At 48.1% G+C, this 131,896-nt stretch overlaps 6 protein-coding genes across 15 annotated transcripts; 3 read left to right on the top strand and 3 right to left on the bottom strand.

Annotated features, from left to right (window-relative positions):
* Positions 1–15,359: 15,359 nt before the first annotated feature.
* Positions 15,360–24,154, top strand: ZNF683 (zinc finger protein 683). 5 transcript variants are annotated; one of them, XM_064493894.1, is made up of 7 exons: positions 15,367–15,444; positions 16,316–16,443; positions 17,081–17,285; positions 18,720–19,414; positions 20,488–20,616; positions 21,624–21,730; positions 22,322–24,154. In XM_064493894.1, exons 2-7 carry the CDS (start codon positions 16,330–16,332, stop codon positions 22,386–22,388), a joined length of 1,317 nt encoding a protein of 438 aa, XP_064349964.1. In that variant the 5' UTR covers positions 15,367–15,444; positions 16,316–16,329; the 3' UTR covers positions 22,389–24,154. The 5 variants fall into 5 exon arrangements, with proteins under 5 accessions (XP_064349961.1, XP_064349964.1, XP_010992035.1 ...); XM_064493891.1 differs by having other exon boundaries at positions 15,360–15,444; positions 16,020–16,443; positions 21,624–24,154; XM_010993733.3 differs by having other exon boundaries at positions 21,624–24,154.
* Positions 24,155–27,349: 3,195 nt separating this feature from the next.
* On the top strand, positions 27,350–50,955 carry CRYBG2 (crystallin beta-gamma domain containing 2). Its single transcript, XM_010993732.3, has 20 exons — positions 27,350–28,089; positions 34,127–36,602; positions 37,027–37,074; positions 37,161–37,273; positions 37,440–37,569; positions 39,472–39,611; positions 40,396–40,522; positions 40,763–40,798; positions 41,165–41,301; positions 41,457–41,583; positions 41,862–42,001; positions 42,099–42,225; positions 42,470–42,502; positions 42,626–42,738; positions 45,702–45,831; positions 47,090–47,229; positions 47,615–47,738; positions 49,356–49,514; positions 50,512–50,671; positions 50,775–50,955. The coding sequence occupies exons 1-20, from the start codon at positions 27,509–27,511 to the stop codon at positions 50,861–50,863; spliced, it is 5,130 nt and encodes a 1,709-aa protein (XP_010992034.3). The 5' UTR covers positions 27,350–27,508; the 3' UTR covers positions 50,864–50,955.
* A 1,382-nt stretch (positions 50,956–52,337) lies between these two features.
* CD52 (CD52 molecule) lies at positions 52,338–54,038 on the bottom strand. The gene is made up of 2 exons (XM_064493899.1): positions 53,878–54,038; positions 52,338–52,702 (listed from the first exon to the last, which is right to left on the bottom strand). The coding sequence occupies exons 1-2, from the start codon at positions 53,929–53,931 to the stop codon at positions 52,565–52,567; spliced, it is 192 nt and encodes a 63-aa protein (XP_064349969.1). The 5' UTR covers positions 53,932–54,038; the 3' UTR covers positions 52,338–52,564.
* On the top strand, positions 54,009–82,550 carry UBXN11 (UBX domain protein 11). Of its 6 annotated transcripts, none has more exons than XM_064493897.1 (15): positions 54,009–54,030; positions 65,558–65,663; positions 66,417–66,445; positions 67,034–67,132; positions 68,603–68,703; positions 69,184–69,238; positions 69,698–69,774; positions 72,095–72,221; positions 78,919–79,127; positions 79,408–79,485; positions 80,453–80,570; positions 80,665–80,792; positions 82,005–82,078; positions 82,152–82,292; positions 82,378–82,550. In XM_064493897.1, exons 2-15 carry the CDS (start codon positions 65,593–65,595, stop codon positions 82,532–82,534), a joined length of 1,464 nt encoding a protein of 487 aa, XP_064349967.1. In that variant the 5' UTR covers positions 54,009–54,030; positions 65,558–65,592; the 3' UTR covers positions 82,535–82,550. The 6 variants fall into 6 exon arrangements, with proteins under 6 accessions (XP_064349967.1, XP_064349965.1, XP_064349966.1 ...); XM_064493895.1 differs by lacking the exon at positions 54,009–54,030 and adding an exon at positions 61,738–61,826 and having other exon boundaries at positions 66,999–67,132; positions 80,689–80,792; XM_064493896.1 differs by lacking the exon at positions 54,009–54,030 and adding an exon at positions 61,767–61,826.
* Positions 82,551–83,250: 700 nt separating this feature from the next.
* Positions 83,251–84,680, bottom strand: SH3BGRL3 (SH3 domain binding glutamate rich protein like 3). Its single transcript, XM_031464429.2, has 3 exons — positions 84,546–84,680; positions 83,813–83,980; positions 83,251–83,701 (listed from the first exon to the last, which is right to left on the bottom strand). Exons 1-3 carry the CDS (start codon positions 84,591–84,593, stop codon positions 83,636–83,638), a joined length of 282 nt encoding a protein of 93 aa, XP_031320289.1. The 5' UTR covers positions 84,594–84,680; the 3' UTR covers positions 83,251–83,635.
* On the bottom strand, positions 83,251–117,464 carry CEP85 (centrosomal protein 85). Its single transcript, XM_031464423.2, has 16 exons — positions 117,336–117,464; positions 112,157–112,230; positions 109,197–109,349; positions 100,830–101,518; positions 99,888–100,021; positions 99,355–99,472; positions 98,117–98,302; positions 94,535–94,687; positions 94,186–94,337; positions 92,960–93,074; positions 92,035–92,085; positions 89,545–89,652; positions 87,997–88,222; positions 85,373–87,603; positions 84,546–84,882; positions 83,251–83,701 (listed from the first exon to the last, which is right to left on the bottom strand). Exons 2-14 carry the CDS (start codon positions 112,209–112,211, stop codon positions 87,443–87,445), a joined length of 2,301 nt encoding a protein of 766 aa, XP_031320283.1. The 5' UTR covers positions 112,212–112,230; positions 117,336–117,464; the 3' UTR covers positions 83,251–83,701; positions 84,546–84,882; positions 85,373–87,442.
* Between the last annotated feature and the right edge of the window lie 14,432 nt (positions 117,465–131,896).

Consider the following 131,896-nt stretch of genomic DNA (forward strand, 5'->3'; position numbering starts at 1 on the left):
GTGTTCCTGAGGTGGAAAGCCCCATGAAAAGACTGGCAGGACCCCCAGGCAGGGCCACTACTTTCCTACCAGCACCATCTGATTCCCTGGCCCAGCAGCATTATCTCGCCTTTTGCTTCTGTAAAATGGCTTGCTTCTAGGAAAGCGAAACTTACCCCTAAGATTCTATTGGTTCCCTAAGCTCACTCCTGATTGGTCTGTTTGCAATACCTCATTTGCATAAAGTCCACTTCTGATTGATCCATTTGTATCACTCCTGATTGGTCCATTTGTTACATCTTATTTGCATATGATGTTGCAAAATGTTGCAAAGTCTAGACTAGTAGCCTATAAATGCCTGTGTAAACCTACAGACAGGGCCGGAGCTTGGAGTGTTAACTCCTTTGGGCCCGCTGGCATAATAAACCTGAGTTCTCCAACCCTCCAAGTGCTGCTTGGTCTCTCCTCAGGATCCAGGTTGCTGTCACAACTGAGCTGTAACACTGAGCTATAACACACTTTGCTGCAACATTCTGAAAACACAATTAAGGCTAATGATATTTATTTTTTTTTAATGCATTGGGAAAATACTTGCATAATAAAAACTAGACACATTTCAGTGACTGGTCTTGTGGTGATATACTTATTGCCCTTCAATAAATGGGATGCCATACCCAAGTGCAGTGCATGCCCCAACCATAATGGCTGAAATCCATCACCATGTTCTCTCTGAGGCCACACTTCCCATGGGTTGCTCCCAGGCAGTAACTGAGTCAGCAAGGACAGAAAGGCAGGAATATCCTGGGAGACAGGGGATTCCTGTAATGGGTAATTTTGGATTGAGGACTCCCATTGGCTCTGCTGCAGCTTTCTTAGAATAGCACCGCAGTCTAAGACATTTCCTGCCCAACCTTCCTTCCTTCCTTTGTCCTCCATGGGGGTTTCACCTGCACCATGGGTGAAATGCCCATGGAGCTCTTGACATTTGCTTTTTGGAGGGCCTGAACTAACACATCAAGAATTCTTACAAGATTCACGATCTAGTCTCCAATGTGTAAAAGCCTTATTTCATTTCAACAAATATTTCTCCACTTTCATATGAATGTATTTACCAACCACATATTGAGTTGCAGTCAAGAGATTTGATCTTTTACTATATCTTGCAATGTATCTCATAATTTCAGCATGTGACTGTGATACTCAATGCTTATTGTCTATTCAGAACAGGAATCAATTTTTGATCATTTCTTGTAGCAGTTAGTTTGTGACACCTCTGCTGTTTTTGTAAGAGGCCGGCTGTCTCCTTTAATCTGGAGGTCATGACCTCCTGGTAGTGTTCTCTAATATATTCTTCCATAGGAAATGAGTTTGGAAAGAGCGGGCCTGGAACTGTCTTGAGTGTGCCTTCTCAGTTCCTGATACTGCTCAAGGCAATGGGCTTTAAAAACTCCTTCTGGGTGAGGGCAGAGCAGAGTCTGGTATTGCCATAATCCACAGGGAACAAGTCTTCCAGAATCTTCCAGAATCTGTGCCTGCCTATCGTGTCCAGAAAGGAGGACCCTTAGTTTTGTAAGCTACCTCATGTTGACACTTTTGGTCTCCTTTGATGTGTTAAGAGTGACCAAATCTAGAGGTGATATTATCATTGGATTCCTTCGGGGTTTTGATCAAGATGAAAATATTTTGAAGGTAACTCAAAAGACAGTTATATGAATGTTGTCTTTAATTTCTCTGATGTGCTTTCCAAAGTATATGAGTATGTTACAAGTTGCTCGTTTAGTTCTTAAAATGACTCTGATTCTGAGAGCACAGGTTCTGGGGTAAGGTCTGGGTTCAGATTCTAGCTTGTTTTGTGAACTTAGGCAAATCATTCAAATTCTCTGAGCCTTATTTCCTTTTCTGTGTAATAAAGATGCTATCTCTTCTGGCAGGATGAAGCGAGGTCATGTACATTTTAGTGGTGGGCTGGGCAGGGGCTGCACAGACAAGGTCTCATAGGCTAAAGTGGGGGTTCTGAGAAGCCTCTGAAGCATTTTGAGTCATTAGTGAAATGGTGAGATCGCCTCCCCTGGTCTAGGCAGAAGAAAAACTCTCTGCTCTGTGCTCCCGCAACACTTTCTCTGTTTGTCTCTTAAAAGTCTTCTTCATCATCTCTTATTGGAGTCTTTCTACCAAGACTGGGAGATTTTGGATGACCAGAAGCAGGTGTGGAGTCTACTGGGGTTCAGACATTAAAGGCTGGCATGGATCCCTGAAGTCCACATGTGCTGGGACTGAGGAACCCCAGGAGGATGAAACGGCTGTGATGCTGAGAGCCACAGTGTCTGGTTGGTCAGTAAGCTCACTTGTCTGAGTTGAAAGAGATGCTACAATGCAGGGCACTGACATATGGGAGAGCAAGAGGTGCCATTTTTGCTCCCCGACCCTCTGCCGGCAAAATGAGACCCAGAGTATGAGTGGGACACTCTTTCTGTCACTGAGAGCAAAACATGTGGTAGGTGTGACTTGCTATCTTACTGCCGGGGGAGCCCCAGGAGGTAGCATCCTTGGCACACCATGGAGGCAGTTGGTGGCCTCCCTCAGGTGGCATGCTTGGGAACCCATAATGCCATCCCCAGAACCTCCCAAGAAAATCCTCCTAATAGCTCATTCATCCAGCCCTTACTCAGGATGCGGTGCTGGGTTAAGCACCTTCCATGTGCAGTCTGCTACAGTCTTCATTACAACCCCAAGACCTGGACCTGTCATAATTCTATTTTGTACCCAGGTAAGGAAACAAACTGAAGTATGTTACAGAACTTGCTCAAGGTGCAAGCTAGAGTGGCAGAGATGGGATTTGAACTTAGTCTGGTTGACTTAACCCTAGACTCTGGTGCTAGGAGGAAGCTGTCTGGCTTTGGCCCTGCCTCCTGGGTGGGGCTCTGAGGTCCTCCTGGCCCCCAGGATGAACACAGCACCTTAGTATCACAGCATCACACCTGTGGTCCTACATCCCTTGCTCTTTGTAGATGAGCAAAGATGGTAAAAAGCTCAACAGACTTGGCTTATGATTCAACTGTGTGGCTTCAAACAAGTTAATAACCTTTCTGAGCTCAGGCTTTTTTTTTAATCTGCTAAATAGGGAGAAGAGTATCTACCTCATAGGGTTGTGGTGAGGAATGAATGAGGGAATAGATGTCTAGCACTGAACTCACTAAAAGAAATCTATCATAACAATAGAAACTTTCCAGTTCTCCTCCTCCTCCTCATTATCATCACTATTATGCTGTCTCAATTCTGTAGGACCAGAGTCTTCCTCTACAGCCTGCTGAAGAAGATTCTGGGTCCCCTTTCTGGGTCTGAAGATGGAGACACCCAGCTCAGCTGAGTACCGCAGCTTGCACTGCCCATCCTTGGAGGGCAGACCTGCCCCCAGGGAGGCAGGTTAGAGCCAGATCTCAGAGCCAGGAGACTTGACTGAATTCTTCTCTCAGCAAGGCCAGCAATTTGCCGTGGGATCATGGGTCAGTCACTCTTTCTCTCTAGAGATCAGTTTCCCCATTGGTGAGTAGGGAGAATTGTATCTGCCCTGCTCACCTCACTAGGCTATTGTGAGATTAACACAGAGGCATGAAAGCCTTTGTAAGGGGTCGAGCCTTGCAAGGGGTTAGTGTCCCTTGAAAAAAGAACAGGGAATGCAGGAACCCAGAGGAGCCGAGCCGTCTCCCGCTGCCAAGCCTTTGACCAGAACTCTTCCTTTTCTTTGCCTGTTTCATTCATTCATTCAACATAGATTGATCAAGCACCTACTATATACCAGGTAGTCTTTTAGGTGCTAGGGACACAGCAGTGAACAAAACAAAAATCTCTGCCCTCATAGTCCTTCTATTCTAACGTCCAGAGGGACACAGACATTAAATGAAGTCGGAAGAGACCCCACCTCCTCCAGGAAACTTTCCCTGACAACTCTGTCCCCACCTCCCAGGTTAGACGCCTCTCTCTGGACTCCCAAAGCCCAGTGTTGACACTGGACTATAATGCCTAACATGTCTGTTCATCACAGACTGTGGGCCTCTCGGGGACAGGGACCTTGTCTCGTGTTTTATATCCCTGTTACCAAGCACAGGGCTTGGCACCCAGTTGAGACTCAAGATGCATTTGTTCAACAAACAAATGAAGGAAACAAACGAAGTGAGTGATTTAGTCCATAGGCTTCTAGTTGTTGACTCATTTGACAGGTTTTGTCAAGCAGCGTCTGTGTGCAGGTGTGGATGGGTGTGGTTGTGGATAAAGAGATAATAAGGTGCTGTCTCTGCCCTGGGGGGTGGTAGAATCTGAAAAGAAATGGCAGGAGAAGAGCCAGGAGGAGGGTATGAGCATCTATTGAATGGGGGTCCCAGTCTATGCTGACCTCTCTTTACCTCTCCAGCAAGTTAGGTATTAGTAACCCTCTTTTACAGGTGAAGAAAGAGGTTCATAGAGACTCAATAACATGCCAAGATCACATAGGTACACTGGGGCTGATGTAGGTTTGAGGTCAGTCCAGGCCTGCTACTCTTCCCACTGTACCAGGCAGGACACCAGGCAGGATTTGCTGTGTCCGTGAGGAGTGGTCTGTCTGAAGCAAGGGCTGCAGACCCTCAGAGGTAGGAGAGGTTGCTGAACTGAGCTCTGGTCTTAGAGAAGGAAGTTGCCCAGTAAACCTTAAAAGTGGGTGGTTGGTGGGATGGAGATTGGTGGGATGGGCCTCTCTGAAGTTGTGAAAGCTCTGGGGCCCTGGGGAGAGTATCCTTGGAAAGCTCTGGGGCCTGCTGATAGGCCGGAGAGGGTGGAGTAACTTCCTGCCTGGGCTCCCTGCTAGAGTATGTGTTCCTTCAAAGCTCCAGGTCCACCGCCCCGCTGCAACTCCCTCAGCACCTGGTGCACTGCTTGTTCTTGGTCATTGTCATCTGAATCATTAGCTCTTTCTCTGCCGACTCCTTGGGTGAGCATTCAGGGTTGTCATCTCAGCAGATCCTAGCAAAGGACCTGCTGCATTCCAAATGCTCTTTGTGGTACCCAAATCGCCCCAGTTTTCTAGGCTTGTTTTCCTGCCCACTGAGCATTCCAGAGGGTTGCCTGTCAAGACAATTTCTCATTGAAATGAGGTTGCCAATTCCTGTTCTCAAGCTGAGTGGGGAGTCGATTGCGTGCTAAATGTAACAGGTCTGTGTACAGTGTGCTGATGAAAGGACTCACACTCTGAAGTCAGACAAAAGTGACTTCAGATCCATTCTCTGCCTTCGTGGCTTGTTGATCTTAAGTCCTTTATCTTCCCTAAGCCTCAATCTTTCATCTGTAAAAGAGAGCTGCTGGTACCTAGATCACCCAAGTTCCAACTGGTGGTCTGTCCCCTGCCCCACTGTCTCATAGCTGACACAACTAGACCTATACCACTTGGCTCTGAGTTTTAAGGATGCCGAGATAGGAAAGATCAGGGCAGACTTCTAGGAGAAAGGAGGATACAGACTGAATCAGTTTGTTACCTCACAGGGGTACAAGCTGTGATAACTCTTGATAAAATAACCAGATAGCTTCAGTTCACAAAACTATTGCCAAGTAGTGTGCTAGGTACTTAAAATACTTCATATTTAATCCTCACAGGGGTATTCTTACTTCCATTCTAAAGATGAGGAAAGGGAAGCTCAGAGTGATTACATGTCTTCATGCAAGAAGACTTAGGTGAAGTGAGCATATACCTAATGACTCGGCTGCAAATGACATAAATTGCTATTGCCACGTGGAAAGGGATGTCATACAGGCATGAAATGCTTCCAAAATGACTGGGAGGGACAGGGAGCTGGTTCTAGACTAGGCCTCCAGGAATAACTCCAAAACAACTCTACAGAACTGACCAGCCTGGGGAGCTGCTCTCTTTGCTTCACTCAGAGAGATGGAGAATCTGTAAGTGCTAGCTCCACAGCCACATCGTGTGTGTGTGTGTGTGTGGGGGGGGGCCCTAAACCTTGACTCTGGGCCCTCTGTTGATATTGTCGGGAAAAAAAAAGGTTGACCTAGAGCCTTTGACCTCTTTAATTTCATCTTCCAAATTTCACCCAGATATATCTGGATTAGCAGAACTATATTCACACTCAACATCCTAGCTGCAAGGGAGTCTGGAGAACATAGTTTTTTCACTTTCCTCCTGTGCAATATAGGAAGGCATGCTAGGAGTGGGGCAAGGGATGTTGAGTACCAAGCCATCATTTCCACCACCATTTCTGCCTATGCAGAACCTGTGCATCGAATTACTCTTGCTTAGGGCCTGCTCCTGCTCACATACCATTAGGTTGATGGTGTGAGGAGGCTGACATACTGGTTTTAATAGAGACTTCTCTAAATCTCTCATTTCAGGGAGCTCCCATTCCAGCAGGAGGCATTGATGGGAAACTCTAGGAAGGCGTTCCAGTGTCAGGAAGGCAAGAATATCCTATCTCTCTCTCTTTTAAACAGCTTTAAGATATAATACACATACTGTACAAATTCATACATTTAAAGTAGACAATCAGTGGTTTTTTAGTATATTCAGAGTTGTGCAACCACAACAATCAATTTTAGAACATCTTTATTGCACTAAAAGCTGCCTCCCAGATCTAGGCAACCACTAATCTACTTTCTGTCTTCATAGATTTTCCTGTTCTGGACATTTCATATAAATGGAATCATACAATGTATCACATTTGTGATTGGCTTCTTTCATTAACATAATTTTTTAATGTTCACATTGTAGCATGTAGCAGTTCTTCATCCCTTCTTACAGATAAAGAATACCCCATTGTATGAATATTGCCACATTTTGTTTATCCATTCATCGATTGATGGACATTTGGGTTGTTTCCACTTTTTAGGTATTTCAACTAATGCTGTTATGAACATTCATATACAAGTTTTTGTATGAACATATGTTTTCAATTCTCTCCAGTATTTATATCTAAAAATAGAATTGCTGAGTCATATGAGAACTGTTTAAATTTTTGAAGAACCACCAGACTATTTCCCACAGTGGTCCACCATTTTGCATTCCCTCCAGCAATGTATAAGGATTCCAGTTTCTTCATATTGTCATCAACACCTGTCTTTTATTATATTTTTAAAATATAATAACCATCCTAGTGAGTGTGAAAAAGTAGTTCATTGTGGTTTTGATTTGCATTTCTCTAACGGCTTACAATGTTGAGCATTTTTTAAAATATGCTTATTAGCCATTTGTATATCTTCTTTGGAGAAATGTCTATTCATATCCTTGCCTATTTTTTTATTGGGTTATTCGCCCTTTACTTTTGCGTTGTAAGAGTTGTTTATATATTCTAGATACAAATTCCTTATCAGATAAATGATATGAAAATATGTTCTCCCATTCTGTGGCTGTCTTTTCACTTTCTTCTTTTAAAAAATAATTTATTGAGGTGAAATTCACGTAACATAAAATTAACCATTTTAAAGTGAACAATTCACTGCCATTAGGACATTCAGACCATGTACAACCACCACCTATATCTAGTTCCAAAACATTTCCATAATTCCAAAGTAAAATCTCTTACCCACTAAGCAATTTCTCTCCATTCCCTCTTCCCCTAAGCCCCTGGCAATGACCAATCTGCCATCTCTATGGATTTATCTATTCTAGACATTCATTTAAATGAAATTATATAATATGTGACCTTTTATGTCTGATTTCTTTCACTTAGCGTAATGTTTTGGAGGTTCATTCACATTGTATAATATTCCCTTGCATATATATACTGTAATTTATTTACCTATTCACTGTTGATGGACATTTGGACTATTTCTACCTTTTCACTATTGTGAACAGCACTACTATGAACACGCATGACATGTACTTGTTTGAATACCTGTTTTCAATTCTTTTGATACATGTCTAAGAGTGGGATTTCTGGGTGATATGATAATTCTTTAACTTTTTGAGGAACCACCAGACTGTTTTCCATAGCAGCTGAACCGTGTTGTATCCCTACGAACATGTTTGAGAGTTCCAATTTCTCTACATCTTTGCCAACACTTCTTTTCCTTTTTTTAAAAAAAATTATAGCCATTTAATTTTTTTAGCCTTTTTATTTCTTGATGGAATCCTTTGGCTCACAAATGCTTTTAATTTTATAAAGTCTAATTTACCCTTTCCCCCTCTTCATTGCCTGCGTTTTTGGTGTTGTATCTAAGAAAGCTTTGACTAACCACTGTCACAGAGGTTTGTTCCTATATTTTCTTCTAAGAGTTTTATGGTTTTAGCTCTTATATTTAGGTGTATGATCCATTTTGAGTTAGTTTTGTATATGGTGTGAGAATTTTGTTTGCATGCGGATATCCAATTTTCCCAGCACCATTTGTTGATTTTGTATCCTATAAACTCGCTGAACTCATTTACTAGTTCCAATAGGTTTTTGTGGATTCCTTAGGATCTTCTATATATAAGAGCATGTCATCTGTGTATAGAAATGGTTTTACTTCTTCTTTTCCAAACTAGATGCCGTTTACTTCTTTTTCTTGCCTAATTGCCCTGGCTAGAGCCTCCAGGACAATGTTGAATAGAAATGAATGTCCTTGTCTTGTTCCTGTTCTAAGAGGGAAAGCAACAAGGCTTTCCCCATTAAGTGCAATGTTGGCCACAAGCTCTTTGTAGATGTCCTTTGTCAGGATGAGGAAGTTCCCTATTCCTAGTTGGGTGAATGTTTTTACCATGAAACAGTGTTGGATTTTGTCAAGCGCATTTTCTGCCTCTATTGAGATGATCATGTGGTTTTTGTCCTTTATTCTATTGATGTAGTGTATTACATTAATTGATTTTTGGATGTTAAACCACTTCTTATATAACTCTTACTTGGTCATGGTGTATAATCCTTCTTTTGTGCTGCTGGATTCTTTTTGTTTGTTAGTTTGTTTTTGTGTTTTTTGGGGGGAGTAATTAGGTTCATTTATTTACTTATTTATTTTAATGGAGGCACTGGGGATTGAACCCAGGACCCATGCATGCTAAGCACGTGCTCTACCACTGAGCTGTACCCTCTCCCCTATGTGGTGCTGGATTCTGTTTGCTCATGTTTTGTTGTGGATTTTTGCATATATACTCATAAGAGATATCAGTCTGTAATTTTCTTGTAATGTCTTTGGTTTTGGTATCATGGTAATACTAGCCTCATAGAATGAGTTGGGAAGTGTTCCCTCTTTTTCTATTTTTTAGGGAAGTTTCTCAAGAATGTCGTAGAAGTCATGTGGGTCATATCCTTTGGAGACAGCTGGAAACACGAAAAGAGTTAGTGCTTTGGGACTTTGGGCAGAGGCAGCTGAATCTGGTACACATATCTATCCTGATTGGTGAGCACTGTTTTAAAACATTTGAATCAACTTTTTAAAAAATCTAGGGATTTTCCATAAGAATCCTGACCTTCAGATTCTCTAGAAAAGTCAGAGCCTCTGGTAGCACTGGCCTCTAATTATGCTGAGTTATGGTGAATGGCCCAGGCTCTCTGGTTTGCTTCAGTCTCTACCGTCCCATATTAATCCTGACCCCAAGGCTGAATGTTAGGTATCATTTATATCATACTTATTCCTGGACCACTTTTTGTTAACTGCATGGCCATTGTAGGTATTTGAGTCGATGCTACCTGGTTTACCCTTGCTGAATCTTTGTTTGCTCATCTATGAAATGGGGGCATTAACAATTCTTACCTTGGAAGATTTTGAGGAAGATTAAGTGAGATGATTGCAAAGAGGTTTAGCATACAGGAGGCACACAATATATTTACCCCTTGCTTTTTCTTGGCTGCATAATATTCTGTTCACGGATATACATTCTATGTAACATTCCTCTAATGGTGGGCATATAGGTGGACTTCAGTTTTTCCCTGTTTTCACACAAGGCTGACAGGGCATCCATGAATATGGTAGGCAGTGTTGTACGGTGGTTAAGAGTATATTAGCTGTTATACTTCAATTAAAAAGAAAAGAGTATATTATCTGTACTGCATTTGAATCCCAGTTGTGTGATCTCTTTTATCTCCTATCCTCTTGGAGTGGTTGAGATGAGAGGATGGGTGGGGTGATCTCAGATGTCATTTGAAGGCATATCTGTAGTTTTGTCCACAGATGAACTGGAAGGTCACAGGTGGGTGCAGAAGAAGTTGCAAGAGTCTTGAGGCCCTTTCTGCAAATATGAGAGCTGGTGTGCCCTATCTCAGAATCTCCCCACCCTAGGGTGTGAAGCCAAAGGCCAACTTGTTGCATCTGACTGACAGCTGGGCTGTCCGGGGAGATGAGATAAGTGGGTGTCAGGCAGAAGGAGGGAGGTGTCAACCACAGAACAGAGTAAGGCAAGAGCACTGTGAACTGGGCTGAGCTCCCCACCCTCAACGCTGTCCCAGAGTCACAGAGCTGCTTAACCCTCTGAACGAATGATGGTCCCAGGTCCCCTCTTGACCTGGACTCCTGACCTGGTGCTCCTCCAAATTATCCATGCGACAGAGTTCCAGGACCCAGGCACAGAGCCAGCCAGGAACTCAGCTGGCTGTCCTCAAGGTTGGAGGTGGCAGTGGTTATGGATTGGAGAAGTTTTTGAGGTTTTCAAAGAGGAAGTGGGGCTTCTGCCTGTGGTTCCACTGTGTTTCTCTTTTGACTACATGAACCAGCCTGATACTCCTGGCTCTACTTTACTTCCCAAACCCCTTAATGAATAATAAACCCTGATATTTGCACACAACTTTTTATTGCAGCAACATCCTGCAAAACTTCTGATAACTGGATTATAAATTCCAAGGTCTGGGTCATGTTCCTAGGGGCTAAATTCCCAGAAACTAGTCCAATGCCTGATACATAGTTGGCAATCAATAAATATGTGAATGAATATGTAAGTGAATGAACGAATGACAGGTTTTTACAGTGCCAGCAGGGTGTCAGGTGCTAATTCCACAGTTTATTTCCCTAGACCTTAACTTGGGCTTCTGTCTATCTTTATTTTTCTGGGGGTCCTTTGGTCCCTAAAGGGAATCCAGACTCTACTGTACCACGCTAGTGGCCTTTTTTGTACCTCTTCGTAGGTGCCCTTCCAACAATTCTTCCCTGAGCTCTCCTTCCCCTCTGGGAAATCGCATCCCCAACTTGGGTCATGTGATCTTAGGCTAGTCACTTTCCTTCTCTGAGTTTTAGTTTTCTTGTCTGTAAAACAGGAATAATAGCATACATATTGCAGGGTTTTTGTGCTGATTGAGTTACACAAAGCATGTAGAAGTACTTTGCTGGGTTCCTGGCACACAGTGAGGACTCCAATGCCAGGAGCTATTACTGCGGTGTGTAGACTGGTGTGGGGGCAAGACTGCATTGGATGAGAGCAGTGGTCTCCAACCAGGGGTTAATGAAGAAAGCGATAAAACTGAATGTAGTTCATCTCTCCAAGTGTGCTGCCTAAATTCTGTCTTCCAAAGTAAACCAGGAATATCCATCAGCAGCTTTTAGAAAGCTGACTTGCAGATACATACCTAACTAGGCAAAGACTGATGTACAATACTAACAGTAATCCACATTTGTCAGGTGCTTGCATTGGGCCAGGCACTGTTCTAAGGGCTTTACATGAATTATCTTGAGGAATCATTGAAAGAACCCTGTGAGGCAAGTGCTGCTATTATCCCCATTTGACAGATGAAGAAATAGGCACAGAGGTTAAATGATTTGCCATAATCACAGAGCTGGGATTAAATTCAGCAGAGCTAACATTCTTTTTTTTTTTAACATATATATATTTTTTCCGATTCTTTTCCAATATAGGTTATTACAAGATACCGAGTATAGTTCCCTGTGCTATATAATAAATTCTTGTTGTTTATCTATTTTATTCATAGTGGTGTGTATCTTTTAATCATATACTCCTAATTTGTTTCTCCCCGCTCCTCTTTTTCCTTTGGTAACCGTAAGTTTGTTTTCTATGTCTGTGAGTCTGTTTCTATTTTGTAAATAAGTTCATTTATACTATTTTTAGATTCCACATGTATTTATTTTTGTCTGAGAGCTAATGTTCTTTTTCTTCTTCTTCTTCTTCTTCTTCTTTTTTTTTTTTTTTTTTTTTTGTCTTTTGGGTTTTTTGGAGGAGAGGTAATTAGGTTTGCTTGTTTGTTTACATTCTAACAGAGGTATTGGGGATTGAGCCCAGGAGCTCATGCATGCTAAGCAGGCATTCTACCACTGAGCTATACCCTCCTCTTGAGAGCTAATATTCTTAACCATGCTGCATATTTTCTCTGTATGAAGGTCATTTGCAGTCTTGTGTGGAACAGGGGGAAAACTGGAGTCCATCAACAGAGAAATGCTACATATCAGGACATAAACACAGTCTTTTGCAGTGGGACACTCTACAGTCAGGAAAAAACAGGAGGCAGAAGTGTATATTCTGGCATGAAATGATGGCCACGGTAGGTTGTTGGATAGAAAAAGCTGCAGAACAGTATTATCATATAATCCAGTTGTGTATAAAATTTAAAAGTCCATTTACTTGTTTATAGGTTCATGGATAAATGTCTGGAAGGATAAATACCAAATAATTCACATTGACCACCTGGGAAACTGGGAAGGAGGAGAGCCTCCATTTTTTTGGTCTTTATCTTCTCTGTTGTTTGAATCATTACCACTAGTCTGTTTTGTAATAAACAGAAAGAAGAAGTAAGAAGTGAGCCAGGAGCCTGAGGACCCCTGTCCACCCCTCCAGCTCTTGTCCCTTTGGCCTTTTCTGCGGCCTCCCTAGTGTCTCCCATTTACCCCTGAAGGCCCCTCAATCCTACTTTTCCCCCATGAGCACTACCCAAGCCCCCTCTGGTCTCCGAGGACTTGCCTTGGCTTGGGTCTCTCATCTGCGTCCAGGCATTGGTGCAGGTTCCCCAGTTAGGAGGCCATGGGTCCTACCCCGTGTTGCCCCTGGGGGAATGTGGGACTTGGTGACATCACAGTTAGGCCGGTGGCATCGCAATGGACCTGGAGGCTGACAAGACAGAGGACCTGGCAGGGCCCAGGAGATGGGAGCAAGGAAGGAGTTGGCAGGTGGAGGCTGTTTCAAGTGGGAACTTGAGGGATTGTGTCCTTAGCCTGCCTCCCAGGACACTGCTAGCCTAGTCGTTCAGGGATTGGAGACCTGGAAATCTCCAAGGCCTTTTTCCTTTTTGTTCCTAACCAAGAGGTTGTACAGACTTTTCTGAGAGTTGGAAGCAGAGTGTGATGCCAGGAGGGGGTGAAGTTGGCGGATGGAAGCCAAAGGTGTGTGTAAATCCTCCTGGGGGGTGTGGGTGGGGTCTTCCGTGGGTGTCCAGCGAGACTCTTGCTCCTCTTGATTCCAGTGAGGCTGGAAGGGAGGCAAGCTGTGGCTTGGGAGTCTGGGAGCGCTCTAGCTTTGGGGGGCAGAGTGTTGGTGGATCAAGACAGCAAGGAGTGCATGGGAGAAGTTCCTCATTAATCTGAAGGATGCTGAGAGGGCAACTGAGACCAGGCGGAAGGGACACTAGGGAGGGTTGTCGAGGTATTGGGAACAGCACGTCAGAAAAGAGTATGATGAACAGAAACAAAGCAGTAGGGGTAGCATTGGAGGTGGGTTCACATTGCCAAGAGACCATGGAATCTGAGGGCTGGCACTAGAGAGCTCTTGACTACTTGCTGTGTGACTCTGGGTGAGTTGCTTACTCTCTCTGAGCTTCTGTTCCTTTATCAAAGGAATAATAAAACCAACCACACAGGCTTGTTGTGAAGATTAAATGAGATAATGCCTTACGAAGCTCCTAGCACACTGCTAGGCACATAGTGAACTGTTTGTAAAGGTAGCGATTGACTCTAATCCTTGGAACATTCCAGCCTGAGCCTAGTGTTTCATCATCTGTTCTGGGTGTGTATAATGTCAGGATTCTTGGTTGTAAGCTGTAGAAACCACTTCAGAAGGATTTAAGGAGAGAAGGAATTCACTTAAAAGATGTTGAGGACGCTCAGAGAAGGTCTGGGAAGGCTGCAGAGCCAGGCTTGGAGAACCGGCTGGATCAAGGGAAGCTGGGAGCGCCAGGACCACACAGAGAGGACTCTGTGACCCCCTCTGAACCCCTCTCTTTCCTCTGCTGTCCTGGAAGCTGATGCAGTACCATGTACAGAGTGGGTACCACTGACCTGCCACCTCAGGGCCACCAGCTTCTGATCACAGACTGGATGGGCACATCTGAGCAGCCTGGTCCGTGTCATGTGCCTGCATCACTTGTTGGGGCAGGGAGGTCGGAATGAAGCATGTGGTCATTTTGGCTATAAAAGTGTAATATGCCTTCTGCCTCCCTCCAGACTCAGGTGGGAGAAGGTTCCAGATGCTGGACATCTAAAAAACCTGACAAATGTCTACATGGGAAACAAGAATAAGTAGAGAGTGGTCCCTGCCCTTGAGATACTCATGATACATAGGGGTCAGTTATATGGGTAAATAATGATAGGAAGTGATGGAGGTCAGAGTGGAAGTGAATACCGGCCAGGGGCTAAGCTGGCAGAGTGACATGCCCCTTGCCACAGTGGAGAGTTCAAGATGTCCCTGTATGTTCCAGACCACCTGGGGACGGGGCATGCCAGGGTGGAGTTTGAGGCCTGGGGGACTGTCACACTGGCTCAAACACTGCAGACACACCAACTGAGCAGAATTTGTGGGAAGCCCGAGGGTGACCCACCCTCTGCTCACAGGAATGATCAAAGTGCTCAGCCCGAAAAGCTGTTTCTAGCCTAAGGGGCCTCCCTTTTGATACCGAGTCATGCCTTACAAGCATTTTGCAATGTCTTTGAATTATCTCTTGCCCAGTGGGGGCCTTGGCATTTTATCAAATTAGAAAAAGTATTCCCCAGGATAGAGAGATCAGAGATGGGACAAGGAGGAAGATGTACTTGCTGCCTCCTGGGCCTCTGCTCTGTGAGATCAGATCTCTGCTCTCTTCCTTGTCTCACCCTGTATCTTCCTAAGTTGCCTGCTCTTGTCTCTGCTTGTTCCAGTTCGTGCCATCACTGTCACTGTCTTCCCTGTCATCATCACTGCCATCTCTGTCCCAGCTGGATCCCCATCCCCAGAAGGACCCCATCTCCAGTCTTTGAGCTTTGCTCTGTCCCTTTCTTGCTCAGCCATCTGGGTCCTCTGAGAGCCAGAGCTAACACCCCCATCCCATCCCACCCCCACATACTGAAGTTTGAGTAGCCCCAGTACACTGTGGTCCAAAACTCCTGCAGAGTTGTCTTGGGGAGGTAAAGGCTGGTGGGTGGCTCGCCCTTGTCAGGTCTGCAGGGCCCTCTGCCTGCCTGCCTGCCCCCCTCTTCCTATTTGTGGCAACTTCTAATGTAGTGTCTTCCTGTCATCTCACACGCACGGGGGCCTCAGCCACAGGCAGAAGCTGGCTGCCCGCCTGCCCACCTGCTTCCTCCTCCAGCCAGCGAGGACTTCTGCAGAACCAGGTGAAGAGCCTCACACAGGCGTCCCCTCCTTCTGGGGTGTTCTAAGACCTGGGGCAGGGCTGGGAGGAATCTGGAAAGAGGGAGAAGAGACAGGGTTTTGGAGGGCTGAGACACTCATTTGAGGGTGCCAGGCCCCAAGGGCACTTGGGCTTCAAGAGGGGAAGAGGAAGGGCCTGGGGACATTTGCCGAGACCAGTGTTCCCCGTGCTGTGTGGCCTTTGGTGAAAGCAGCAGAGAAGTGAGGTACTGACTGAACAGACAGCTGAGACATGGCCACCTGTAGGCCAGTCAGAACCAGGGGACTCGGCCCACTCTCTCCTGGGAAGTCTGGGTAGCGGGACACTGGGGCTTCCTCAGTTACCCAGAAAGGCTGTGTGAATGAGCTGAGATGCAGGGACAACCCTTGGTGAGCTTGTGGTTGGTAGAGTCATGGAGTCACGAATCCCTCCCAGCATGGAAGGGAGTAGCTTCTCAATTCCCTGTGGCCTTGAGGAGGTCTGAAATGTTTCCTCAGATCTCTGAGCTCACTTGGAAGTAACCTCCATAAGGACCTTCCTCTCTCCTCTCTCTTCCAGGGATGGGGATCAGGCCAGCTCTGCTCTTCACCTCTGATTGGCTAATCCCCCCATTCAGTCCTCTTCTTGAACCTACCAGGAGAGCATCATTGGCTTCTAAATGTCAGCACTGAGAGAGTCCTTTTATATCAGCCAGCCAGTCTAATCATCCCATTTTGCAGATAGGGAAACTGAGGTCAGAGGGGTAGTGACTGGCTCAAGGTCACATGGTGGTTTCATGGGACAGCCAGTCCTCAAAGCCAAGCTCCTATTTGGAGGACCTTTGCTGCTCACCTGGGATTGATCTGTCTTCCCAGCAGATAGCGGGGGCATGAAGGGAGAACGTGCCCCAGAGTTGGGTTGTTGCCAGAAGACCAAGCTCCTTGGCAGCACAAGGGGCTCCCTGTCCCCCAGCCTGGAATTCCAGCTCTGCCAAGGTGACCAGGTAAGGTGAGGTCCTAGCCCTATCCTTGAAGCCAGGCTACTTATGGAAAGAGGGAGAGGACGTTAGGAGGAAGTGGGGAAATCTGAAGGGACCTAGATTCCTCTGGTCCTGAGTATTCCCACCCTGCCACATCATGGGGATGTGCCCTTGAGAGGCCAGAGACCCTCTCCTATACCCCAGGGACCAGACTCTCCCGTGCATGAGAAGGGTCAAGGCCACGCTGGAAGCTTGGCTATACGTCTGGGACCTAGGCCTTGGGGTGCGGTGGGGCTCAGGACCATCCTGTGGGGTTTAGAGTCTTTGATGAGGAGTTTTTCCAAGTTCACCCTTAGCTCCATTCAAAACACAGTAGATGATCTGAGACGCAGTGGGGTGAGGGTGATCAGGAAGGATGGGTGGGAGGGAGAACAGGGCTAGGGACAGAGGAGGGCAATCCTGGGGGTGGGGGTATAACTCCCTAGGGAGGAAATTTGGATGAGGGAGGGGAAGCCATTTGAGTGACAGACATGGTGGGTGGGTATATGTGGAAGGGTCTTGCTTCTCCTCTCTCTTTGGAAACCAAACCAGGAGTGGGACCTTCTCAGGGACCCAGAAGTCCCAGCCCCCAGCCACTAAGCCCCTTCCCCCTGCCCTCCAGGTCTTCCCAGCCTGCAGGCCACTTCCAGACACAGTGGATGCCCATGGCTCGTCCTGTGTGAGCTGGCTGTGCCCCTTGACACTGGCACCGGCCACATCTGCCCTGCTGGCCTGCCCCCAGGGCCTGGACCTATACCTGTGCGCCCTGCAGTCGGCACCCCTAGGCACAGCCTCACAGGGTCTCAGAGAGGATGCCTTGAGCACAAGTAAGCCCAGGGTACAGGGCTGCACCTTGGTGGAGGCTGGAGGTGGGGGGCACTGTTAGGTTTGAGGACAGGAGACCGAGGAGACCCAGTGTCACTAGTGAGGACAGAGCCTCAAACACACTCTACTTCCACATTTTGGCCTGGAGCTCTGGCTTGAAGTTCAGGGGGCTTTCATGTGGTGACACCTGAGCAGAGGAGATGGGCAGTGGCTTTCTCAGGCCTGGGTATGGGGTCTGGTGTAGGTGTAGTCAAAGCCCCGGGGGTTGAGGATGGCGCTTTGTCTGCATAGAACATTTCAGCTAGAGGGATCTTTATTACAAGATAAGAGCACTGACTTGGAGTCAGGGAGTCGGGGGCGCAGTTCTGGTTCTGCCCTTGCTAACTCTCTGACCTTGGGCACATCCCTGTGGCCGGTTTCTTCTTCCACAGAAGTATGATCTCACTATACCCATGTTCCATGGGTTCCATAATCCATGTTGATTGCTTACAATACACCATTTCCTTATGCAACTTGACCCGGAGGGCAGACTGCACGGGTTTATTTCCCCAGCACAGAGTAAAACAGCTCAGTAATGTTGGTTTAGTGAATAAATGAGGATCCAAGCAGACAATCTACTTTTTAATATTTATATATAATATTTATATATTTTAATATATTATACATATAATATTATATGTATTTTACTTTACACCCCTCCTAGTTTAACTCCTACCTCACTGACTGTTGCATCTCAGTCTCCCTTGCTAGCTCTCTTCTACTTACCTCCTAAATATCTCATGCTCAGGAACTAGGTTCTGAGCCTTCTTCTCTTCCCTCCCTTCCCCTCCTCACCCTTCCTCACCCCTCCTCTCTTCTCCTCTCCCCTTCCTCTTCTTTCCCTGCTCCTGTCTGCTTCTTTTTATCTAGAGTAGCAGTTTGATATAACTTTCTGCCATAATGGAAATGTTCTATGCCTGTGCTATCTGGATACCATACCTCTTCAGCCTTTTAAATGTGCAACTGAGGAATTGAATTTTTAATTGTACTTACTTTAATTAATTTAAACGTAGTCACATGTGTCCAGTGGCTCCCATTTTGGACACAGCAGATCTAGTATCATCCTTTATGGGATCTCCCGTGGGCCCATGATACCCAAATTTATGTTTCTAGCTCAAATCGCTCCTTTAAACTCCAAACCAATTCATCCAGCTGCCCTCTTGACTTCTCCACCTGGATGTCTAATAGGCTTCTTAAATTGTTTTCTCTCCCTGAAATTGTTTCTCACTGCACAAATACTAGCCACTTTTACTGCCAAGAGCAATTGCAGACCAGAAAGTCCAGAGAGGGGAGATGCCTTTGCAAGCTAGAGTTCTCTCCCAGCTCCGAGCCAGGCAGGTTAGATGAGGAGCAGAACTTTACTAGGGGTCCCTGATCATCTTCTGTTTTCTGCTCAGGGCACCAGCCACCAAGGCCGCATGCCGGCTCCTCCAGTGACGAGAAACTCAAAGCCAAGTACCCTCCAAGCAGGGACAAAATGGGAAGCCAGCTGGAAAGAGTTGGCGAGGGGCCCCCCTGCCCATCCCTCTCTCCTCACAACAGCTCTCCCCCAAGCCCCTGGCAGAATAAAAAGAGCCCCAGCCCCCTGGCTTTCCACTCCTGCCCCCCGCCTGTTCCTATCTCCAAAGAATTCCCACCCCACCTCCACCCATTCTATCCTGCATACCCACTTCTCCTGCCTCCACCTTACCTGGTCACCTATGAGGGTCTACCCTCTGTCCAGTGTCCCCCACTCTTCATGCTGCCCCAAGACACCTCTTTCACCACCATGGCTGTGCCCAGCTTGCTGATGAGTGTCAGTGAGCCTGGGCACTCCAGCGCCCAAGGGGAGACCCCGCATCTCTACCCAGGGGCCTCTCAAGCCTCTGGCCAAACCCAAACTTCCCAGGCCCAGAATCCAGGCCCTACAGCTGCCAGGACCTACTCCACAGGGTTGGAGCATCCTGGCAGGGTGGTTCCAGCAAAGCGGGCCCCACCAGGCTCCCAGGCAGGCTCTGCAGCGCTGCCTTACCCGCTGAAGAAAGAGAATGGCAAAATCCTGTATGAGTGCAACGTGTGTGGCAAGAGCTTCGGGCAGCTCTCCAACCTTAAGGTACGTGCCTCCGGGTTCTGCTGCTTCTGCTCAGCTCCCTTCAATGACTCCCCTCCTGGCCTGGTTCTAGAATCAGGGAACTTAAAGCCAGAAAGAACTCCAGGGCAACCGCTAGGGCCTTGGCTGATTCATTTGGACCCTCAGTTTCACATCTCTAGAAAGGAGTCCTCACCACACTAAAAGACTGCCTAGGAGATCATCTCATTTAAGTTAAAAATGGGGAAACTGAAGGAAGGGTTTGCCCAAGATTACTTTGATCTAATGGTGCAGCCAGGCCTTGATCTCAGTCTCTCAACATCTAGTGCAAAGTCGTTTCTTGAACAACCATCCTCTCTAATTCCCAGTTAAGCCTACTCTTGTTTATTTATTTGAAGGTGAGGCTGGGGAATGGATAAATTTTAGTGAGTGTAGACTACAGACCTGACAACCAGACTTTTTCAAGTGGGATCCCACACATCCGTGCTGGTGCTGGAGCTGTCATTATAGGCACTGTCCAGCAGGAGGCAACCATGGACACATCTCTGCGTATCAGCAAAAACTGGGAACTAGGTGCAATCCGGCACCTGCTAAATTGAGGAAACGCTATGGTTATTGGAGAACAGCCCTTTTGGATCCTCTAGGGCATGAGTTCTAAAACTTTAATGAGCCTTAAGTCACCTGGAGAGCTAGTAATGCAGATTCCTAGGCCCCAGCCCCAGAGATTTTAATTCAGTTGGTCTGGGATCGGGCCTGCGAATCTGCATTTCTAACATGCTCCCAAGTGATGCTGATGCTGCTGGTCTGTGGACCACACCCTGAGAAGCACTGAACAAGATGTATGTGTGTACATATGGGGTATCCCTTTTCTGGTCTGCTGACCACTGCCATCTCCCCTGCTGCAGGGCAGCAGAGAGAGTGGGGTGAAGGTGTCCTGGGGAAAGGTAGATTGGGAGATGATACAGAGGCAAGGGGATTGAGAGGCTTTGATGGCAAAAAGAGGTCCTTGTGGGGAAGTGGTTAGAGATTGAAGAGGATCCCTGGCCCTGCTGGGGGGCTTTGGGCAGTTGGCAGCATTTCTCCTGCACCTGGCTCAGGTCCATCTGCGTGTGCACAGTGGGGAGCGCCCGTTCCAGTGTGCCCTGTGCCAGAAGAGCTTCACCCAGCTCGCCCACCTGCAGAAGCACCACCTGGTGCATACTGGGGAGCGGCCCCACAAATGCCTGGTGAGACCCTCTTCCCCCTCCCCTGTACTCCTGCAGACTGGTGAGGAGCTCCAGGCCCCTGGGGGTGGCACCTGTGGCCTCCATTCCCCAATCATCCTGAAAAAGTGAGACAAGACGGGAGGCAAGGGTGGGGACAGGGAAGGAAGTGGTCGGGAAGGGCTGTGATGTGATATTGGAGGTCACTCCCTGGGCCTGGAGCAAGGAATAGAGATGTATGTCTGTGAGGGGAGAATAATGAAGTTGGGGGTCCTGGGAAGTGAATATCCATTGCCCACTTCACATCATAGTTGGAGGTTAACACTATAGTGTGTGCAAAGCATATAAACACTGCTTATAATGTCAGTTTGATGCTAGCTCTCTCCTCTTTGAGCCTCACCGTCTTTTAGGAGGTCAGAAGGGTAGGGACTCTTACCCTGTTTTACAGAGGCAGAAATGAAAACAGCATAGGGGTTATGAGTCTGGGCTACTGGGTTCAAATCCTAGCTCTGCCTCCAACTTGCTGTGTGAGCTTTGGCTAGTGGCTTCCCTCCTCTGAGCCCCTGCTTTCTTACTGTAATATCTGAGTAGTACTTAGTCCTGCTTCTCCAGGTTCCTGGGAAAGACTGCATGAGACCAGTTCCTGGCATGTGGCAGCTCTCAGTAAATGTTAATTACGCCCACTGAAGCTGCAGCCCCACACAAGAGTTCTATGTGATTATCTCATTCAGTCCACCATACCAATGAGGTTAGGTATTAATAGTCTCATGTTACCAATAAGGAGAGCAAGACTCACAGAGGAGAAGTCACCTATATAAGGTCATGCAAGGAATAAAAGAACCACGATACTAACCCAGTCTGTCTGGCTCCAATGTGCCAGACACTGGGCCCCAGGGAAGAATTATGGGGGAAAGCTTCCAGGCTTGCACTACTGGGAGGTAGCAGGAGGGCATTTCTAAGATGGGGAAAGGGAGCAGAGGTCCTGAGTCAACCAGGTGGGCAGAGGTGACGCCAGTGTCCATTCCCATCAGATGTGCCACAAGCGCTTCAGCAGCTCCAGCAACCTCAAGACGCACCTGCGCCTGCACTCAGGAGCCCGGCCCTTCCAGTGCAGTGTCTGCCCAAGTCGCTTCACCCAGTACGTTCACCTGAAGCTGCACCATCGGCTGCACGCTCCACGGCCCTGTGGCCTTGCTCACACCCACCTTCCCCTGGCGTCTCTGGCCTGCCTTGCCCGATGGCACCAGGGGTCATTAGATCTTGTGGCGGCACCATCAGAGAGGCAGATGGGCTGGGATGTGGACAAGGTCAACTTGTCCTCTGCATCCCGGCGAAAGGAAGGACAGCCAATTTGAGCAATGATGCCGGGACTGCCATGGGGAGGCAGCAGAGGCAGAGCAATTAAAGGATTTTCTCTATGATGAGTTGAGGCCTCCTGAGCTTCAACAATGGAGGGAAGGTCACTATGTATTTGTGAAACTTCACACCCCCCAACCTGGGAGCAGGTCAAGGGGACACAGCCAGGAAGACACTGCGCTGCCTACCACATGGGGTGGGTGCCTGCAGCCATCTACCTCTGGCTGGGTTTGAGTTCCACTCTCTGTTTGGGACCTATCTGGGACTAGTCCCTCCATCTCAGCTTGCCAATGGACAGTCCAGCCTTCTAGGACTCTGCAGGGTGCAGACTGTGCTGCCAAGCACAGGACACATTGCCCTCTTTTCCGAACAGATGTTCCAGCACCTGCCCAGATGTCTGTCTGCTGCTTCTCATCACCTTCTTGTCCCACAGTTCCTAGAGGCCACTGTGCCCCCTCAGCTGGTACTCCTTGCCATGATCAGGTGGGGCATGCTCCTCCCTCTGTACATGCCAGGATCTGAGCTCCCCCTGTGGGAGGGACACGATCACAAGGATGTCAGTGTCCACTCATGACCCAGAAGCATCATGGCCCCCTGTGTGTCAGGACCAGTCATCACAGAGGGCAAAGGGCTAAGGGGGTATCAAGCTCAAGGAAGGGGTTGAGGTCCTACAGGGGCTGCAGGCAGGTAACAATTGGCAGAGAGAGCCTGGGGAACTGGGACCATCCTGATGGTCTTTCTCCCTGCAGTCCGAGAGGATCCACTCAAATGTGCAAGGTGCGCCCCTCCCCCACCTCTAGAGTTAGGCAGCAGCAGGTGGGAAAGGGTAGGAGGCAGGAGGCCCAGGTTATAATCACCATAGCTGGTCAACTTCCAGCAAGGGCGCCATTCGCAATCCTGTGGGTTTCAGATTGGCTTCCCCAACAGGGTACTGGGCGAGATTCCCGCTGGGTTGTAGGGTCTCGGGACCGGGACAGGGCCCGAGAGCTCATAAAGGTCCACCATGGCAGGGCAAAGACACGGTCGGTTTCGGCCCTCACGGTCCTGGTTTCCAGCTCACCCCGTCCCCTTTTTGGCCCCGCCCAGCATGCCAACCGTTCAGGCTAGGCCCCACCCACCTACAAGACCACACTCAGTCCTTCCCCTGGCCCCGCCCTTACGTTCTAGCTCCTCCTCCTGAGGGGGCGGGAAAGACATTTTGCTCAGTCCAGCCTCTTGGCCCGTTTTAGCCCCAGGCCCCTGTTTCCCCGCCTACCTGTGGCAGGTTCAGCTTGGGGGCTGCCAGCCTCCCTCAGGCCACTGTCGCCTCCGGAGGCCTAAAGAAGTAGCACGGACAGGACCGAGAACTGGGCCACGAGGACTGGGGGAGGTGAGGGCATCGGGGGGCGAGAGCTCAGGAAAGTGGCTCGATTGAGGATGACCCCTCAGGGCAGCGAACCCTCTGCCCTGGGGCATGGGTAGCATCTGGATCGGTACCCCCAGCCCTCCGCTCCCTGCGGGCGGGGCACTATTTGCTCAGGGAGGCGGGCCGGAGGAGGCGCTTCTCTGCAAATGAGCGGGATCCAGGTGGATCCGGGGCCCTGGAGCGGTCAGGTGACCCGACACCCTGAGCCCGGGACCTTGCCCTTGCCATGGCCGAGGGGCGCGGGGGCCTGGGGGCCCGTTTGGCCCGCCACCTGGCCAGGCTAGGGGCCCGGAGGGAGCGCAAGGGGAAGCGGACCCCGGAGGAGGCCAGATCCCAGGATAGGTGAGGAGTTTGGAGAAGGAGGGCCGCGTGGGGTGCCCCTGGGCAGAAGGGTGTGCGTGTGTGTCTTGAATGTAGTGGATGTTCAAATGAGCGTGTATGAATGGGAGCATAAAAATATACCTATCGGTGTACCATGATTTTGGATATGTGGACTTTATAAAGTCCCTGTGCTTTTTTAAAACATTAAAACAAATTTTGCAATTTCCTAAGACTGGCAGGCAGCCTGCAGACAATGATTTCCTCTCTGGAGACTGTTGAAAGGCAAATATAGCTCATCCTGCCCCTGTGGACTTTGATTCTCACATCACAGGCTAGTTTAACTCTGGTCTTCATGTCCCTTTGTCACAAGTGTGACAGATTCCTAAGTTGGCTTAGACTGCCCTGCATTTACCCTTAGATGCCAGGAAGAGGTTTCCCCTGTTACCCCAGATTGTAATACCAATAAACTTTTATTTGCCACTTGCCTGGTGCCTTACCTGGATTATCTCAGTTTATCCTCACAGCAGCTGTACGAATCAGGTATTTTGTGTGATTCAGATACGTAAATGGAGGTTCAGAGAGGTGACGTCACTTCCCCAGTCACACAGCTGGGAAGTGGTGGAGCTGGGACACAGGTTTATGCAGTCTGACTCCAGGGCTCACATCATAAAGCGCTGGGCTGCTCTGTTGCCTGGAGAGATTTCAGGACTGCAAGCCAGGGGCCCAGAGCTCTGTCCTAACCCTAGGTGCCCCGACCACATGACCTTGAACAAGTTAATTCATCTCTCCTAGCCGGTTCACTGGTAGCTGACGTCTGAGAAGGAGGGAAAAATCTTTGTGAATGGCCAAGCTGAATGGCTGCAATGGGGTAGCAAATAGGACCCCAGTGGCTCACAGGCCCTATATCTGTAAAGAATGTGGGGTGTGCTCTCAGGCACAAATGTTTGTATGTCTATGCAGTTACTGGGCAATTTGTTCTGATCTTATCATGACATAGCTGTCTTCAGCCTGCCCTGGGAGGGTTGGGGGCGTGGTGGGGCCAGGGTGAGGGGAGGGATTTGTACTGTTGTCTCACACCAAACAGAGAAGGGAGGGGAAGGCCTAACTACCCTATGCCTGGGTGCCAGTGGTGCCCACAGCCTGCCAGTGCCCTGCCTGGAAGACACACCCCCTCCCTTTACCCTGCCTGGCAGGAACCTGCCCTATAGGCCAGAAGGCAGTGCTCCTCCCTTTGCCTACTTGAGAGGAGGCAGGGTGGGGGTGCAGGTGAGTCAGTAGTGCAGGTGAGTCAGTAACGAGGAGGGCAGGGAAGAGACTGCGCATGCTCCTGGGCTAACATGATGATACATTCCATGTGGTGTGTACACTTGGACTTGGTTCTCACTGGCCGTGAGAATGGAACTCTGGCACTGAGGCACAGGACTTCTATCTCTGCTGATTGTCTGGGATGGGGGCAGAGTGCACAGAGCGGGCAGCCAAGGCACTTCTCCATCCTGTCCCCATTAGTGTGGTGATGACCAACCAGTCTTTGTAGTGGAGCCATCCTAGTGTCTTAACTCCAACGCTTACTAGCTGTGTGACTCCAGGCAATTCACTTACTTTATATCTTTCTGGGCCTTGGTTACCTTATCTGAAAAATGGGGACACTAATACCCACCTTTTAGGATTATCGTGAGGCTTAAAGGAGATTATGTAGGCATAACATGTAGTGCTAAGCCTGGCATAGGGAGAAGAACCTCAGCAAATGGTGAACTTTTGAATTATTAGGGCACTGTCCTTTTTCTGTATTCTGGCCCTGATACGGGCCTCGTCTCCATTTTGGTCCCAAGTCCATCCCTGTCTCTCTGTGTCTGGGGGTGCAGTGGGAGAGAGCAGAGAGAAGGCTGCTACACAGACTTCCTCCTCCCCACAAGGTTTTAGGAGCTCATCCTGCCCGTGAGCCCTGAAAAAAGAGAGGGGGCATCACCAGGTCCAGTCTAGGGGTGGGAGAGGAGAAAGCTACTTCATTCCCTTCCCTGTGCTTCCTTCCTAGGCCCTGGGGTGGCCAGAGCTGCCCTGACCTGGCCCAGGGCCAGGGCAGCACCAGCAATGTCAGCCTCAAGGTAGGAGAGAATCCAAGTGTGGGGGAGGGGAGCAGAAGCTCTGGGAAGGGCTGGGCTGGCCTTGAGAACCCTGACTTACAAGTCAGGCAACTGGAGTGCTCTTCTCCTTTCTCTGCCAGGGATTCACTGTGTGACCCTGTGCAGATCACTCCCCACCTCTGAAACTCAGTTTCCCCATCTGCAAAATGGAGACAACAGTGCCTCTTAGGGGCTGTTGTGAGAAATAAGGTAACTGATGTAGAACACTCAACATGGGGCCTAGATGCTTAGGAAACAGCTGCTTAATGCTGGGGCCCCTCAGGGAGACATGTAGGGCAGTGCCTCTTCTCGGGACCCCCTTTGCCACACTCCCACCTTTAGCTTGACCTTCTCTTTGGCCCCTTTTCCCCACTTCCTAGCATGGCCCCCAAGGGTGACGCTAGACCAGTGGCTTTAACCTTCTAGCTACAGTTTCTCCATCTGCAGTGGGGACCTGAGCCATGGATTGTACAGAGACAGGATGCCCCCCCACCCCCGGAGGAGCAGAGGGCTTCCTCTGGAGGTGGCTCAAGCAGCCATGTGTCTCTCTATGGTCCTGAATACCATCAATAATTACTAGTGTTTAATTGAGTACTCATTATGTGCCGGGTACTCTGCATGGATTATCTCATAGCATCTTCACAGCACTCCCAGGAAGCAGGTACTGTTATTATCACACCTACTTTACAAATGGGGTGCAAGAGGTATTGCAGCTAGGAAGTAACAGAGCTGAGAGTCAAGCCCAGGCTGACTTGCTCTCAGCCCTCACACTAATCACCCAACCCTCCTGTTTCTTGAGATGTTCAGCCCTTGGGGAATGAGAGGCTGCATCTATTTCATAGATGAATAAATTGGCGCATTTGGGATCAAGGGCCCCTGCTAGGAGGAATCTGACCCCAGACTTGGCTCCTCTGTTGCCAAGAACAAAAACCTTAGTTTTGAGGAGCAGTGTCCATATGCGTCTGGGGGCCTGAGCCCTCTCCCCTCACCGCCACATCTAGACTGTGCCCCTGGGGAAGACAGTAGACAAAGGTCAGTGTCCCAGGAACATGTTTGTGTCCAGGTACCTCCTCCCAGGTGTGTTTGGGAATCTCAGTCTGGGAGGGCACTGGGGAGGTGACTGCAGGCTCTCTGGAAGCCTGGGGTGGGCAGAGGCCATGGGCACTTGTGGCAGGCATACCTACACAGCCCCTAATCCCCAGGGCAGCTGGTGCCAAAGGGCCAGAGGCCAGTGGACTCCTGGGAAATAAGCAGTTGGCCTGAGAGTCAGGAGCCCTCACTGTATGACTTTAGTCACATCAGTGTCCTCTCTGGGCCTCACTTTCCTCATATGTAGAATGTGAAGGGGTGAGTTAAATGCTGAAGGGCCTTTCCAGAGATCTGCCTCCTTGCCCAGCTCTTGTGGCCCTGGAAGCCTCTCCTTATGGCAACTCTGCTTGTTGTCAGAGCTCGGCTCAGCTCCTCCTGTGCCAAGGTGGGCACCCAGGAGTGTTGAGGGTACCCAGAGGGCAGGGGGAGATGCTGTCACCAGGTCCCTGCTTCTGCTTTCCCTCAGGCTCAAGTCCAGAGCCTCTCAGAATGGGACATTCGGGCAGGGAGCTGTGGTTCCTGGCTTTGGAAGCGACGACACAGCTCAGGGGGGCCTGCTGAACCTCTGGGACGCCTACAGAGGCCAGCTGTGGGCAGCGCCTCTGACCTGGCCAGGTATGCCTCCATGGGGCCAGAGAGCCTCGCCCTGGCGGTGACTTCAGCAGAGCCTGCTGCAGCCAAGTGCCCCTCATGCTTGGTGCCAGCTCCTGGACATTTGGAACAGAGATCTCCAGCCTGCGCCTGCCTGCAACCCCTGTACACAGCCCCGAAGTTTCCTCTGAGGCCTAAGCCACTCAGCAACCTGGGAGACATGCTGCCCCGCCCAGCATCCTCCCCTAGGGCAGAGGGGGCAAAGGGCGAGACTGCCAGTCCAGGGCCAGCCCTGTCAGAGCCAGCCCAGTCCTTACATGAGCGTCCCTGTGCCAGAAAGACCCGCTACCACATCACTGTCACCCTGCGGGGGCGGGGGCAAGCACCTGGGGAGGAGAGTGAGGAGCCCAAACCGGCCCAACCAGCTCCCCACCCCTGCGGCCCTGAGGAATCCAAGGGCTGGCAGGAGCCTCCGCAGGGGCTCCGCCCCATCACAAGGTGCCTGACTGACCCGCCCCAGGAGCCCCGGCTCAGAGCCCCATATCTACATCAGAGGAGCGCGGCCCAGCGGCAGGAGCTCCAGGCTGGCTGGCCGCCTGGGTCCCCTCACAAACGGTGAGTAGACTTCAGCCTCCATGTAGGGTAACATGGGGAGGGGAAACTGGCCTGGCTGCCCTCTCTGGGGTCTCTATCTTGTCTCTGAGCTTCTGCAACTAACAGCCCATTCATTCAGCTCCCTGAGCTTGAGCTGACTGCCATCCCCTCCCCTTCCCAACTCTGCCCTCCTTCCCCTCCCCTCATCCACAGGCTACCTCCTGGGACCCACTGCTGCTCTCCTCCTCTGTCCACCTGAGGAGGGGATATCCTGTCATGGAAGGAATGAGAGAGGGGTCACCTTATCCTTAGCAACACCTACCACTGCCTGGGCCTCTTCAGGAGACCACATTACCAGCCTGAGAAAAGGCACTCAGTCAAAGTGCTAGATGTCCTGGGGCAAGTTGCTTAACCTCTCTGGGCCTTGAGTTGTCAAGTAGATTTGGTAGCATGAGATGAGGAAGGAAGAGGTGCTTACAGGAAAACACTTTGAACTCCAGAGAGTTGGGCTGTGGAAACAGCAGGGATGCTTATTAATAACGCCTCAGTTGCAGTAATAATCACCCCACCTGGCTTTGTGTTGGCGGCCACGGTGCTAAGGTTCTCAAGCCTCAGTTTTTGTTTGTGTTGAGATGACTCTCCCAAATCTGGCTGGTGGGCTCAGAGGTGGAAGAATGGGTCCCCTAAAACTCACTGAAGAGGAGGTGAACATGGGACCTCTCTAGAACCACCAGGAGGGGTATTGGGCCTCCAACAGGGCTCTGAGGATTTCCTTCTGATGATGGTGGTGACTGTCATTTATGGTTTGTTTTCTAAGCATAATTCTACTTAACCCTCACTATCCCACCCCAATTACAATAGGGAAACTAAGGCTCAGACAGGTTTCAGCACTTGCTCAAAGTCAACTAGAAACTGAAGGGGCCAGAATTTGAAGCTGAGTGCTTGTGTTCTAATTCCTTCTCTACGATGCCTCTCATGGATGCCCGTGGGCCCCGTGCAGACAGTGGAGGGATGAGTGTGGCTGCTGTGCAGACTCGAGGGCTTTCTGCGACCTGTGAGTGGAGGCGGATTTGGCAGCACTGTGCTAGCAGAGGCAGCAGCAGGGATGCCCAGGCCTCTGGGCAGGAGTCAGAGTAATGATCTTGCAAGGAAGAGAGAGACGTGGGACCCAGGCTGGCTCAGACACGCTTCAGGGTGTGTGTGTGCTCCAGCTTGGGGAGGACTGCAGAGAGAGGGAGGGTGGGTGGAGGAGGCAGGCCCTGGAGAGGGTCAAGGAAGGAGCAGTAGGTTTAGCTGGGGGACTCGGGCTCCATCTGCCACTCCCAGGCTATTTTGGGCACAGGTGGATAATGACAGACGCAAGGAGGCTAGTGCTCACTTAAAGAGGGAAGAAGCAAAACTTCAGGGATGACATCCTTCTAGGTCTCCTTTCTGGGGGTGGGTTCTCTGGGCCAGGATTGGCAAATACGAGGCAGGACATAGTTGGGGCTGCAAGTGGGAATATATGAGCTGTGTATGCATCTAAGTGTGTACACCTGTCCAAGTGAAGGTAAATTTCAAGGGGAGGTAGGCTAGGGGCTGTGAATTGACCATGTGTATATCATGAATGTGTGCATGTGTCATTGTGTCTGTGTGTTTCTGTGTGTGTGACATGTGTGTCTACTGTGTCTATCTCTGATTCTGTGTTTGTGTGTCTGATTGTGTAGGTCTGGTAAGTGTCTGTATATGTTTTTGTGCCTTTGTGACTCTGTGTGCCTGTGCCATGTGTCTGTGTGTGCCTGTGTGTGACGCAGCATGTGCTGTGGGCCTGTGGACTGGTTTGGCCTAGTTTGGGGGTGACTCACAAGTAAGCAGAGAGAATCCAGGACTTGTTGGGTTAGACAAGGCTCTTTCCCAGACTCTCCCCCATCCCCTCCTCAGCCTCTCCCTTTCCCACACACCTGGTCTGGAGGTCACAGGTTATCCTGCCGACAAATCCACCTCTGGTCCAGGGCCCTGGAGAAGAGAGGGCTCTGGGAATAGGCATTTCTGCTGGCCTAGGAGAACCATCCTGGGTCATTGGGGTGTGTCTTCAGAGGAAGAACAAAACAGAGGAGCTATAGGCAGGCAGATTCCTGCATAGTTTGAAGAACATTCTAGCAGTCATGACTCTCCAGGGATGGGTCAGCTGTCAAATTGTGACCTCCCTGTCCCTAGAGGTATGCTAGCAGCAGAGAATGACCACATGTTTGTGAAATGACTACCGGGGGTGTTGTCCAGGGGCTGGGTTGAGAGAGGCATTGAATTCTGATTGTTGAGAGGTGACTGATAATATCTGATCTGATCACCGAAGGCTTCCTTTGAAGCTGCTCTCCTGTTGCTTTGTCATAATCTATGGGGTCTTCCAAATATGGTTCCTGTTTTTATGCCTAATTCTTTGACCCCTGGACTGCTTGGATACCAACTTCAAGAGAAAATTGGCTTTAAATGAACCTTACCAGGGCCTAGGGCATCACTTAACACAGTTAGCACTGAATGAATGAATGAATGAGCAAACAAGTGAATGAATGAATAAATGACTTAGAACCCAGGCTTTGCCCCTTACTGTCAGTACCATCAGGGACAGGGAATTTTAGTGAATGGTAGTTGTTAATGTTTGTCAGAAATGAAGTTGATACGTGGGGGAATCAGCCAGGGCGAAGCTCCATGAGGGAGTAGTCCTAGCAAGGAGGACAGGGGCTCTGTTGGAAGAAAGGGGGCTCCTTAGTGAGGACAGGAGAGAGGGTTGGGCCTCAGTAAAGGGCTACAATCCAGGGCCTCAAATGTCTTATTGTGTCACTGTCAGGAATTTTGGCCTGAGGAAAGGACTGGGCATCCATCTCAGCCCCTCACCTCCCCTATACACAAGGCTTTTCTGGGGCCACTCAGATCCTGTCCCAGGCCAGGCCACATGCTCTCATAGCCACCAGTGGTCCCGGAATCAGGTCAGGCTTCCCTGGGCCTCAGCCCCATTCATCTCTGCCCTTATAAAACCTGAGTCACTACTGGGGCCACAAGACAGGGTCAAAGTTCTGGGTTCCACCAGCTTCTCAGGAGGACAGGAAATAGAAGGGGAGGGAAGTTGGGGGCATGGGTCCATTTCTGGCCTTAACTTCCCTTATAATGATCTGAGGGCTGCATCAAGGAGAGGTGGAACAGATCTGAAGACAGGTTGACCCCTCCGGCCCTTGAGAACTGAAAATAGGATTGCCCTGCTCAGTATAGCCTGGAAGTCGGAGTTGGGGCTGCATGGCCCCTCCAGGACTGCTGTGGCCTCCTTTAGAAGTAAATCTTCAAACCACAGAGTCTCAGTTTACCAGATGCATTAGGGAATTTGATTTGGTGGTTAAGCCCTTAGGGTTGAGTTCTACTCTTGCCTCTGCTACTGTGTGACTCTGAGCAAATTTCACAACCTCTCTGAGCCTTTTTCCCCCTCATCTGCAAAATGGGAATGTTTGTTTATAATTTACTAATAATTTATTCTCTTTTTTTAACTTGAAGTATAGTTGATTTACAATATTGTGTTAGTTTTAGGTATACAGCAAAGTGATTTAGTTACATATATATATTTTTTTCAGATTATTTTCCATTATAGATTATTACAAGATTTTGAATATAGTTCCCTTGCTGTATAGTTAATCCTTGTTTATCTATTTTTTTCTCTCTATATTTTTATTGAAGTGTAGTCAGTTTACAATGTTGTATCCATTTCTGGTGTACAGCACAATGCTTCAGTCATACGTGAACATACATATATTTGTTTTCATATTCTTTTTCGCCATAGGTTACTACAAGATATTGAATATGGTTCCCTGCGCTATGCATTATGAACTTGTTATTTATCTATTTTATATATATTAGTATCTGTAAATCCTGAACTCCCAATTTGTCCCTTCCCATCCCCTTCCCCTCTGATAACCATAAGTTCATTTTCTATGTCTGTGAGTCTGTTTCTGTTTTGTAAATAATTTCATTTGTCTTTTGTTTGTTTTAGATTTCACATATAAGTGATATCACATGGTATTTTTCTTTCTTTTTCTGGCTTACTTCACTTAGAATGATGATCTCCAGGTCCATCCATGTTGCTGCAAATGGCATTATTTTATTCTTTTTTATGGCTGAGTTCTATTTTATATATAGTAGTTTGTATCATTAATTCCATACCCCCAGTTTATCCGTCCTCTCCCCTTTCCCCTTTGATAACCATAAGTTTGTTTTCTATGTCTGTGAGTCTGTTTCTATTTTGTAAATGAGTTCATTTGTATTATTTTTTAGATTCCACATGTAAGTGATATCATAATATTTGTCTTTCTCTGTCTGACTTACTTCACTAAGTATAATATTCCCTAGGTCCATCCATATTGCTGCAGATGTCAATATTTCCATTCTTTTTTATGGCTGAGTAATATTCCTCTCTGTCTCTCTCTCTCTCTCTCTCTCTCTCTCTCTCTGTCTCTCTGTCTCTCTCTCTCTCTCTCTGTCCATGTATATATCTTCTTAAGCCAATTTTCTGTTGATGGACACTTGGGTTGTTCCCATGTCTTGGCTATTGTAAATAGTGCTGCTGTGAACATTAGGGTGCATGTATCTTTTTGAATTAGAGTTTTCATCTTTTCCTGGTATAAACCCAGGAGTGGGATTGCTGGATCATATGGTAGCTCTATTTTTAGTTTTTTAAGGAAATTCCATACTGTTTTCCATAGTGAATAATTTATGAGGCATCAAATGCATGGGATTCTCTTGAAGATTCAATAGGACAATGAACAAAAAGCAGTTAGCAAGATGTCTGGCACAGAGTTAGCCCTCAGTAAATGGCTGGTGTTGTTGATGTTACTATTATTAAAACAGAGATTCATGGGAGAGTTTCTAGGGAACTTAAAGTTCCTCTTAGGCAGTTGTTATTAGTATCCCCTATTTGGTAAAGGAGGTAATGGAGACCTAGAGAGATCAAGGAAGGGTCAGAAAAGAAGTAAGTCCCAGGCCCCACCCCTCAAGGAGTAGAGGTGAGATGTACTTTGCCCAAGAGGATCACAGGAATAGCTGGGTGTGCTCGGAGCCTTGGCCTCAGGGGCACAGGGGAAGATGCCTGAACATGGATTCAGATGTGAATTCAAACCCTGACTTCGCAACTTAGCAGCTGCATCATCCTGGACCAGTCATCCGTCTTCTCTGACCCTCAGCTTCTTCATCTGTACAATGGGGGAAATAATCCTAGAGGAGAAAACTGAGGGAAAATACATTCAAGTCCAAAGTGCTGCACCCTGTGGTGCTTCATTCAGACCCACAGGTGTGCACTGAGGCTCCAACACAAGTTATCACCACATGCTCATGCTAGGACCCATATGTGCACACCTCATGTTTGGTCACAATTCTCCGAGGTGACAGTGGGAAGCTTATGAGCCAGCGTTTTAATTTATAAAGTGAGTTTTCATTCTTTCCCTCTTACTGGGTCCTGACAATAACCCTGTGAAGCACATACTCTTGTTATTCCAGTTCTGGGGGCCCTGAAGCTTGACGGGGAGAAGTGGCTGCCCAAGGTCATCCTGCTAGTGAGTGACAGGGCTGGGGGAACCCAGCTTTTCTTGAGCCCAAAGCTATCTTTCCTTCCTGTCCCTTATAATGGTCAGAAGCAGGGTCAGAGCAATGCTTGCCTAGTTCTCAGCTTTCCAGTTCTCTAATTTTGGGCTCCTGGAGGACTAACCCCAGGGTTCCTTAGGCAGAGTCACAGCCCATCCACAGAATAGTGGGCCAGACACATATGACTTCCTGCTGTCTCCCTCCTTTCTCCTTCCAGGCTTAGGCTTCAACTTCACCCCTTAAAGGACCCTGGCATAGGAGATCACCTGAAAATGGGGAGAGGGGTGGGAGGGCTGAGAGGATCATGCCCATTTTACAGATGAGGAAACAAAGACCCAAAAGGTCAAATGACTTGCAGGAGGTTACCCAGCCTGACTTTGTCAGGGGTAGTTGGTCTATACTGCAGAGAGCCACCCTCACCACCTCCTGACCCTGTCTCTCTTCTTCCTGGCACCACCTACAGTGAGCTGGACCACAGTGGGCCAAGGACACCTCAGGACAGGTTGCCGGGGCCCAACATGGAGGAGGCAAGTGGGCCCCTGGCTCGGGACAAGGCCCGAGTGGTGAGTGCCACACTGACATGGCGGCAGCGGCCCCCTGCCCAGGAAGAGATCAAACACCGTTTTCACAAGGTGTCCCTGGTATCAGGGGCCCAGTTGGAAGCCCCCCAGGAGAAGATGTTTGAGTATAGCCACCGTCGAGAGGAAGTCAATGGCTTTGCTGTACAGGAAGAAGAGACTATGAGTCACCAGGGCCCCGGGGATGGGGCTGGCTCCAGGAGCTTCCAGAGCCATGGACCCATCTTTTCCAAGAAGTATACACTACCCATCAAGGAGAAAAGGCCAGTGGGAAGGCCCAAGGGGGCTGTGGACCAGGGTGATGGCAGCCCTCAGGACCCCAGGACTGAGCCGCCAAGCCCGGGAGCCGTAGCCAGGACTGAGTTTTTGGTGCCAGTACATGGGCCCCGTGAGCCAAGCCCCTACCCAGGTGTGAGTCTCAACAGTGGGAGCCCCCGGAGCCTCGAGGAACGGCGAGTGATGCGCACTGTGCGGACCACCATGGTGGTGGGAGGGCACGTGGACCGACGGGTGACCAGCTCTGTGACCAATGCTGTGGGGCCAACATTCTCAGGCGAGGCCCTGCCAAGGGGCCGCAATGCTGTCCGCACGATACGGGCAATGGTGGTGAGCCCCCGCGCTGAGGGCTCACCCAGCCGCAGTCAGGCCCTGGAGCTGCTAACCAGCCTTGTGCCTGCTGAGCGTAGCCCACTTGCCAGCCGGCTTCCCAGACCCACAGCTGTTGTGCCAAGGAGCCCAGATCTGGGCAGCACAGAGGGTGCAGCCCTGGGGCAGCTGCCTGAGACAGGGGCAGCAGAGCCAAAGGACAGATCTTCCCAGGCCCCTGCAGGCATCCCAGAGGGTGCTCACCCACCTCAGAACCAGGATGTCCTTGCAGCCCGCCCAGACCAAGACCAGGACAGAGCCCAGAATGCCAGGGTCCATGAGGTCCCGAGGGTGCAGAGTGCCTCTAGCCCCACCCAGCTCCCTCTCCAGACCTCTCAGGACCACGCACCAGTACCCTCTTCTCCTGGACTCCAGACCCCAAATCCCTCCCTGGGCCTAGTTCACCTGCCAGAGAAGCCTGAGGTACCTGTTCATGCTAGGGCCCAGCTTAGTCTTGAGCCCAGGGAACCCCAGGCCCTGCCCTCTGTAAAAAGGGAGGGGCTTCCAGATCCCCCTGCTGCCACCATCCTGCCCATGGTGAAGACTGAGGTGGTTACAGTCCCTGGACAATCTCTTGCTCCATCCTCTGTAAGAAGGAAGGCTGTCACCAGCCAAGGAGGTCTTTCTGCTCCATCCTCCCCAAGGAATAAGGTTGTTCAGGACTCTGAAAATGTCCCTATCTTCTCCCTTTCCCCCAAGAAAGAGGTAGTACAGGGTCCGAGTGCTCTTGCTGCCTCATCCTCCAAACCAACCAAGGTTGTCCAGGGCCCAGAAGGCAGCCCTAGCACCCAAAAAGAGGTTGTCCAGGGTTCTGAAGGCAGCCCTGCCCCTCCCCTCACCAAGGAAGAGGTTGTCCAGGGCCCCGGTGCTTCTGCTGCCCCATCTTCTGCCCAGAAAGTGGTTGCCCAGGGCCCTGCTGTTCTCCCTGTTGCCTTCTCAGTGGGCAAGGTGTCTCCCAGCCCAGGAGGCCCCCGGGCCCCAGCACCGATGAGAGCAGAGGCCAGCCCAGAGTCCCAGCTTGTCCCTGACTCCACCAAGGGCAAGACGCTCCTGGAGCCATCAAGGGAGGAGGAGGAAGTGGCCCTGACTGCAGACCTGGAGATTTTCCTGGATACCCTACGGAGCATGGAGCCCCCTGAGATCCTCCGCACTCATCGGCTGCCTCGAGCCCCCCGCTCCTCCTACCTGGCCATGTATGCCACACTGCCGGCCATCGAGGAGGACCAGCCTGGGCCATGGGTGCTGGGACCCAGCCCCCAGGAGATGCCCACACTGGAAGAAAAAGAGGATGAGAAGGGAGAAGAGGAGGAAGAACTGGAGAACCCCTACCTGAGTGATGATGAAAAGCTCCAGCGCAGGCAGGAGAAAGCCGGGCCCAGCACTTCCCACTCTGCCCGGCCCCCCCAGGTCTCTTGCTCTCCTCTGGAGATGATGAAGAGGCACGTGGCAGGTGCCAAGGGCCCCCTCCCAGAACTGGGGCCAGAGTGGCAAGCAGGCAGCAGGCCCACTTCCCGTCTTGGAGGCAGCCTTCTCTTTGGGGGTCTGCTGCCTGCCCCCAAGGATACCCCCACCTTGGAACCATTGGGTGCAAAACTATCTACTCTGCCACCTCATGGGGCACCAGGGCTCAGGAAGGTGGCAAGACAGCTGCCTCTGCTCTACAGCGAAAGGCCACCTCCAGAGAAGTCCGTGCGTGCCCAGCCCCCGGAGGGGTGGGTGAGTGAGGCCTTGGGTGGGCAAGGGAGGGGGCCTGGTCTCACCTGCACCAGGGTTTGGATGGTATAAGGATCTTGGCACTGGGAAGCAGTCTCCAGGGGCCAGAGGCTTGGGTCTGAGGTCTAGTTCAGTGTGATCATGTTTATCTGGGCCACAGTCTTCTTATCCAAAGAGCAGGAGATTCGGATTCCAAAGGGCTTGGTGGTCTGGTATCTTGGAAGCTGGGGAAGGGGAGTGATAGACACCCAGCTCCTGGGATAGGGTAATGAAGCCCCTGGGGGTTGGGAACAAGTGTAGCATCCCCTGTGGGCCACCTCTTTGAGGGTGGAGGCCAATAGGGAGGATGTGGGATCCCTGGAATGGCCAGTTGTGGGAGGCAGTAAAGAAGCAACCCCATAAGACTTATCACTGTCCTTCATTCCAGAGCCCAGCATTGAAGACCCAGGGCAAGCTGAACACCAGGCCTGGAAAGGTAGGGGGTAGAGGGCAAGTGGGTGGGGCAGCAGGAGGCGGGGGCCTGGGGCTAGGGCCTGAGGACCCCTTCCATGCCTTCTCCAGATGATCCTCTTCTCAGAGCCTGGCTGCCAAGGCAGCAGCAGGGATGTTTGGGAAGACACTGCTGATGCTTCTGGTTGGGCCTGCGTGGCCTCCATACGGGTGGTCCGAGGCTGGTGAGTGTGGAGTTCCCTGCGGGGTTCTTGCGTGTGAACCTGGGGAATGTGAGGGCAGTGAGAAGTGTCCAGGCCAACCTGGCAGAAACCTCCTCAGCTACCCAGAGACCCTGCCTTGGGGTACATCCTCTCCCCACCCAGTGACCCTGGGTCTCTGTGCCCACAGCTGGGTGCTGTATGAAGAGCCGGAGTTCCAGGGCCGGAAGCTGGTCCTCCCTGAAGGAGATGTGGAACTTGGAGCCCCAGGGCCAGCATGGAGTACCCAAGGCATTGGCTCCCTGAGAAGGGTAGTCAGAGTGAGTAGTTGTGGGTAGGGACCAGATGTGCCCCATCTACCCTAAGCCCTGGGCCCTGAGGAGGGAGATGGCCTCAGGTACCTAGAGTTGGAATTTCTGGGAAAGATCATATGGGGTCGGAGCCTGAAGGGGGTTTACTGTGGACTCACCTATAGATTCCTGACCTTGAAGCCAACGGGAGAAGAAAGGGGTTCTGGGGGTGCTCAGATTGGCTTGGGGAGGCAGGGGCCAGACAAAGGCCAAGCCTCAGTTTGAGAAAGCAGCCTGGGGAAGTTTGAGCTAGTGCTGGAGAAGGATTCGGTTAGAGCAACAGAAATGTGTGGGGAGTGGCTGTGGGAGCTCACCCCCGACCCAGGGCCCAGGCTTTCAGGCCCACAGCCAGACCCCAGGTGCCACGGATGTGTGTTGATTCATTTGCTCACAGATGCTCATTAATGTCTGCTGTGTGCCAGGCACTGTGCCAGGCAAAGAGCAGGTGGGGGAGACCTGCTCTTTGCCCCACAGGATTCACGGTCAATACAGTATGAGGGCTGGATCTGAAGCAGGAAAGCCATATAACCAGATTAGAGATTTATAAACGTCCCGCTGGTTGCCAGGAGGAGAAAAGATGAGGTGGGGATCCTGGAGGCAGGAAGACCAGAAAGGGCTGTGATTTCCAGCCGAGGGGCACCCCTGAACTCTGAGGGAGGGGTACATGGTTTGAAAAGACATTGTCCATACTATAATTTCATATCTGTAAAGTGGGGGAAAATAACATTGTTTTCATAACACAAATTTACAAACTACTAAGATTAAGCTTGAAAAAGCCACTTTGGCCACTAGAGAGACCCAGAAGAGCAAGCATAAGTCTAAAAGCAGGGCCTAGCAGACGTTTTTGGTTTTTTGTTTTGTTTTGTTTTTTTCTGTTTTTAATGGAAGGACAAATTACTTCGAGTTCAGAGCTGTTGCAATCCTCCTGGTAAGAGAGGACGAGTCTTAACTAGGTCAGTGGCCCAGCCACGCAAAGGAGAGGACAAGAGTTTTCAAAGCCTCCCCAGAAACACACAAATGTTTGTGGACAATTTACTGTGAGCTTCTCACAATAAATTCATCTTCATGTGGGAGGTAATGAGGTACAAGAGAAAAACAAGGACTTTGAAGTCAGATGGACCTGGGTTCATTTGATTCATTCAGCCTAGTGTGTTCCAGGCATGTGGGAGGTGCTGGGTTGCAACAGTGAACAAAAACTACACTGCTCTGTTCTTGGCCCTGCTACTTGCAGGCTGTGTGCCCTCAGGCAGGCTGCTTAACTTCGCTGAGCCTCACTTTCCTAGCCTGTGAATGGCGTAATAACTCCCATTGGGAGGACCAAATGAAAAGGGGTAGGACATGCCTTAGCACATGCCTTGCACTTAGTAGATGCTTCATAATCATTTGATGAAGGAGTTTGTAAATGAAAATGATCCTGGGGATCACCCAGAATGCAGAGAGGAACTGCTGGTTCCTGGGATGAGTTGCAGGTGGAAGCCAGTCTGGACAGGGGCAGGAACTATAAACAAAGGAAGGGTCAAAGTTAGACCTCAGGAAGTGGTTGTCCATCATGCCCGTCCAGCCAGCAGCCTGAAAATCAGGCTCCCAGAGCCAAGGCAAAGAGCAAGGCACTTGGCAGGCTCCTGCTGGGAACTTTGGTCTCAGGTCCCCAAGGGCCAGCACCAGACCAGCAAGGTTTTAGTCTCAGGCTTGTCTGGCCAACCTTGCAGAGAACACCCCAGTCAGCTTTCTGGCTTCTGAGGAGATGGCCACAGAGCTTTCCCAGAAGCCCCCGGGAGCCCCAGCTAGGCAGACTTAGGGAGGCAGATGTGGTCGGGGGTAGCTGCTGCACGGTGTTGTTTTACACTTCATTTTTCCACCCTTCTTCTGCAGGACTACATTACCCCAGAAATCAGTCTGTACTCTGAGGAGGGCCTCAAGGGGCAGCGAGTGAAGCTTACTGAGGCCTTGGAAGACCCCCAGCACCTGGAGAGGCCCCTGCAGGTGGCATCTGCCACTGTCTCTGCAGGACTGTGAGTCTGGGCTGTTCTGGAAACCCTTCACTAAACATTTACCGTGCTGGGTGCTACGGACACACAGGTGACAGGGCATAGTTCCTGCCCTCAAAATGTTCTAAGTCTACTGGTGGGGCCAGGCAAGCAAGCAGACAGTAGCAATCCAGAGTTCCAGGATGGAGGAGTATGGGGCTTCAGGAGCAAAGAACAGCACCAAAGCAGCCTGAGATCAGAGAAGCCTTCCTGGAGGAGGAGACCCCTCAGCTGGGGTGAGTTAGCCCCAGAAGAATCTAAGCTCCATGAGGGCTGGGACTTTGTACATTTTGTTCACTACTGTATCCCAGATGCCTGAAGCAGGGCCTTGTTAGTTGAATGAATGAGGAAGAGTATACTAGCAGAGGGAACAGCACCTGTAAAGGCCCAGAGACAAGAGATCTAAGCTTTGAAAGTTCAGTATGACCAGAGAAAGCAGCAAGTGGGGAGATGCGAGGCCCAGGAGGAAGGCAGGGGGACAGAGCAAAAAGGCCTCTTTGTGCAGCTGGGCTAATTGTGAGGCTAATGGGGAACTACCCAGGTATGGGTGCTAGAACTCTCCAGCTGCTGTGTGAAATTAGAGTGTGCCAGGTCAAAGGAAGGGAGATGAGTGGCTGCTGCAGGAGATTATGGGGGCCTGAAATGTCCCCCAGGGTCCCCTTGAGGCGGACCTCTCCTTCAAAACCTCCTCCCTTCTAAACCTTCCACCCCATCCATCATCTGTGTTCCTGGGAGTCTGGGGTGCAGCTGCCTCTCTGCCTCTCCCCAGGTGGCTTCTATACCCCAAACCCTTCTTTGAAAACACTCCCTGCATCCTGGAGCCTGGAGAGTACCCCACCTCAGAGGCATGGGGTGCATCAGACCCCAGTGTGGGCTCCCTGAAGCCCATGAGATTGGTAAGCAGCAGGTGGTCCCAAGTAGCCTTATCCTGTAGTCTGGGGAAAGAGGCAGGGCCTGGGAGCTCCTACTGGGAATGGGATTGGAGAAGAGGGAGGATTAGTCCAAGGGGATGGGGGAGAGGGAGGACATGGGTTGGCCATTTTTAGGAGTCTCTGGAACAAGTAACCCCTAGGTCACCAGCCCCATCTGCCTTCCCCCACCTCTGGGCTGGTGTCTCAGCTCCATATCCTCTGCAGGGCTGCCCGAGTGTGGAGAAGCCAGGGGAGCCCAAGGTAAGAGTCTGGGCTTTAGGGTCAAAGAGGGCCTTTGGGTGGCTGGGTAGGGAGTGTGTGCGTGTGTGGTTATCATGGTCTGGACTAGAAGTTGGGAGAGGAAGGTGCTGCAGACCAGAGGCTTGGTCACGGTCAGGGAGACCGTGAAAACGGATGGGCTCACTAGGAACTGACTTTTGATATGTAAGGATCAGGTCAGAGGTTGGGGAAGAGACAGGACTTGGGTAAGGGCATGGGGCTCAGTGAGGAAGTGGGAGGGCTTAGCTCTGGGCTGATGCTAGGTAGAGTTATTCTGGGTTGTCTGGATATGCCTGGGTCCAGATCCCACCAACCTTAAACCACCCCCTCCCCCACCTCGCCCCCCAGGCTGTGGTGTATGAGGCCCCAGACTTTCAAGGCCAGAGTTGGGAAGTGAGCCGAGACATCTATAACCTTCAGCAGCCAGAGGACAGCCAGAGCCCCCACTTGGCCTCAGTGGGGTCCCTGCGAGTTCTTGGGGGCTGGTGAGACTCAGGACCCTTCCTTCTACCCCATTCTCCCCACTGGCCTCTATCCTCGGGGGTGGGAAGTGACCTGGGCTGCCTTGGGGGTGGGGGCAGCTATCTTACACATCTATGGGCTTCCTGCGACTGAGTCGTCTGCCTCCCCCTTCCCCCAGCTGGGTGGGCTACGAGAAGGAAGGTTTCCGGGGCCACCAGTATCTGCTGGAGGAGGGGGAATACGCTGATTGGTCACACTGGGGAGGCTATAACGAGGCGCTGACCTCCCTGCGGGTCATCCGGACGGTAAGCAAGAGAATTGGGATATCTCCTCTCTGGCCACAGCCATACTTCCCCCGGTACAATTTGTTGAGGGAAGAATTTGTGCCCCCTCTCCCTGTTCTCCAGAGCACCTGAAGTGTTCCCTGAGGTCTAGCCTCTCTCCTTCCTGCTCCCCTTCCCCAGGCCACATTGATCACCTCACCCGAAACAAAGTCCCCTGGTGGGATGCGTCCTTGGGGCCTGGGCACTCCCAGGGGTTTCCGTCGGTGGGCAGGAGAAACCTGACTGTCCCTGGGGCCCAGGACTTCGGGGACCCGGCCTTGGTGCTGTTTGAGGCCATGGACTTCGAGGGGCACGGCGTGGAGGTGAGCGAGGCATTGCGGGACGTGGAGCTGGCCGGACATGCACCCCGCACGCAGGCCATCCATGTGCTCAGCGGCGTGTGAGTGACGGAGGCTCCCGGAGTGGGACAGGCCAGGGGCGGTCCCAGCAGAGGTGCCGGCTCCGCCGAGCTGACCCGCTCCCCGCTCTTCCTGCAGGTGGGTGGCCTATCAGGAGGTGGGCTTCTCGGGGGAGCAGTACGTGCTGGAGAAGGGGGTGTACCGTAACTGTGACGACTGGGGCGCGGGCAACAGCGCCCTCGCCTCTCTGCAGCCGGTCCTGCAGGTGCGTGCCCGCTGCGGGGGCGGAGCCTCTTGGGGCGGGGGCGGGGCTTGGGATGCGCCCTCCGCGGAAGGACCTGGAAGGACCAGGCTCGGAGCTCTGGGGGCGGGTTCTCTGGCAAGGGACACCGCTAATGCAGACCCGGTCAGTTCGGGAGCTGGGAAAGAGTCGGAAATTTTGAAATCAGAGGAACAGGCTAGGGGCTGGTACCCTCCTTAAGCCTCGAAACTTTGGTCCTTCCCTTCAGGTCGGAGAGCACAATCTGCACTTTGTCTCAAAGGTAAAGAAGCTGTTGGGGTCCTTTGTTTCTTCTTCCCTCATTTCAACTCTCTCTCCCTCTTCCCCATTCTATCTCACTCCGTCTCCCTCCTTCACTCTCATCTCTTCCCGTCTCTGCCGCCAGATTCAACTTTTTTCTGGCCCCGACTTTCTGGGCGACCATATCTCCTTCGAGGATGACCAGACATCTCTGCCCTCCTCTTTCCAGCCCCAGTCTTGCCGTGTCCTCGGCGGCAGGTAAGGACCTGAGGGAGGGGAGATGAGGTGCACCTGCCCTGAAGCGCTTAACTCAGCTTGGAAGTCGGGTCTATAGGAAGAAGGTCTTTCTTTCAAATGATTTCTTTCATTTAATTTCCTTGAGATTAGCTATTCTGTCTCAAATCATTCAATCTTAAAGCAAAATAAAATTTTAATGGAAAACGTAAAACTTCTAGACAGTATAGTATAAAGAACCTCAATCTTGTTCCATCTATTCCTTTTCCCCTTTTTATTTTTAAAGTGGGCTATTTTAAGTCCCCGACCCAAAATAAAATTTCACAGGTAAATACTTAAATGTGCGTCTCTAATAAGAAAGGACCCCACCCCCCACATAGCCACAAGTTATTACCACATCAAATCAAATTATCAGTAATTTACTATTACCTAATACCCAGTCCATGTTCACATTCCTCCCATTGTCTCAAAAAATGCCTTTATGAAATTGGTTTGTTTTTCTCAGGATCCAGACAAGGTCCACACATTGCATTGGATCTATTTGATCTCTAAGGTATAACAGTCCCCTCCCCTTCATTTTGTTTTACGCCATTTATTCGTTTGAAGAAGCTCAATAATTTGCCCTGTAAGTTTCCCATTTTCTGTATTTGACTGATTGCTTCCTGGCGTTGTTTCTAACTTGTTCCTCTGTGTCCCATATTTCCTGTAAATTGGTATTTAGCTCTAGAGGCTTGATGAGATTCAGGGTGTTTTGTTTTGTTGGCAGGAAGACTTCATAGGCGGTGCATGTACTTCTCACTGCATCACATCAGGAGCTACATGTCTGGTTGTTCCATTTTAATGATAATAAGATCTATACATTATAAGATTCCTCATTTACCTTTCACCTAATGATTTTTAGCATCCATTGATGATAATTGCCTAGATATATTATTTCTTTAGAGGTTACAAAATTATGATTTACTAATTTTTGTTATTCCTTCTACATGTATTAGCTGGAAAACTTCTATAAAGAACTTTCCCTTTTCAACTATTTGTTTACCTAAAATGCTTCATACAAAAAAGGAAGTTTGACCTTTTCCCAAGAATCAGTGTTTGCCCCTTTCTCGTCAATTTTCAGAATAATTTCTGAATTAATGCCCTAGCAACCTCCAAAGCTGACCAATGAAGATTTTTTAAAGTATTGTTATAACTCATGGGTTTTTAAGTATTTGAAATGCTCCATTCCATGGGAGTCAGTGCTCTTTTGTGTACTCAAATTGTTTTATCTTTGGCAAATGGGAGCCCCTCCAAGTTGCCTCCTGGGTACTTTTGATATGACCCCAATAGCTTTTTAAAAACTTCCTTGTTTTTCTGGTACAATAAGATGCTTCAGGATCATTTAGTACATCTTTTTTGCCTCAAATCTGGAATCAGCCATTTCCAAAAGAACCCTGGTTGCTTTTGATGGGTAATGCTATTTAGAGGCTGAAATCCGCATGCTAGGTGTTTCAAAATTATAATGCTATTATTACTACTAACAGTAAAAACTACTGAATGCTGTTTGAGCTTTCTGTTGTTCTTTTTGTCCTCAGAACATTCACCTACATCCCATTAGGTATGTATAGTTCAAAATATTGGGTTTTTAAGACATTTGAAATAATACTTTTTTCTGTGTGGTTATGCCACCAACCTGATACATAGTAGGTTCATTTGTTTATTTCAGTTTTTAGGAATACTTCTCATTTATATTTATTTCTGTTTTTTAATTGCATAAAATGTTTACAGGGTTTCTTTCTTTGTCAACTTGGGCTACCATAACAAAATACCATACATTGGGTGGCTTAAACAACAGGAATTTATCTTCCCACAGATCTGTAGGTTGGGAAGTCCAAGATCAAGGTGTCGGTTGATTCAGTTCCCTGATGAGGGCTCTCTTCCTGGTTGGCAGATGGCTGCCTTCTTGGTGTGTCCTCACATGGCTGAGAGAGAGCTCCTATCTCTTCTTACAAAGACACTAATCCCATCATGGGGACTCTACCCTTATGACCTCATCTAAACCTAATTACCTTGGAAAGGCCATCACATTGGAGGTTAGGGCTTCAACATATGAATTTCGGGGAAACACAACATTCAGTCCATAACAGTTCCAAAGTCAAGACTTAAAAAAATAAGTTTTCATCTCTGTTCCTGCTACCTTTCCTCCTCCCTCCCTTATAGGTAATTTTTTTTTTAGTGTTTAGTTTATTCATCCATTGTTTCTTTTTGAAGATATAAGCACATATACACTCATAAATTTACATATAACTATAGAAACCAAATATATTTTGTTTTCTTCCTCCATTTTCTTACACAAAAAGAAGCATACAACAACCTGGTAAATATACTTAAAGAGCACTGAATTGTATACTTTAAAGGAGTCAATTTTATGGTATGCAAATTATATCTCAATTTTTTTAAAAGGAAGCATACTGTAAACATTGTATGCACCTTGGTTTTTTTGTTTGTTTGTTTGTTTTTACTTAACAGTTTGGAGACCTCTTTATAGCCCTTTAAGAGCTCTTCCTCATTCTTTTTGACTGCTGTGCTATATTCCAGACTGTTAGTCTCTTCAACCAATCCCCTATTGCTGGACATTTGGCTGCTCTCAGTCTGATACTGTAAACAGTGCTGTAATAAATGGCCTTGTATATGTGTCATTTCATGTTTTTTAAAGGTGTCCTTGGGATAGATACTGAGAAATGGGATTGCTGAGTAATTGTGCATGGAGTTTTGCTTGATGTTGCCAGATTTCCCCCTGTAGGGCAGTATGATTTTATTCAGTCCTTTCTTAAGTCTGACCTTAGTCTCTGCTGCTGCAGTGCCTGTTCATCCTTGGCCTCCCCTGGACAGGGGGAACCCCCCATCAAGTCTGCATCCACTCTGCTATATCTCAGGGGCACCCGGGCAGGCTGAGGACAGCGTGGGCTCAAACACCTACTCATATCCTCCACTCTTCCCTTCCCCAGCTGGATCCTGTTTGATGAGAAGAACTTTGAGGGTGAACAGCACATTCTCTCCGAGGGCGAGTTCCCCACTCTCACAGCCATGGGCTGCCTGGCCTCCACAGTTCTGGGCTCTCTCCGGAGGGTGCCCCTGGTGAGTAACCCCGTCCAGTTCCAGGCACCCTCTGAGGCAGTGGTCTTTTTCAGAACCATCCCAGGTCCCCTTGACCCCAGGGCTTCAAAGCCAGTTGAACCTACTGGAGATCTATTGAGTCCTGGCTGATATAGGTCCTGGGGACCCTGAAATAAATCAGAGACAGCTTTGCCTTCAAGGAACCCATGGTCACATGGACAGAAAGATGACAGTGTAGAGTGGTGTGTCCTGACACCCAGGTGGGACGGGGCCAGGAAGGGCTAGCACTCAGGGGTGGGCTGGGGGCAGGGGCGAACCCCTGAAGTGGTGGTTCTGGGCAGGGAGGAATGAAACAGAAAGATGGCCCTGCTGCGTGGTCGGTGGAGGGGGAACAGGTGGACGGGGGAAGGCAGTGGGGCTGCTGCTACAGTCATCTGTAACAAATGATGATGTCCTAGACCAGGAAGACTGGGAGAGAAGTGACATGGGCTGAATTAAGGAGCTGGAGTCTGTGGGACTTGGTGACTGACGGGGTGGCCAGTGGGGGCAGCCAGTGGGGGGGCAGCACATTTACTGTACTTTGCTCCAGGCAGTGTTTAAAAGGCTTCCCATGGACTCAGGCATTTCATCCTCACCACAACCCTATGAGCTATGTTACTTATTATGGTCTCCCTTTTTCCAAAGTGAAAACCGAGGCACAGAGAGGTCATGCGACTTGCTCCAGGTCACACAGCTGGCAATAGACACAGCCAGGTTCTCCCAAGGCAGCCCAGCTCCAGAGTCCAAGCTCTTTACAACTACACGCTGGGCTCTGAAGACAGACCTGGTTCTGAAGCCCAGCTTTAGGGGCCTGAGCAAGTGGGTTACCGTCTCCTGCCTCAGTTTCCCTCTACGTGGGGATAACAACAGCATCTACTGTAGAGGGTTGTTGAGAAGTTCCAATGAGATCAGGTAGAGCACTTAGCACAGAACCTAACATGTAGTAAGCCCTGAGTAAACGAGAACAGCTCTAATGATCAGTATAATTCTTAGCACTTTCTTAGAAGTGCCATTTACTGCGGGGAAGAGGTTTGAGGGGCAGTGGGCTCTGTCTGGCACATGCTGCATCTGAGAATCCTGGAGAGCACCCAGTGGGCAGTGTCCGGGAGTCAGGGGCCCTGTGGGGTGGAGCTCAGGAGGGAAAAGGGCCTGAAATACTGGGAGTGAGGGGTCTGGAACTGGGGGGCTGAGTCTGGGGCTCTCATGGCCTTCCCCCTTGTCCGTGCCCCTGGGCCCACAGCACTTTTCAGAGCCGTCCATTCTCCTGTACGGACTGGAGTGCTTCGAGGGGAAGGAGATTGAGCTCAGCAGGGAGGTGCGGAGCCTGCAAGCCGAGGGCTTCAACAACCACGTGCTGTCTGTGCGGATCAAGGGGGGCGTGTAAGTGTGTCCTGCGGGCGCGGGGGCTGCCAGTGAGTGAGGGGGTTTTCCAGGTCTTCCCTCCCACTTCTACTCTACTCCCCTCCAAGCCAGGTGGGAGGGGGGAGAAGTGCAGGCTGAGAAACGTCACTGGCACTCAGGGCTTGGACCCCAGCCTGGGGGCCTTTCCAGGACCCTACTCTGCCCTGCAAACCTCAGGTCTACTTCCCAGCCCTTCCCTCCACCCCTCCCAGAACAGAAAGATAAACCCTAGGCAGAGGAGTCCCAGCATGAGAGAAGAGGAGGTGGAGAACATTCTGATGGTTGTGCCTCCTCCTCTACCTGTTTGTCTGTCTGTCTGTCTGTCTGTCTTCCTTTCTGTGTCTCTGGCTCTTGCTGGGCCCAGCTGGGTGCTGTGTGAGCACAGTGATTTCCGGGGCCGCCAGTGGCTGGTGGGCAGCTGTGAGATCACCAACTGGCTGACGTACAGTGGGACCCAGAGGGTGGGCTCCCTCTACCCCATCAAGCAGGTGGGTAGCGTGTTAAGTGCATCTGGGCTGGCCTGTCTGGCTGTGTGTCTGGCTGTGTGTTTCCCATGTTTCCCAAACTGAGCATTTGTGTACTTTTGTGACAATTTTTTGTCACACCGTCATTCCTCTTGAACTATTATCTCCTTAAAATTTTCCTCTAAATCAACTCACTTTTTTTTTTACTTTATCCTTAGCCTAAGGAATAATATCCATAAAATCATGGGGTTTGATGTGTATGTATGATTTTTCCTTAATAGACATTGTGATAAATACATTACCATTCAAATTTTTTAATTTTAATTTTATTTATTTTTTAATGGAAGTACTGAGGATTGAACCCAAGACCTCATGCATGCTGAGCATACACTCTACCACTGAGTTATTCCCTCCACTCATTACCGTTCAATTTTAACAATAAGTTTATCCACTGAAAATTATCTCATGTACCACCAACCAGTAGTAAGCACATCTCACTTTGGGAAATACTGTGTCTATATCTGTGTTTCCGTGTATCTATGAGCACAGGTCTGGACGTGTGTCTCATTTGTGTGCATGTGCATTTATGTGGAGGCGTGGCCGTGTGTGTGTGTGTGTGTCCCTTCGGAGGGCATTTTTGTGTCTGTGTATCCATGTGTCCTCTGGAGGTGACCTCTGGGGGTATGTGTGTCACCCCCTGTACTTCTGTGAGAGTGTGTTTGTGACTGCATGTGCCTGTACTTGTGACACTGTTGAGAGTGTGTGTCTTTGTGTGAGGATATTTGTGTGGTCCCTATTTCAGTCTCCTACAACATCATTGCTAGAAAAAATCTTGGGGATTATCTCCAACCCTCGCATTTTACAGATGGGGAAATAAAGGCTCAGAGAAGTGGACAAGGATTTGCTCTGCAATCTTGGGCAAGTACTTTACCTCCATGGCCCTTGGTTTCCTCATCTTTAAAATGGGGATAATATGTATGACAGAGTTGTTTTGAGGAATGAAGATCATAATGTATGTAAAGCCCTTAGACCAGTGCTTGGGGGTTAAGCACTCAACAAACATCAGCTGTGATTATTATGATTGCTATTATTACTGTCACCACCATCCAAGACCCCCAGGTGGTTTGTGGCAGAGCCAGGTCTGATACCTGACAGCCCAATGTCTGCCCTTCCGTAGTGCCTTAGCAGCGTGGGTGGTGCATACGTTTCTCTCTATAAGTGTGTGTGTGCACATCTGTATTCTTGCACATCTGTATTCCTGCAATCCAAACTTTTAGCAAACATAAGTGCCTGGCATTGAGTCAGCTAGGGGAACAGAGAGTTTGAGTTTGCACGGCTGCGTGTATCCATGTGTCTGTGTCTGTTGTGAACTCCTGTACAACCATGTGGACCTTGGGTGTATCTGCCAGTGTGTGGGCGTCTCTATAGATGTGGAACGGTGTGGGTGTGCACTACGTATGTGCCCTTGTATATGTGTGAGAAAGAAGGGGTGACTTAGAAGCCGGGTCGAGGAAAGTTTGGGGCAGGAGGGAGGGCTTGGGAGCTTGGGATACTGGAGGGCCCTGAGTTGAGAGTGTTGGGGACCCGAGTGGGAACATCCCTATCCAGAGACCCCTGACTCTCAGCTCCCCCTGTCACCAGCGCCGGGCTTATTTCCGCCTCTGGAATGAGGCGCTGGGGGGATTCTTGGCAGTGCCAGACCACGTGGAAGACATGAAGGCAGGCCGTGTGGTGGTCTCTGAGCCCCGGGCCGGAGGCAGCTGCATCTGGTACCACGAGGACGGGCTGCTGAAGAACCAGGTACTGGCTTAGGGGCTGGGACAGGGACACCAGGGCCCCAGACACTCACAAGGCCACTTTTCAGAGTCCCAGTCCAGTCAGGAACAGGACTCTGCCTTGGACCAGAGAGACAGATACAGATACGCCAGGACCCTGGAAAGATGCAGAATGCAGGCTGTGTACCCCCTGGGCAATTCGGGCTCTTCTCTGGTCTCTGTCTCCTCTCTGCAAAGCAAGAGTGTTGAACCAAATGCTTCTAAGGGACGCCCAGCTCTGATATCCTGTGACAGACGTGAATCCTCTCAATCATGATAGATTCACTCCACAAACACTTCCTGAGCACCTGCTCTGTGTCAGGACCTGTTCTAGGTGCTAGGAATATAGCAGTGAAAAAACAACTCTTGCCCTCCTAAAGCTTGCAACCTAGTGGGGAGAGAAAGAAACAGCTTAAATGAGTAAAATATGTTAGTACCTTAGATGATGAAAAGTGTAATAGAGGAAAAAATAAAGAAAGGAAAATAGGGAGTATCAGTAGCTCTTACAAGGGGAGCCCTTCCTGAGGTGGCATTTGAAGGAGGCACCTGTGCAAATGTCTTCACGTGAATGCCTCATGTAATCCCTAGAGGGCACTATGGGGCAGGTTCTATTATACTTCCCATTTTCTAGGTAAGGAAATCAGAGCACAGAGAAGTAACTGGCTGAAAGCCACACAGCCAGTAAGTGTGTAGAGGCTTGTCTGCTGCTAAAGCCTGTACTTCAAGAATCAGTCACAGAGGGCTTCCTGGAGGAGCTAATATTTTTCCAGCTCTTTTATGGTTTCTCACATTGAACCCTCACAACAACCAGTACTTGAAGATTCCTATCCCTGAGAAAACCAAAGCCCAGAAGAATTAAGAGATTTGCTCAGAGTCATAGTCCATAAGAGCCAGGAGTCAAAGCTGGGTGTGTCAAGGGTGTCTTGGGTTTGGTTGAGTCCCGGTGGGGAGGGACTGTGCCTGACAACTTCCTGGGGCCTCAGGTGGCCCCCACCATGAGCCTGCAGGTGATTGGGCCCCCCAGCACAGGCTCCAAGGTGGTGTTATGGGCTGAGAGTCGCCTGCCCCGCCAGACATGGAGCATTGATGACTCAGGCCACATCTGCAGCCAAATGTTCGAAGGCCGGATCCTAGATGTGAAAGGTAAGTTGGGCATATGTATGGGAGAAGGCACTTTGATGGGCTGAGGGCAGTGGAGTCTCCAGCTCTCTCTAACCATCTCCCCATCTCTTACCCCCTCCCCCAGGTGGCCGAGGCTACGATCGGGACCACGCAGTGCTGTGGGAGCTGGCCAAGGACAGGGCATCCCAAATCTGGGCTGTCCATGTGCTTTGAACGTCCCCTACCCCCTCAGCCCTGGAGGCTTTCCCTGGGATGAAATGTTTTTACAGTTTTTTGTTGTAATATAAACTGTTTTCTAATATGTTCCCAGGTATCCTCATCTCTGAGCACCTTGATATTTGGGGGTGGTATGAGGGTTTGTGCACTTGCCTTCTTCCCTCCTATGCTCAGGTGGTCTTTCCTCCCAGCTCGTTCTGGGGCCCTGATGTAATGCCTCCTTCCACCACCAGAGGGAGCCCTGGGACCAGACTAACTGCTGAGTGTGGTCTTGCACACTGTCCTCCAAAATGATGTGTTCTAAGCGCCTGGTCTGAGCCAGGTCTGGAAGTGATCTGCAGGGCACAAACATGAACCAAGCCCCTTGGTCCCCACCCTCAGGCAACTCACAGTCCAGTGGAGGTTTCTGACAGGTGGGGTGGTACCCTCAGTGAGAGGGTAAGAACAGAAGTGGAGGGGTGCACAGGGGAGGAACCTAAACCATTTAGGGGTGCAAGGCAGGCTGCTCAGAGGAGGGGACCCTCAGCTGAGATGTGGAGGATGAGAAGGAGTCAGCCAGGCTAGAGGGTGGCAGAGGGATGCAGACAAGTCCAGGGGTGGAAACTTGGACATTCAGGGTGATGGGGGCACAGTGAGCCAGGTTGGGGAAGTGAGTGGGAGCCAAACCCCAAAGAATCTTCCCACCAGGGCTCCTCTCAATTTCCCCCAACTCTGGTCTCAAGGCCTGAAGATTTGGCTTCAAAGAAGACAGGACAGGGGCTCTTGGTCCCTAACCCAGCTCAGAGAGGGCAGGACATAGTCCCTCAGTCTAGCAGACACTTGACCCCTTGGTCAAGGTCCTCCAGTAAGAGACAGAGATGGTCAAGGCCCTTGAGGCTTCTCCAGGGTTCCCTTCCCACTCTGCAGCTCCCAATTACACCACCCCAAATCCAGGATGGGCAGGAGTGGTAGAGCAGCTGTTTGTCCTTCCTGCCTTCCCAGCCCATGGGTAGATGGGGAAGAAATGGACAGCTGCCTCTTCATCTTTCTCTGCCCCCAGTGGTTGGAGACATGAGGCCAGAAGGATGGCTGGGAACCCCTAGAGACTGGAGGGGAGTGTTCTCTCTGAATCTGTTGTTCTGAAGACACTGAGGTAGTGGAGTGGGAAGCTCTCTGAGCCTCTGCAACTGGAGATGTCCAGGGTCTGGGTTGGGGTCGGAGGCGGGGGTCCTCTGGGACCCCAAACACCTTGGGACCGGTGAAGCAAATGTAACTAAAGGGGAGGTGAAGATGGCAAGTTCTGGGCTGTGTCCCTGCAAGGTGATCCAAGGGGGAGGAGCCTCATCATTTGGACTTTGGGGCAGGGAAGGTGGGGTGTTAGCTTCCTGGTACCATCTCTCCTGCCAATGGGGACATGGGCGGCTCCTTGGTGCTGCTGCAGACCTGGCTCTTGGGGCCCAGTGATGTCCAGTGACCACACACAGGACCCTGCTCCAAGTATATGACAACTTTATTGACCCCTGGCTGGGTGGTACCTGCCCCTCCACATCAGTACCTCCCTGTGTCGGCCATTGCCCCCAAGGCACCGCCTGTCAGTTCCCACAACCCGGTCATCTCTGGCATCAACCCCTCCCAAGGATTTGTGGGGGGCACTTCTCTTGCTAGTGATGGTGGCAGCTGTCTCAGGGGGCACAGGGCTGTGGCTGAGGCGTGCCCCCCTCAGCTGAGATGGAAGAGCTGGATGAGGGTGTTGGTCAGGAAGAGAAGGATGCTGCCACCACCCAGGCTGCCAAGAGCTGGGGCCCCACTCATGGGTTTCTTGTTGGTGGTCTGGTTTCCTGAGATTCCGGTTTGTATCTGCAAGAGGAGAAGTGGGGCAAGTTCAGGGGGCTTTTGAATCTTGTATTTGTTGTTGAGAGGTGCAGTTCCCCCATGCAGATACTACAGTCCTCAGTTCTCTGTCCCCATAACCACTTCTGCCACAAGGTCCTGTGGGGACGGTTGGCTGCTTCCTGCCTTGACACAGGCAGGGTTCGAGCTGGTCCCTGGTCCATCTCCCATGGAATCTTCCTTTCATGTCTGCCAGTTCACCAGCTCCTCCAGCATGTAGGAGACAAGGGAGCCTATGGCCCCAGCCCTTGACTTCACTAGCCTGGCCAGAGGCTTAGCCTCTCTGAGCCTCAGTTTTCTCATCTTGTGAATGGGGAGAAGAGCCCATCAGAGTTGTGGGGGGTCACATGAGACAGGGCCGGTGAGAAGGCACCTGACAGCATGTGGGTGGGCAGGGAGGGTGCAACTTCTTTCCTGACGAAATGGCCAGATGGTGAGCAAACTGTTCTCAATGCCTGATCAAACTGCAACTAAGCTGCCCATGGTGGAGATTAAGGTGTTTCTGATGGTGATCAAGCTGTCCTTGATACTTGATCAAGCTGTTCTTGATTGAGAACTTGATGGCTCCCATCTCCTATAGGAGATAAGATGCTGCCACAGCTGCCTCCTGGAATAGCAGTTGATTTTGGGACTCCAGCTGTTTCTGGAGTGGGAGATTTCTGTCTTCCTGGCATTGCTGAACAAACAGGTTTCTCTCCCAGAGGTTCCCTGCCACCTTCAGAACCAGATTAGGCTCCACTTGAACATTTCCTGGCCCCCTCCCAACAGGACCATCTCCCCAGGTTCCCTGTGGGTTGATGCCACCCTCAGTCAGGGCTGTCTTCCCAAGTCTCTTAACTTCCTATTATTCCACAGCACCCCTTGGGTGCCTCAATGTGCCTGGCTGTCTGTAAGTGCCTCCCCAGGCTCGGGTTTAAGAGGCAGCCCTGCTCCAGGGCAGCCCTCAAACAGTCTGACCCCAACCAGAAGGGCTGGGAAGGCTGGGAGCCAGGCCCCCTGAGCCTTTGATTTCCCTGCTAGAGCCTCTGCCCCCATGGGAGAAGGCTGGGTGCCCAGGGGCCTCATGCCCTCCCTTTCAAGCCAGGCAGGTCTTGGTGGGGGTCCCAGGTGGTGGTGCAGAGGCTCTGAGGGGCTGCTCTTACCTGAATCATAACCAGGAGGCTGATGAGGAGGAGGAGGAAGAGGAAGCCCTTCATCTTGGGAGGTTCTCGGTGGCTCTCTTGATAGCAGCTTTTGGAGGTGATCACAGGGCTGTCTGCAGGCCTCTTTCAACTTGGCTGCTTTTGAACGAGGAGGTAGGGAGGCGGGGTGGAAGGGGGAGGAAGGAAGGCCTATGCGGCAGGGTGGGGAGCTACTGCTTTTCTGCAGACCTTGGGTTTGAGGATACCAGGCCCTGGATTCTACGGTCCCAGCAGATGATGGGTTCTGGATAAGGACTGGGGCAAATCCCAGGGAATGGGAGGAGGGCAAACCAAGGGGGCACCTGTGTAGGGGGCAGTAAATAGGGCCCTGGGTTTGGAGCCAGCATCGTAGGAAGTGAATCTCAGTGTAATCATCGATCAACTCTGAGACCCTGGGTGAGAAACTACCTCTCTGAGCCTTTAACAAAAGAGCTGCTGGAGAATTAAATACAGTATAATTAAAAGGAGATTGCAGTGGGGGATAGGGGCTGAAGGAGAAAAGGCTGGGTTAGATTTAGGTTTCAAGATAAGGTTGTAGATGGCTCCACAGGTTCAGAGTGAAGGCTTGGGGAACATGAAGATTTGAGGAGGGGGTAGGTTTCTGGGAAGACGAAGGAGCACTGCATTAGGAACCCAGAAACGTAGGTTCTAGATAAGCTCATCTCTCCAGGCCTCAGGTTTCTCACTTCAAGTGAGAAGACAGAAGTGCATTACTTCTAAAGTTTATTAAGACCTAGCATTTTGTGATTTTGATAAAGAAAATAGCAGATGGGTTGTGTGTATCAATCTTGGATGGATGGGAGAGGGCTAGTGGAGAGACCAGCAGGTGACTAAACTGCCAGGGAAGAATTTGGGGAGGGGGGATGGCTATGAAGATCCAGCTAAAGGTCGGGGATGAGGTGAATCACAAAGCTGTTTGGACGATGCCCCATTCTTCAGACATCCTCTTGCTTTGTTCTCTCAGAGGAGCTCTGCAGTAGGTTTTACAATTATCCCCATTTTGCTGATGAAGAAACTGAGGCTTGGATATTAAGTAACTTGTCCAAGGTAGTAAATGGCGGAGCCAATGTCATGTAAATTTGAATCCAGGTCTGTCTGAAACTACAGCCATGTATATAACCTCTGGGACTGCCCTAGAAGTCACCGATTAAGTCTTGGTTCCCTGTCCCCTCTCTCCTGGAGTACTCAGGTGTTGGCTCTGTGGCTTGTCTCCAGCTTCACTCACTCTCCCTTCTTTAGTCTCATTTGCATGCCAGATAGTAAAAGAAATTCCCCTCTCACTTCCCTTCTATGGTTTTGGGTCTCAGAAAAACCTGAGTGGGCCAATAGGGCCTCCAGCTCTGGCTAAAAAGAAACAAAATAAAAAGAACTGAGAGTCAAGGCTGGTGAGAGAAAGCCAGGAAGTGGAGAGGGAGGGACAGGAATCTTGAGGCCCTGGGGGTGGGTAGGGAAGGAAGTGGGTACAGCCCTCAACTACCTGTCCCTGTCCACCCCCATCAGCTCTCTCACCAGAGGCTTCTCCTCACCCTCCACTCAAATCTTGGCTGCCTTTGGTGCACCAGTAGGGATGGGTGATTCTGGATTCAGATGCTGGAAGGGGGCTGGCCCAGGAAACAGGAGGCCCATGTTGAAGTCCAAGATTGCTCTGCTGAAAATTGGCTCCATCACACTGGGTAGTTTTACAAAAAAGCAGCGGGGCAGGCTAATTCCAGCTGGCCCATGCTCTAGATTTGTGTGCAGATACTTAGAGGCCAGTCTCACATTTGCAAAAATTTTCTTGCAAACACCAGAAAATTCATTTCTACATCCTGAGCCTCTGCTATGGTTTGAGTTTGAACTGCTAGCGGTAGGGGGTCTGGTGGGTGCTGGAAGGGTTTTAGGGTCATCAGGGTTTGGGGCATGGAGCGGTGCCTGGAGAATGTCAGTACCTGAGAGAAGTGGGGCTTCACACCTCCTCTCCTGCCCTCTGAGCAGTTTCATTCTGTCTTGACAACATCTGAATAGACAGAACCTGGTCACAAAGCTTACAGAGCTTAGAAACCCCTATTTTACAGATGGGAGAATGGAGGGCCAAGAAGGGCAGGTTAATGGCACAGCTGGAGATAGAACCTAGTCATCTCTTCAGTGTCCTCTACCGCTTCTCTATACCTGACTTCTGAACCTTAACTAGCAAGATGGGAAATCTCAGCCCACATCCCCTACAACTCTTCCCAAGAATCCAGGTCAGACTCTTAAGTGTGACATTCAAGGCCCCTGTTTTCTTCCCTAGCCTCTGTTTTGGGTTCCATAATACTTCACCCCAATATCCATATACACCACACCCTAGCCCGCAGCCACACCTACTTCGAATCTCCCCAGCTGCCCCACACTCTTTTACACCCCATGTGTTTTCTCTGTAAGGAAAGCTCTTCTTTAGTTATTTTATCTGGCAAACTCTTCCTTGTTCTTCAAGACTTAGCTCAGAAGCAACCTGCTCCTGGGAAACTTTCCATTTTCCCCCAGAAACTCCTTCAAAGAGAGGGAGTTCTTGGTGTTCCAAGGGCTCCTTCTGTTGGTCACTGTTCTAAAGGTTGTGTCCACTAAGAATATGGTCTGATCCCTTGACCCAAGACCAGGTCCCTCTAGGTCTTGCCACCTCTCTAACCCAGGACAAAACAGAACATGGCACATATAGGTGTCAGACAGCTGAGTGAATATAAGGCGACCACGCCCACCTCCAAGCCCTGCCTGCCTGTATTCATTCAGACAGGAAATGCTTATTATGGGGCAATAGCAGACTAAGTACTGAGAGGTTACCAAGGAAGAAAAGAATTAAGGGGAAGAGAGAGATGAGCCCTTCCTTTGGGGCTGCTTTTCCCCTAAAAGTATTTGCCACTTTCAGAAAAGACAGCTTAGAAACTGAGCACAGCTTTCTACAAATGTATGGAACTGGGGAGAAAAACTGTAACTTAAGACCTGCTAAGAAGGGGAACCTTGATAAACTGTCCCCCTCCATAGGCTTTGGGTGGGGACCATGAAAGTTTATACGTGGGGAGTAAGAGTGAACAGGAAACAATAGCCCAACTCTCACAGAAATGGAAGACAACCTGATCAAAACAAACAAACAAACAAAAAACCCAAAAAACCCAAAAAAAACCAACAACAAGAGAAGCAACAGGTGATAGAAACAGTTACACAGAAGAGCTGGATAATGGAATTATCAACCAAACTTTTAAATAACAATGTGTAGTCTGGAAATTATAGAAAAGAACCAAATGGAAATTCTAGAACTTAAAAATACAATACTAGAAATTGAGAACTCAGTGGATAGGTTTAACATCAGATTAGACACAAATGAAGGGCTAATTAGTGAAGTGGGAGATAGATAACAAGAAAACATGATAGCATAATAGATTAAGTGTCCGCTGTGTGTCAGTTACTGCACACACTGGGGAGACAGAAGTGACAAAATGAGCATAGTTCCTCCTCTTAAGGAGCTGACATTTGAATGGGGGAAAACATACAAAATAATGATAATTTAAGATTTCAATAAATGCTATGAGGAAGTCAAAAGGGTCGCGTAAGAAAAGAGAAATGGGAGGAGGACATATTGTAGGTTAGTGTTGAGGGAAGACCCCTTGAAGGAAAGGTTTGCGTTGAGACCTGCAGAACAAGAGGGGCCTGGGTGTGTAAAACCCCCCAGTCCACTCCCCATCCTGGTTTCACAGTGTTCTTTAATGACTGTTCCCAGGGCCGAGCACAGCCCCACAGTGGGCAAGTGCTCAGTATGTGCTTGAGCTCAGTGACGGGATGCAGCACCTCAGGGGTGGGAGGAGAGATAGGGGGTTGCAGCACGTACTACAGGATGATCTGCCCTGCAGCTTTCATCTGCACTGAGAGAGGGTTGTGATCCAAGAGCACCACAGAGCACCCCAAGGGAAGTTTTCATCATTTGCCCATCTGTCCATCCACTCATTTCAGACAGTTTATTGATACCTACTGTGTGTCAGGTAAGTTGAATGAGTGAGGATCCCTTCCCTTGAGGAGTTCATAGTCCCAGAGGGAACCACATACTGAAAAAGTCACAAAAACTGAAAAAGGAATACTATACTGGCAGCAGGGCTGTTAGAATGTAGAGGGTAATTCCACTTGGGAGTGGGGATATTCATGGAAGAGAGGATATTTGAACTAGTTCTTGAGGGATTGAGGGGGATTTTCCCAGGGGAAAAGGCTAAAGGAGGATGTTCCCATTGGAAGGAGAGGCCTGAACATAAGAGAGAGCATGAGAGTTTCTGGGACACTGAGAAGGGTGAAGGGCAGGACACAGAATATGAAGATCCTCAGTGTCTACAGGACATGGAGACGGCTTGACCCAAAGCACCTGTGACGTGGGTGGAGAGGAGGGAGGTGGGAGAGATAGCAGGTTTTTACTCTGAAGGAATGCCTGGACTTGGTGACCTCTTTCTCCATTATTTACCTCTCCCTCCTGAGCTGCTAAGACCTGATAAAGTCTTTTGTCTCAAAGAGTCATGACTGATAAAGGTCCTTCAGGAAATGACCTATAAGCAAAGCAGACTCTGTCCATTCTCAAGAATGCAGAGCTCCAGAACCCTCTTACTCCAGGGCTGGGGTCTACGTCCTCATCCCACAAGTGGGAAAACAGGCACAGAAAGAGCCTCCCTTCTGTTGTTCAGGACCTCCCTCCTCCCACTTCAGGGCCTTCCCAGCATTGTCAGGCAGTGAACATCCACCCCAGGATGGAATCAAGAAGAAGCCAAGTGGCTCCCACCCCCCAGAAGTCTGGAGGGAATCCTGGGCGAGCTTGGAAGCTGGACAGACTCTTCTTCAATGTCCTTCCAACACTCATATCCTACGTGAGCCTGGAGATCTTGGAAAGATTTCCAGAACCATCTAAGATGGGAGATAGAAAAATATGTAAGAAAAATAACTATTAGGTTAGCTTAGGCTCTTGTTTCACTTTCATAACTTTTTTTTAGGAAAATACCTTTTAAAAACAGTAATACGACAATGTTATGAGAAATTCAGTTTGCACAATAACTCTACCAGGTGGGTTCTATTTGTATCTCTATTTTCCAGATACGGAAACCGAGCCTCAGTGGAATAGTTGGAACAGAAACAGCCAGCTAGGAAGTGTCAGAGCCCAGCCCCATAGACTTGTCAAGTCATGCTGGCTCCTAATACATTCTCAATAAATGATGGCTATTATTATTTTCCAGATTTCTATGATGACAATGTATACTTTTGTAATAAGGCTCTGACTTCTCCCAATAAGTGTTACTAAAAAAATAATGAACTGCCTGCTGGGTTAGAGGGCTCCCACCTCCCTCACAGGAACTAGCTATTTGCTGAGCCTGCCTCCTTGCAGAATCTCAGGCCAGGCTTCCAGCTGTGGGTAGGAGGGACGTATGTTGTAAGTCCTAATGCTTGGGTAAATGCTGATTCATGTCCCAGTCTTGCTGAGGTGGGAGGCAGTGGGCAGAACACAGCAGGGCCCATGAGGCCAGAGCCTCCGCCTCCCACGCTGTTGGGCCTTGCTTTACCTTCAAGAACAGAAGGAACGTGTGCAAGCTGACAGTATAAGGTTGCTAATCCCCTGACTATGTCTCCAACCCCCCAAAACCACTTGGCCCCAGCGTGACCTCAGACTTTCTCATCTTATATATCTCAAGCCTCAGAGAACTTTCTGGGAGCAGCTCAGTGGCAAGAGAGCTCCCCTACCTGCAACTTCCAGTCACACTTTCCACCTGAACCCTTCCCTTGGCCGTGGGCCTATAACACCTGCGCCTTTGCTTTATCTTTGCCTGCCTGTTTTACTCAAGTGGGAGCTTCTAGAAAGAGCACAGATTCTGGAGGCAAACAGTTCTGGTTTGAATTCACTTCTACTACTTTCTGCCCAATAGCCTTGAGCAAGTCACTTTACTTCTCTGAGCTTCAGTTTTCTCTTCTGTAAAGCTTATAATGTTGGCATCTGGCACTTGGAAGATACTCATTAATTGGTAGCTTCCTTCAGTCTCCAACTGGTGTGTAAAGAATACTTTAAGGAGTCTGCTCTCCCCTAAATGCAGTAGATTAAAGGCAAAAGGAAAATAGTAAAAAATGCAGTCTGAGACCCGCAGAGAAAGGGCTTTGGTGGTTCAGCCAAGGCATGAGGAATTGGTTGCCAGAAGTCAGAGTCCCAGCCCACCACAGCCGGAAGGTTGTGAGACAATGCAAATGGTAGTTAAAAGCAGGAAACGTTTTGAAAACTTACTCTGTATGGGTATTGTGATAGGTACTCTGTATGCATTATTGCATTTAATTCTCATAGCAACCTAGCGGCATGGGTATTATCCCCATTTTACAGGAGGAGAAATTAAGGTGAATAACTTGCCCAAAGACACACAAGTCAGGAGCCAGAACTCTTGAGGCCAAAGTGCATGCTCTTAACTACCTCTAGTTGCTCTAATCCAACACCTAACTTTTTCAGGTGAGGCTCAGAAGGGGAAACGTCTTATCCAAAGGCAGGGCGAGTCTCATTTGAAGACTTTTTAAACAGAGGAAATAGAATTTGAGCGTCCCTTCAGAGCGCTGTTATCAACGTGGGCCAGCTGCTTGCTGCTCTTTGAATCAATAAGCAAAAGAGGCAATGTTGATAGAAAGGAAAATTGCTTTTAATCAGAATGTGACAATTCAGCGAGATGATGGGCTTGTGTCCCCAAGGACCATCTTTGAAGATTCTGCTCATCCATGGAAGTTTTAAAGGGAATAAGGGAAGTAATCATTGAGACAGGGGTCAGAGACGGCACCACCCCTCCAGACAACGTGTGGTTGGAGTGGCCATCCCCTGTTGTATGAATGACTGTCAATTCTCTGTGAATTTTCTTTAGATGATATCTTGTTCACAGAATTTGTGAGATTACCGAAGGGGAAGCTGAGGAAGTGAGCTGGTCATCTGTTGATTACTTATTCTCCATTTCTACTTCTCTGATCTAGGTAAGAACTAACAGGTTAGGCAAGGTATTGTGTGATCAAAAGAAAGGCATGGTGGGGGGTGCCTATTTTAAGGTTAGTCAGAAGACCAAGGGGCCTTCTGCAGAGAGCTCTTTCTTGCCAAAAGCTGCCTACATGGTAGTAGTTACAGTATCTGTAAAATAACAGCCTAATCATCAACTGCTTGAGCATGCTCTTTTGTGACTCAGGGATGCCTGAGTGTCTTCAGCTTTAACCATAAACAAGAGGCAGGGGTTGGGTGCCCCACCACCCTCAGGGTCCTGCTGGGTGCCAGCGCCAGCTGGTCAAGAATTTAGCAGAGAAATTCAAATTTAAGAAACACTGGAAAAGATTCTGAACAACAACAAAAAAAGTATGTGTAACTGAATCGCTTTGCTGTACAGCTGAAACTAACAATATAAATCCGCTACACTTTCTAATAAAAAACAAAAAAAAATTTATTAAAGTACCTACATCATTTCAATTCATGCTCAAAAGAACTCATTCAAAGTACTGAATTGATAAGATGGGAAGAAGCTCAGAGGGATAAATGCAATTTCTCCCAAAATCAATTTAGTAAAACAGGGGCATTGTCGCGATTATACATTCAGGTCCAGAGACTTCCAGCAGCTTCATGAATCTAACTACCCCCACGCTCTCCGCTTTCTCTGCCTCCCAGTGGTACGACAGGTTCTCCGCTTTCCCCACACCTGGAGTCCGCTCAGAGCGGTGGATTCTGGGATTTTTGGTATCCCGCGAAGTGTTTAGACTCCCTGGGCCAATAGAATTTGAGCACAGGCGGCTGTACCCGCCTCCACTGCTTGCTGGTTGCTCAGGGGCCCTCTCGAATTAGCCAATGAGAAGCGCATGGGCCCTGGTCGCCTGGGAAACCGCGTGACAACAAGATGGCGGCGCTGCAGGCAGCTCGGCGGCCCTGCGCGGTGAGTCTCAGCCCCAGACGTTTCTGCTCTTAGAAGCCCTCACGCAGGCTAGGGCTTTAGCCGCGAAAGCCCCGAGGGCTCGTCAGCCCCGTAGCCCGGCTCTCCTACAGGCCCCCCCGCGTCCTGGGAGCGGATTCAGGCCCCTGCCTACCATGGCTGTGTGTGGAGGCGGGAGCAGTGACGCGGCTCTCAGGGCCGGGCTGGATGGTGGTGGGATTCGCGCCTTGAGCGCTTCCAGCAGATTTAGAGAGTGAAGGCGTGCAGCCAGCTGGTTCGTGTCGGTGCTGGAGAGCAGTGGGGCCTGTGGGGGGATGAATTTGTGTCCCAAAGATGTAGCGGAGTACGACAGAGCTTTCCCCTCAAAGCCTGAGTCTGAAGGGGCAGACAGGCCAACCTTTTGGCGCCTGCCTGAGGCGGGAGGCACAGCCCATCCCGGAAGCCCCCAAAGTGAAGGGAGTGGACGTGGCTTTGTCCTCAGGGTCTCCAGTCTGAGGGAAGGGGAGACAACCCCGCTCTCAGGAGTCACTGGGCTGATGGGAAAACACAGTCGTTCTTAGGGGTCTTCTATAATCCATGGGAAAACTGGTCTGGAGATAGTGTATTGGATTGGCCTGGAGTGAGAAGCAGGGAAGTAAATCAGTTTTGGGCCGTTGTGACAGCCACAAAGAAGGGCAGTGAGAGCCCTGCTAGGATGGCCAACAGTGGCCATGGAAAGCAGGAGCTATGTGTGTGAGACGTGCAGAGTTTAACTGATGGAAGTAAGAGGGAAAGGAGGGAAAACTGTGTTTGGATGATGGGCTCCCATCAAGAAGGGGGAAGTGGGCGGAGCTTTTTTTGAGGGAAGATTTTAGGTTTGCTTTGGAGACCAGGTCCTTTTTTTTCGTATGATAGCTTTATTGAGATGTAAGTCACATACTACATATTTCACACCTTTACAATGTAAATTTTAGTTGTTTTTAGTATATTCATAGAGTTTCTGCAGGCATCACCACAATCAATTTTAGAACATTTTCGTCAGTTCAAAAGGTAACCCTGTATCCTTTAGCTGTCCACAACCCCCACCCCCCATCTCCTCCTAACCCCTCCAACCCTAGGCAACCACTAATCTACTTTGTCTCTATAGATTTACCCATTCTGGACATTTCATATAAATGGAATCATAACATTGGTGGTCTTTTGTGACTGATTTCTTCCCCTTAGCATAATGTTCTCAAGGTCCATTCACATTGTAGCATGTATTTCATTTCTTTTTTTGTTGCCAAGATTCTGTTGTAAGGATATACTACATGTGTTTATTCATTCATTGGTTGATGAATATTTGGGTTGTTTCCACTTTTTGGCTGTTATGAATAATGCTGCTATGAACAGATATACAAATTTTTGTGTGGATTTAAGTTTTCACTTCTCTTGGGTATATACCTAGGAGTGGAATTGCTGGGCCGTAACTGTTTAATCTTTAGAGGAACTGCCAGACTGTTCCACAGCAGCTGCACCATTTTACATTCCAACAAAGTTTCCAGTGTCCCCTCATCCTCACCAATGCTTGTTAATTTCTGTCTTTTTGACCAGTTTCTTTTTGAGAGGTGATTATGGTTATAAGAATTTGGAGAAGGGAGGGATAATCAGGTCTGGTGGGAGTTCACACAGGGCAGTTTCAGCCACAAAAGGCACAGTGCCTGGGGCTTTTTAGTGTGATAAAAATGTTTCAAAATTGATTGTGCTGATGGTTTCATAAGTCTGAATACACTAAGGACCAGTGAACAGTATACTTTAAAAGAGTTAAGTATGTGAATTATATTTTGATAAAGCTGTTTTTTTTAAAAATCACTTGCTATTTGATTCCATTTATATAATATTCTTGAAGTAAGAAAATCATAGAGATGGAAGACAGTAGTGGTTGCCAGGGGTTAGGGATGGTGGTGGGGAGCAAGATGGATGTGACTAAAGGAGTAGCATGAGGGAGATCTTTGTGGTGATGGAATAGTTTTGTACTTATCTTGATTGCAGTTGTGGTCACACAGAATCTATACAGGGGATGAAATTTCATAGAATAAATGACAAACAAATTATACAGTGTCAATTTCCTGATTTTGATATTGCTATGTAAAATGTGACTATTGGGGGAAACTGGGTGAAGGGTACATAAGACCCCTCTACTGTTGTCCTAATTTCCCATGAATCTATAATAATTTTAAAGTAAAAAGTTAAAATATAACTAAAGAACAAATAAAATCAAACTGAAAAGAGAAAAGGAGTTAGCCAGCCAAGGGAAAGGTGTGAGTCAGAGTGGAGAGAGCATTCCAGTGAGGGGGGTTCAGGCCTGGGGAGATATGTGTGCAAAGGCCTGGTGCATTTCAAGGCTGACAGTTCAGAGTGGCTTAAGTGTAGGGCAGTGTTGGGGGCTGTGGGTGATGGAGGGTGAGGTCCAGAGACACAGGCAGGGACCAGATCATCCATGTTAAGGAATTTTGAATTTTTTTCCGTGAATGAGAAGGAGCCATTGGGAGTTTTTAGCAGGGAAGTGACATGCCAGCTTTGTGTTTAAGAAGATCCCTCTGGCAGCTGTGGAGACTAGTGAAGGGACCCCACAAGGCCTGTCACATTTGGCCACACAAACCTTGAGGATGCTTGGACAATTGGGCAGAAGCTGAGCAAACTGGGAGCAGATCTGGGAGGCTGGATGATGGAGGTGAGGAAACTAGCTTGGTCCTTGGAGGGCACCGCTGAGAAGGGGGCGGGGCATGAGTCCCAAACTCCAGAGTGAAGACCGAGGAGGCTGCCCTTACTGAGTAGATTCAGGGGCAGGTTGGAGGCCAGTGCCACACATTTCCAAAGTGGAGCAAAAGACTTGATTTGGGTCCTGATGGAGGTCATTTGATTCTAGAATTTCTAGATATTAGCCACATAATATTAGCTAACATCTAGATATTAGCTACTCAATTCACTGAATAGAGTAGGGGACTTTAATTCCATCCCTGGTGTTCATTCATCTTTCCAGAAAGAAGAGGGATGGAAGGGAAACCAACATTTCTGAGTGCCCTCTACGTGCCAGTAACAACAACCACGATTCGTATTTTTAAGTACTTCTTTGAGTGCAGCACAGTAGATGCTTTATGTGTGTTAACCCCAACTGGCTGGTTCTATTACCATCTCCACTTTAAACTAAAGGAACTGGGGCACAGGTTATGCTGGTGGATGGCACAGCGTATCCAGAGCCTGTGTTCTTGATCTCCCTGCCATGCAGACTGTGTCTTAGTGGAATCCTGCCTTTGGTTTGCCCCTCTCTGGCTCTGAGATGTTGGAGGTAGCACTTGGGTTCTGGAAGGAGGGGAGGGAACACCTGAGCTTTGTGTTGACCAGCTCCTTGATAGATGGACAAAAGGTCCAGGCCTCCTGAGTGGTCTTGTGCCCGGGCTCTAAGTTTGGGGAAGTCCAGTCTTCTGGCCCATCTCTGCACCCCATCGCCCTTTCCCAAGCACTGCTAGGCCAGAGGGCTCCAGGATCAGAGCAGAGAGCTGGATATCCAGCGGTGCAGGTGTACATCAGACACAGGGATCCCGAGGCCAGGCTGCCTCTAGAAGCTTCTACATGGGCAGTGGGAAGAAGTGAGCAGTGCTGCTCCCTGGATGGTGCTCCCTCCTGGGAAAAGTAACGAGGGAAGAGGAAGTTTCAGGCCATTCCCTGGTCCTGAGGGACTGTCCTCAAGGGCTGACTTCCTTCTTTCTTCCCAGGGAGTTCCTGACAGCTAGAATCTGTAAGCAGAACCATGAGCTCACCTTTGGCCTCCCTTGGCAAGCCCCGGAGAGTGCCTCTGCAGTCGGAGCCTGGGACTCCTGGGTAAGGAGCCGGCCTCACGGGGTCTTTGTGTCCAGGCCCCTCCCTCATCCTGGCCCCTCCCATGGACTAGGAGATGGGCTCCTAGCATCTTGGGGAAAACAGTAAAAAGTTATGTATCTTTCCCTGAAATCCTTATCTTTCTCGTACTTCTTCTGGGAGGCTCTCCTTGCATCTAAGCTCACACTGGGCTGTGCCCTCCAGTGAGGTGTGGGCTGTGGGGGCTCAGCATCCATCCGTTTATTCGTTTCCTGGATTAGTTCTGCAAACGCTGATGACGCACCTGTTCTGTGCCTGGCCATGTGCTGGGCTCTCAGGAAAGGAACCCTCTTCATCTACCACTGTCATCTTTTCAAAGCGTTTTTTATGTTGCTCTTCTCAGCCCCACTCTGAGTCGTTCACTTCATGGCCGAGGGGACCCAGAGGTTAGGTGACAGGCCTGGGGCCTTGCAGCCGTGTCAGGGCAGAGCTGGGGCCACGCTGCTGTGCCTGGAGACTCTTGTCATCTTCTGCCCAACACTGCCCTTCAGCTCGTTCCCTGTCCTCCTCCACTGGGACGAGTCGGACGCCCTGAGGCCTGCGCCTTGGCTCACCCCCGGTTGGGATGGAATTTGGGGCAGATGTCCTCAGGAAGTAGAGGCCTCGCCCCATCTTCTTCAGGCTTGGCTGAGGACGTGGTGCCAGAGCCTCCCCCGGATGGCAACCCAGGGGGTCCTAACTTGTCTGTCTTCCTTCTCCTTCCTGCCCCATTCCCAGGAGGCGAGGGATAAAAATCTACGGAAGTGGTAAGTGTGGGCTCTGCCCCATGTCCCCCTCACCTCCCACCTGCCGAGGGTCCTTGCACTTGGGCGGATGGAGAGAAAGGGCATGATGAACCCCCCTGTCAGCCAAAGTAGCTGGCCAACTCCAGTGTTACCTGCAGCTCCCAGATTAGAAGACCTCACATCCTTAGCAGAGATGTCATCACTATATTTGAACCCCTCCATGCACTATGGGGTTGGCCATGAGGGGGCCAGACCCCAGCCCGCCTTCCCCTGACAGCCATCTCCAGCCCACTACAGCCTTTGCTCCCTGAAGCCCTGTCCTCACTTTGCTGCCCTGCCTCCTGTAGGCTCAGACCTTTGCATCCCAGCCCCACTCTTGCCTCCACTGTGGTTCTGGCATTGGCCACTCAGCTCCCCCCAGGAGCTGGACTAGGAGAACTCCAAGAAGCGGCCTTTTCTGGCTGGATTCTTGCTCCCCATCGTCTCAAGTTTTCTATCCTCACATGCTTGGAGGACAGAGTACAGGCTGCTTCATCTTGGCCAAGGCCCAAGGCCCATTTCCTCTGGGCCTCAGCCCCAGAGCAGTGACCTGGGCATCCCTGTCTGCAGAAGATGAGGTGGACATGCTGAATGACGCACATGGCTCGGAAGAAAGGACCTCTGTCCCTTCCTGCTATGGTGGCATAGGTGCCCCTGTGAGTAGGCAAGGTGAGAGCAGAGGCCCAAAGGGATCTGGGTCCCTGGAGAGGGCCCCGGGGAAAGGGGGTCCCTGGGAGGCATGGCACCTGCTCTCGCCTACTAAATCTGAGGCAGCACTCATACTCCTGGCTGACTGGCCATGTGGCTGCACCCCAGACCTGTCCAGAGCCTGGTTTGACACTTGGGCCCCACCCTTTGCTCAGGAGGTCTGGCCAAGCCCCAGGCCAGGCTGTGGCTGGCACCCTTAACCCGACTGGAGTCACCATCAAGTATGATGCCAGTGGGTCCAGGATTCAGGGTCCGAGAGGAATGAAGGGCCTGAGGGTGCAGTTCAGCCTCCAGCCATCCACTTCCTGCTTCCGCAGGGCCCTGGGCCAGGCCCAGAGTCCCCTAGGCAGCCCCCCTGGCCTGGCCCACACTGCCCCCAAAGGGCTATGGCAACGCTGCAATTATGGAGGTGCCCAAAGTGGGATGGGGCTCACTGGGGTGGCTTCCCAGAGGAGGCAGGACTGAGCAGGCCTGGGCGAAGGGGAGACGTGGGCGGGCAGGGTGAGTTGTGTGGAGCGCTGGGAGACTGGAGGAGCTGGGGATGGGGTTAGAATTTTCCACTAGCTGTGCTGTCTTGGGTAAGCAGCTTCCTGTCTCTGTCTCCATCTCTTCCTGTGTGAAGTGGGGATGGGAATACCTAGGTCAGCATATTGAGGTGAGAATTCGATGAGGCAATCCTCCACCAACCCCCCCCCCCACAGGTAGGGAGGGGGTTGAGGTGGAAAAGGAGACAGGAGGAGCCTGGCCCCAAAGCCATTCAGTCGCAAAGCCAGCATCTCCATCACCCCAGCTGGGGACACTTCAGCAGCAACCGGCTCTTCCTGGTAGAGAGCTGTCATCCACGAGCCTCTCCGCTTCTCCCTGCTGTCACTCCTAAGCCCACAACCAGCCAGCCATCTGTTCCCACCAAGGCCACAAATAAGGACTTGTCTGTCCTGTCACTTCCCTGCATGGAAACATTCCACAGTGTTCCCTGTTCCCTCTTCTCAGAACATCCCCGGGCTCTTGGCCTCCATGACTCTGCCTCCCAGATGTCCTCCTGCCTCCCAGGCCTGGCCCCCTCGGCTCCCTGCTAGCTCAGCTTTTCCGTGTGACATTCCCCCGGCCTGTTTTCCCCTCTCTCTGCACTCAGCCTCAGGGAGATCCTCACGTGCTGTCACCTGTGACATGACCCATGTGTTGTACCACGTGCTCATACACCTGGGACACGTTACTGAATCTCTGTGCCTCAATTTCCTGAGTAGTTCCTTTCCTCAGAAAAGCCGATTTATTATGAAAAGTTTTAGGACAGTCCCCATGGTCTAGTTGGAAATGTTGTTATCAGTCTTATTTTGGCTCTTGGGGATCGATCCCCCTCCCCGGGACCTCCCCCCTCCCCATACCTCAGCCTCAGCTCCAGGCCTGGGCTCTAAGGCTTTGTCTGGTTGGCAGTCCCTGTGTTCCACGACTCGGAGCTGATGGCCACCATGACCAGGAAGGTGCAGAATCTGGAGCGGCAGATGAAGACCCAGACCGACGAGATGCTGTCCAAGGTAGGACCCCAGTGGGGAGAGGGCCAGGGGCTTGTCTGAGGGGGGGAAGAGCCTGGGCTGGGAAGGCCAATGAGGCTACTATTGCAATCGGCCAGGGTGGATGGGTTCTAGAACCATCTCTCCCACCACACTGCCCAGCCTGAGGGCCAATCCTTGCCTGGGACCGATCTGGAACCCTGTGACCTGAGCAGAGAGGCTCAGGATCTTCACAGCTGAGCAAGGCCCATAGACCTTGGACTGGGCGGCAGTGGTGGCTGCTGAGTGCTGGGCACTTGGGGGTGCCCCTCACCCTTCCCTCACCTCAGTGGAATCACAGGGATCACCTGAAGTACAGGAGCGGTGGCTGCACCAAAGTGGGGCAGGGGCTGCAGTCTCCCCAGTGCCCCCACAGGCAAAAATCCTGGCTTGTCCCGTCTGGAAGGGGCTCCGTTGGGCTCTGGGAACCATCAGGCCTGCTCCTCTCCCACCTTGTTGCTGCAGGATCGGAAGATACGGGCCCTGGAGGAATTGGTGGAGACCCTTCAGGAGCACCAGGGTAAGAGGCCCTCCTATTTCACCTCCCTGGGGCCAGCGACCCCTAGGCATCAGGGTTCCAAGAGCATCAACCTGAGTCCTGTGGTGGGGTCTGGACTGCGGAGCCCAGAGGAGCAGTGACACACCCAGGACCATGCCCTTCTGTGTGGGGCGGAGTCCCCTGAGTGCAGCTCTAGCCCAGCACTGGGCACAGGGCCTGCCACTGAAAGCGTGAGAGAAATGCAGCCCCAGGAACCTTGCTTTGGGGGTGGGGTGAGGGGGTGGCCTCCTGAGAGTCAGTCAGGGCGTCCCCTCCCAAGGGCAGGGGGAGGGGCCAAGAGACCGTTCTCGGGGGACCCCTCAAGTTCTCAAGGATCAGCTTCCCCAGATGACCCTCAGGCCAGAGCTCTGGTCGAGGCCAGAGGTGGCCTGGCAGCCTCCGTCCTGGGGCAGTGGAACCCCTCCCCATCTTTCCCTGAAGGCCAGGGGACCCTGCAGCGGCAGGAGGAGCTGGAGACGAGGTGCGCACAGCTGCAGCGGCAGGTCACGGAGATGGAGGTGAGGGAGGTGGCGGCCCAGGGCTGCCTGCCCCCAGGGGCTGGGTCAGAGCCCACCTCTCTGGGCCCTCCTCACTGCACATCCCATGCAGGTGCCCTGCACTGTTTCCTTACTCAGGACTACTGGGACTTTAAAGAGCCAGGGAGGTGTCCGTTCTAGGCACACCCGCTTCTGGGCTTGGGCTAGCCTCTGCCTTCTTCCTCAGTCTGGTCCTGAACCACTCTCCCTTCCAGCCACGGGGACCTGCCTCTCGTTCTTTGACCACATTGAGCTCTTTCCCACCTCAGGACCTTGGTCCATGCTGTTCCCTCTGCCTGAAATATTTTTTTCCACCTTCCCCTGGTCAGTTTTCACTCATCCTCAGTCTCAAGTTGAGGTGGGGGCTCTTCCTCAACCTCTGACAGGGCAATTTCTCAGTCCTGAGCTTTCTTAGTGCCGCATCTCTCTTCTCCAGGGGACTGTGGACTCCATGAGGATGGGAGGGACCACTTTTCTCCTGTTCATTGCTGCACGCCCAGGACCTAGCCTGGTGCCTGGACATATGTGTTTACTACATTGGTCACTGCCATCCCCTGCCTTTGAATGTGGCACCTCACTCACCCAGTGCCACCTTTTTTGCCCCCATTCACTTAGCAAGGCTTGAACTGGAGGGACCCTAGGCTTAAGGGAGGGTCCTGGGCACGCACGCTTCCTCAGTGCCCCCCACTCTCTCACTGGCCTCTCCAGAAGTTCTTTCTGGGGTCTAACCTCTCCCTCTTCCAACCTAATTTAAGACCACAGAAGCAAACCCCCAAGCCGCAGCTGCAGCTGAGGGCCCCTCCCACCCAGATGTGTTCATACCTTGGGCTGTGGGTAAACAGCTGCTCCCTGAGTGGCCTGCTGGGACTGCTGGCAGCCCGTGGGGCTTCTCTGAGCAGCTGCCATAGTCGGTGAGGGCTGCCCCCCCAGAGCCTCAGGGCAAGGGCATCGCAGCTCCCACGTGCACAGCATTCACATATTTATTGCTTCATTAATTTAACAGACTCATACAGAGTGTCTCTTGGCACTGGGAGTTAGATGGGGTCGCTGTCCTCATGGGGCTGACAGTCTGGAGGGGACAGACACATAAACAAGTACATAGGAAGATACACAAGTATGGATGGAGTACAATGAAATAGTTGAATGGGTGACACAGTAGAGCCTGGCTGGGATTTGGGCCACTCTACGGGGTGACATTGGGCAAGAGATCTAGAAGACAAGGCGGGGCCCAGGGAAAGAGGATCCAGGCTGAAGAGATGAAAGCCCCCCCATCACACAGGCTTGGCTTGTGGTGGGGTTGTGGGGTGCAAAAGGGAGAGGAAGAGGCCGCGGGGGTGGGGTTGGGGCGCTGGCAGTTGGGGTGGGGTTGGGGGGAAGAATGCTCAGGAATGGGAAAGCACAGGAGGGTTTCAGATAGAGGAGCGGGCGGGGAAGGCAGGTAGAAGCACAGCTTGAGTTCCAGGAGGGAGATGACTGGGCTTGAATGAGAGGAGAGGCAGTGCAGTAGACGGAGTCTGCTTTGGAGGTGGTGCCACAGGCTTTGTGGGTTGTGGCGGGGTAGGGGAGGAACGGGTCATGGATGAGGCCCAGGTGGAGGGGGTGCCACTGACTGAGACCAGAAGGCTGGGAGGGAAGAGGTTTGGGAGGTTGGGGCAGGGAGTCATGACTGGGCCAAGTTCATTCTGAGAGGCCTGTTAGACATCTAAGGGTAGAAATTTGAAGCTGAAAAGGAAGAGCATATGTTGCCAGAGGTGAAGACAGAAGTGTGCCCACTGGGTTGGGCACTGGGCTGGTTGCTTGTGCTGTAGGTTCAGTGAGTTGCGGAGATGGAGGCCAGGCTGGAGTGGGTTGAGGAGAGGAAGGGAGATGAGGGAGCAGCAGTGGGAATTTTCCCCATGGCAAAGGCCACGTGTGGGTGGACATGTCCTCTCAGACCTGCAGAGCGGTGTGTCACTGCCAGCCACACCCTCATGGCTCCCCACCTCCATAATGGCTGCCTTTAGGGAGTTCCTCCTTATGCCCTGTGCAAAGTACATGATGTGAATTATCTTAGTGGTCCTCCTCATGAGTTCATGGGGCAGGTGCTGTCAACTCCATTTTAGAAGGAGGAGCCTGAGGCTCTAGGTGGTGAAGAGGCTTCCCCAGGTCACAGCCAGGAAGTGGCCAAGACCCCTGGCCAGTCTCCTCTATCCAGTCGGCTCTGGGAGCTGAGGTCCGAGGCTGGGGGCTGGGCTGATGGTGCCTTTTCTCCAGGGAGAGGCTGAGCTGACAGGGCCCCCCGTCTCCCTCTTCTCTCCCCCAGCGGTTTCTCGGTGACTACGGCCTGCAGTGGGTGGGCGAGCCCATGGATCAGGAGGACTCGGAGGACAAGACAGACTCAGAGGATGGCGAGAGGGACTGGATGACAGCCAAGAAGTTCTGGAAGCCAGGTAGAGTTGGGAGTCTACCCCGGTCCCTCCTGTGAAGGGAATTCTCCATCAGCTTCTGATGGCCCGCAGCTGTCCAGAGGCCGTCTCATTCGTGCACCTACTTCCCAGCACGAGGTGTCCCAAGACCTCCTACACAGTGTCCCTGACACAGGGGCAGGAAGGAAGGGCTTCAGCCTCCATCACTGACCACCTAATCTAGACTCTTTGTGCTCGTCTTTCTAAGGCTCCAGAGATAGAAGACGCAATAAGACCTCATTTGTCTCAGGCACCATAGTTTACAAAATGTCACCCATCCAAAAGCTGTGGCCTTTAAAAGCAGCCCCTCTGCTTTGGAAGCTGCCCCTCAGTCCAAGGGCTCGGCCCGCTCTTTGGACTTCCTCTCCAGGTTCATTTAGAGCAAACCGTTGAAATCTACCTGCTTCTATGGGACTCCACCACTTTTTATTTTTAACTCAACTGCTATTATCCCGAAGGATGCAGTCTGGAGATTTGGGGACTTAGAACTGGCCATTTCTGAAAGCTGGGTCCATTCTCTTCAAAGAATAGAGGTCGTTGCCCAGAAAGTACTTTTCCAGGCTCTGGAGTTGTTCACACCTGGGTCCTCACCTCACTCCACCACCTATTCCAGGTGTGGCTTGGGCACTCGACTTCCATTCTCTGAGCCTCCAGTTCCTCGTCAGTAGATGGGGGTGCACTCTTCCCCACGGGGTTACAAGGAGTCAGTGGTTTGGACACAGCACCCAGCCTGGTCTTGCATGTTGTCAGCCTCACAGCTGGGAACTCTTGTTGTTTTCCGCTGTCAGAAGGCAGTGGCTGTCTCATGGGAGCGTGAGCATGGCTCCTGAGGAGACTGTTTGAAAGATGACAGCATGCTCTTGGTTTCGTAAGTTTCCTGCTTGGCAAAAACCCAGACTGAAAACATGAGAGTCCCACTTCTTACACTTTGGCCAGACCCCTTAAATCTTGGGGCACAACCCCTCACTCTTGTTCCAAAAACATCACTTCCCATTTGTACCACACTTGCTGCTTTCAAAGCGTTTTCATAAATAGCCTTGACATAGGCCAGGGATTATTCCATTTTCCAGGCAGGGAAACTGAGGCACTTAAGAGTCTAAAGACTTTTGAGTGAAGGAGGTAAGACTTAAGGCTGAGAGCCCCCTGAGAGGCAGTTACAGTCATCCGGGCAAAAGATGAGATGATGCCCAGCATAAGGATGATGTGGGTGGGGCTGGTGAGAGGGGGCAGAGCAGAATTTAGGAGGGGAATCCGTGGCCTTGGTGGTTGATTGTATATTAGGGAGGGTGTGGGAGGAATCAGGGATGACCTTGGGGCACATGGCTGTGGGGGACGATACTAAGCCCATTTGGGACATGGCAAAGCTGGGGAGCAGCCTGGCACCTGGGTCATGCTGGGAGCTGAGCCCTGGGCTGAATGCTGTGGGAAGTTCTCCAGGGAACCACTGCCCGGGTGAGAGGTGAGACTCTGGCAGGTGACTGCTAGAAGCTGTAAGAAAGTTGGTTGCTGGGATCTAGGGCCAGAGGCCTGCCAACACTGCACCCCCCCAGCCCTACCCCAGCCCCTGTGTGGTGAGGGCTCAGGCCTTGCTGGCTTGTTGGAGGGAGCCTTCCTCCTGGTCACTGGGGGCCTCCCTGCTCCTTTGGGGAAGGGGTCAGACCAGACAGATGGTTTCCAGACCTGACTCTGTGGATTCTCCCCTCAAAGAAGAGAGCAACCCCCACTCTGCTTTGTGTTGTTTGTTTATGCTCAGAGTACTATGGCTCTGAAGCCACTTGTGAAAGCCGCCAGGCCACAAGCTCCCTCTGTGTGTCCTCTTCTTTTGCTCTTTGATTATCCAACATGGAGGGGCCTCGATTTAGCTCTTCTACCAGATGAACAACATGCTTTTCATTTCTAGTAGCTTTTCCTTCTGGGACCCCCTCCTTTTCTGGCTCCTTCCCATCCTCTCCCCACAGCCTTGTCCCCAAGTGCCACCTGCTCCTGCCCCATGGGCCCTCGGGTCCACGAAGCCAGCCTCAGGCTGGCCCTGATGCTCTGGCTTGTTTCTTTGACTCTCCTTCAGTTTAGTACCACTCCCCATAGGCCCTGGGGCAGCAGGTCCATGGATAGGTGAGCTGGGGCATCTGTTTTGGACAAACTGGGGCTGATTCAAGTGCTCTAGAGCCTGGGACTCTTGCCTTAGGGAAGAGGGGCCCAGCAGAGAGGAAGCTTTGCGAGGGCTTGGCTTCAGGCCTCCCACCCCTTCCCACCCTTCCCACCGGTATATTAAGCATCGGTTAGGATGCCCTGCCAGGTGCTTCAGGGTATGCGGAGACATGAAAGACAGTTCTGCTCTGGTCACACCACCTTTGGGTCAGGTATTTAGCCTCAGGGCTGAGAGCTCCAGCCAACTCTGACTCTTTGCACCCTTTGAGCTCCACCTACCCCTTACCAAGTTCCTGCCCTCTTCCTCATCTTCCCCTTCCCCCCAAGCCCCAGGCTCCTGCATCTGTGTGGGAACCTCTTCCCACCCCTGCTGCTCTTGCTCTGGAAGCCACGCTGACTCTTCTGTGGCTGCAGCCAGCTTCACTTGTCCCTGGGCTGCTCTTGAGCCCCTGGAATTGGCCTGGCCTAGACCCCAGGCAAGCTGGGCTCCTCCCACTCTCACTCCCACCAGCTCAGACCTGTGCTGTGTACCCCAGGTGCCTTGCCTCCTTTTCTCCCCTCCTTTGAAGCTCAGCTCAGCAAATGTGGGTGGAGTGCCTGCTCAGTGTCAGGCACTATGCCGCCCTGCAGCTGCCCTGGGTATGTGGTTAGGGGCTCAGTGTTAGAGTGAAAGCCTTAAAGGCTCTGGCTGAGGAGGGGGGCCTGAGTCAGGTCGGACCCTGTGTGGGAAAACTGCTTCACCTGAGTCCACATCCTCATCTGTGAAGTGAGGAGATGGTGTGATTGACCCCCAGGCCACCGGGAGGACTGAATGCCATCGTGCACATAGAGTGTTCTCATGGGCTCCTACGTGGTAGGTGAACAGTCACATGTCCATCTGTTGCTTGGCCCCCGCTATGCTCCAAAGTGCCCAGCACAGGGTTCGGCCCAAAGGCCAGGGCGTGTGCACATGCAAGTGATGGTGGGCTGTGCCTGGGCGCCCTGGCCTGGCGGGTCCCAGTCTGCTGGGTTGATCCTATGCACAGGATGAGGGGGATGGGCAACACGATGCTCAAGAGCAGGAGCCAGAGAGGTCAAATCCTGCCTGTGTCACAGGCTGCTTGTGGCCCCAGGGGTGACCAGACTCTCAAGGCCCAATTTCTCTCAGCCGGCTCCTCTAAAGAGCGGAGCAAACGTAGGTGAAGTCCTCAGAGCAGGGCCCAGCTTGCAGGTGTGTGGAAATAGTGCATCTGTTTCCTGTTCAACAGCCTTTGCCTGCGGTGCTGAGAGGGGCGTGCTGGGATGCCTCAGGCACCATCTTGGGATTTCACAGTGGCAAGTGGTCCTCCTGTGATGGTGAGGAGCCTGGGGTGGGCCCACCACTCACCTGTGGGTAGTGGCAGGGTCTGGCCCTCCTCTGGGCCCTGCAGCCCCACCGTGGCACTTATCACATGTGATTGTCACCGTTTGTCACTGTCTCTTTCCCTCAAGTGTGAGCCTCAGGAGGGCAGGGCTCGGTAGAGAAATGGCCACGACTCTCAGGGAAAGTCACCCTAGGAGAGTGCATTGGGTGCTCCAGACAGACTTGGTGGATGGCAGGACAGAGGGATGGATCCAGGGCTTGAGCACCCACTCTGGGCCGGGCCTGGGGCCAGATGCTCCAGCCTGCATTCAAGGAGTCCCCAGTGCAGTTGGAAAGACAAATAAGCAAACAGAGAATGACACCAGCCTGTGATGACTGCAAGTGAGTGAGCCCAAGGGCTCCAGGAACCCAAGAGGGATGGGGTCTCAGGCTCAGGTGGAGGGGTTCCTGGCAAGGTCTTTCCAGGGAGATGGTGAGGGAGTGCCTTGAGTCCCGTGACGACAGGAGGGTGGGGTGTTAGTGACAGCAACAGCCACTGTGTACCAGGCACTTCCTCTGAGCCTCACAGCAACCGTGTGAAGTGGGGACTGTTATTGTCCTCATTTTATAGAAGAGGAAGCTGAGGCCCAGAGCCATTGGCCCACGTGCCCAAGGTCACACACCTTGGAAGTGGCAGCCCTGGCAGTGTGGCTCCAGAGTGAGTGGGGAGCACGTTGAGGGCAGGCTGGGGTGCCGGGGCTTTGAGGTCTTAGGAGTTGGGCCAAAGAGCTCAGCCTTGATCTCCATGCCTCGCTACTCCCCTTTTTAATAAAATCATGGGCTCTCACAATTTGGATGAGGCCTCAGAGATGATCTCCCTGCACTGCCCCCCTCCTTGGAAAGGAACGCCAGTGAGCAGTGTCTGAGGAGCTAACCCTGAGAGGCAGCCTGCGTGGTCACTGAGGACAGAGGCTGTGTCACTGGGCCTTTCAAGCTGTGTGACCTGGGGCATGTTACCTTACAAGGCCCAATTTCCTCATCTGTAAAATGGGAGTAGGAACACCTGTCTCTAGGTGCTGGCAGGTAGTAGACACTGAGTCATCATTACAGTCAGTTCACACCTGGACCTTGTGGGTAGGATGAAGACTCCAGATCCCTGGAAGGGAAAGCTGTGGCTCAGAGAGGAAATGCCTCACTTTGACCTCTGACCTGCCTCCTCCCATGTGACCTGCTGCACGGGTCCAGGCTTCTCTGGGCATTCCCAGCTGCGAGGTGGCAATGCCAGGCTCTTCCTGCCTTATTCTCTTAGCCTTGATTTGACCAGAGCTGTGGTTCCTTCTCCTTGGCCCCTTGTCTTGCCTCTGCTCTGCTGCATCTGATACCTGCCCAGCCCACCTTGCTTTCATTTCTTCACCCCTAGCCCTGGCTGAGAGCCTTTGAGCTGCTTTCTTTGAGAGCCCTTTCATTGCTTCTTGACATCCTTCCCTAGGCTTCTACCTGCCCTTTCCCTGTCAACCCATCAGCTCCCTGAGAAAGCTCAGGCCCCAGGAGGCAACTGGATTAGCAGTCAGCATGTCTGAGTGGTCCTCTTGGCTCTGCTCCATGTGGCCTGCTTGAGCCAGGTCATCTGACCTTGAGGCCTAGATTAACCATCTGTAAGAATATAGGGATGGGAGCAGGCATTGAATGAGATGAGCTTTTGTGTTAGTTTTAGGTTTACCAAGGTGTTCTGAAAGTAGTAAGTTGTTAAAGGAAGATAGTGGCTTGATACTGTTCTGACTCATACCAGGGAGGCCCAGGATGTTCTGTGAGTTTTTCTTGGGAGTCTCAGGGACTCCAAGAGAACCCAGAAAGAAGTGGGGGGCATGTGCAGCCCCTGCAGTGGTAGGAAATGCAGGGGAGAGGAGAAGGCCAGATGGGGCCTACCGTTTCAGCAGCCTCAAAGGCAACAGGAAACAGGGCCACCCACATCTGTACTTCCCCGGTACAGCCACTGTACCACTATGGGGCAAGGAATTGGGTCCCCAGAGTCCTGACCCACATCCTGCCACAGCCTGGCTGTCCTGATGAAAAACATCTTCCAAGAAGGCCCAGAAGGTCATGGGTGTTTTGTAGGGTTACACCCTAGCAGATGATTTACTAGGGGGCCAGATCTCACCAAGGACTGTCCCCCACCAGCATCCCACCTGCCCTCTACCCTTTCTGCTCTGGCATCTGCCCTGACTATCTCTACCACCCCATCTGCACCCCTATGAACAGTTAGTATATACAACACATTTCTCAGAAGTGGAGGCCAAAGCAGTTAGCTTGTCAAAGGAGTCTGTGACCCAGAAATAGATGCACAACCCAAGGTCTCTATCTCATATCTGTTCTGTCCAGCAGCTGTCCTGACATCCTCTCTAATAGTCATCTGTCCCTACCCCAACCTCCCTCTCCTGATGGTGCAGATGGGTGGGAAAAACAGACTCCAGGCATTCTCCTCTTCTAACTTGCCAAGTGGCCTGGGCAAGTTATTTTTCATCTCTGGGCCTGTTTGCTCATGTGTAAAATGGAGATAAATAACCCCTGCCTCATGGCCTCTGGGTTAGCCTGACATCCATTTGTGCACAGTAGAGTTGGTAACAATAACTAACATGGACGGAATGCTTGTTCCAAACCTTTCCATGGTCATCTTGGAATGGTCACCCTCACAGCCATCCTGGTACTATTATCATCTGCTTCTAAAAGAGAATGCTGTGGTATAGAGCATTAAATGACTTGACCAAAGTCACGAGGGTAGAAGTGGAGGAGCTGGAATTTGAACCCAGACAGGTGGGAACTCTGTGCTGTGCTTTTCAGCTGCTAACATGGTACCTGGCACGTCTGACCTGGGATCTGATTCTGTTCCTGCCACTGACTGCATGTGTCCCTAGGCTAGCCATTATCTTTAACCTTTAGTTTCCTAATCTGAAAAGTAGGGGTGATTAGAACCCTTACAGCATAGTGTTGGTATGAAGAGAGAGTGGGATAATAGATACTAAACCCCTAGCACAAAGTAAATGCTCAATAAAAGACAGTGATTATTATTATCTAGTGTTGTCCTTCCTCCCCAGATGGTCACTTAAGGAGATGCTAAGAACCCCAGCCAGCATGGGAAGGGGCTGTAGAAACCAGGGCTCTAGAGCACACAGCATCCATGAAGAGAGACTCATGGGTGTCTATCCTCTTTGCCAGGGGACTCACTGGTACCCCCCGAGGTGGACTTTGACAGGCTGCTGGCCAGCCTGAAGGATCTACTGGTGGTAGACAGTGAAACCCAGGTGACGCCAGTGCCCGGCAGAGTGCTGCACCATGGCCTTGAGCCAATCCCACTGAAGCTCTACCGGAATGGCATCATGATGTTCGATGGGCCCTTCCGGCCTTTCTGTGATCCCTCCACACAGGTAGGAGTGGCGGGGAGGGGAGACAGCCCTGTGTACCCTCAGGCTGCTCTGGTCGCTTCCCTCTGCTCACCAGTAGCCACAGACGATGGGGTGCAGCTCACCCTGGCACCCAGGCTCATGTACAACTTGCAGAGCTCTCCCCTCCTGCCCCCAAGTCCTGGGGCTCTATTTCCAGAATGTAGTCCACAGAGTAAGCCCAGGGCCTGCCATCTAGACGGAAAGCAAGGTGGAGGGCACCAGACAGGTCCAGCCAGGTCTCACCCTACCTCTTCCCGTGCAGCGCTGCCTCCGAGAGATACTGGATGGCTTCTTTCCTGCAGAGCTCCAGCAGCTGTACCCTGATGGGGTCCCCTTTAAGGTGATGGGCTGATCCTCAAACCACCCACTCCCTGTGTGGCGATTTTGGAGCAGGTGGGGGTGCTTCCTCAGGCATCATCTAGTCTGAGACTAGAGGCCAGTGCCTCACCTCATGGAGCCCCTGTCTGATGACCTCCAGAAGGAGGATGAGCCTGAAACAGCCAAGAAGGGAGTGGGGAGGCTGTGGTGGCCACAGTTGCTACATCAGCAGCTGAGGTGTGTCGCCGAGCAGCAGGCAGCGCCCCCTGCTGGTATCCTGAAGGCACAGCCTTCAGCTGCATGGGACAACTGCCCCTCCTCCTGAGCATTCTGGACACCTAGACAGCCCCACAGGAATGGTGAAGGGTCCATGCAAAAGTGGCCTGACTTCCTCCAGAGGTTCCTGGAGCTGCTTGGTTGGGGTGAAAGGCAGTGCCATGGGGGGCAAATGTTGGGACCAAAGGATGTGAAATGGAGCCGGCCCCCTGCTGGGGGGGCGGTGGGTGGGGAGATGAGTGCTGTGATGGGAGCACATGAGGCAGTGCCCCAGAGGCTGGTGCGTTGGTTCCACAATGAGGGCATGTGAGGGAGTGTGTGCCACCAGGGCTTGGAAAATAGCGTGAGTCATGACCGGGGGCGTTTGAGGCAATTCACACCAAGATGGGCTTTGTCCTCTCCTAACTACCTCATCCCTTCCCTCCTGGTCGGCTCCTTAGAGGGGCTCTATGAGAAGGATGTCAGTACTGTGGCTCCAGCCAGCATGATGAGAGGAGCTTGCAGGAAGAGCAGGGCCCAGGTTGGTGAGAACAGAATGTACTGCAGCTCTCTCACTCTCTGCCAGGGCCTCAGCTTCCTCAACTGTAAAATGGGGATTGCATCAGACCATCCCATGGGCCTATTCCTGGGGCCTCAGTTTGGGCAAGCAGGGGTGGGATGGAGCCCAGGGCTGAAGAGCTGTGCCTGCTGCTGTTTCCCTTCCTTCTTGCCAGGTGAGTGACCTGCGCAACCAGGTCTACCCAGAGAATGGGCTGGACCTGTTCCCAGGTGAGGGCCGTGTGGTAGGCTGGCAGAGGATTCAAAAGCCCTCGGACAAGATGGAGCATCCAGGTGAGCTCAGCCCTGAGGCTGAGCCAGGTGGTGGGGCACTGTTCAGGACAAGCTCCAGGTGGCCGCCTCCACCATCACTCAGTCCCTGCCCCAGGCCAAGGATCCCAATGCCCTGCAGGCTCCAGGATGACTGCTGAGAAGTTTCTGAATAGGCTCCCCAAGTGTGTGATCCGACAGGGCGAGGTGATTGACGTCCGAGGCCCCATCTGGGACGCCTTGCAGGTGAGGCTGGCCATGGCTCCCCCAGCCTTCTTGGGGGGCTTTACCATCAACCCTAGCCCAGCTTACCAGAGCAGTGGCTTATCTGGAGGCTCAGGCTTGGGCCCCCTGAGGATAGCCTGGATGGAGAGGTGAGTCCCTCAGGGCTGTTCCACTGTCTCTTGGAAATGATGGAGCTGGTGAGGGAGGACCCAGGGAGCAGCTGGCCAATGTTGGGGCATGGCTATAAAAGGGGGAAAGTCAGAGGAGTCTAGGTGTGGGGTGAGCCCAAGTCCAGGCCACCCTCTTGAGGTCCAGACCAAAATACCCATTTCAATCTTGGATACCCCTTCCTGGCCTTCATAGAACCCATCGCCTCCTCCTCACTCCCCATCCTGCTACTCCTACTCCATCTCCACCTGTGAAAGGTACCAAACCCAGGGTTCCCAGGACTCTGCCTTCACCACACATGGCCCAGTCCTGTCAGATCTGTCCAATCCCCAGAACTTCTGAATCCATCTCTTCTCTCCATTCCCACCGCTCACCGTCCTAGTCTGGGCTCCAGAGTGTCCACTCCCAGACAACTGCAGTGGCCTGTCACTGGCCTCCCACCTCCACCCCTGCCCTGCCAACCATCCTCCCCCAGCAGGCTCTGTGCTCTTTTAAAAATGTAAATTGGATCTTGGCTCTTCCCTCTTGAAAACTTCCAACGGTTCTTAGGTAAGGCCGGACATTCCTTGCTGGTCCCCTTCCTACCTCCAACCTTTTCTTCTGGTCCAACCTGATTCCCAACTTCAGCCACATGAACTGCTGACACTTTCCCAAATATATTACGTCTTCTCAGAAGCCTTCCCCCTGACCCATGCTGTCTGGAATATCCTTGTTCCCCCACTCCATTTCCAGGGACTCTTCATCCTTCAGTCACAGCTCAGGTGTCACTGCCCCAGGGGAGCCCTCCCTGACCCATGCTGGGTTAGGCATCCAAACTGGTCACTGTCTGTGTGGGTTACTGTCTCCCCCACTAGCATGAAGGAAGGGAATGATGGGGCCACCTCCCAAAGGTTCCCTTCCATTTTCCTTCCTTGGGCCCGTTTACACAGAACATCCCCCCACCTCCGCTTTGGCTCTTTGGTCTCATCCATCCCAGGTGAGGGAGAAATACCCTCTAAGTGTTGGGGGGGAGGGTGTGACTCCGGCAGGGCCCTAGGCTGTGTCCACTCCATTGGTGCCTTCCAGAACTGCTGCCCATTGCCTGCCCGGATCCAGGAGATTGTGGTGGAGACACCTGCCTTGGCTGCTGAGCGTGAGAGGTGAGGGCAGAGTGGAGAGGAGGACCTTGGGGTTGGGCCACCAATGGGGGATAGACAGATTTTGAGCCCGCAGGAGCCAGGAGTCGCCGGAGTCGCCAGCGCCCCGGCTCTCCATGCTGCGCATCAAGTCTGAGAATGGTGAGCAGGCCTTCCTGCTGCTGATGCGGCCCGAAGACACTGTTGGCGACTTACGTGCACTGCTTGCACAGGCCAGGTGGGCGCGGGGCAGGGCTGGAGGCTGCAGGGAGGCTTTGGCCCCACGACCCGGCCTGATTCGTTCAGTCCTGTCCGGTCCCCAGGGCCGTGGATGCCGCCACCTTTGAAATCTTCAGCACGTTTCCGCCCACAGTCTACCACGATGACGCTCTCACGCTGCAGGCCGCGGGCCTGGTGCCCAACGTCGCGCTGCTGCTTCGGGCGCGCCAGGCCCCGCTGCCCGCCCCTGGCCCCGAATAAAGCACCCGCCCCTACACCGGCTGCTTCTGGAGGCTCTCTTCGCGGTGCAGCCCAGCAGCCCTAGCTCGCCGAGGAGGGGGCGGCACCGACCCGCCCTCTCTGTAATTCGAGCCCCAGCTGGCGGGCCTGGCTGCTGGGTCTTTGTCTTCTAGGTTCCTCTTTCTGCCCAGAAAGGCTAAGCGGATAGAGGGGCGGGAGGGCTGGCCCCAGCCCAGCCTCAGCTGGGGTAGCAGCATCTCACGTGCAAATGTACAGCCAGTAGATCCCTGCGCACAAACATGCACAGAACAAGCATGTGGGGACACTTCCTCAACACTATGCAACAAAGCCACTACCCCCACCCTGGCAGAACTGCAGGCAGTAGGCATTTCCATGACACACCCACATCTAGCTGATCGGTTGGGACATGGGCAGGTGGCAGCAAGGCACAGCCAAGTTAACTGGCATGCAAACATACAGTCCACTCCAAGGCACACGCTTCATCACATGCATGTGAGCTGGAGGGTGACTCACCCACATGGTCTCAAGAAACTCGGTCCACACAGATGTGTGTGCTGGACATATACCCAAACACATGCACTATCACACACACAGGTGACACACATGGGATAGCTCTATCGACCTGCCCATAGGAGCATAGCCTCGGCACAGTCACATCTTCCAGCCTTGCTCAGAGCAGGGACCCAGGATGCCTAGGCCACACCAGAAAGACACAGTGCCAATGGAATGGGACATTTAATTGTTTCTGTGGTGCTCCTGGACAGGGACTGCGGGGCCTTTGGCAGAGCCCTGGCTAATGGAACCACCAAAGGTGCCCATCAGCCAGTGCAAGGCAGGGTGGCAGCCTCAGGGCCTGGCTGAGGACAGCTGGCACTTGGGCTGTTGCTTAAGACAATTTCTAAGACTAGTGGGTAAGGAATGTTGCCTTTGAATGGAGGAGAGGGGGCTACAGTTAGGGGAGGAGAAAGGTCTTGGGTTGTGGGGAGGGGCTCCAAAGTCAGAAGGTTAGGAATAATAGGGAGTTGGTCACAAGGTCCTTCATGGCTGGGTTGATGGCTTGGGGGGGATGTGGTGACGGGAAGTCCAATAGGCTGACTTGGCTCAGGCCAGTTTCAGGAACTCCTGCAGTGTGTTTTGTTCCACAGCCTCCACGAAGAGCTCATAGTCCTGGGGGAGGGGATGAGAGGTGGTCACCTGAGTGCTGGTGCTTTGTCTCAGGTCTGACTCTAGCTGGCATCCTCCTACAACACTCCTCCACCCCCAGCCCCCGGGCCATACCCCACAGTACTGGTCCCCGTTGACAATCTGGGGTGGGGTAGCCTTGGGGTTGCCCGCCAGGGCTCGCATCTCATCCCGCAGGGCGTTGTCCTGGGAGATGTCCACTAGCTGGTACTGGATGCGCTTCCCATCCAGGATGCGGGTCACCTCGCTCTGCTGGGACTTGATCTGGGTGCAGAGGGCAGGCAGGGGTTAGTGAGCAAACTGGAGAGTTTATGAGGGGAACTCTGGACAGAGAGAAAGGGCTTGTGGCCAGGAGCTTCTGTTCCTCTGTCCCCCTCCACACCCTAGGGGAAGCTTCTGGCCACTAGGAGTTGGTAGGATGAGTCAGGCTTGTGGTGGAGCAGAATGAGAGGGATCACCAACCATGGGTAGGGGAGTCAGAATGAAGCGAAGTGAGATAAATGCAGGGTGGGGAGAGCCAGGAGGTCAGTGAGGTGAAGGCAGGGCAGGCCAGGGTGAAGGCTGGTAAGGGGCCACCTCCGCCCCAGGTACACACTCAGTAGAGAAGGGGAAGGGCAAGATAAGGACATGGTCAAGGATCAGCCTGGTAGTGGGGGTGCAGAGGGCCCAGGATGTCCAAAGGGTGTTCAGGATGGGACCGTGGATCCTGCTCCCCACCCAACCCTGGAGGCCATGCCCCGCACCCAGGGCGGGGGCGGGTCCCGGGCACCGGGTCCTGAGGACCCGGACCACCACCAGTGCCCAGCGCGGGCCCAGGGCGTGCACTCACTTCGCGGGAGCCGGTGACCGATGTGCTGTAGACGCGCAGGCCGCTCATGCTGCGGGTAGAACGACGGGCCGACAGGCGGACGGGCGGCGGTGGCAGCAGCTGCAGGGCCTGGAGACGAGGCCGCCGAGCTCGGGAGCGGTTTCCTTCCTGCTCAGCACGCGAGTCACCGCTCTCGGGACCAATGGGCGGTGTGGACAGGCGCGCGGCTGGGGCGGGGCCTACGCGACCCCGCCCCACGCACCGCCGGCCCCCTCTGTTCTCCTCCCCTTCCTTTTGGAGGACCCCAGCCCCACGCAAGACCGCCCGTAAGGCTCACAGTGTGAAGTTAGAGTGCGACCTGATGGCAAGAAAGGCCAGGGAGGGCGGGGGTGAGTGTTTGCCAGAGGCCTCCTCCTCCGCCTCGCTTGGGTTTACTGCACTCAACTACCAATCCCCGGTGCCACGACAACGCTGCTCAGCTCTGGGCTTTTAAAGCTTCGGCTGTTTTCAAACCTAAAGTTCGCCAGCTAGCAAACCTTGCCCCAAGGGGCTCTCCAACACACACATTTCCCCAAGGGCCATCCACACATAGCTAACCCCGCAGGGTAGGAGGCACACCACAGCAGAGACAGCCCCTGCTTAGATTTCCCCCCAAGTTTCCTCTTGGCTCAGATAGGCAGGTTTAGACAGGAATGGTGGTGGCAGGAGACATGACTACATGCTCAGGGAGCCAGAGGTTGGTATCAAGACTGCTGAGAGTCTGGGCCCTTGTTAAAGATCACAGCTGGGCCTGGGGTGGTCCCAGCCCCACCCCAACTCCATGCTGCAGATGGCACTCCAAAACTTACTGCTGGCAAAATGCAAGGGGTTCAGAAGGAGCAGACTCCAGCAACCGGCCCAACTTCAGACTCAGTTATCTGCCTGGGGTTGGACATGGAGCCCTTCAGAAGCCCTCCCAGGTCCAGGGCTCCGAGCATAGCTCAGGAAGACAACCCTAGCTCCTTGAGGCAAGCACAATGCCCTGCCTTGCTCTGGGGAAACCACTTCCTTACAGCAACCCACAGACAGCAGATTTCCTTCTCAGGGGCTCACTGAAAGTCTTTGCAATGACAAACTTACTCTATGACTCAGGGCAGTTTTGCCCATTAGAAAAGTGGTGTAGGAAAAGATCTTATTTGTCCGCACAGAACAAAAGAGGAGCAGAAGTGGTAGAGAAACAGACATGAGGCTGGACTTGCCGAAGTTCCCTCCTTGCTGCTGTTTGGGGAACTTGGCTAAACACCCAGGTTTTGGCTCCAACCATCCAAACTGAGGGGTGGAGTAAAGATGATGGTGATGGAAGGCAATGGAAAACTGAAGAGTCTGTTAAATTTTTATTTTGTAATCAAAATAGGCAATACAAACCAGTTGACATAACAAGGATTCATATAAATAACTGCTTATAAACTTTATGAGGAAAAATACCCGTGAGCATAGTGGCTGGGCTCCCAATACAGGGTGGAGACCAACCAGGCAGCTCTGTTTTCAGGAGTCAGGAGCCCAGAGGCTGAGAGGACTGGCTGGGTGGGGCTGTTCTGAATGGAAGGGATAAGTCACTCCATAAATAAAACACAGACTTGTAAAAACACTTAAGAGTCTCATTCAGGCCCAGGAGTAAGGTCCAGGATGCTGCCCTGCCAGTCCAAAGCTTAGCAAGAATCTCCCAGTGGCTGACTCTGGGCTCCTGAACTGCTCAGTGCTCCCCACTACCCACACACGGCCCTGGCTTGGCCTGGCTCCAGATCTAGAGGAGGTTGGGGGCTGGCCCAATAACCAGATACAAACAATTGTGAGAAGCTCCCTCAACAAGCAGGCAAGAGAAACCAGAAAGCAGAGGGTCCAAAGGCCCCAGAGAAACAAACAACAAAAAACATTGAAAGCTGTATCTTAAAGTTGACCTATACTGGGTACTATGACCTCTCAAGGAGCCTAGAGCAGGAAAGGGAAAGGACACACAACCCCAAATGCAAGAGAGGCACAAATCAGAAGGCTGATCACTGGCCCCAGCCCTGGGGGAAGGGGGTGAGCAGCTTGACAGTTGCCCTGTGGTATCCTGGGGGAAAATCCTGCCCAAACCCAGAACCATAGAGAAGAAGAGTCTGCACTCAAAGCCCAAGAAGGGAGCTGCCCAGCTGGCCTGAGAACAAAGGAGAAGGGGCCTGTGCTAACCACATGACCAGGACACAGGGCGACTAGAGTAGGGTCTCCTGTAAAGGGCATGGCAGCACATATGAAGAGGTCCTGGTTATAATCCCTTGGCCCCCAAGTGAGTACTTTGCTAATGAACAGATCACCCTGAGGCATCTGTGAGGACAAGAGCCCTGAGGAAGAAGCAGAGGAACTGGGCCTAAGAAAAGCCAGAGCCAACTCAGTTCCCAGGAAGGCTGATACATGGGGCCTGAGAATTCTCAAATGGCCATTGTTACTGGTATTCAGCCATTCCCAGCCCCTCTAAAGAACTCTGGGCATCACCAATACCAAGGTATGGAGAGGGAATGAATGTGGATCCACCCCAAAGGATGGAGAAGGGAGGTGAGCAGCCTGTTTGCCTGTGACGTCAGCCTGTGGCTAGGAATAGTCTGTGAGGACTTACCAGTTCACCTGCAAAAGTTAATTAGTAACTCACCCTCAAAGGGTGAATCAGGATGACAGGAGAAATGCAATCCAACAAAGCAAAGCCAGTGCAGGGCAGGACAAACAAAATTCTCTAATCAGCCCTTGGCCCTAGATGCAGGCTTGTACCTCCCCTCCACCCCTTCTCTCTGGGAATAGCAGCAGATAGGAGGCAAGAGATTGTCAGGGCAGGACCTGCTAGACCAGGCTTTCAACAGACCAGATTCTCCCTAGGGGAATACAGCCTGTCCCACCCCCAGCATTCCTCACTGTGTGACACAGTTTTCTCCCATGTCCTGGGCGTATCTGTCTGACATGATGGTCCTTAAGTCCTCAATGTCACGGCGTAGCTGTTGAACCTCTTCTAGTTTCCTCCTGATCACATCTGGCTTCTGCAAATCTAGGTGGGTCCCTGGGTGCTGTGCAGCTAGGGGAGGAGAGCATTTAGAGAGAATATTATTAATAAGTCAGTCAGGAGATGCTTTTATGTGGAGGGGGCAGTATGAACAGGCAGTACTCTGAGGTCCAGGGTCTTAGAACACGGCACTCTTTAAAAAACAGCTAGGGATAATGGGGTGAAAGCTTGCTTCCTAGTAGCCACTTTTTCTTTGTCTTGCATCCAGGTACCCCAAAAGGATGTCTGTTTCCAAAACAGATTTACCCAATGGCTACTCCGCAAAACACATAAACTCCCAGAGGGTGGTGACCAGGCCCATGGAGCCTGGTTCACACATTGCCATAAGGATAGGAAAGGTGGATAGGAGTGAGAGCAGAATGAAAGCTACTCTTTCCTGTATCCCAGACTGGCCTAAGGACTCACAGTGAATGCCCAGGAGCAGGGAGAGATTGGGGTCACGGCCCTGGGCCCTCTGGGTCACAATGCTACAGACAGCCTGCAGATCTTGAAGACAACTGGCCAATTCCTGGTGCAACTCAAATGCCAGCTGGGCTGTGTCTGATGAAGATGGGGACCCTGGTTGGGCCTGCCGCAGGTGTTCTTGGAGTGTGAGATTCTTTTCAATCAGGTCCTGGTTCTGTACTGAAAGCTGAGCAGATAGACAGGTGAACACATTAACCCAGGCCCAGGGAAAAGGGAAATACCTGTCCATGAATGTGGATATATGTATGTATGTGTGTGGACGAGAAACTATGAGTCAAAGGCCATGTCCCCACCTCCTCCCCACCTCTACCCAACAGGCTATGCACTTCCCCCTTCCTCCCCAGTATCAGCCCTAGTTTCTCCTGCAGATAGGTTGGGCCCACAGGGCTGCAGCATTGGAGAGGAAACTGCTCCCTAGCAGACTGAGTCATCAGCCTCCAGGTTTCTGTTCAGGAACCAGAAGGTACTCCTAACCCTCGGAACTCTCTGAAGCCAATCCCTCAGCCAACTCTGTTAGCCAGGCTATTAGAGAAGGCTTAACGTGAAATCTGAGGAGACACTGGTTTCAATCTCTCCCTGCCACCCTGAAAAAAGTGGCCACCAGCCAGCCTGATCAGAGTGTGTCAGAGGAATAAAGGGGGCAAGAAAGATAATATGACATGGAGGGAGGGTATAGTTCAGTGGTAGAGTACATGCTTAGAATGCACAAGGTCCTGGGTTCAATACCCAGTACCTCCATTAAAAAAAAACTAAAATAAATGAATAAACCCAATTACCTCCCATCTCAAAACAAAACAAAACAAAACAAAGACAACACGACAGCTAGCGGCCACTGTGTGGGTGGGCTGGAGAAGCTGGGGACCTGGAGGACACAGTGCTGGAATGTGTTCTGCCTTTTCAGATCTTCACCTCAGTAGAGTCAGGCTTCACTACATAAACCAGCTATTAATGTGTATCTGTGTCTTTTTCCCTCCCTTTCCCAGAACAACTTAATGCACTCTCCTTCCCTTCCTACCTCTACTCTGTTTTAAAGACACTGAATAGAGTTCCTCCTCCAGTCCCAGCCCTTCACCCACACTGGGCCACGTGACAATCTTAGCTCTGGGAGACCCCTTCCTGGGCACTTGTCCAGTGAACTTGGCTGCCCCCTGCTGACAGCTGTTTACTCCATGAGGATCACCAAACCTTCAGTCTTCTTGAACCCTTCATCCCCAACCAACCCCACAAACCTGTGGCTGCAGGAAGACAAAATAAGAGAATGGTTTTCTATATCCAAAAAGCCCTCCTGGGTAATTACGGCCACTCAAAGACAGGATTACAACCTTTAATATAAAGGATGATGCAATGTATCTTCTTACTCCTCTGTCAAAGAAAGCTTAGCAGGGACCTCTCAAACATGGGAACTCTTGTGGGAGGAGGGCTGGGAGGATACATAGAGAAATCAGGTTTGTAAAGGCAGTACCAAGAGGCCTCACTGATGCTGCTCACCTCTTTCACAGCTGTACGCAGCTGCTGCAGGGCTGTCTCCCTCCGTTGGGCCTCTTCTTTCAGGGCCTGGCTTGTTCCTTCTTCCTGAGCTACTTCTTGCTCTAGGCTCTGAATTCCAGATTAAGGAGAGTGAAAGAACACATCAGGGGTAACAAGTCTGTTTCAGACCATACTGTCTCTGGTCTGGACTCTATAGTAAAGCTTCACCCCGCCCATGCACTATTGCTAAGAGATTATTTTAGAACAGCCCTGATTTGTGACTTCCCTCCAAAACCTTCCTCTAGCCACTGACCATGTACCAATAAAGGCCAGGTCCTCAGCAGGGCATTCCAGGACAGTCTGACCCTTACCTACTTTTCGATCCATATCTCTTTTTATCCCTCCACATAGCCTCCACTCCAGCCACACCAAGTGACTGACTGGCTTTCATCCCCAAAGATTCCAGCTCCAGTGCTGTTGTTCACTTCTCTTCCCCTTTGCCCAGACTGCTCCTCTGATCTGTCACCCAGGAAACCTCCTAGGCCCACCTGAGCCTTCCTCAATCTGCAAATCGGATCCAATTAATCCCAACCTTGCCCTACCTCCATGATGGCTCATGAGTACATTCATTGGCTGTGCATATGGTTCCTCCCCTCCACTAGACCATAACTTTACTGAGGGCAAGGAACATCCAATTGAGTTCAATTATTTATTGAGCACTTACTATTGACAGGCACTGGGATACTGAAAAGAATACCAAACAGTCTCTATCTTTGAGGAGCTCATAGCCAAATGCCCTTGACAATACTGTATATGAAATGCTTCTGACAGAGATGAGAAGGGGTAGGAGAGCACTCTCACAGCACCTATCTAGTTATAATGTGTATCTGTGTATATGTGTGTTTGTGTGTAGGGGTAGTCAGGGTCAGGGGAGGGAGGTATTTATATCTGTTATCTTCTGCATCTCATTCTATTCATTCTAATTCCTCCCCACCTCCACCCCTGCATTTGGAAACTGATTTGAACAACTAAAGTATAAATAATATTTCTGAATTTTTCTATTTTGTATTAATATAAAACTTTACAGCCAAGGAGAACATCTCGCCACCACAAAATACCCATCACCACTTTGAATCCACCTAATTCCACCAAGTTCACCTGACATTTTAATTTGTTTGAGACGTCTCATCATGAGTAAGCGTACCATTTAAAATGCTGAGGGGGGGGGTGTTTAGCTCAGTGGTAGGGTGCGTACTTAGTATGCATGAGATCCTGGGTACCCTGGATCATACCCTGCATGAGATCCCAGTACCTCTAATGATGATGATGATGACGACGACAATAATAACAATAACAATAACAATAATAATAATAATTAAAAAAAAAAAAACTTAATCCCTCCAAAAAAAAATATTGTGGAACCTCAGGGTTCCAGGAAGGATACTTTGAGATCCATTAAAAACTCTACTAAAATCCTGGGATTTTGAATGGATATAAACACTCACTAGGCTTGACTATCTCCTTACAAGACTTGAAATACATGAGCTAAACAAACCCACATAGTGGCAAAGGTAGGAGGACTGCAGCTTTCAGTTGTTCCTCGGAGTGAGTGCATCTCACCCATTTTGGTATGAAAACCTCTTTTAGGGTCTAAAGAGAACCTGAGTGAACCTGGTGTACTTAGGATTTCTTGGAGAACCCAATTAAGGACACTCCCACTCTGGCCCAAAATAGAAACCAGTTGTCTGATTTTTCCTTATTCTTCAACCCCCTACATTCTGTCAGTCACTGATTCCTCTCAATTTTACCTCCTAAAATTCATTGAAATCTGTCCCTTCACATCTCCTCCTTGCTATGCTGCCTTATGCATCATCCTTCATCATCTTTTGCTAGGATTTCTGCAACAGTCCACTGGCCTCTAGCCTTGCCTCTCTCCAAGTGCCAATCATCTTCCACACTCAAGCCTGAGTTGTAAACCTGACCACATCACACCCTGACTAAATGTCGATTCCTATCACCTACCTAAAAAATACAAGCTAACTTAGTAGGATAGACAGACCCCTCCCATAGCCCAGTTCTCATTCATCTTACTTACTTCAACAATACCAAACTGCTTGCAGCTTCACACGCAAACCCTGCTGTTTCATGCCTTCATGTACCTACCATGCTGTTCCTTCTATCAGGAATTCCAATACCATCCTATCCCACTCCTCTTCTTTGCCTGGCTAACTCCTCCTCGTCCTTCAAGGTTCATGATCTCCAGAAACGCTTCCTTGGCCCCCCCACTTCCACTGACCCTTCTATGCTCCCCCAGGGTAATATGGACATTGCTCTCTCAGTACTGTGCTGAAACCTCTTCCCAAAAAGACTGTAGGCTAAAAGCACTGATTGGGTCTCATTCTTGTACACCTAACACCAAGCAAACTGCATGGCATAGAATAAAGTGTTAGTTGAATTTCAGAGATTCCACCATTAAATCCTGCCCACCATGTCCCAAGGACTCCAGCTCACCTGTACTTGTGAATGCAACTGGTCAATCTTCTGCTGTTGCTTCTCCACAATCTGAAAGGCAAAGTTATGGAAGGCTGTAAGCACATGCTGACAGTGAGGTCAGAGGGCAAGAGGCTACACTAGGATCTGTGGTCTGGCTATTAGGCTACAGCCGGTCAATAGTGAGAACAGGGTGAAGACAAGTTAGCTCTACCTACAGACATATAACCCAGACTCTATCCTGATTAACTAGTTTCACATTCGTGTGCTCCAGCCACAAACAGGTTTAAACAAAGAGAAATCTATGACGACCATGGGGAAGTAGGGTGGAGAGAGACACTCCCACCCTGATGACTGTAGGACAGTGGAATCAATTTTATATAAAGCCAGTGTACATTCTGGTTCTCTGATAAAGGACATGGCTAAAAATTAATGAAGCCTGCCCTATCCAAGGCTATGAAAGTTATCATTACTTATAGTTTTGGTCACACTGACTATCCAAGAAGAGAGCTAAACAGGCCCAGTTTCCTGTCCTTTGAGACCTCTGGTTTCCTCCGAACCATTTCTGAGTCTTTTTTGCTGACTTTCAATCTCACTGGCAGGCCCAGGGTTCCTTCTTCTCTGCTGAGAAGGGCCATCTCTCTGGTTAGAACTCTGCCCAATGCAAGAGATCCTGTATAGGGCCTGAGCCATGAATGAAGTGCACCAACCTTTAGTGCACAACTTTGGAGCATCAAGTCTGGATGTTCATGTCCTCCCTAACTTTGCTTGCCTATCATAAGGATGAACATCTAAAATGGAAATTTATTATGCAGAGGCAACTTCTTGGAAAATAGAGAAAAGCTCTGGGTAGCAGATCCTAGGTGGCTCATGGTTCCTTACCAATACACAATCTTTTCTTTCGTCTAAGCCTACCCCCTGTTACAGCCTGGACATCCTCAGTCACCTTCCGAAGGGAATCACATTCCTTCTGCCAGGATTCCATTTCCACTTTGGGATCTTCTCTCTGTTGAGCTGGACCTTCTCCACTGGCCTCCTCCACACACTGCTTATCTTGCAGGCTGAAAGATAGTGATCTCTTAAGAACTCTAAAGTAAGAGAGATGTGGCTTTGACTCCTGATTCTGCTATTTATTTTATGTTTTGAGGCAAGAGACTCAGGCCCTTCCAAGCCATAGTGGGGGATAATGTCTCAGGTCTGTCTGTTGTAATGGAGGGAGTGCCACACAGAAGCTGCTTGCTCAGTCTAGGTTAGTTCCCTTCCCTAATAGCCAGCATTCATATGATGTGTCACCAATTCTCTACCCGCCCAAGGCTTTTATTCTTTGTTTTGATATTTAAAAATAAACATTCATCACATGTATTTAAATTATAAAAAGTCGTACATCTACATTGCAGAAATTTTGAAAAATGCCAAAAAAATATTTTTCTTTGCAGTCTGGTGCAGAGCCAACTTTGTCCCCTATCCTTGCTTCCGCTTCCAACAAGTCTGATCCCATGAATCCCCACAATCACTTTCATCATGGCCCATCTGCTGAGATAAACAACAGGGTCACTGTGGTTGAATATGGGATGAGAAATCCAATCCATCCCATTAGAAACTGGATTTGGTCCAAGAGGCTGTTGAAACATAGCCACCACATTTTCAGGAACTGCTATTAATATGGAGGAGGCTCTCAAGACACCCTGAGAGTAATTATGGCATCTTGTTTTGTTCTCAGAACCTGCTGTGGCAATTGAGAGCAATCCCTAAGGCTGAAGAGAAACAGATGCTCCTGGTAGTCTTTATCTTATAAGGTTCAAAATGTGGATAACCTCAGTACTCAGCACTAGGATCTACTTTTGCAAATATACAGATACTCATTTTCCAGTTTATAAAGTACTCCTGTCCATTCAACACATATATATTCAAGGATTATTATCCAGTATTACTATGCCAGGCACTGGGTTGGATCCTTCCAAAGGATACAGGGACAAACCCCACTGCACCTCCCACATTCTATGTCAAAGACATATCCTTGCCCATAAGCAGCTTTCCTATTACTTATAATTCAAAGAAAATGAAGCTCAGAGAAGTAAAGGGATTTGTCTAAAGTCACACAGGTAGTGAGTGGGGAGCCAGAATCAGAACCTAGCTCTCCACTTCTTTCCTCACCCCCACAGGAGTATTCACCTATGTCTAGTAGAGAATTCTGCTTCCCTCTGTCTGAGGCTTTCCAGTTGAACCTCCTTCTCTCTGCAGGCTGCCTGGGTCTCCTCCAGCAAACTCTCCAGCTCAGTCACTCTCTCCTGCAGCTCTGTGCTCTTCAACTCAGAATCCTTAAGCTGAAAGACAGGATTCCATGCTTAGGTCAACAAGCCAAGGAAGATTCTGTCTGAGTATCTTAAAAAATTTGTGACGTGAGTCTGGACATGACTCCTTTGGGACTTTCCTTTCAGGAAGCCACAGGGTAACTGCATGTAGCAGAGGCTGAACAGTCCCCCTGCTTGGCCACTCCCTGCTTGCCCCACATTGCTGCTACCTGCTGGCTCTGCTTCTGATGGTCTTCCAGGGTGGGCAGGTCAGCCAGGTAGCGCTCCAAGGTCTCAATACGTTGCTGCTTCTCCCGGTTCTGCTCTGATTCCTTTTGACATTTCTTTTTCAAATTATTAATATGCTTATCACGACCCTTGACCTAGGAAAAGAAACGTCAAGAATCTTGTCTCCACTGACTCATCTACGACCTTGAACATCAACTTTTTTCCAAGTGACCACTGTCTTTGCCCTTAGGGCTGTATATGTTTTCTACTACAATGAAGGCAGGAATCTGATCAAATTTTGCCATTTGAGATTAGGGCATAAACTACAGAGTTAACATATAAGAACTTTCCAATCAAGGGCAAGGGAGAAAAGCTCCTTGGGAGGTTTTTAAAAATTGGTAGCTCTACTGTATAATAAAGAACTTGTCTCGTCTTTGTCCCAGGTCTCTGAGAGGTAACTTCTAAACTCTTAGCGCCTTCTGAAACAGCCTCTACTCTATGTAGTATGTATCTCTCTAAATAAATCTACCCTTACTCAAAAAAACCAAAAACCAAAACAAACAAAAAACCTCATAGAATTTCCCAAGTAATAGAAAAGGAGGGTCTTTGTTATCCACAGTGGGCCCAAGCCCACCATAAATGCATTCATGCTAATGAGATGACTCAGAATGGGGGCTGGTCACTATAAAGACCAATAGAGTTGAGCCCAACTTCCTGTGAGGAAGGGGAAAGGACTGGAGATTGAGGTCAATCATGCCTACATAATAAAATCCAATTAAAAAACTCTGGACACTGAAGCTCAGTGGAGCTTCCTGGTTGGAAGTGATGTGGATGTGATAGGAGGGTGACAGGCCCTGATTCCATGGGGGAAAAGGTATAGAAGCCCTGCTTTCAGGACTTTCCCAGATCCTGTCCTATTTATCTTTTCACTTGGCTTTTCCTGGTTTGTATCTTTATAATAAAACTGTAATCCTAAATATAGCACTTTGCTGGGTTCTGAGTTATTCAGGTGAATTATTGAACCTGGTTGGTCATAAGTATAGGAGGCCTGGGGAACCCAAAATATGCAGCTGGCATCTGAAGTTAAGCATTTTTTAGGGGGACCATGCTCTTAAACCTGTGGAGTCTGATGCTAACTCTAGGTGGTTAACTAGTTCAGCATCAGAACTGAATTGCAACAGTATATATAACTTCCTTGTAGACATACAACCAGTCTGGTCTGTTCTGGTGAGATAGGTAATGCATTCTTCCATAAACACCACATATAATGTAAAGCTAAGCAATCATCTAGAAGGGCTAATGAGACTGTAGACTCCTTGAGAGGAGGGGCTGGGTCCATCTTGCTTATTATCATATACCCAATACATAGCTCAATGCTTGGCACTGAGCAGAGAATCAATCAAGATTTGATGAATGGAAATTTTCATATTATAGCTTTTTATTTGACTTATGAAAAAGGAAGCTGAAGGAAGTAAGAGAAAGCAGAGAAAAGATAAGGCAGATCTATTTACTTGTGCCAAAGACACACAGACCTGATTTAATCCAAAGGTAACGAAGAACTAAGAGAGATCCTTGAAAATCAGTCAAAAGCTTTACCCCAGGTACAATCTGTACTCTTCAAGTTCCATGTGATTCTCCAGTGATTCTCACACTTTAACAAGCATCACAGTCACCTGGGAATCTTACTGAAAATGCTGGTAACCAACTTTGAACTAAAAAAGTGGTGGACTGGCCAGAGATGTTTATCTTCTCTCCTTTCGAAAACATCTCTAAAACCTATGATAGGAGGGAAATGAAGCACTAATACATAAAAGTCAACAGAGGAAGAGACAAAAGTATACAGGAGATTTCAACATATTTTCAGAAGGTAAAAGTGGGTGGGTGGGGGGGCATAAATGACTTGGAGCAGAGGAATTATAATCTGTAGTGGGTGTTACAGACAATTTGGAAAACAATGTGCCCTTCACAACCTGCAAGAACCTCTGTACTCGAAGCACCAGGTACCTGAGGCAGGTAGTTATTAGCTATAGACTTAAAAAATAGGGGGTTCACTGGAAGTCTATATTCAGGTTAGCTGGATACCATTCTCACCCTGGGTTTCCCTAACAGGAGACTGGAGATTTAGTATCTGGTTAAATCAAATGAGAGAGTCCAGTCAGGAATATCAGTCATGGCAGGGAGAGAGAGTGAAGCACTGGGTTGAAAATAAGTAAAAACCTATGTATAGAACTGTGGGGCTCTAAACCTAATCTCCTTCTCAGTGCTGAGAACCCAAAGACCAAAAGCATTCCTGTCCCAAGCCTCCCCCACCAGGCAGCTGAAGATTCTTTTCTAGAGGGAGTGAGATAAGGACATTCAGATACTGAAATTTGAGGGTTCCCAAGTGAAAAGGGCCATGTAAGTCTGATCATCCTACAGCACCAGGCAATTACCATGAACCCAGAGTTTCCATGCAGCTTTAAAACACTACATTCTTAAATATGAGTACTCATTCGTTGAAGGATCACCAAGCCTCTAACATGAAAGACACCAAAACAAAATAAAAAGGACCTGAAGGAAACAAGAACAACACTATAAGCAGATACAGATATCCCAAAATGTATAATCAATATTATAAGAGAAAAGATATTGGATCCATGAAACAAATCCAGCAAAAAATACAACATAAAGATACTATTCAGAAATACAGAGGTATATATCAGGAGAAAGAAAAGAATTGAGGACAGACACCTTTGTGGAGTGAGGCTGGGTACAGAACCACTAATTTTTACTATAAACATGTTGGTATTTGATAACATCTTGGTTATTTAACTTAGATACATGTATTATTTTGATTAAAAGTTTCTTTTTTAACAAGCCTCTAAGTCTGTGCTGTACCAGTGGCACCAACATCACCTGGGAGCTTATTAGAAATGCAGGATCTTGGGCCCCCTCCCTTCCCAGAACTACTGAATCTGTTTTACCAAAATCTCCAAATGATTCTTAAGCACATTACAGTTTAAGAAGCACTGCTTTAAAAAAAAAAAAAGAAAAAAAGAAAGAAACACTGCTTTAGCTGGCTTTGATGCAAGTGGTCCAGAACTAAACATTACTGAACCGGTCTCCCAAGAATTAGAACCTGTAAACAGAACCAAAAGATTTAGCTCCTTCTGTGATAACCCATTTCACTCTAAGGCAATTCAAAGAACACTGGTAAAAATGTAAAAACCCCCAAATGGCAGAATGAGGAGAAACCAGACTGAAGGATGTACCACCGGTGTTTAAACATCTTGCAGCAGTATCATCTGGTGACTGCCCAGGCTGGTTTTCCACCCAGGCCAGCTGGTGGCCCATTACAGCCTGGGACAGTGACGGATTGATTATACAGCTTTCCCTGTCTGTGGCAGTTTTGTGAAGATGAAGCAGAAAGAAGGGGTACCATTTCTAATAGACCAGTTCTGCATGAGAAGTCAATGTAGGGTGACTCACCCAATTGGCTCCTCCAGGTTCCAAAAGTAGGGGCCAGAAACAGATTAGGGTTTGGTAGGAGAAGGCTGACTGCCAAATCTGTTGTGAGCTAGAAATCTACCAGCTCCTTAACTCACCCTTTCTTCCTGTTTCTTCCCCTCCTCTGAATGCTTCTGCAATGCCACTTTGAGTGACTCTCTGATGAGCTGGACTTCAACTTCTGAAGCAGAGAGTTTCTTTTCAAGCTCAACCTTTTCTTTGCTCAAGGCTTCTGTCTTCTGTGCAAACTGTGCACGTAAGAAAGTGTTCTCTCGTTGCAATTCCTGCAGGAAGATCCTCAATACATGACTATTCTTTACCCTTACAGTCCCATGTACTTTATTTATCCCTACTACACTTTGTGGTCAAATATAATCCTTCCCTAAGAATTTCTTCAAGTAGTGCTTCTCAAAGTGTGGTCCTAGGACTAACAGCTTCAGCATCACCTAAGAATTTGTCAGAAATGCAAATTATTAAGCCCAATACCCAGGCCCAATGAATCAGAAACTCTGGAGACGGGTCTCAATAATCTGTTTTAACAAGCCTTCCAGGTGATTCTGATGCACACTCACATTTCAGAACCACTGGCTCAAAGCAATAATTAAGTTATAGTATAACGCAGGAACACAGAACAATACATCAGAAGACCTGGGCTCAAGGCCTGGTTCTCCTGCACTCATTCTCTATATAACTTTAAGCAAATTCTTCCTCCTCCTTGGGCTTCAATTTTTTCATCAGTAAATTAGAGGACTGAACAAGATTTTTATCTAACAGCTTTTCTCACTCTATCATTCTGATTCTACAAGATGGAACATTGTCTTAACAGGCCTACTAGGTGGCAAAGCCAACATAGTACTATAATCCACCTAATAACCATCACTCTAAAGCCCAAATAAGAATAAGCTTGTTCAATAAAGCAGGTTTCTTTTAGAGCCAGTAAGAATATGGTTTCTTTCAGTTGCTCCTAGATGTGGAAGAATAAAAGTGAGAATGGCTCAATCTCCTGTTACCTCTGCTTCTCCCTCCATTTGGCCAGGGCTGGTAGATTAAGACTTCTCAGAACATCACTCAGCTCTAGGATTGTACTATGTACCCTGCTCTGCCTTTTCTCCCAAGTATGTCCTGACACCAAGGCACCTAGACATCCACCTGATTCTACCCTCAAGCCTTTTCTGACCCCACAAGGCAGAATTATAATTAGGATGTTTACTCTTTGAGGGCAGGGACCCTTTACATTACTTGGTCCATTTTCTAACTCCTGGATACCCAACAGTACCCAACAGGGAAGATACTGACTTATGACAAACAGAATGCCATCCTGGCTGCCAAGGCTTACCTGCAGCCTCAGCAAGCAGACATCCCCAAAGGGGGCAGGGTGGCCCAAAAGAGCACTGTGGACTTGTAGTTCGCTCTCTCGCACTTTCTGCTCCAGCTGAGAGATATGTTTCCTCTGCCTGCACAAGCCAGAACAGAATGAGGTCCAGGGTCCTGACACAAACCTACTTGCAATATGAGCCCCCACTTTCCTTAGAAAGGTACAATCCATACATAGTAAGCAAAGACCTTGGATTCTGGGCAGTGCTGTTTTGCTGAAGGAGGAAGAACAAATGAGAAAACTGACTGAAAGGAAATAAAGAAAGACTAGTTTTAAGAACCAGCTGCCTCCTTTAGGCACTCCCCACAGCCCCTGCAGAGATATGCAACTGGCCTAGCACAACAGTCAGATTCAGGACTAGGCTGCTTATCAACCTAGCTCTATCATGAGGCAAAGCTGGGGGCCTAAACAGAGGGGCTGTGCTGCTCTTGGGGAGACCTCATTAGTGGGAACTGGAAGAGAGGCTGGCACTATGACACGCCTTGCCCACTTACTTGTCAATAAGGAGTTCCTTTTCCTTCAGAAGATGTTCGTTACTGTTCAAGATGCTGATCCACTGTGCTGGCTCTAACGTGGGCAATGAAGGAGCAAAAGCAGCAGGATGGTGGCAGATGGCTCCATTCTGAAGCTGAAAGATGTGCAGGACCAGAGGGGCTTGATCTTGACCTACAGGCACCTAAAAACACCTGAGCAGTACCTAGCTGGGTCTGCAGTCAAGGCTTACTTTGGCTCAGCCTGGGAAAGCTTAGTGTTTATGAAATAATTTTAGCTCTGATGCATGACTGGAAAGAACCTGCCTGGAGTCTTCTGCCAACTGGACACTCCCTGCTCAGAAAGGCTCTAGTTTCTAAGAAAAGGTCAGTTATCTTTCATTATCTGTCAAGAGAAGCAAACCAAGGAGCTAAATGTCCTCACTAACCAGGAAAGGAGAATGTGTCCTGCTTACTTCCTTCCCACTCGTAAGCAGCACAAGGACTTTTTTTAAAAACACAAAAGTGGTAAAGTGGAAAGAACACGTGATCCAAAGATGGTTTTTGAACCCTAGAGCTCTCCCACTTAACCAGCTCTGTGACCCTGGACAGATTACTTATTCTAAGAACCTGGTAAATTCTATATTTACCTCATCAGAGTGTTATACAAGGATTAAATAAGACTCTGTATGTTAAAATACCTAGTCTAGTGACTTGTACGTAAGTATATACATATACAATCAGTGTTGGTGTCCTAATTTTCCTTTGTAACCCTCTACTTTGGAGAATTTACCTCGTGTTTAATTAGACCACCAACAGATTTGATGGCATTCATAAGACTTCATTTTCTATCTATAAACATCCTCCCTGACAAATGTTTTCTTTAGAGTCAAAACTTATAGGACAAAACTCATACAGTTCTAAGTTCAGAACAGAAGCTGCAAAGTCCAAGGAAAGGGCCTCTACCTGCATTTGCTCCATCTGTAAACGGATCAACTCCAGCTGCTGTCGACAAGTGCTGAGCTCACAAGATCGCTCTCGGGGATGCCAAGGGTCAGGATTCGGCTGCCACACCTGAGAGGGCAGAAGCTTGGAGAGCCCAGGAGCAGGCTGGAGTCCCAAAGGGAGAACCCCACTGCTGCTGGAGTGCGGTCCATTCTGCTCACACACTGCCCCACTGCCTGGTGCCTTCTTGGTCTCAGGCAACACTTTGTATAGCTCCTTATTTGTGTCAGTTCTTGGGTTGTGGAAGTAGACTTGGTAGTGGGGATCTGAATAAAGTGTCTCCATCATTGCTGACTGATTGAGGGTGGATTCCATATTGGGAATATCAAACTTCCTCACCTCTTCTCTTTCATGGCCCACTGCTGGAAACCAGGACTGCTCAACTCCATTTTCTCCGGCAGCACCACAAAGATACATGAAATCTCTAGACAGGCCTGGAGAACGTTTCATTGCACCGAGGTCTCCATTTCTTGTCATCCCCACACTTTCAGCCAACCCTGACAAAGGAAGTTTGGAAGAAGAGGGTCCAGCAGAAGAATTTGGCTTGGCAGGAGAGGTCCCCAAAGTAGAAGGCATCACATGGGCTGTTGGAATGGTTACGTGGCTTTTGATGGGCTGGAAAGAAGGGCTGCTACTTGAACTGCAAAAATCTGTGGAGAGAATAGTTTTCCATAAGTCAAAACTGAAGCAGCAAGTTTTCTTGAGTTTGGCTGTATGCCGGACATTCTCTGCCTGTCCTGAGACCAGGCAGAGAGGGCACTGTCATCACAAGTATCAGACAGAAAAACACGGCAGCCTAACTGGGAGACGTGTGTTCTAAGATCTCAAATGCCATTTACAAGGCAAACCAACAAAAGACAATACTGGCTTCACTTTTAACCTACACTGTCCTTTGTATTTGAAAAAAAAATCTTGCCAGTCAACAAAGCTAAAAACTGAACTTTAAAAAAAAATCACTTACTTAAGGGAAATGGATTAGGTCCTACTCTTCTAAGAGCTGGGCAACTCTAAGCTATAATCCAGTCTAATAAAAATGTCCTTTCCAAGGGCTGCCAGAATCCTCTGTGACCACCAAAAGCTCCCCAATGACTCTTAACTATCCGAAGAATAAGGCGAACTGGATGGTGCTGCTCTGTATCCAGGGCAGGGAGCACAGCTCTGAATCAGGATTCTGTTCTCTCTCCCACACACCAGATTTGACTGCCGGGATATGTGAAGTTATTCTTAGTAACTCTCAGGTTTCACTCTAGCACAGTGAGCAGTCTCAAGTGGGTAAACACTGAAATCCTCTATTTTTACATTTTGCCTTTTACTTTTGCCTTTCGGTTGTATACAACTGTGGTTTTTTCACTTTTCCTTTAGACTAGATTTATGTTTCCTTTAGCTCCTGCCTAGTCTTGGGAGACAACTCTCTGATTAGCCCACAGAAGGTTCACATTTCTACATATTTATAACTTTCAAAGTGCTACTCTATAAAGAGGACTACAAGGTCACAGTATACCGTGGGGCAGTGGGCTGCAAGCAAACAACAAGACAGGAATATGAGGAAACATACCTGTTACCTTCAGCAGGCAGAAAACTGACTAAAGGGAACAAGGAATATAAATGTCTTCCTTTTTCAACTATGTCCAGTATTTTTTCCAAACCAAACACATCTACCATGGAGAAGGGCAGACCTCAATTTGTTTCATTTTTTATTTTTCACCAACTAACACAGAACACTCGGCTAATGGGGACAGACACTAAACTTTCCCAGAACTATATGAGTATAATCAGTTATCTTCTCACATGGGTCTGTAAGCAGCTCTTTAAAAACATGGGCAAGCCAAATTATCCCTTATAATATATGCAGAGTATTTAATTTCCTCTACTCGGATGATCTTGGAGATATATAAAAGGCCATACTAAAAACAAACAACAAACAAAACCACTAGTGATTTTTGATAACATGCATCAGCTTCTCAACACCAAGAAAGGACATTTCAGAGTCAAAGAACATCATTTTTGATGTCCCAAAATGTAAATATAGAACTAGCCAACAGAGTTGTTAAGATAGACTGATGGTAATGAAGACTTCTAAGACTATAAACTCCCTACTTGAAATCTTCCATAATGACACCGTAATATTGGCTTTCACCAAGGGTCCACATTCCCAAAATATAATTATGGAACAGAGGATAGTAAGACTGTGGTATAGAAGGGCTACTGTGATGAATTTAGCAGCACTTTCCATTCTCCAACCATAGCACCACTTTCTCAGGACTCAATAAATTCAGTTTTGATTCCATAATCCCCAAAGCAGTATTGCCAAAATCAAAGCCAGGAAGAAAGGTACCAACTGCCCAAGAGAACATGGTTTTTCTAATTTTCTACTGAGTGTGATTGGATGATAGAATAAAGTGAAGTCTTTGTCAACATTTGTCACTTTTCTATTGTGTTTATCTATTTATATTAAGAAAACTGCATCATTCTGACAAACTGCTATAAAATGTCAAGTTACATTACACTTTAAGTCTGGTTTGTGTTTTAGAACATTTTGAAACAAAAGAGCAACACACATTTTCAAAAGGGCCATTATCTTCTATTTTTCAAAGGCTTTCCGAATTTATTGTACAGGATATGTGATTTTTATCTAGAGAAGTTTACAATTCCCAAAATCATTAGGTTTTTGGCACTTCAAGGATATATTTCTAAATCTCTCCTCTCCTCAACCACACGCCCTCCTCTCCAACCTCCACCCTCACTCCCAAAAGCAACTTATTCTTTCTAGCTACCCTCCTTTCTTTGTAAGGGATAGATTAAGCTATTGTGAATTGTGGTCACTTCTGCCTACATATTTTACTGGCTTATGGAAGTATGATAGTCTGAATTAAGCCAGTGACTGTTTCAGTCTTCAGCAAAAAGCCGAAAGCCTTCTGAACTCTCCAGTACCCATCTCTATCTTGGCCCTTGAGAATACTAGTGAAGGATGGAATCAAAAGCCTGTTCAATTTAAAGATGCAACTATGGACTATATTTTATACCAGTCGTATGTGTTCTTGTCTGCTGGGCTCCAAATAAACCAAGTTAGATTCATAAATAAGACTAAGACCATGGTATATAACAAACATAGCAGAAAAGACACCTTAGATTCTTTTTAAAAAAACTTACAGACCAATGGCTTTGGCCACTATGTCAAGGCTACAATTTAAAAAGAATGCTATGGAAATATATATATTTCTCCATAGGAATAAAAAGTACACAGAGTCACACACAATCTGTGTAACAATTTGACTGAATGAAATACAGCCAGTCAATTCAACAGGGGGAAAAATCCAGACCATTGTTTGATTTTAAAAAGGCCTATTATTTAGTCAAAATGAAAAAAGTCCCATGACTGCACATGTAGACACAAACTTAACAAGTCACAACTACACTGACAGTAACACTTTTGATTACACAAGTGATGGAAAGAACACTACAGTTCGGAGACCTGACTCTGGTTAGTTGTATGACATGAGGCAAGTTACTTAACCCCTTGGGGAATTTTTGTAACTCAGCTGCAAAAAGGAACTAGATTAAGTGATTTTTAAAGTCTTAGCTACCTTGAAATCTAAGATTCAATTCTACTCAATATTTACTGAACATTGTGCCCATAAACACACAGCTATTAAAGTATTAAAATTCAATGCCAGGTGTCTGAGTCAGTACTAGTAGTACTAGTAGTTGCTTTGTTTTGTTCCTTTTCATTCTTCTATTTTTTCCAAACATTTCTATTCTTTTTTTAAACAGCTTTCCTGAGATATAATTCCTATACCATACAATTTTTACCCACTCAAAATGTACAATTTAATGGTTTTTAGTATATTCACAGAGTTGTGTAACCATCAATACAATCAATTTTAGAACATTTTCATCATCTCCAAAAGAAACCATTTAACCCTTTAGTAGTCATGCTCTATATCCTCTAACTTCCCTAGTCTTAGGCAAACACCAAATCTACTTTCTGTCTCTATACAGATCGGCCTATTTTGGACATTTCATACAAGTGAAGTCATATAATATATATGTGTGGTCTTTTGTGCCTGGCTTTTTTTACTTAGCATAAAATTTTTTTAAGGTTTTATATTTTATTTTTTTAGTTTTTTTTAAACATTTTTTATTGAGTTATAGTCATTTTACAATGTTGTGTCAAATTCCAGCATAGAGCACAATTTTTCAGTTATACATAAACATACATATATTCACTGCCACATTTTTTTTCAATGTGAGCTACCATAAGATCTTGTATATATTTCCCTGTGCTTTACAGTATAATCTTGTTTATCTATTCTACATTTTGAAATCCCAGTCTGTCCCTTCCCACCCCCTGCCCCCTTGGTAACCACAAGTTTGTATTCTATGTCTATGAGTCTGTTTCTGTTTTGTATTTATGTTCTTTTTTTTTTTCTTTTTTTAGATTCCACATATGAGCGATCTCATATGATATTTTTCTTTCTCTTTCTGGCTTACTTCACTTAGAATAACATTCTCCAGGAACATCCATGTTGCTGCAAGTGGTGTTATGTTGTTGGTTTTTATGGCTGAATAGTATTCCATTGTATAAATATACCACATCTTCTTTATCCAGTCATCTGTCGATGGACATTTAGGCTGTTTCCATGTCTTGGCTATTGTAAATAGTGCTGCTATGAACATTGGGGTGCAGGTGTCTTTTTGAAGTGGGTTCCTTCTGGATAGATGCCCAGGAGCAGGATTACTGGGTCATATGATAAGTCTATTCCTAGTATTTTGAGGAACCTCCGTACTGTTTTCCACAGTGGCTGCACTAACCTGCATTCCCACCAGCAGTGTAGGAGGGTTCCCTTTTCTCCACAGCCTCTCCAGCATTTGTCGTTTGTGGACTTTTGAATGATGGTCATTCTGACTGCTGTGAGGTGATACCTCATTGTAGTTTTGATTTGCATTTCTCTGATAATTAGCGATATTGAACATTTTTTCATGTGCCTATTGATCATTTGTATTTCTTCCTTGGAGAATTGTTTAGGTCTTCTGCCCATTTTTGGATTGGGTTGTTTATTTTTTTCTTATTAAGTCATACGAGCTGCTTATATATTCCAGAGATCAAGCCTTTGTTGGTTTCATTTGCAAAAATTTTCTCCCATTCTGTAGGTTGTCATTTTGTTTTATTTATGGTTTCCTTTGCAGAAGCTTGTAAGTTTAATTATGTCCCATTTGTTTATTCTTGCTTTTATTTCTATTGCTTGAGTAGACTGTTCTAGGAGAACATTTTTGAGATGCATGTCAGATAATGTTTTGCCTATATTTTCTTCTGGGAGGTTTATTGTATCTTGTCTTATGTTTAAGTCTTTGATCCATTTTGAGTTTATTTTTGTGTATGGTATAAGGGAGTGTTCTAGCTTCACTGATTTACATGCTGCTGTCCAGTTTTCCCAACACCATTTGCTGAAAAGACTGTCTTTATTCCACTGTATATTCTTGCTTCCTTTGTCGAAGATTAGTTGACCAAAAGTTTGTGGGTTCATTTCTGGGCTCTTTATTCTGTTCCATTGGTCCATATGTCTGTTTTTATACCAATACCATGCTGTTTTGATTACTGTAGCTCTATAGTATTGTCTGAAGTCTGGGAGAGTTATTACTCCAGCCTCTTTCTTTTTCTTCAGTAATGCTTTGGCAATTCTAGCTCTTTTGTGATTCCATATAAATTTTATTTGTTCTAGTTCTGTGAAATATGTACTGGGTAATTTGATAGGGATTGCATTAAATCAGTAGATTGCCTTGGGCAGTGTGACCATTTTAACAATATTCATTCTTCCAATCCAGGAGCATGGGTTATCTTTCCTTTTTTTAAAGTCTTCTTTAATTTCCTTAATCTGTTTTATAGTTTTCCATGTATAAGTCTTTCACCTCCTTGGTTAGATTTATTCCTAGGTATTTTATTACTTTGGGTGCTATTTTAAAGGGGATTGTTTCTTTACTTTCTTTTTCTGTTGATTCATCGTTAGTGTAAAGAAATGCAACTGATTTTTGAACATTAATCTTGTAACCTGTTACCTTGCTGAATTCTTCAATTATTTCTAGTAGTTTTTGTGTGGACCTTTTAGGGTTTTCTAAATATAGTATCAAGTCATCTGCATATAGTGACACTTTTACCTCTTCTTTTCCAATTTGGATCCCTTTTATTTCTCTCTTGCCTGATTGCTGTGGCTAGGACTTCCAAGACTATGTTGAATAGGAGTGGTGATAGTGGGCAGCCTTGTCCTGTCCCAGATTTTAGTGGGAAGCTTTTGAGTTTTTCACCGTTGAGTACCATGCTGGCTGTAGATTTGTCATATATAGCTGTTATTATGTTGAGATATGTTCCCTCTATACCCACTTTGGTGACAGTTTTTAATCATAAATGGGTGTTGAATTTCATCAAATGCTTTGCATCTATTGAGATGACCATGTGGTTTTTGTCCTTTCTCTTGTTGATGTGATGTATTACACTGATTGATTTGTGTATGTTGAACCACCCTTGTGTCCCTGGGATGAACCCCACTTGATCATGATGTATAATCTTTTTATGTGCTGTTGGATTCTATTTGCTAATATATTGGTAAGGATTTTTGCATCTATATTCATAAGTGATATTGGTCTGTAATTCTCTTTTTTGGTGGAGTCTTTGCCTGGTTTTGGTATCAGGGTGATGGTGGCTTCACAGAATGAGTTTAGGAGTATTCTCTCCTTTTCAATCTTCTGGAAGAGTTTGAGAAGGACTGGTATGAGTTCTTCTTTGTATATCTGGTAGAATTTCCCAGTGAAGCTATCCAGTCCTGGACTTTTACTTGTAGGGAAGCATAAATGTTTTTAAAGTTCATCCATTTTGTGGGTGTATTAGTACTTCATTTCTTTTTATTGTTGAATAATAGTCTATCATATGGATATACCACATTTTACTCCTCTATTTGTCAACTAATAGACACTGGGTTGTTTCCATTTTTTGGCTATTATGAATAATGCTGCTATAAACATTCATGTACAAGTTTTTGTCTGGATGTATGTTTTCATCATTTTTCTTACATATATATACCTAGAAGTAGATTTGTTGAGTCATAAGGCAACTCCATGTTTAACCTTTTAAGGAACTGCCAAACTGCTTTCCAAAGCTGCAACATTTTACATTCCCACCAGCAATGTATAAAGGTTCCAGTTTCTCTACATTCTCACCAACACTTATTATTTTTGATTATAGCCATCCGAGTGGGTACGACATCTGATAAAATACCAAGGTAACTAGTTTTGTAACTTTAATCAACTCATTTAATCACTTTGAAATTCAGCTTTCTCATCTACATAATGTAAATAATATATTTCATAGAGTTCTCAAAGGTATTAATAAAAAATGTAGAAAAAATTTAGCACAGTATCCATCATAAAGTATTTGATAAAGAGTAATTATTATCGGTAAGTTTTCTGTTCCTTAGGAATCCACCATCTAAATGAAAAAACAAAAAACAAAAAACTCTTGTAAAGTACTGCCTGACAGTTATTACTTAATTCAAGTGCAAAAACAAGTGGCAGAAAAAAAACCAAAGATATAAGATTGCAAAAAGGAAGACCAGTAATGGGAGGAATGGATGGGAAAAGTCTTGTCAGACACTTCACTAAATCATGAAAAATAAGAACAGCGTAGCTGGCAGGGGCAAGAAGAGATGGAAACCACACAAAGGAAGGAGCTCAGGTTAAAAAAAAAAAGTTCTGTGCTTTCATAGCATAGTTAAGACCTGGTGACAGTAAGAAATATATCTGAATGGGTGGATGGGATAGGGCCAGATCACAGAACTGAGGCCTCTGACCTTCATCTTCCAAGTAATAGAAACAATCGAGGATTTGCAGGAAAAGGAAACTATGAAATCAGGCTTTAAGAAAGATTAATCTGGCAGGAGAGGGAAAGACTTGAGGCCAAGAAACCTGTTAGAAAGTTGTTTCAGATAAGACAAACAGGAAAAGTTGAGAGGAAGGGAACAGCTGTGAGAAGCACAAGGTAGGAAGAATTGAGCAAACTCCTTGACTGAATGGACTTACTTATATGAATATTCTACGGTTTTTTTGTTTTGCTTTTTTGGGGGAGGTAATTTGATTGATTGATTGATTGATTGATTGATTATTTTATTTAATAGAGGGACTGGGGATAGAACCCAGGTCCTCGTGCATGCTAAGCATGCACTCTACCACTAAACTATACCTTCCCTCCTTATATGAATATTCTGGAAATGACAGTATACTTGGAACACAATTTGAAAATGACAACACATATTGGTAATCATATTATTAGTCCAAACTTACCCTCCGCAATGTCTGAGCACGATGTGCCAATGGCTGTGTCCCCACTGTCAGCTACACTTGAACAGCGGCTGAAGCGGCTCCGAAAGGCCTCCGAGATAACCGGGGTCTGCCATTCAGTCCCCAGGGAACTGCCCTTCTGAATCACACTGGAACCTGAAACGTGGAGTTTCCTACGTTTAGTGTGAACCAGCTCATGTAACTCGACAAGACTGTTTATAAAAATTCACTCAAACCTATAAGAGAATAGTGGTACCCCACCCCTTTCTTTCTTCCTGTGCCTATTTCAGCTACTCTGAATTGGTTAATTTTTTTAAAAAATGTTACTTCATTATTTAAAAATTTAACATAGGTTCTGGGGAGTGAACCCAGGACCTTGTGCATACAAGGCATGCGCTCTACCATTGAGCTATAGCCATTCTCTGAATTAGTTAATTTTAAATGGAAATAGCACAAGAGGTGAGAACATTCAAAGACAGAAATAAGACCTACCAAGAATCCAGGGGTACTAGGACAGTAATAGTTGATAGCAACTTCATTCTTTGAAATCTAGAAGCCACAGCACTTTACATGATCTCATTTACATACTTACTAAAAAGTATTATTACCCTTATTTTACAGAGAAAAGATGTGAGATTTGAACCCAGGTTGTTCTGATTCCAATACCCATATTCTTTGCTCTTACAGGGTTTCTCAACAGGCGCTTGTGGCATTCTGGGCATGATGATTCTTCAATGTATAGTCTATATGCTACTGGATGGCTTAGTATCCCTAATCCCCAACCACTAATGCCAATAAAACCCACTACATCACACCATCACTGTGAAAGCTGAAAATACCACGTATGTTTCCAAATGCTCCACAGGGTAATCGGTATTCCAGTCCCCTCTTGAAAACCATTATCTGACTGAATCACGGTACTCTCATGGGCAGGGTGAATCCAGATCAAGGTGAGTCTTATAAGTCAATCTGAAGAATTTTAGGGGGCAATGCAAAGAAACTACTAAAATTTCTGAGCAGGTAAAATGAAACAAGACTGAGATAAGATTTATTTGACTTTATTAGTTTGCTGTTTTAGGGCTAGTAGACAGGAAGTGTTCAATAAATACTTGATTTACTAACATACTAGCAAAGACTTAAATTCAAATTATTTTTTTAAAATCATTATAGTTTTTCTAAACTTTACCTGATGATCCATGTAAACAAACAAACAGGTAATGGTAGTTACATATCCATTTGAAGTACCAGAGTTTGAGTTGAAATCAGAAACTATGGTTCTGTAGACTCTATGATCTAGTGGGAAACAAGTGATATCTGAACACTTCAACTTATTCCCTCCCTTCTTCCAAATTTAGTGCTTCTCCCATCTTTTGAACCTACTTTCTTCTATTTCTGCTCCTTTTTTTGGCTACCCTTACTTCTTCTTCCTACTGAAGACGACCTCACTTTCCCTTAAAACTCCTTTTATTCTTTGGGTGTCAATGGACTGCCTTATTTCAAAGAATCTTTACACATGCAGTAATCTGTAACAATCTTTAAAAGAAAACTAGCCAAAAATGAGACCTTCTGATCAGCATAGGACTAGCCAGTATTGCTATACTAAATTAGTAGAATTCTATCCAGAAGCAAAGAAATTTGATCTCTTGGTGAGTCTATATGGCATTATCTCTTTAGTCAGTGTACAATCTGTCAGGTCTTTTGAAATAGTGAAAATCGATTGAGGGCCTCTACTACCATGTTCCTGGCCTCCACTGGAAACCACTCCCTGTTTCTACTACTAATCTTCCATTCTTCACCACTACCACTTTTCTATCTACCCACTCCAAACATCAATTCTAAAAGAGATACATAGTAAAATAAAAATATGTTTTGGTATAGTTATAGAGACTTGTGATTATTTCAAAATTCAAGTTTGAAAGCTGAAATTTTTTTGTGTTATGTCACATGTCCTATTAGCAGCATCCTCATCATATATTAAGACCATTATTAATCTAATGAGAGACTATTGAAAACAAAGCCATCAGAAAAGCAGAGAGTTTGTTAGGAACTGCTACATTCCAAAAACTTGCATTACACACATAATTATCATAAGAAATTGGACAATTCAGCCCTAGACAGTGCGTGGCACATAGCAGATGTTCAATAAATATTTGCTGAACGAATCTTGAATTTATTCAACAAACGCTTGTCAAAGTGCTTACTATATGCAAGGTAATGTGCCAAGGAGAACATAACAAATATCTATTAAATGTCTGCTATGAGGCATGGTGGGATTTTGAAGTTAAATGAAACAGACCTTTAGTTCAATAAAATGTAGCCTTTCTTCATAAATACCCCAGAATTCAAGTTATTTTTCTAAAATGCTACTTCCTATCTGAATATACCATATGTACTTATATTGTCTATTGAGTGTATGTATGCATGTATATGTTTTTCTCTATATATATAATGTATACACATACTTTTAATATATCAACTTAGGATATCTACTGAGCTTTCAAAATCCTGTAAATCCATTCTAGAAATAAATTACTGAGTCTCTAGTGACAATACAAGTCAGACTGCTGGCATCCAAGAAGAATTCCAATCTTTGTGGGCTAGCAGATGACTGACCCACCCACAGGACTTACAAAGACAACACAGAACACAGTAATTTATGCTGTGTTTTTCTGATTTCAAATAGAACTATGTCCCAAAGTCATTTTGTTCCAATCCTTTATGTGTCCTCCCCTCCCAACAAATCACGTGGTCTTTGTTGGAAGCCATGTAAGACCAGAGATAAATAGTTGTTTTCTTGGAAAGACCTATTTTTCCATTCAATGTAGTCCCATGTCATTTTTGTTCTTTTAGTACCAGCATTTCAGTGAATGCCTGTTTGCTCAGTATTTCTCTTACATGACATTTCTGTTATAAAATAAATGAGCAAAGGTCAGAATTTAACCTGGAAAACTTTGACTACTCACCTGGTGAGGTGGCATGAGAGATCCTTTCACTTGGGTATTTCTCCTGCATGGCCATTAACAGTTATTTGAGCCAGCTGTAGAATGAAGGAACCAGTTAGATCTCTCCACTATTTTTTAATTCCCTGTAACTTGTTCCCATTCAATTGAAACTCTCAAAAACACAGAGTATTCAAGTGTTATTCCACATGTTTTACTCCTAAGAATTTTTAAGGCAAAGCAACTCAATACTCCATCCCACTTCTCTTCCTAAAGCAAGAAGAGAAAACCTAGAACCAAAGAGATTCCCAATACCGATCCCATAGGGTCCTAGAATCCCTCCAACTGTTGCAAAAATTAAAAATAGTGTTACTTTTAATTAATAAATAATGCCATGGATCTTCTTACCCAGGGAAACAGGATGAAAGGGTGGGATGGAAATAGAACTAAATAACCAAACCAAGAGTGAAATATTACAGCTTCAACTACAAATAACATAAAATGAATTCCCCAATTCCTCCAGTGATGAAAGCTAGCCATATGATGCACAAAGATGAACAGAATTCTTGGTCATAAGCAGAATCCCAATCCTCAGATGGGAACATGAGGTTTTCTTCTCATTTCCCCATTCCTTAAAACATTTATATTTACTCTAATGGTAGATTCTGAGAATTCAGAAGTCTGATTACTATCTGTGTAAACAAAACCTTTAATTGTAACCAATAATAGCAAATAATAATAATATATATGCACAGCACTTTGAAAAGAAGTACATAGAAGTGGTTCAGAGTACTGACTCTTGATCAGACAGTTTGGGTTTGAAGACTTAACAATTTATTAGCTGTGTAACCTTGGGCAAATTAAATTTCTTAATATCTCTGTGCCTCAGTTCCTTCATATAAAAACAAGGATAAAGATAGGACCTAATTCATTCTAATTCATTTAGAATTAACTTACAACAGTGTCTGACACATATTAAGTGCTTAATTAATAGTTTTATTATACTTGGCAGTTTATATGAATTAAAAAGTGACACAGTATGGTCCCTGGAAGATAAAGTATGAATTTTGCAACTTCGTCTTTTTATTTTTAATTTGTTTTGGGGGGAGGTAATTAGGTTTTTATTTATTTATTTATATGGAGGTACTGAGGATTGAACCCAGGACCCTGTGCATGCTAGGCACACACTCTACCCCTGAGCTATACCCTCCCCTAGAAACTTTGAATTGATAAGAGCCCCAAAAGTTTGGGACAAACCCTATCCACAGAATACAATTCTTAGAGGTGAAATTTAACTCTGGAAAAGAAAAAAAAAGCTATATGGCACTATTTCTCTAATGTGCTTTACTGACCTCTATGGTTTTCTCTTAGTAACAACAACCCAAACCCTCACTGCATCTATAACAGAAATTGTATCATCCCCTAAAATCCCAGATCTCCACATACTGGGTAAGAGAAGCTTTGTTCAGTTAAAACAACAACAACAACAACAACAACAACACGCTTCCATTTATGGCTAGTATCAGTTGATGTTTTAATGGTAACACAGAAGGATTACCTACCTACTAGTGATATCAAATAGTCAATATCAAAACCCTTTTTTTCACCCCTTTCTTTAAAAAAAAAAACAAAATGGAAGGTCTACTGGATTCTGAGACCTTACCAAATTCAGAGAAGCTGAAAATAGAATGACAAAAGAACTCTCAGTTAAACATGGAGTTACCCTATGACTCAGGAATTCCACTCCTAGGTATATATTCAAGAGAAATAAAAACATATGTCAACACAAAATCTTGTACATGAATGTATATAGCAGTATTATTTATAGTAACCAAAAAGTAGAAAGAACTTAAATGTCCATTAGCTGATGGATAAATAAAATGTGGTATAAATGCACAACGGAGTATTATTAGGCAACAAAAAGGAATGAAATACTGATACATGCTACAACATGGAAGAACAATGAAAACATTAGGCTAAGTGAAAGAAGCCAAACACAAAAGGCTACATATTGTATGATTCCATTTATATGAAATGTCCAGAATTGGCAAATCCATACAGACAGTAGATTAGTGGTTCCTAGGGACTAAGAGGAGTGTGGGGAGGGGGGATATGGGGAGTGACTGCTAATGGTATGGGGTTTCTTGCCAGGGTAATCAAAATTTTCTGAGATTACATAGTGATGATGGTTGCCAAGCTTTTGAATATACTAAAACTTCTGAATTGTATACATGTAAAATTGAATTTTATGGTAACGACTTATATCTCAATTAAAAAAAAAACCTCCCACAAGGAGAAAAACAGTACAGAATAAATAACTCTGAATTTCTTCCTACAATTTTCAGAAGTAGATGGGCTACTGGTGGAAATTTTTAGGACCATTTGAAGGAGATAGACTTTGTGAGATAAAAGTGAGAGAAATGAATGTATAAGAGGAAACACAAATAGCCAGTTATACAGCCAAAAAGGTAAGAACGAACGGAGGCAGACAGAAAAAAAAAAGCACCCAACACTGATAGTTTCTATTTTCAAAGCCCTTTAAATTACAGAACTATTCATTCATTCAACGAATTTAACATGTATTCAGTACAAGCATACATCTTTTTACTGCATTCTTTACATCTTGAAGATTTGTGGCAACCCTGCATCAAGCAAGTCTATGGGTGCCATTTTTTCCAACATCATTTGCTCACTTCATGTCTGTGTCACATTTTGGTAATTCTCAAAATATTACAAACTTTTTAAAAATCATTCTTAAATATGTTACGGTGATCTGTGATCAATGATCTTTGATGTTACCATTGTAACTACAGATGTGGTGGAAATAGCAACAGGACTAGAATTAGAAGTGGAGTCTGAAGATGTGACTGAATTGCTGCGATCTCATGATAAAGCTAACAGATAAGGAGTTGCTTCTTGTGGATAAACATAGAAAGTGGTTCCTAGTGAAGATGTTGTCAAGACTGCTGAAATGCCAACAAAGGACTTAGAATATTACATAAACTTAATTGGTAAAGCAGCAGCAGGGTTTGAGGATAAACTCCAATTTTGAAAGAAGTTCCACTGTGGGGAAAATACTATCAAACAGCACTGCATGTTACAGAAAAATCATTCATGAAAGGAAGAGGCAACTGATGCAGCAAACTTCACTGCTATCTTATTTTAAGAAATTGCCACAGCCACCCCAACCTTCAGTCATCAGGAGGATCCCCACTAGCAAAAAGATTGGAGGTGCAGATGATGGTTAGCATGTATTAGCAATATTTTTTATTTAAGGCACATATGTTTTAAAAAGACAGAATGCTATTGTATACTTAATAGATTACAGTATAGTGTAAACAAGACTTCAATAAGCACGGGTAAACCAAAAAATTGTGTGGCTCGCTTTTTGCAATATTTAATTTATTGCGGTGGTCTGGAACCCTACCTGCAATATCTCTGAGGTATGCCTGTCCTCACGACCCATCAAGCACTGAGCTAAAGACTCTACAGTATCTTACGTCTACAGTCTTATGTCTAATGCTTACATCAAACCTATGAGATAGTTACTATTATTACTCTCATTTTATGGATGACAAAATAAAGGATTAGAGGTGAAGGCTGTACAGTTAGGAAGAAGTTTCAAAGTCAGGACTGTGCTCTAATATTATAGTATAGTCAGCATTCTGTCTGTGTATGACAGAATAAATAAAGGAAGTTACTAAGGTGCCACAAGTTGTAGTTTCTGCCTCAGACATAGCCAGAGCTGCAAGCTCCAAAGCAGTTAGGAGCAGGGGCAGCTCATATAATTTCTTTACTTTGCCCTTGGTCACCACCCCGGCTCTATTTGCCAAGTTGCTACCCAAGAATTAGATTTTGACTGTTATATTTCTCCCCTTGAAGAATTATAATCTTAGTGTGGAACGCACCTGGCAGTTGTAGAGAGAACCACATCAAGATAGGAGAGGATCTGAAGGGATACACAGACAGCTGACACAGACACATTAAGAATCTCACACTATCACATTATTTTCATCGCCTTGATCATTTATTAAACCAGACCTAAAGAAAAAGAAGCCAAATCCTTGCCAAGATGTTGCCTTTACAAAGAACAAGCCTGAGACACACACCACCGCCAGATCACTATAAAACAGACAGGGCCCAAGGGCAAGTAATGAGGCATGGTTATCTTAACTGTCCTTGTACCACTCCTTCCTCCCTAGCACACAGTACTCAATTCCTTAAGTAAAATTTACTGAGTGCCTACTATCTGCCTGGCTCTGCGCGACGTGGTGGAAATAGACTGGTGTAAAAGACAAACAGGGTTCTCATCCTCCCGGTTTACTGTGCTGTTAAGTTTAGTGCTGTAATACCCTCTATTACATAAATAAGCTTTAACACACTGAACTTTCCGTTCATCCAAAGAACCAGCTCCTCTTTGTCTATAGCAGGGTACCCTAATCTCAGTACTCCTGACACTGGAGGTCGGATAAGTCTTTGATGCGGGACTGTCCTGTACACTGTGGGCTGTTTAGGAGCACCCCTAACTTCTGCCCATCTGATGCCAGGAGCAATCTCTGAGTTGTGAGAATCAAAAATGTCTCCAGACCCTGTCAAATATCCCGTGGAGAGCAAAAGCGCGCCGGCCCAGAAACTCCAGCCTAGAGCCTTCACGAGTGTTCTCTGTCCCCCAACCTTGGTTCTCTACTCATTCTCCAAACTTCGGCTCAAACTTCACTTCCACGGGGAGGGCTCCCCGCCCCCTCAGACTCCGTCGTTCTGTTCTGCGCTCCCTGTACTCGTCCACCCGGCGCTACTGAGTGCTGGCCGAGCAATCACCCGCCGGACATCTACTCCTCTCCCGGGACTGTGCGCTCCGGGAGGGTGAGGAACTCGCCTCCTGCCGCGCCCCCGGGGACCGGCACAGGGCCCGTCTTTTACAGCGGTCCTGCAACTGCGGTGGAGTGACGGCGAGAGAGCAAGCCGAAGAGGGCAGGGAGGCGACCGAGCCCTGGAGGGTGTGTGGGGTGTGGAGGGCATTATTTTAGAAAGCCGGGGCAGTCAGAGACCCAAGGGGAACCGCTCAGTCGCTCTGCGCATGCGCTTCTCTCTCCCGTGGCTCCCCCACCATCCCCACGGAGGTAGGTCTAGCGCGCCTCAGGCTCCGCTGGAGGCAACAGGGTCTGTCAGTCCGACGGGGGCCCCCGAAGTGAGGAGGACTTACGTGAGCCTGAAAGCGAGAGGCGAAATCCCTCACTCAGGGACACCAACTACTGCCAGGTACGTCGGCCGCGGGCGGCGGTTCGCTCCCTTGACTCGCCTAACGGCCGTTACACACCCGCCAGGCCGCGCGCCTCAGAGCGCGCACCACCCCGGCCCCGCCCCCTTTCAGCCCGCTTTCGACCAATCAGGAGTCGGGCCGCGCCGGTGTCCCGCCCCTGCACGCTGCCCTGGACGCGGAGACAGGACGGATCTCTCTGCGCATGACGCCGTTACCGCTCTCGGCGGTCTTCTCTGCCCTTTGGCGGGTCTCGTCTCTGGGCGGAGCCCTGCTCGCCAGGGCCTGGAGTGGCTTGCTTGGGCCTTTGGAGATGGAGAAGCTAGTAGCCAGAGCAAATCATTCGGGGATCCCACTCAACCTGCCCATTCTCCTCTCATTTCCCACCACTTATCAGTACTCCCACCTGAAGCAGCGAGTCACGTTGTGACCAGGAGTTAGGCTGTGGCCAGGTTCACTGTCTTGTCAGGGTCAGGACTTTGTCTGGGTTAGACTCAGTGGTCAGTCTGGCCAGGACTCAGGTTGAAGAGGAAGGAATCAGGCTTACCTCCCTACTCAAGCTCGGTCCCTAGAAAAAGGAACTAAGTTCATTTGCATTAATATATACTTGAAGAATCAGACTGAAATTCTTTAAAAGGAGGAACAACCCCATCGAATAGTAAAATTGTAGGTACTGGAAACCTGTCTTGGGAGGGAGAGGCATTAAAAAATTGTATGAAACATTGTGGTAAATATAATTAACACCGCTGTATTTTATATATGAAAGTTAGGAGTAAATCCTGAGTTCCCATCACAAGGAAAAATTTTTTTCTATTTAATTTTGCATCTATATGAGATGATGGATGTTCACTAAACTCATTATGATAATCATTTCAGGAGGGATGTAAGAGCGTTATACTGTACACTTTAAACTTATACAGTGCTGTATGTCAGTTATAACCAATAAAACTAGAAGGAAAAAGAAGTGTGATTGAAGAACCAGACTTAAAAGGTTAATTACAGGATCAAATTCATTCTAGAGGAAGGGCTCTGGGGATGTGCTCCAAAGTTTTATCACTCGCCCTCTCTTATAACCTTTTAAGGTAAGAATACAGAAGGCAGAAAATAGCAGATTTAATGGATAATGAACCTGGGTAGGATATGACAGATAAATATAGGGAGTATTCTCTGAAATTAAGACCAGAAGCTTTTATTAAAATATAAATGGTAAGGATAGGTGTCTAAGTGAATAATTTGTGGACTGGTAGATAAGAAGTAAGGTGGTGGGCACACCAACTTGATGGCTTCTATTTCTTTGGTGATCTGTAAGGAGGGAGGGAACGGGGGATGTAGAGGACTGAGAAGAATGGGGAAGATTTGAAGAGCTGATGTGGAGAATGGAAGAGAAACCAGAGTGGAAACAGTGGAAGTGTTTTAAGAGATTTAAATTTACAATTGGCAAAGAGTACATTTGTACAGTTGTCTCCAATGGGTATCTGTATTTTAAAAGCAACTCCATTATCATGGTACCAATTTTCAAATGTGAATGATTCCTCATTTATATTTTAACAAAGACTTTTGGTTCTAATTTCAGAGAATATTCACAATTTTTAGTTATGAGGTAGTCAATCTTCAATTACTTTAATATTTTAAAATTTGCATATTCAATAAAAAAATCAATGGAACTATCATCTGACATGACTGAAAAAGGACTAGAGTTGGTCCCACCCCAATTTAATCAAAGAGAGAAAGTGACTACATCTTTGTAATCATGTAGTTAGAGCTACTTTCACATGCATTTAGTGTTGTCAGGTGGATTATTTTATAAGCACCTATTGTTACACAGCATAGAGACTTCTTTAATGTGGTCAACTAAGTAAAGTTTAAATTCAATAGCTTCCCTGTTAACTTTGTTTCATCGTATTTTCTTTCTGAGAAACTTAAGCATAATATAGTCAATAATATTTTGCTCTTATCCTTTAGGATATATTTTAAATAGGGGCAAGTGTTAATGTTTTTGTTAACAAAGATATTTAAATGGTCCACTCCAGAAATATAAAGTCAATATGAATTCCCAATGAAATGTCATTAATTGTACTGATTTAATAAACCTGTGATTTTTATGTACATGAAAAATAATATGGGTTAATCATTTAACTGAATTTTTTTCTGGAGCTGTTAAACCATTAAATGATAAGAAAAGTTGTTGCAAATGAAATGTTAAGATTGTTAAGTTTATTGTTATTTTGTTGCTTGTAACAACATATTTTCTGAAGAAATTAATTTCTAAAATTATCATAGATATCAATCAAAGTAGTATTTCAAAAGTGAAAAAACAAAAGAGGCACAGGGCCTTCTTGTGATTTTGTGAAAGTAGCTTCTAAAGCCTGTCAGCTTCTAAAGCCTGTCCTGCTTCCCAGTCCACTTAACTTGCTTCCTGCACTCAACTCTCCTCTCTGTAAGGTCAAAGCCTGTATCTTGTGTACTGTTGAATCCCCAGGGCCCAACATAGTAGATTCCAACCTGTTTTTGAATGAATAAATGATAGCACATTGCTGCCTGTATCCACCTTCTATTAGGAAGGGGGAGTTAATGAGGTTGCAAATAATTAATGGTCAGAATATTATATGGATCCATTTAATCCTAATTCTGAAATTGAATGCTCTTGCCCATTTTGCAGAAGAAAGAAGACTTGGAACCAGGTGGCCAAGGCCCAAGAACTTTCCCTGGTATGAGAGCAATAGAGTCCCCATGTTGAAGCAGAAATCATTTGATCAAAGTCTTTCATTTTATAAATGGCAGAACTGAGACCATAGAGAATAGAGTGACTTCTCACATGTGTACACACACACACACACACACACACACACACACACACACACACACACACACACACACCATTCCTCATGAGGCCTTGAAGCTTTGTGGTCCCAAAATACAGAAAAGGAGTCAGACAAAAGAGGAAAATTACCTACTATTTATTTGGCCATATCCTCTGCCCTACCCTCTACCATACTGTGCTGCCTGATCCCACCCTTGGAAGAGTTCCAGAGATGAGAAGGGAAGGTGGGATGGGGAAGCACTGCCTAAGGCTCAGGGGCCACATTCCTTGCCAGACAGTAGTTGGGTCACACATGGATTCCACCTTCACCCCCAACCTCTCTGGTCCCTAACAAGAGGACAGCCATGCCTCTCTATCAATCTTCCTCCACCCCACTCTTGCCTCAGACAACTAAACTAAAGGCTAAGAGTTAGAGTTGGGGAAGTGTCTGTGCAGGATTTTACCCCAGCATCCAGCCTATCACCATCACAAGAAAGCTGGCCATCCAGGCTCCTGCAGGAAAGAAAGAAATGAATATACAACTGGATTAGGTGGCTTTGAGAGCCTGAGAAACGTTTTTAGTCTTAGATACTCCACTTTGAGGATTATTTAGAAAAACATGCATTCTTTCAACAAAGATTTCCTGGGACTGTGCCAGTCCTTCTGTTAGACTAGGGGTTGAGATGCATGGAGATACAGAGATGAATTCTCTAGATCACTGTGGGCCTCACTCGATCCCCCAACTTGTTGTTGCCTTCCTAGCCTTATCTCTTGAAATTTCAACCCCTATTCTAAATCACTTTTGGATAGCCTCAGGTTCTGATGAAGGATAAAACTCTGACTATGACAACCAAGCAACAACCTCACAATGACAACTCTGCCATATACTGCTAAGGAAGCTAAGCCTTAGGGTAACTGACTTCTCCCAGGTCACGTATTGTTGAGCAGAGACAGGATCCAAGACCAGCACCTGCCAGAAGCCAGTGTGCACCCCCAGACCCTAATGCAACCTCAGAATTTCCTCACAGCAATCCCTGTGTACCAACTTGCCAAAGTCCTGCTGCTGGAGGCACTGCGCTCTGAAACCACAAAGGAAGAAAGACATCTTAAGGAGGCATTCCGAAATTACAAGGCCAGCACACTGCCATCATTTCAAGATTGGGCAAAAGGTGACCCCTTGATGAAGCAGGGACTCAGAAGGATGTGATGATGAGCCTTCTGCCTGTAATAAGAACAGTCTTACGAAGAAGATAGGCTTTCCTGTGAGGATCGGAGCTTTGGAATGTTGTCACAAGATAGAAAGAAGGGAGAGACTGTTCAGACAAGCAAGAGGATTTACAAAAGCAGGCTGGCACAGAGACAAACAGACTGGGAGAAGAGTGATCTGGTGTGGCAGGAAAGATGAGAATGGGAGGAGAGAAGTCCCTCTGGGACTGGGTGAAGGGAGACCACTCCAGAGCAAAGAAGGAGCCGAGGAGGATATGGGCTTGGGGAAGATATGGTTGAACTGAAGAAGGAGTCTATGGATACTAGGTAGGAGGGAGCTCAGTGAAGGGTCGGGATCTCGGAGGAGATCAGTGGGAGGATCTAGAAGAGGAGTCAGGGAGACCCCCAAATGGTCCAGTTACCACTAAATCGGATGGGCCCGAACACCTTCCGGCCGGCGTCGCTCTCCAGGCCCTTCCAAACTGACATCTCACAAGCTAGATTCACCCCAGGCGGACTCTTCTGACTACAGGTCTGCGTGGACACAGCAGAAGGGTAGCGAGGTCCTTCCCTGCCTCAGCCTGGACAGGCCTTTGCCTGAGACCCCCAGGTAAACCCAGAGAGTCCACGAAAATCCTGCCCTTTAGGTCAATCCTCAGGTCCCCGACCTGCCCTCGGCCCCGCCCTCATCCCCGCCCCCGGCAGGATAGACCAATCCCCAGCACGGCCATCCTTCAGGCTCCTCCTTAGTCCCGCCCCCAGGAAGAGGGCTCTACTGGGAGTCCCGCTCCCCAGCGCGCCACCCAGTGCCGCCGGGCAGAGGGTGCGTAGGCTGCCGGGAGCCCAGGGCTGCCCCACTCGCTGGCTGACACGGGCGTCCCGCCCACTTGTCGCACAGGGTCACTCGGCCGTGCAGGTAGAGCTGGTCGAGAAGCGGAACAGGTTGAAGGCCAGAGTCACCTCCAGAGAGGCCCCGTTGGCCCGCAGGCCCCAGAGCAGCCGGTTACTGACTGGGCAGCTGTGGGGAGAGGCGGCGTCACCCACTGTTAGGAGCTCCCAGCAAACACTCATTTCCCCTTTTTTGTTTGTCCTGTGTAGGTGTAGATGCTGGGTCTCGTACTGAGAATTTACATGCGTTATTTCATTTCATCCTCACGTCAATCCTAGGAGAACGACAATAATTTTATCTTTTTCTTTCTCCCTCTGTCTCTCTTTTTCTTTCTTTCTCTTTTTAATTCTCTTTTTCCTCCTTCTTCCCTTGCTTCCTCTCTTTCTCTTTCTCTCTTCCTTTTTTCTTTTTACATTTTTTCTCTCCTGTCTTTTCCTTTCTTCTCCTTCCCCTCTTACTTCTCACTATTATTATTTTGATGGTGTAGTCGTAGTAAATCATGACAAGATGACCTTGTATTTTTCTTTTCTTTATTTTTGCTAAGGCTCTCTCTTTTTAGTAAAAGAACCTGGGCATAGTTTATCAGTGATCATGTATTAGCAATAACTGCTCCAAATTTAAAAAGGAAACCTCAGTTACTGGTGGCAAAGTCTGGTAGACATAGAGTTATAAGCTCAAGAATTTGGACACAATGGCCTCAACTGTCCACGCTATTGTCATGGTGACTTTTTTTGAGATGACAATAACCTAAATGTAACCCCTTACTATAGTATAACTGATCATACTTGGATAGGCCTATGGTGTAGAGTCCTCAGGCAGAAAGAAATTCTTATGATACACAGGCTCCATTCTAGGTAGTTGGGAAAATGAGGGAATGTGAGCAAACAAAACAGACCAAACGTCCTATTCTTCTGTGGGTGAGAGGAGACAGACAATAAATAACAATAAAGAAAAGTAAATAATCTCATGTAATATAGTGTATAGTAGGAGATGATAAGTAGATAGAAGAAAGAAACAGGGATCTAGTGGAGGATAGTTGCAATTTTAAATAGCATGGATGGGGTAGGCTTCATTGAAATGGGGACATTTTAGCAAAGACTTGAAGGAGATGAGAATTTTCCATATGGGTATCAGGGAGTTGAGGATTCCAGGAAGAGAAAACAGCCAATGTAAAAGCCTAAGGGACAGCAAATTACCTTCCCACTTAGATACCTGTCCACACAGATGCTACCTCTCATGGGCATTAAGGAATCACCTCTCTGAACTCTGTCTCTTGTACTTCCCAAAGCCCATTTAGTCTTTTTAATCCTGCGGTTTTTATTCCAGGGCTCAAGTTTACCATCAATAAATCCTTTCTAGCTTCCCCCTTGATGGTGCCTTTCCTTTTTAAAGATGAGGACACTGAGACTCAGAGAGGTTAAGGAGATTACCCAAGTTTCTTCAGGTAGCAGCCTGAAGTGTCCACCCATACCCTTAATCACTAGGTTCTATTTTCTCCTGACAAAGGAAGAATTGCATGCTAGGATGGATTTGGTGATATTTCAGAATCTGGACTCTGGAACATGAGTAGACCAGCACTATGTCCTTAAACTAGTCATTTAAACTCTGAACCCTCTGCAATCCCCTCTAATCTGTAAAGTGGGGGATATAACACTCCACAGGGTTGTTTTCAGGAATAAATGAGGTAATGAATGATTCACTGTGCTTTATGAAGGCTTGTTAATGTTGATGAACCCAGCTCTTCTCCTAGACCATGAGCTGTTGAGGGTGAAGGTTTGGCCCAACACTTAGCAGGGTCTGTCACTTACCAGTTATGTGAACTGAGCCGAAGTTTCTCCATCTATAAAATAGGAATGAGAACATCACTATCCCATACAGTGTTTTGTGAGGCTTAAGTGTGTTAATACATGTGAAGTGATTTGAACAATGCCTGGCATGGAGTAAATGTCAAAATTATTACATAGTGTATATCACCCGTAAATGTTAGTTTCATTTTTGTTTTTTACTTTCATCATTGTAGGCCCTCAATAATTGAGGAAAGAATAAAAGGAATGAATGTCATTAATTGGCTGTAATCTTGGACTGGCCATAATCTCCCTATGCCTTAATTTATTCATCTGAAAATGGGAATGATAATAATACTTGTATTTATTCAACAAATATTCACTCAGCACTTATTTTCTCCCAGCATTTAAATGCACCACGGATATAGAGAAGAATGACAGAATCTGTGCTCATGGGTACAAAAGCACCCAGTACAAGCTATAGTCCAAGAGCTAGTCTGGCATTGAAAGAAGGTTACCAGGGCCCAACAGATACTCACCTCTCTTTCACAAAGTGGTACCTGGCCTTAACAGCACCTGTCCTGGAGACATGAGCTGGCAAAGACCACATTGGCTACCAGGGCAAATCTGTCTGGATCACTGCTTGTGGCTCTGAGGACCACGTAGAGAGGCTTGCCAAGGGGAGCTGGTCTGTTCTCAAGTGGAGATGAGAGCTGGGGGTCTGTGAAGATGCTCAGGATGACAATGGTGTCCCCAGTGCCTGGAAAATAGATGGTGATGTATCTGGAGAGGGACAGAAATGAGACACTTACCACAAAACCCTAGAGGGAGGGGCATCATTCTCCTTCTGCCTTGCACCCACTGTCACTGAGCACTGGTAGCCATAGAGAACTAGGGGAGGGGAGGAGAAAATCTGCTAATCTTCCTCCTGGACCTCCTAAAAAGTGAGGGGCCACCTCATAGATCCCCTGACCTAGGACCCTTGAAGCCATCCAAGCCATCCTACCTCAAGGTAAGTTACATAAACAACTCATAATGCATTACTTTATAGAGCATCTTTTTCTTTCACGAGAATACTCTGAGTCTCAATCTAAGAGGTCCCTACGACTGGTGGGTGGGCATGGCGGGGAGCCAACATCCTGAGGGTGCTGAGTCCTTTTGCCTGGATTATAGGTAGCAATGGGAACTTGAGAGCCTCCACAGCAACCAATCCGAGAGGCAGCTGATAGAAAAGAACTCACGGGAAGGAGACCACTGGGTAGGGGTGAGTCTGGCTGACATTCACCACCAGAGGGTACGTGCAGCTGAAGCTAAGCGTTGTGTAGTCAGTATTGGTGAGGTTAGGGAGGACCTGCAGAAACTTCATCCAGAGAATAAAGGGCGTGGCTATTGTTGGTCTAGAAAAAAAACAAGGAGGCAGCCATTACCCTCAGATCTCCACCTTCTCCCATTCTCATTGGCTGTAAGTTGTTTATTTAAATAAAAATAATGGCTAAAGTTTACTGAGCATGGGTGGTATTCCAGGCACTGTGGCCTGATCACAACTCTCTGTAGAGGGTTCTGTTATTAGTCCCATTTTACAGAAGAGTAAACTGAGGCTTAGAAAATTTAAAAATTTGCCAAAGCAAGTAACAGAACCAGAATTCAATGTCTCTCTGATCCCAGAGCCCACGTTCTTCACCTCTGTGCTGGGGAGTCTCAAATTTCAATGTGCATTTTAAAATCGCTTGGAAAAAATGAATAAAAGAATCACTGTGAGGCCTGTTAAAATTACCAGGTCCTAGTCCCTATCCCAATATTTGGATTATCTTTTTGATATTTCATTGTTTCCATAGGATTTTTTAAAAACAATCAAAATAATTTGTTTTGTTGCTATAAATCAAACATTTTATTAAAAAGAACACTGACAAGAGAATTCCAGGGGCAGAGCCATGGACTTAGCTATTGCAGGTTGAAACTTCCAACTCTGTTTCATGACCTAAGCAAGAGATCCCATGAATCTCTGGGTGGCAGAGCTGGAGATAACAGAAGACCCTGGAGGAACTATATCATCAAGCCCAGGAAGCTGCAGAGCCTCTTCAAAGGGGCTTTAAAGCCGTCCTATGTGTTGGGGAAAAGCTGACCCCAGCAGGGCATTCTTCCTCCTCCCCATTCAGTCAGAGCTGCCTTGCTTTTATATATTTATTTTTACATTTGGCTTTTATGTAAAATCCCTTCTAAGAAAAGGAGATGGCAGCACAGTGAGCAGTTAGGAGCACAAACCAGCTCTGTTAATAACTAGTTGTGTGACTTGGGAAAATCCCTCAGCTTCTCTGCGCCTTAGATTGCTTATCTGTAAATGGGAACATCACATGATCATTGTGAAGATTTATTGAGATAGTACGTGAAGAAAAGATTTTGACCCACAGTACATGGCACATGGGAAGAAATCAATAAATATTGGTTCTGGTTATGGTAGTTATTATTTTAAAGGATTCTGTGGCTGACAAGTTTGGAAACCAATTTCCCAGTCCATCAAACATGGCGACCATTTATAAGGGCATTCCAAATCTAATGAGATACAACATGGACTCTTCCTCCCCAAAAGACTGGTCTGATGGCTAGAACTTGACTCCATTGCAGAGAATTATTCCTTAGTCAAATGGAAATAAAGTGACAACAAGTACCAACATATTCATTTCCCAGTCCCTCCCCTGAAACATGCATAGGCCCCAGCTTCTTATCAGGTGGCCCCTCCCAGCTTGCTCACAAAGGGGCGGAGTCCGCAAGTACCCTCCTTCTTCTCCACCACAAAGACCTGGACACTGCGACCCTCCTCTGTCTTTCTGACACTGGAGCATCCTGAAATGACGCCTTCCTCCAGCACCCAGTGGTGAGTCTTCAGGAAGCAGCTGCTCAGGACCACCTCAATTTTCTGCTGCTGGCAGTGCAGGGCCACCAACACCCTGGGTAGTTCTGTAGGAGGACAACAGCCAGAGCAGAGGCCTCCTGAGTTTCCTAGGATGATGCCATGGGCAGGGGTACTAGGTCTTATCTGGGTGGAGGAGACACTGTGGGGATATTAGCCCGACCCACGATGACTCCCTTAAACAAAGACTCTGCCTCACAAGAGGTGAGACGCCTCTGCCATAATTGCCCTGGGGGCCCCTTATCCCTGGCCTTAGCTGGTCCACTCAAAATCTCTTTCCCAGGAACTGAGCCTGGAAGGAGGCGATAGAAAGCTTGAGAGTTGTGAGGCAGCCATCTTTTGCCACGTGGGCTGAGAGACGGGAAAAACCAGTGTATGGAGAGAGGAACAAGGTACAGAAGGGGAGAAGGTAAGGGGAGGGGACTCCTTGCTTTTGACCACATTCAGTTCCAAGTCCCAGTCCCTGGAGAACCTGGCTGGAGCCTGCCCTCGGGCTTCATGAGATGCCCTTATAATAAATTCCTTTGTTTCTCTTTCAGCAGCCCCTTTGGTTTCTGTTACTTGCCTTGCAAGATTATTTTTGGAGATACTAATTTGTTTTGTTCTTTGATTTCCTTCCCATTTCAAAAGGTAGTCTGGGCCTTGGGGGAGTTTTGAGGGCCCTAAACTGCTTGAAATCGGTGGCTCATTCTTTCTTGTCCTAAACTCCTGAAGAGACAGCGTTGAGGGATGGGAGGGAGGGAGCACCTTTGAGAGCCATGAGGGAGAGGGGTCAGAGTCTTCAAATCCTCTTCAGTAATTCTTAGTCTCATGAGTCAACAAATTTTTTGTTTCATGTTTTCAATTTTTAAAATTACTTACTTAATTAATTTGCTCCAGTCAATTAGCGTCGATTTTCTGCCCCTGGCACCACCCAGTGCCCTGATACGTGCCTTGTACCAGTGCTTTTGGGTGATGAAGGAGAAACTAATACTTAACCCTTCCCTTCTTTCTAGGCCTGCTCTTTCTGTATTTTCTGTTGAAGTTGGGATGAACCACTTACAGTTAGTCATTAAAAAATAAAACATTATGGGAATATTAGTGTAAAACATTTCTGTAGACTGAATGTTTGCGTCCTCCCCAAAATCCATGTGTTAAATCCTAACACCCAATGTGATGGTATGAGGAGGTGGGGCCTAGGGGAGGTGATTAGGTCATGAGGGTGGAGCCCTCCTGAATGAGACTACTGCCCTTATAAAAGACCCCAGGGAGCTCCCTTGCCCCTTCCATTATGTGAGGACACACCAAGAGGACAGCTGTGTATGAACCAGAATGTGGGCCCTCACCAGATACCAAACCTCCTGGTGCCTTGGTCTTGGACTTCCAGCCTCCAGAAATGTGAGAGAGGTTTCTGTTGTTCGTAAGACACCTAGCACATGGTATTTTGTTATAGCAGCCTGAACTAAAACAAATTCATATGTCCAGCTACCTTTCCTCTTGCTAGAAATCACCTCTACCCAGATGGACTCTTTAGATGTCAGTGTCTGACCAAACCTCACCGGCCCTCCCATACCCTTTGGACGTGCGTTTGTCTGGGCCTTCACAGAGTTGTGGAGGGTTCTTTGCTGTTCAGATACAAGTTTCTCAGACTTACTTGAGTGGGCATAGTAGCTGTCATTGTACATGCAAACTCCCCCATCAGCTGGGTACTCATCCAAAGCGCAGACTCTTGCTCCCAGACTACTGCTCTTGTTGTGCTCAGGGGAGGTTTGATTGGCCCCAGTCATGGCCGAGGATTCTCTTGTCCCCAAGTTGCTGGGGTTAAGGGCTGTTGAATGAGCAGCTGTTGTCTCAGGTGACTGGGTCATTATAGTGCCAGCACTGGGGGCTGATTCCACCGGCTGGGAAGGTGTTTGTTTGATGGTGTTCTGATGGCTTTCCGACAGCACGCTCATTGTGCAGGCTGTTGTTGGACTTGGTGGTGCAGCTGCAGTTACCCCTTCCTGAGCCCCAGATGTGTTTGTTCCAAGAAGAGTTACCCCTAGGGTGGTTGTGTTTAGTGAAGTGGTATGGGTAACTGCACTGGTTGTCACAAGTGAAGATTCTTTCACATCAGTGATTTTGTTTGATGTTGTTGGGGGTATCATTGTAGCTAACTTCTCAGAGACAGTGATTGTCATGGACCCTGATGAAGTAACATCCTTGCCTGGTATGTTTGGTGCTACTGGAGCTATGATTGTGGCTGGCTTTGGAGAGTCAGCAGACACTGATGAGCCCAATCCATTGACTCTGGAGCTTGATGCTAATGGGGCTGCAGTTGGAGCACTCTGATTCTGTTTTGAGCTGTTAGCTGAAGTGGCCATGCTGGATGAGGCTGTGCTTCTGGATGTCCCTCCCTGGTCCTTCAATATAGACATCATCATGGAATCTGACAGTTCTGTGCCCTTGGACGTTGTGGTGGTAGAAGTATTTGATCTCTTCTCCTGAGTCTCATGTACTGGGGTTATCTGCTGCTGGCTCGTGGTGAAGTGGGAGAAGTAGCTGGTGTTATATGCTTCTGGGACTCAGACGTTGCTGTCCTGCTGGTGGTCAGTGAGGTGTTGGATGGAAGTGCAGGGACATTGTCTCTCTCGTTGTTGTATGAAGCTGAAATTGTGGATAAACGCGCCACAGTTCCCAGGGTCACAGAGTTGTTTGTGGAGGTTATCGTAGCTGACCCCCCAGGTTGTCATAATGCCTATAAAACAAACAAAAAGAAACCAATACACCTGTCTCCTCCACCAATGCACTGTTGTCCTCAGATGTTCTCACTTACCAAGTATCCTTATTGGAAGATTCAATAAAAATATCCTTGTTAACTGCATTATTACTGGCTTGCATTCATTTATGCACTAGCTCTGTGCTAATAGATCTCAGCTGGTGCATGTCAGGGAGAGGGAATTTAACTGGTTCTGGCAAGTATGTCTCATTCCGCTCAAGGACTATTCTGGAAACAGAGTCAGCAAAAGATGGAAATCTATTATTGCACTCAATCTTTGATTTCTTGATACCTTTTTTGATGTGAGTTTCTTACTGCACTGTGATCCCAATATTTAAAGATATACAATTTTTTGTACAATGTGACCCCTAATTCCAAGCCAAGTGCTTCATTTAGTGCATTAGCACTCAAGTATATTTCTGACATCTTTCAGTTTTTCACCTTGTCTGAGTAAGGGGCTGCTTCAATGCAAAAGCCTTGATGCATTGAATCCTCACATCCATCCCAAGGTAAGGACTATTATTTCTACTTATTACATGAAGAAACTGAGGCTCAGGCAGGTGAAGTCATCTGTGCAAGGTCACACAGCCAGGAAGTGGCAGCACTGCATTTGAAACCAGATCCATCAGTTCCCGGATGTCAATGTCTTCCCAGCACGCTGCACTGCCTCACAAAAATATAACTTCATTCTCATGGCTGAGCCAGCTACTCTCTCTACACGGAAAGGCACAAATCAGCTACACTGAGCTGGATCCCTTAGAAACCTTTTCTTTTCCCCTGGGCAATGGGCAGAAATAGGTCCATCACCTGATGCCTCACCACTTAATGGCAGTTGTCAAAGGACTAATTCAGAAAACTGGAGGTGACCCAGTCCAGTTGATGGGCTTGTCCTTTCCACAGCCTAGCTCTGAAGAGGCACTGACCCTTCTCCCAACCCCTTCCCCCATCTGGCTTCTGCTTCTTCCACCTGACCCCTACTTTCTTCTAGACCTGTGTGGAGCTATGGAGTCACAATAGGGCAGGAGAGCTGGCCACGATACATGGAAAGATTATGGGAAATCTAGACCCTAGACCTGGCTCTACTACTGACTTGCTGTGTAATCTTGGGGAAGACGTCACCCCTCTTAGTGTGTCCATGTCCCCCTCAGCACAGTGAGGGACTCAGGCTTAATATTGCAGGAGTCTTCTAAACTCTAGTAATCCATGGATCTGTCTGCAACAAAATTCTAGGCTGAAAGGAACAGATGTCTTGTTACAGAGGTCTCGAGTTTTTATTTGCAGGAAGAGATGTTTCCATTGGATTTGATTTTATGTTTTACCCATGTGGTTCACCAGTTGTCCCTGCCGCCTTATGAAAAAATCCATCCTTTCCCCACTGATCGATTTGTCATGTTGTCTGTCATTACGCATCCAGACCGATTTCCCTGCTCTTTCATTCCGTTGGTTCACTTGTCTATTGCTGCACCAACACCACATTATCTTATTATCTTACTGTTACTTTAATGTAAGTCTCAGTATCTGGTAGAGTGAGTCTCCCATCTTGCTCTTCAAAATTTATCTTGGTTTTTGTTCTTCCTTACTTATATGTATTAGAATCCACTAATCAACTTCTATAAAAAAACCATGTTGGGATTTTGACTGGAAGTGTGTCACAATAAGATGTTTGGTGAGAATTGACACTTATATGATATTGAGGTCTCCTGCCCATAGCAACTCCTTTGAGAAGCAATGGAGTGCGACCTGGACTCTAAAGTCAGACCTGGAACAGAATCCCAGCTCTGCGTTGAGGGGACAAATCACTTCATGTCTCTGAGCCTCAGTTTCCTCAACTGTAAAACAGCAACGATGACAGTACCCACCTCACTGACGGTCATGAGAATTAAATGAGATAATGCATATGAAGCACTTAGCACAGTGCTTAGCATATAAGTAGAACCTGCTATTGGTAATGATTATCCCCTTCTTCGCCTCTTATTAAAATTGGTGCTTTGCCAAGGATACTCCTGTCCTTGGAAAATGTCATGACTCATGGGATTGCTGAGACATGCAATTTCTTGCCTTCTCCCAATATCTTCCCCCTTACTGACCTAAGAGCTCAGGATCCAGGGCTGCACTCCTACACTGGGCTCAGTGAGGCGCTGGAGTAGGGCAGGGGAGGGCAGCAGTGGTCCAAGCCCCTGGGC

This window comes from Camelus dromedarius, chromosome 14 (assembly GCF_036321535.1).
Source record: "Camelus dromedarius isolate mCamDro1 chromosome 14, mCamDro1.pat, whole genome shotgun sequence".
Lineage (NCBI taxonomy): Eukaryota > Metazoa > Chordata > Mammalia > Artiodactyla > Camelidae > Camelus > Camelus dromedarius.

Bases quoted from the DNA above. Each gene is read 5' to 3' on its own strand.
- CRYBG2 (XM_010993732.3), top strand. From the start codon at position 27,509: ATGGGGCCAGAGAGCCTCGCCCTGGCGGTGACTTCAGCAGAGCCTGCT. The intron at 37,075-37,160 runs GTAGGGGGTAGA...TGCCTTCTCCAG, and splicing joins TGAACACCAGGCCTGGAAAG to ATGATCCTCTTCTCAGAGCC. The intron at 42,002-42,098 runs GTGAGTGACGGA...CTCTTCCTGCAG, and splicing joins ATCCATGTGCTCAGCGGCGT to GTGGGTGGCCTATCAGGAGG.
- CD52 (XM_064493899.1), bottom strand. From the start codon at position 53,931: ATGAAGGGCTTCCTCTTCCTCCTCCTCCTCATCAGCCTCCTGGTTATG. The intron at 52,703-53,877 runs GTAAGAGCAGCC...CTCCTCTTGCAG, and splicing joins GCCTCCTGGTTATGATTCAG to ATACAAACCGGAATCTCAGG.
- UBXN11 (XM_064493895.1), top strand. From the start codon at position 61,753: ATGGGCCCTGGTCGCCTGGGAAACCGCGTGACAACAAGATGGCGGCGC. The intron at 65,664-66,416 runs GTAAGGAGCCGG...CCCCATTCCCAG, and splicing joins TCGGAGCCTGGGACTCCTGG to GAGGCGAGGGATAAAAATCT. The intron at 69,775-72,094 runs GTGAGGGAGGTG...TCTCTCCCCCAG, and splicing joins GGCAGGTCACGGAGATGGAG to CGGTTTCTCGGTGACTACGG.
- ZNF683 (XM_064493891.1), top strand. From the start codon at position 16,330: ATGAAGGGAGAACGTGCCCCAGAGTTGGGTTGTTGCCAGAAGACCAAG. The intron at 17,286-18,719 runs GTAAGCCCAGGG...TTTTCTGCTCAG, and splicing joins AGAGGATGCCTTGAGCACAA to GGCACCAGCCACCAAGGCCG. The intron at 19,415-20,487 runs GTACGTGCCTCC...CACCTGGCTCAG, and splicing joins GGCAGCTCTCCAACCTTAAG to GTCCATCTGCGTGTGCACAG.
- SH3BGRL3 (XM_031464429.2), bottom strand. From the start codon at position 84,593: ATGAGCGGCCTGCGCGTCTACAGCACATCGGTCACCGGCTCCCGCGAA. The intron at 83,981-84,545 runs GTGAGTGCACGC...CTCTGCACCCAG, and splicing joins CGGTCACCGGCTCCCGCGAA to ATCAAGTCCCAGCAGAGCGA. The intron at 83,702-83,812 runs GTATGGCCCGGG...CCCCTCCCCCAG, and splicing joins ACGGGGACCAGTACTGTGGG to GACTATGAGCTCTTCGTGGA.
- CEP85 (XM_031464423.2), bottom strand. From the start codon at position 112,211: ATGGCCATGCAGGAGAAATACCCAAGTGAAAGGATCTCTCATGCCACC. The intron at 109,350-112,156 runs GTGAGTAGTCAA...TCCACGTTTCAG, and splicing joins CTCTCATGCCACCTCACCAG to GTTCCAGTGTGATTCAGAAG. The intron at 87,604-87,996 runs GTGAGTCCTTAG...CTCCTCCCCTAG, and splicing joins CCTGCTCCTGGGCATTCACT to CTGCACAGCACCCAGGGACC.